Source organism: Perognathus longimembris, chromosome 8 (genome assembly GCF_023159225.1).
Source record: "Perognathus longimembris pacificus isolate PPM17 chromosome 8, ASM2315922v1, whole genome shotgun sequence".
Lineage (NCBI taxonomy): Eukaryota > Metazoa > Chordata > Mammalia > Rodentia > Heteromyidae > Perognathus > Perognathus longimembris.
Window position 1 is genome coordinate 11,174,149 of NC_063168.1, and position 121,896 is coordinate 11,296,044.

At 40.5% G+C, this 121,896-nt stretch overlaps 8 gene segments (V, D, J or C); all 8 read left to right on the forward strand.

The window, feature by feature from the left end:
* Positions 1-42: 42 nt before the first annotated feature.
* Positions 43-13,513, forward strand: LOC125356818. The segment is given in 3 exon segments: positions 43-116; positions 8,390-8,691; positions 13,436-13,513. Coding segments are annotated over 3 exon segments (435 nt in total).
* A 2,173-nt stretch (positions 13,514-15,686) lies between these two features.
* Positions 15,687-41,910, forward strand: LOC125356819. The segment is given in 2 exon segments: positions 15,687-15,777; positions 41,588-41,910. Coding segments are annotated over 2 exon segments (378 nt in total).
* Positions 27,160-27,812, forward strand: LOC125356169. The segment is given in 2 exon segments: positions 27,160-27,291; positions 27,399-27,812. Coding segments are annotated over 2 exon segments (426 nt in total).
* Positions 41,911-54,320: 12,410 nt separating the features above from the next.
* Positions 54,321-54,825, forward strand: LOC125356820. The segment is given in 2 exon segments: positions 54,321-54,397; positions 54,503-54,825. Coding segments are annotated over 2 exon segments (372 nt in total).
* A 5,447-nt stretch (positions 54,826-60,272) lies between these two features.
* On the forward strand, positions 60,273-75,088 carry LOC125356821. The segment is given in 2 exon segments: positions 60,273-60,408; positions 74,535-75,088. Coding segments are annotated over 2 exon segments (603 nt in total).
* On the forward strand, positions 70,428-70,962 carry LOC125356167. The segment is given in 2 exon segments: positions 70,428-70,482; positions 70,565-70,962. Coding segments are annotated over 2 exon segments (441 nt in total).
* A 5,735-nt stretch (positions 75,089-80,823) lies between the features above and the next one.
* LOC125356185 lies at positions 80,824-104,719 on the forward strand. The segment is given in 3 exon segments: positions 80,824-80,910; positions 91,171-91,363; positions 103,981-104,719. Coding segments are annotated over 3 exon segments (360 nt in total).
* A 2,664-nt stretch (positions 104,720-107,383) lies between these two features.
* Positions 107,384-108,359, forward strand: LOC125356160. The segment is given in 2 exon segments: positions 107,384-107,448; positions 107,832-108,359. Coding segments are annotated over 2 exon segments (501 nt in total).
* Positions 108,360-121,896: the final 13,537 nt, after the last annotated feature.

The window sequence follows — 121,896 nt, forward strand, 5'->3', positions numbered from 1 at the left end:
TGAGCTCTTCTTCATAGGCTCCTCACACCCTATGCAGGAGTAGGTCCAGTCAGAACCCAGCATGGACATGAGGACCCCTGCTCAGCTCCTGGGGCTCCTGCTGCTCTGGCTCCCAGGTAAGGAGGGAAAATGCTGGGCATTTCCCATCTCATGTTAACAGAGCTGCTTGACTCTTCATGGAAGTACTTGGATACCATAATTAAGTAATTGCTAATGGCTTTTATGTTTCCAATATCAGGCTCCAGTTGTGATGTCCAATTGACCCAGTCACCATCGCTGTCTGCATCTGTGGGAGACAGAGTCGCCATCACTTGCGGGGCCAGTCAGAACATTGGCAGTGCTTTACATTGGTACCAACAGAGAGACGGGAAAAAGCTCCCACGCTCCTGATCAGTCACGCAACTACCTTGGAACCTGGGGTCCCATCGAGGTTCAGTGGCAGAGGATCTGGGACAGAGTTCACTCTCACCATCAGCAGCCTGCAGCCTGAAGATGTTGCCACTTACTACTGTCAACAAGGGAGTAGTATTCCTCTCACAGTGATATAAGTCATAACAAAAACCTCCCAGGGCAGCAGAATTGAGAGGCTGGGCTGCCCCAGCTGCTCCTCCTGCTTCCACTGATGACAGAGCTGCTCAGATATAGATAGATTTTAAGGCCACTGGAAAGTACTGGGAGACAGACCCTAGAGGCATCTGAAGACCCTAACTCTCTGGGCCTTCAGTTTATCCCAAGCAGGAAACACCTGACAATGCCTCTTCTGTTTCACAAAGAACACAGGTCTGTATTTATGTGTGGTCCTGGTTGTGCTAAAATTCTGCATTCAATAAAGAAGCCATTCTAGGTATGTCAGAGCAGGTTTTTTTTTTTTTTTTTTTTTTCTCAAATTTTTATTTTCAAACTGACGTACAGAGAGGTTACAGTATCATACGTTGGGCGTTGGATACATTTCTTGTACTGTGTGTTGCCTTGTCCCTCATGCCCCCCTCCCTCCCCCCCTTCCCTCCCCCCCGCCCAGTTGTTCAGTTCACTTACACCAAACAGTTTTGCAAGTATTGCTTTTGTAGTTATTTCTCTTTTTTTACCCCGTGTCTCTCGAGTTTGGTATTCCCTTTGAATTTCCTACTTCCAATACCAGTAAACACGGTTTCCAATATACTCAGATAAGATTACAGAGATAGTGTAGGTACAAACATAGGAAGGTGATACAAAACATCATCAATAATGGAAACTACACATTCACATAGGACGTTGAAAGTAGTTATAACTGTGATATATCACTTGTTTCCATATCATGGAGTTCATTTCACTTAGCATCATCTTATGTGTTCCTAAGGGTATAGCTATTGGGCCTTGTGATGCTCTGCTATGGCTTGCCTAAACCTGTACTAATTATTCCCAATAAGGGAGGCCATAGAGTCCATGTTTCTTTGGGTCTGGCTCACTTCACTTAGTATAACTTTTTCCAAGTCCTTCCATTTCCTTACAAATGGAACAATGTCATTCTTTCTGATAGAGGCATAAAATTCCATTGTGTAAATGTACCACATTTTCCTGATCCATTCATCTATGGAGGGGCATCTGGGTTGGTTCCAGCTTCTCGCTATGACAAATTGTGCTGCGATGAACATTGTTGTGCTGGTGGCATTACTGTGATTTTGTTTGTGGTCTTTTGGATAGATACCCAACAGTGGGGCTGCTGGGTCATAGGGGAGTTCTATATTGAGCCTTCTGAGGAATCTCCATACTGCTTGCCAGAGTGGCTGAACCAGTTTACATTCCCACCAACAATGAAGTAGGGTTCCCTTTTGGCCACATCCCCTCCAACAATTGTTATTATTAGTTTTCTTGATATATGACATTCTTGCTGGGGTGAGATGGAATCTCAATGTTGTTTTGATTTGCATTTCCTTTATGGCCAGTGATGTAGAGCATTTTTTCATATGTCTATTGGCCATTCTCATTTCCTCATCAGAGAAGTTTCTTTGTAAGTCTTTAGCCCACTTGATGAGGGGGCTGTTGGTTCTTTGCAGTTTTGTTTTGGAAGAAGGTCATTTTTTTAGTTCTGCATATATTTTAGAGATGAGGCCTTTGTCTGTTGAATGTCCGGTAAAGATTTTCTCCCAGTCTGTGGGCTTTCTGTTTATCTTGAGAGCTATGTCCTTTTCAGAGCAGGTTTTTTAAAGCAAGGAAAAAGAGATTGTGGAAAACATTTTTGAAAAGTACTTTTAAAGGAAAATAGTCATTAATATTCTTTGAAATCTACTTTGGATTGCTATTGCATAACTTTATTTGGAGTACAATATGATGTTTGGGGATGTGTACACATTGTACAATGATCTAAACGATGTTTTAAACAGGTTTGTTCACCACCTTAAACATTTATCAATTTCCTATCATGGAATTATTTTTGTTAAGCAAATGCTATATTTGACTAATACTTATTTCAACTCATATATTAACAATCCATCAATCATTTTTGTCCAGTTACCAGAAAATTAATTTATTTTGATAATGAATATATCAAATTCATGATTATTTTCAGTACTATTGTCTAAACCACTGAAATTAAACAGAAAAATGACATTTGTAGTAACTTTATAAAAATATCTAGGAAAAAATATTAAAAATTTTGTGGCCATGTTTTGGAAGGTTGGACAGAATTTTTTTCTGTTACATGATAGAGTGTTATTCAAAGTGCAGATGTTGAAAGCACCCTTGGCTTCTGGCCTAGTTCAAATAAATCCAAACATAGTCGAATAGAAACAATCATATGTGAATAAATAGAATACATTTGAGACATGCATGCAACAGTGAACCAGATACAGTTACATAGTGACCAATATTATATCAATATTTATCAGAGTAATCAGAAAAATGCCTTCCATGTGCCATACAGACATGCTGAAAGTCATAAATTCATATTTTGTAATGAAAGTGTATTTTTACACATGGGAATGTATATGGAAGGGAGGAGTTGGATTGGAAGGAAGGGGCAGAACAATGAAAGAGTGATAGGTAAAGATCAATTGTATTTATAAAAAGACATGCTTAATGGTCATCCATTTGCACAAGTGCTGATAGTAAAATAATTATTAAAGCAAGAAATGGGTGTGGAGTCCTCGCTTGTCTGCACTCTCATTTCTGTCCACATGTTTCTTCCATGTTGTGGATGGAGAGGATTGAGTCTCGTCTAATCTCATCTAATCTCATCTAATCTCGTCTAATCTCGTCTAATCTCAGATTCTTTAGGAAATGGGAGGACTTGGAAAAATATCATACTAAATATAGTGACCCAGACCCAAAGAAACATAGGCCCTATGGTTTCCCTCATAGGGAATAATGAGTACATATCTAGGATAGACATAGCAGAAAAGCACAATAGCTCAATAGCTATGCCCGTATGAATGCATAAGATAATGCTACGTGAAATCAACTCTAAGTTATGGAAATAAGTGGTATATCATTGCTGTAGTTAATTTCAACATACCATGTGAAACTGTAACTTTTGTCCTCTCATATTCTCTTCCTGTGGTTTTGCTCTGCTATTACTGTAACTGATCTTAGTACCCAAGATAATATATAGACATGTATTGAAACTAGGGAAGGGAAAGGGAATACCAAAAATGAGAGACAAAGGATAAAAAAGACAAACCATCAAAAAAAGTGATACTTACAGAACCAATTGGTATTAACTAACCTTACAACTCATGGGGTGGGGGACCGGCCTGGGGATGGGGGAGACGGAGGAAAAATGAGGGAAGAGGTAACAAGTAGGATCAATAATTGCCTTACATATGAAAGTGTAACTGCTTTGTACTTCACCTTGACAATAAAGAAAAAAATCAACTCCCCCCACATTCTCAAAAGCAAGCAAAAGCAGTACTATTAGACCTGAACATTTTGAAAAAAAATCAAACAGAACTTCTGAACTCACAGAGCTTTGATATTAATGTAAAGAGGAGACAATGAAATAACTCTCATGCTGCTCTGTCCTCTTTCCTAAGACTCTCTCAATATACTCCTTGTCCCCCACCTCAAGCAACACCATTACTCTAGAGAAGTGGACAGTTGGCATCCTGGACCACATTGTGTCACTTCATTTCTTAGCATGATTAAAGTTAGAGGAAGGAGGGAAATGGTACAATTCAACTCTGATGCAAGCTCACTGATTTAAACAAATCATCTTCTGAACAGAACAAGGATGTTAGTTTTTCATTTCATCATGTCCCTGCAATTGGAAATCACCTTAGAGACAGATCGGTGCCATGAACAGAGCCTGGCCCTCTATATAAACACATTTGGATATACATGTATCAGAGCAACTTTGACCATTTTAACATTTCTGTTACTGAATATAAAACAATATTATTTTGTTTTAGGTGAGTTGTTCACAGGCAGAGAGCGAATGTAATTTTTATCTACTATGTCACTCAGATATATAATGACATTTTCTTGGAACTCCAACTTTTCCTTTTCTAATCTTTAACTCACATCTTACATCCTATTATGTAACGTAGTCACTACCTTATATATGTAATTGTAACCCCTCTGTACATGACCTTGACAATAACATTCAATTGAAAATGCAACAAAACCGTATAATTATACTTCAATTTAAATTGATTTTAAATAAAAAATAAGAAGTAAAGGAATACGATGGAAACATGTTAACACTTTCTTAAAAATTAACTTTGATGGCTCTAAAACATAGGTATTAGAAAGGGTTATATTCTGATTAAAACATGATATATGAGTCAGATGCTGGTAGCTAATGCTTATAACCCTAGCTACTCAGGAAGCTGAAATATGAGGACAGTGGTTCAAAACCAGCCTGGGAAGGAAATCTGTGAGATTCTTATCTCCAATTAACCATAAAAGTATCTGGAATTAGAGCTGTGACTCAAGTAGCGGAGAGATAGCCTCAAACATAAAAATTCAATGACATAGGCCACATCCAGAGTTCATGCCCAGGACAAGCTAAAAAAAAAAAAAAAGAAAAGAGAAGATAAGAGAAAAGGAAATAAATGTGATGTAAGCACAGGTGCAATATCAGGGTGAAAACCCTTGATGCAATTACAATATACTAAGTAGGTGATTGACAGAAGGATAAAATAGGCTCTGTTGGTTTCAGGGGGAGAAAGGACAGGGCGTGGAGGAGAGCCAGTGAAGGTGAATACGGCTGAAGTGTTTTGTTGGCACACAGAACAAAGGGCTGTGAATCCTGTTAAAATTGTTTTCAGAAGGGAAAAGTGGGGAGAACAAAGGGATCTATGACTGAGGCTGACAGTGTGCATTATAGGCCTGTGTGGAAATGTCACAATGAAACCCTTTTGCACAACTGATCTGTGCTGAAAAATCAACAAATTCATTCTTGTTTCTAGCAGTATAAAAGCAATAGTCAAAAATTGTAGGTGTTGTTATTTTCTACAGAAAAAGATCAATATGTCATTATGCTGTCAAAAATATGTCAGTTCAAAGTCATTGAAGTTCTCTTACCCAGACAGAATTCAATTTTTAATCTTAATCACAATACATACAATGATTATAAACTTGCTAAGAAATTGTTGTAGAAGGTAAATGATCTCAAGACACACAGAAAAACTTATAAAGGAATACTGCACAATGGCTTGCACCTGTAGTCCAAACCCCTAGAGGAACAGAGAATGCTAGGTCTATGGTGGAGGTAAGGTAAGACAAAAGAGTGAGATCACATCTCATTTATTATGCCACCAGGGAACAGTTTCTTTAGTCTGGTCTTCCAGGTTTTAGCTGTTATCACTGCTGGTGACCACACACCAGCATGTTGCTGAAAGTCTCTCAGATTAGCTTTGTACTTGTTTTCCCATAGGTTTATTTTCAGTAGTGCATGTATGTGAGCACAGTCCAGAAATGCTGCTGTATAATTCTTTTTATGATGTCTGTTAGGAGGTCCAGGTTTTGAATCAGCATTGCTGGAAATCTTCATCCTAATTCTAGGTTAAGGTGATGGCTGTTAGATTTCTCTGCTTCATAGTTCCTCTTTCCCCTTTGTAATTTGTGAGAATGTATGGAGAAGTTCTTTTTAAAAATTTTTGCCAGTCTTCGGGCTTGGGACTCAGGGCCTGAGCACTGTCCCTGTCTTCTTTTTGCTGAAGGCTAGCACTGGACCTTTTGAGCCACAGCACCACTTCCGGTTTTTTCTATGTACATGGTGCTGAGGAATTGAACCCAGGGCTTCCTGCATGCTAGGCAAGCACTCTACAGCTGAGCCACATTTCTAGTCTCTGGAGAAGTTTTTGATGGCTTATAAATATCCTCCTCCTTATAGAACTATCACTATGAATTGAAGGATTTACAAATATATTTAATGGAGTATATTCATATATATTTGATATTCAAAAATCCCTACAAATTCACCAGTGAATATCCCTATGTAGCTTAATTCTTTTCTCTTATTACTTTACCTCACTGACCAGGAATTTTTGTTTTGTGCCAAAAATTATTCAAAATTACCTTACACTTTCTGACTTTTGATAAAAATCAATTATTTTTGCAAGGATCACTGGTCTCATTTAGGAGAGAATAGATCAGAGGATCATTAGTGATGATAGTACTATCTGTTCTTGGAGCTCGAGCATCATTGCTTCAAGGAAAGGAAAACAGATATCCATGTATCCATTCATTTATATATGTATGTACGTGTATATATTAATATATGCATATATACATGCATATTCATATATATGTACCTATACATGTATAGATACATTTGTGAATTTAAGGTGATATTTCAACTTGCATTCAAAACAACAGGTAATTATTTAATTAGTTATTAGAAGCAGTTTTCATGTAGATCCATTACAATTTTTTTTGCCGAGTGTAGGAATATTGGCTCCAGTGATCTCTCATGAGTTTTGCCGTACGATCAACAGCTCTTCAGGATGATCGGAAACTCTCTGTGTCACTGCCACTTACACTGTGATGTCAAAAATCCCCCACTCTACATTTATTAATACACTCTGCAGGGATAACTGTGGATATAACTCTGAGATAACTCTGACAAGATGAGCCTACTTTGCATCCCACACAGTACTGACTTCCTGGGCCCTGACAACTGCACAGGCAAATCCCACTCATATGGATGTCCTCTTGTGTCACTCCATCTCAGCACCTACAGTGGAGTCAACAATGCTATTTCTCCCTGGCACAGACAATGAGCTCTCCTCACTCATGTTTCTAAGCCCTATGTAGCCTCCTCCCAATACGATGACATTTCCATGTGCTGCTGGTTCTAAGAATCTGTTCAGAGATTCCACCATCATAGTCATTTTTGTGGTTCTATTCACTCTTCTTGGGTCCAATGTCTTTAATCTGGGTGCTGAGCACAGTGTTCTCTTAGTACCTGAAAGAGACCACAGCGTGGAGGAGACATATTCAGCCTTAGGCAATTCAATAGGCTCCAGGTTTACCTGAGTTTATCCTCCTTTTCAAGGAGAATCACTGCTTCTGAGGACAATAGACATTTTAAACTCATAAAGCATAATATGAGAACCTTAAGCATTTACATTTGTAATTATACACAAGAGTAGGTTGGTAGAAAAGATTGCTCATGCATGCAGAGAGAAAATCTCTGAAAGACTTGCTTTTATGAATTGAATTGGACCAAAAAATCCTCAGAGATGGAGGAGAAATCAAGGCATAGTTGTTCACTACACAAGTCCAGACATTTTCTCATCAATGAGATCCACTTTTTTATTTCACCTTCACAGATTTCATTACAGGGCAGCAGTGTTGATAAGTCGCCACATAAATATTATCAGTGAAGCAGAGCAATTCCAAAACTTCTTGTTCTGGATAATAAAGACATGTGCCAAATTTCTATTGCACAAAAGGTGTCTATAAATTTCTGGAACTAAGACTCCAGTGGACAAGTCTTCTTTCAGATAAAAAAAAACTAAAAAGTAATCTTTATCCTCATTGGTGTTCCCAACAAACAGAAAAGCAACTTGGTTATTCTCTTCCATGGCTGCAACATATTCTGTTGATGACCTAGGTCCCCTGAGACTCAGAATGTGTGGAGTTACTGAGATGAGGCTGCTGGACAGCTGTGCTAAACCCTGCCCAGATGCTGCTGATTTGCATGAGCCAACAGCTCAGCCCACTGCCCTCAGGACTTCTTAATAGGCCGCTCAGTCCCAGAGCAGCAGTCAGTCCCAGTCAGCACCCAGCATGGACATGAGGACCCCTGCTCAGCTCCTGGGGCTCCTGCTGCTCTGCCTCCCAGGTAAGCAAGGATAATGCTGGAGCTTTACTCTGCTTGGTGTGATCCATGATGTTTACTCATCAGGAAAGTCTTCTCATTCCTTGATTAATAGTGTGGATTTTTTTTTCATGTTTCTGCTGCCAGGAGCCTGGTGTGACATCCAGATGACCCAGTCTCCTTCGTCACTGTCTGTGTCTCTAGGAGACACAGTCACCATCACCTGCAGTTCCAGTGAGGACATTGGGTACAATTTAGCCTGGTACCAGCAGCAACCAGGGAAAGCCCCTAAACTCCTGATCAGTGCTGCAGATGAATTGGAACCTGGGGTCCCATCCAGGTTCAGTGGCAGTGGATCTGAGACAGAGTTCACTTTCACCATTAGCAGCCTGCAGCCTGAAGATGTTGCCACTTACTACTGTCAAGAGGGTAGTAGTATTCCTCCCACAGTGATACAAGCCATAACAAAAACCTCCCAGGGAAGCAGAAGTGAGAGGCTGGGCTGCCCTAGCTGCTCCTCCTGCTGCCTCCACTGCTGACACAGCTGCTCAGAAATAGACAGACTTTTTAGGCCACTGGAAAGTACTGGGAGACAGACCCTAGCGGCATCTGAAGACCCTAACTCTCTGTGCCTTCAGTTCATCCCAAGCAGGAAACACCTGACAATGTCTCTTCTGATTTACAAAGAGCACAGATCTGTATTTATGTGTGGTCCAGGTTGTGCTAAAATTCTGCAGTCAGTCAATAAAGAAGCCATTCTGGGTATGTCAGAGCAGTTTTTTTTTCTTATTTATTGTCAAAGTGATGTACAGATTTGTTACAGTTGCATACATTAGGCCTTGGGTACATTTCTTGTACCAGCTGACAGAGCTTCTAAGAGAAATCCAAGATCTAAAAATCAGTGGTTTGTTTTGGTGGAAGAGAACAGAGAAGATTCTTTTCATCATTTCTCTACCTGGCCCTCAGCACAGACTTGATAATGCATCTCCTGACTTGTAAATATCTTGTCTATATCCTTGGAATGGGGGCTGTGTTATTACTATGGATTCATATAGCCAAGAGAAGTCTATCTAGGTAAAATAAAAAAGAAATATGTATATATGTATGCATGCATGCATGTATGTATGTATGTTTGTATGTCTGCATTTGTTTGTGTATTTCATTTATTTATGTAATTTCCTTTGTAGAGATGATTCATGTCCTTGGTTATGCATACACATTGTTATTTTTGAGGGAATGATTTAGTAATTTCAATTTTCCTTATTTAATATGATCTTGAAAATAGTTTTGTCACATATCTTTTATTTTGTTGAGGTAACTTTTCCTGTACCCCTAGTCACTTCAGAGATTTTACCAGTCTCTTTTCTCCATGCCATGCCAGCATTCAACGTCATTATCTTTTTATATTTCCTGGTGTTTCTCTGGCTCCATCATGCCAAGAACAATGTCCTCTTATAAGCTTCTATGACTGGGACACACATCGGGGGAGAAGAATTCTCCAAAGTGAATTGAAATGGTAGCCACATGGAAGGGCAGAGAGTGTAGACTAACAGCTAATTTCCCAAGTAGGGTACAACTTAAACCCTGTCTTCAGGAGTTATAAATCATATAGCTCAAAAGAAATATTGACATCTAATCCTTCCAGTTTCTGCCTCAGAGATATGCAACCATAAGAAGTCTCATGACTAAACGTTTATGCCATCACTGGTGTGTAGTTAAGGACATTTGGCTAACAGGCCTGATCAGCAACTCCACAATGTTCCAGCCCTGAATATGAACCCCCTTCCATGTCTGGCTGTGGGGAGGGACCGTGCTTCCTGCAGCTATACTTTGCCCTGTTTCGAGTGGTATAGACTCAAATCCTGATGCTGTGCAGGACTTGCGAATCCATAAGAGGCTCATGCCTGTGTAGGTGTACACAGAAGGCTGAGATCTGCTGATCCAAGTTCAAAGCCAGCCTGGGAATTAAAGTTCATGAGACACTTTTCTCTAGTTAACCAATGAAAGGACAGAAATGGAGATGTGGTTCAAGTAGCAGAGAGCTGGCTTTGAGCACAAAGCTCAGGACCATTGCTCAGGCTTTGAGTTCAAGTTCCAGGACACACACACACACACACACACACACACACACACACACACAGACACACACACAGACACACACACACGCACACACACAGACACAAAGTATAAAACCACATAAAAGTTTAATCATGAGACTTCTTATGTTTGCACATCTCTGAGGCAGAAACTGAATGGATGAGATGTCAGTATTTCTTTTGGTGTATATGATTTATATCTCCAGTAGACAGGGTTGAAGTTGTACCCTATTTGGGAAGTTACCTGTTAATCTGCACCCTCTCCCTTTCCATGTGGCTAGAGTTTCAGTTCACTTTGGAGCATTCTTCTCATTATGGTGTGTCAAAGAGTTTACTCATTCTCATTGCATAAGCAAGCAGCAAAGGGATAAAGAACTATTTTACAAATAAAATATTAAAACCATGATTTCAGTTTTCTAAAGTTCCAGAAGCATAGAAAAATTGATAACTATTCATTTGAGAAAGTCCTAGAGGTTGGAGGCAGAACAGGAAGAGAGTGTAGCTTGAACTTGATAGCGCTTCCTTCACCCAAGTCAGTAATAAGAGCTGTTGTGTTACCACCATGAGAATGGCAGCAAAGACTTACACCTGTTGTCAATTAGAAAGATTTGAGTTGGGTATTGAGTCCAGTGAGAGCCTTTAATGTTTTCAAGTGAATGTGAATCCACTAGCAGAATCTCACAGCTTTGCTAGGGCAAGTGTTAGCTATGGTGGGACAAAATCAGAGCAGCCAAGGATCACTGAGGATTTCTATCAGTGAACCATGCACGTGCTGAGATCTTCTCTGAACCCTTACTCCACGTGTGAGTGTCAGAGACCCAGGAAAGGCCTTGAATAAAGGATGGGAAGTGAGCTGGCTGCACTTTGCATGCACTCTCAATCCACACACCACGTAAACTGAGAGAAGCAGGATGGACTTGCAGTGTGTAGGATACCTGACCAATAGCTGGTACTTCTCATGCTAGGTAGATAGAAGGCAGCCATTATAGATTCAAACAGTAAATTGAAATAAAAAGTTTAAAGAAGAACAATGACATCAGTATTCAAATGCCAAATTGGAAATTGACTTCAAAGTAGTTATTTTATGGATTATAGATGTTAGCAATTTTCAAAAAATTTGAAGCCTATGTTCTCAGATTAAAGGACTAAAATGAATATATGAAGAAAATAATGAAACAAATGAGGTCTCAATAGAAATATGAAAGAGACCACGTGGATATCTGAGAATGGAGAACACAACCTCACTGAAAATTTCACGTGAGAGATTAAGATTCCAGATGACAGGGGCTGGGGATATGGCCTAGTGGCAAGAGTGCTTGCCTTGTATACATGAGGCCCTGGGTTCAATTCCCCAGCACCACATATACAGAAAGCGGCCAGAAGTGGCGCTGTGGCTCAAGTGGCAGAGTGCTAGCCTTGAGCAAAAAGAAGCCAGGGACAGTGCTCAGGCCCTGAGTCCAAGCCCCAGGACTGGCAAAAAAAAAAAAAAAGATTCCAGATGACAATGTGAGAGGAATTAGTGAGTGTTAAGAGATCATTAGAAAATATGTAATCAAAAGAAAACTTGACCAAGCCTCAGGGATTCCTAGGTAAATGTGAAGAACAGAAACAAATGTGCATAAATATCACAAAGGAAGAGAGAGAACAAGAGAGACAGTGACACAGACAGAAAGACAGATATTGACAGAGAGGAGATGTAAAATATTCTTAAATATGAAAATTCTTTTCAAGTGTAGTGAAATACAGTAATACAGAGATTAAAGACGACCAATAAAATAATTAGATGAGTAACAGACAGAAAATTAGTCAAGTTATAGGCAATAAATGGGAATTGGATAAACTTAGAGAAAGGAACTTCACTGTATTCAGAGAAGAGACAATAAAGAATTGGCCAAATTTTCATCATGATAACCAAAGGCCAGGAGATGCTGAGATTGCATTTAAATGCTGATTAGAGGCTGCCACTAATTCTATAAGCAGTGGCACAATATTTCCCTAGTAAAACATTAAAAATCCAACTCTCAAAAACCCAGATGAAAATAAATTGTGTCATACAGATGTGACCCCAATAAATTCAAGAGGGAATAACTCAAAAATTGGCTAAATCTGAGTACTTGGCAAATGAACCAATGAAAACGTGAGGCCTCCAAACACTTTCAAACTAACAAGGAAAGTACCCAGAGAAAAAGTCCCTTCTTCGGTGTTTGTATTCAGGTTCAGGTACATGCAAGTGGAACAGTCATGGCGGATGCCTGAAGAGACATAGGAGCAGTTTGTGATTGGGAAGGGGGATGAGGGAGCCATCTGAGGATTTGAAATGTCTCACTGTTTGATCAGACTCATAAATATATGAAGCCTATACTCCGTACATGGGATATCTCTGTCTCTGTCCTTTACCTTATACATGTCTAATACTAACTGGAAAAAAAAACACTAAGTCTTACAACTAGAGAAGAAGTAAGAATTGCCAGTAAAGAGCTTCCTCTCTCTAGATAGAATGAGAAGACAGTACATTTTTTAGAATCTCTTTTCAATTTTAATACATGTTTAAGCTCTTAAGATAGCACACAGGAAACCGATAATTCAAAGCAGAATTCTTAGATTTCCATCTGTGAGAACACCATCTTCAAACGTGAGTTCTCATATACTTAGAAATCCCCCCTGTCACTGGACCTCAGGATGGCTAGTTTGTCCTATGACATCTCAAATCCAACAAAATCCCTCTATCACCAAGAGATTTAAGGAGTCACAGCTCCCTCTGGGGGTAAAAGGTGAAATACCTTCAGTTCCTGAACTCTGGTGGAGAATTTCTTCATTTATTCCTATCACAAATATAAAGAAGCACGTGTGCAAAAGTTTGCAAAAAACAGTACCACAAACTCTCCTAGTTGAATATATTTAACAAATCAAGCAGAACCTCTGATATTACAGAGGTTTCATTTCAATGCAAAGGACAGATGATGAAGAAATATCTCTCATGCTGCTCTGACCCTGTTTCCAGATTCCCCCATGTACTGTTCAACCCTCACTGAAGCCCATTTGACCAAATTGCCTCCTGAACAAGGATGTTAGTTTTTGTTTTATCATGTTCCTGCAGTTGGAGATCACCCACGAGACAGATCAATGCCATGAGCAGAACCTGACCCTCTATATAAACACACTTGGATATAAATGAATACCCTATTGGGCATAATGGCTCACATCTTTAGTTCAAACTCCTAAGTAAGCTGGTAGGAATGTGCCTTTAGGTCAGTCAGGGAAAATTAGGAAGGATACATCTCATTAATTAGGCTACCAAGGAATCATTTCTTTAGTCTGGTCTTCAATGTTATGATTTGTTACTTTTGGTGACCAAATTCAACCATGTGGTTGAATATCTCTCTGATTACGTTTGCACATTTTTTCCTCCAGGCTTAAGTGCAACTATGTGAGCAAAGTCCAGAAGTGTTGCTATGCTCTTTATATGGTGTCTGTTAGCAGGCTGGTTGTTTGAATCAACATTACTGGCAATTTCAGTTCTAGCATAAGGCAATAGATGTTGGATTTCTCTGCCATATAGCTGGCTTTTCCCCTTTGTAATTTGTGAGAATGTGTGGAGAAGTTTTTGATGAATTATGAATATCCCATTCCACATTGAAGTACCACTATAAATCCAAGGATTTACAATTTATTTCATTTATTATATGAGCACGTATTTGATGTTCAAAAGCTCTCAAAATTTGCCTGTGGACACTCCTTAAAGCTTATTTCTCTTCATTTTCCTTTACTTCATCCATCAGGAAGGGCACAAAGTGATGCAAACTCATCTTGCACTTTTCCTATTTTTAATAAAGAATCAAGGCTCACTAGTTTAATTTAGGAGAGAACAGATTGGAGGACCATTAGTGATGGTGGTATCTATTATTGGAATAGAGTATCATTACTTCCACATTAGGAGACATTAGGCATCCATTTATTCATTCATGTATACACGTATCGGCATGTGAATTTAGAGTGATTTCTCCACTTGAATTCACAATAGGTTATTTATTACTAAACAATTTCTTATACATAGTTTTCTTATAGTTAGATAACAATTCTTTTCCACAAGAGTAGGAATATTGGATTTAATTATCCCTTATGTATTTAACCATATGATCAACATATCTCCCAAAACTCCTGGTGTCGCTACCACTTATACTGTCATAAAAACAGCCTCCCACCTCTCCCACATTTGTTTTCACTCCTCAGATTGTACTGACACTGGTAAGATGAGCCACCTTCGCATTCCATGCAGTAGTGAGTTCTTTACCCTGACAACTGCACAGGCAAACCTCACTCATATGGATGTCCTCTGGTGTCACTCCGTCTCAGCATCTACAATGGAGTCAGCAATCCTGTTTCTCCTTTGCAATGACAATCAGCTCTCCTTACTCTTGTTTCCCAACCCCGTGTAGCCTCCTCTTCACAAAGATGACATTTGCATGTGCTGGTGGTACCAAAAAATCTCTTCATAGATTCCACCATAATCTTCTTTTTTAGGGTTCTATTCACTCTGCTTGGGCCCAATGTCTAAGAGACCAGAGTGGAGTACATATATGTCGGTTTAGGACATACAATAAGCCCTAGGATAAACTGAGTCTATCCTACTTTTCAAAAAGAATCACTGCTTCTGAACACTGTAGCTTAGGTGAAGACATTTAAAACCCAGAAAGAACAATATGAGAACTTCAAACATGGACATTTAAAATTATACACAAATGTAGGCTGTTAGTAAAGATTATTCTGGTGTGCATGGAGAAAAATCCCTGAAAATACTTGTGTTTATGGATCTTCTGCCATGAGGAATTCAGAGATGGAGGAGAAAAATGGCTGGACAGTTCAATACACAAGTCTAGAAATTTTATTATCAATGCAAAAGCTCCACTATCTTATTTTACATCTATGGATTACATTGCAGGAGAGCAGTGCTGATAAGTTGCCACATAATGATTATCAGTGAATGAGAGCAATTCCAAAACCTTCTTCTCTGGATTAGAAAGACATTTGTTAAATTTGTGGTGTCCCCAAGTTGTCTATAAATTTCTAGAACTTACATTTTAACAGACAGGTCTTGTCTCAGATAAAGAAGTAAAAAGAAAAGGCTTTGATCCTCAAAAGAGATCATGACATGCTCCACCAAGAGGAAAGCGAGTTGGTGATACTCTTCTGTGGCTACAGCATATTCTGTGGGCCCCTGGGACTCAGAATGTGTGGAGTTACTGAGATGAGGCCGCTGTACACCTGTGCTTAACCCTGACAAGATGCTGCTGATTTGCATGCACCAACAGCACAGCCCAGTGCCCTCAGGACTTCTTCATAGGCTGCTCACCCTGTGCAGCAGTCAGTCCTTGTCAGCATCCAGCATGGACATGAGGACCCCTGCTCAGCTCCTGGGGCTCCTGCTGCTCTGGCTCCCAGGTAAAGGACAATACTGGGGATGAGCACAGATCAGTGTGATCCATGATGCTCTACCCTTCAGGGAAGCCTTGTATCTAGATTAAACGTGTGGATATTTGTGTGTCTATTTTTACTGCCAGGTGCCAGATGTAACGTCCAGATGACCCAGTCTCCATCCTCACTGTCTGTGTCTCTAGGAGACACAGCCACCATCACTTGCAGGGCCAATGAGAACATTGGGTACGCTTTATCCTGGTACCAGCAGCAACCAGGAAAAGCCCCTAAACTCCTGATCTATGGTGCAGATGAATTGGAATCTGGGGTCCCATCCAGGTTCAGTGGCAGTGGATCTGGGACACAGTTCACTCTCACCATCAGGAGCCTGCAGCCTGAAGATGTTGCCACTTACTACTGTCAGCAGGGTGCTTATACTCCTCCCACAGTGCTACAAGTCATAACACAAACCTCCCAGGGCAGCAGAAGTGAGAGGCTGGGCTGCCCCAGCTGCTCCTCCTCTTGTGCCTTTACCTACTAAGAATGTTCTCATCACAACCAGTACATACTTGGAGAGTCTGAATTGTGCCATCAGTTGAAATTCATCCAACAATAAAACAAATAACTAGGTGTTCAAATTAAGAATAATTTTTAATATAAAAAATAAATTAAGAAGTCCATGGGTGCCAGAGGCTCATACCTGTAATCCTAATGACTCAAGAGTCTGAGATCTGTGGTTCACGTTGCTAAGCCAACCCAGAGAGAAAAATCATCTCTAATTAAATAAAAGTATTACTGTGACTCAAGTGCTGGAGCGCTAGCTTTGAGCAAAAAAGCTCAGACAATGCCCAGGTCCTGAGTTCAAGCCTCATAACTGATTTTTAAAAAGAATCATTGCTTCAGATTTTATGCATTCTTTTCAGAGAAGTACCTATTTAACATATTTTTAGCTGTAGCTGTTACTGGGTTTCTGGGATTCTCCGTGCATGTCTGTTATGTACATTGACCATATCCTTCCGTCTTTCTTCTGGGCTCACCCTGCTGCCCCATGGTCTGGTGTGCTTCTCATGCTCAGGGAGTCACTATTCTAATTTAATCTTGTGACGTTTGCGTAAACGAGTAAGAGCATACATAATGGTTTTTGTTTTGCCTTTGTTTAACAGGATGGGCTGCTGTTCCATCCATTTTGAGGCAGATTATAAAACACAAAGTATAAAAACACATAAATGTTCAGTCCTGCATGATTCTTCTTATGATTGCACATCCCATCCCTGAGGGGAGGAAAATCAAAGGATAGGATTTCAGTATTTCTTTTGAGCTATATCACTTTATAATGCGGGTAAACAGGATTGCAGGTGCACCCTATTGGGAAATTGCCTGTTAGTCTGCATCCTTTCCCCTTCCATTTGACTACCATTTCAGCTCAGTTTGGAGAATTCTTCTAGTTATGGCTTGTCAAAGTGTTTGCTCTTCCTCTTTGCACAAGCAGCAAAGGAACAAAGGAAATAATTTACAAATAAAAGAGTGAAACAATGATTTCAGTTTTCTAAAGTTTCAGAAGCAAAGAAAAATTGAGAAGTATTTACTGTTGAGAAAGTCCTAGGCAGTTCAAAGCTAGCCCGGACAGGAAAGTGTGTGGTGCTGTGGCTAAAGATAGAGCACTAACCTTGAACAAAAAAAAGCACTCAGGGTCAGTGCCCAGGGCCTAACTTCAAGCCCCAGTACTGGTTAAAAAAATAGTATAATAATAGTAGTAATAATAAAACTCCCATCTTTTGGTATTTAATAGTAATTAATTCATTAGGAATCTTGACCTTGTCATAGAGTATGCACAGGACACTAGTAATAAAATAACTTAAGAAGGCATTTATTTCCATTGGAAGCAATAAAGGCAGCAGGCTAGTTGCCAAATTCAGAAATACAGTTGCATTTGCCCAGCATCATTCATTCATTGGACATTAATATCTCATCCTCAATTTGACAAAACCAAGGAATATGGTACAACTCTTTGCATGGAAAATGACAGAAACCAACTCAAAGTGGCATGGATAGACTTGGAGCCTTGAAAAGGAAAGGGTAAACCTGTTTTTAGGTTCAGCTTGATCTAGTGTCATCAGGGACCAACTTTCTTCCTCTTTAGTTTTCCTTCTCTTTCTTCCACCCTGCTAATTTCCCCTTGGGGTCTTGAGTAGAGGAGAGGTGATCTTCTATTTTACTACAAGGCATGCTGTTCAAGTTTTCATATTTGCAGACAACACAGAACCCAGAAGTGGCTGGTCTCCTTAATCTCTCAAAAAGGAAACAAACCTTTCTATTTTTCCCCCAGAATCCCCACAAAAGTCCTTGAGAGCTCTCCCTGGTTCTCACTAGGTTTCTGTCCATCATGGGTCAGATCATGGCTGTTGGAGGAATGGGGGAGGACAGGCTTCATGGCTAGAGTCAGCCCTGAGAGTTGGAGCAAGGTCAGTGTTACCATAGGGGCATGGGTGTACCTGGGAGGTGACTGTCCCCAAGCAACCCGCAAATGGCATTTTGTGAAGAGAGAGGATGCATAGATGTTGGGCAGCAAGCAAAGACAAGGGGCATCCATTCAAACAGTGCGAAATGCATTTTGATGTTCACAGTATCTCACATCAGTACTACATTGAAACAGAAACGTTGCCTGTGTCATAGCTATATGGGAAACATCTCCTGAATCAGATGCAACATTTCCTTGACATGATTAAATGAGGTTTTTACTGTTCCCAGAATGCTTCACAAACCTCAGCTTTCAAAATGTCACCAGCATAGTTGTTGTTATTACCCTCCTGTATGTCAGCTTTGTCTCTTGCATAAACTAATGGTGTCAACATACAACATTTCAATTAGAATAAGGTTAATGACTGTCTTTATTTTTTATGGGTGGTGTCTCAAGTGCAGTTTCTCTGTGTTGTTTTTGGACATACGTGTTCAGCATGTATAAATTGCTGGGAATATATTTTCCTTGGGTGATGTAACTGAGTTAAGTTGAACAAAAAAGAAAAGAAAAAAAGGCAAGTCATGGATAATGTGGAAATAAAAAAAGTATTCTTCCCGAACAACAGAATCAGTTTTTCTCTCATCATCACAGAGGAGCACATATAGAGGCAAATTTGACCCATGGGGTCCTTAGGTCTCTGCTTGCTCACTGAGATCTGCCAGTCTGCAGTGGGCTCAGCCCTTGCTGATTTGCATCTACCCAGAGCAAAGCTCAAGAACGTTAAAGGCTGCTCACACCCTGTGTAGCAGTCAGTCCCAGTCAGCACCCAGCATGGACATGAGGACCCCTGCTCAGCTCCTGGGGCTCCTGCTGCTCTGTCTCCCAGGTAAGGATTAGATGCTGGGGATTACTTGCTCTTCATGGAAGCACTTGGCGAGTAACATTAATTAAATGTGTAATTTTTTTATGTTTCATTGTCAGGTGCCAGATGTGACATAGAGTTGACCCAGTCGCCATCTCTGTCTGCTTCTCTTGGAGACAAAGTCGCCATTACCTGCAGAGCCAGTCAGGACATTGGCATTGGTTTACATTGGTACCAGCAGAGAGCAGGGAAAGCTCCCAAGCTCCTGATCCATTTTGCAACTAGTTTGCAAACTGGGGTCCCATCGAGGTTCAGTGGCAGTGGATCTGGGACAGAGTTCACTCTCACCATCAGCAGCCTGCAGCCTGAAGAAGTTGCCACTTATTACTGTCAACAGTATTATGATTACCCTCCCACAGTGACACAAGTCATAACAAAAAACCTCCCAGGGAAGCAGAAGTGAGAGGCTGGGCTGCCCCAGATGCTGACAGAGCTTCTCAGATGCAGCCAGACTTTTGAGGTCACTAGAAAGTGTTGGGGAAAAGGACTTGGAGGCATCTGCACACCCAGACTCTCTGTAACTCCTGCTCATCCCAAGCAGCTCACACCTGACCATGCTTCTTCTGACTTACAAAAACACGTAGTCCAGGTTGTGCTACAAATTCACATTCACTCAATAAAGAAGAAAACTCTCTAGACTTGTAAAGCAGATTTTTAACAGCAAGGCAGTAGAGTTGTGAAAAAGATTTTTGGAAAAAATAGTTTGTGTAGAAAAAGTCACTAAAGGTTTTTGAAAACAATTTTTATTGCCACATTACAATTATATTTGAAGTACAGTGTGATATTTGACTGTGTGAACACATTTTGTGTAAACAATGTAAATAACAGGAACGCAGAGCATGGAGACTTTTGAGGAAACATGTATACATTGCTAAGTAAACTTCTTTCTACATTTAAAATTTTCATTAAATGTTTAAGATAACAGAAGTAGTTTCTTTGACCTTTTGTGATGGTTCTTCTGCACTGTCAAATTGGTTGCAGATTGCAGATTGAGGAAGTATTTTTTTTCTTTTTTTTTTGCCAGTCCTGGGGCTTGGACTCAGGGCCTGAGCACTGTCCCTGGCTTCTTTTTGCTCAAGGCTAGCACTCTACCACTTGAGCCATAGCGCCACTTCTGGCAGTTTTTTTCTGTATATATGGTGCTGGGGAATTGAACCCAGGGCCTCATGTATAGGAGACAAGTACTCTTTGCCACTAGGCCATATCCCCAGCCCGCCACACTTTTTTAATCTGGAATTCTATTCAAGTTCAACAGCAGTGGATTTTGGACAGTATTCACTTTGACCACTAGCAGCCTGCAGCTGGAAGATGTTGTGAATTATTATTATCAACATCATACTGGTTTCCCTCCCACAGTGATACATACCAAGAAAACTCCCTAGAAAACAGGCTGGGCTGCCCCAATTGCTCCTCCTGGTGCCTCCACCGACTGACAGATCTCTAAGCTGAAGCCAAGGTCTGAAAATGACTGCTTTATTTTGATGGATGAGACTAGAGAAGATCCTTTTTAGTCTAACACTCCTTTCTCTATCGGGGCCAGCAGCACAGACTTTTTAATACTACTCCGGACTTGCAAGTGACACAGCTATGTACTCCTGGGAGTCTGGCTTGTGCTATTACTATGGATTCACCTATCAAAGAGAAGTCTTCCTAGGTATAATAAGCAAGCAGAGAGAGCAGTATCTAAGTGTGTATGTGTGAGGCTGTGTGTGTATTTATTTATTAATATAGATTTCATTGTATGGATCCTTCATCTCCTTGGCTATGCTTACACATTGGTATTGGAGGGATCGATTTCATCACTTCAGATTTCCCCATTTAGCACCATGTTGACAGTGCTTTTGTCTCATGCATCTTTTATTGCATTATGGTCATTTTCATCCACCCCTAGTCCTCTCAGATCTTTCAGCAGTTTTCGCCACATCCATGACAGCATTTAATTTCATTATCTTTCTATATTTCCTGGTGCTTCTCTGCATCCGACTTTCCAAGAACAATGCTCATTGCTGAGCCTCCACACTGCTCTACACCTGAGGGGAGCAGACCATTGCAGGTGTGCACTTGAGGGGATTTGGCAAGCAGGACCGGTCAGCAGGTCCACCATGTTCCAATCCAAAGTATGAAAACCCCTCCATGCCAGTCTCTGTGGGGAGTAACTGTAGTTCCCGAAGCTACACTCTGCTCTGTGTTTAGAGGTACAGATTCAAATCCTGGTGTTATGGATCTACCAGAGGCGAGCTCTGGTGGCTCATGCTTGTAATCCTAGCTACTCAGAAGCATGAGATCTGATGATTGTAGTTCAAAGCCAACTCAGGAAAGAGAAGTCCATGAGACATTTTTCTCCAAATAATGACCAAAGGACCAGAAATGGAGCTGTGGGTTGTGTGGTAGAGTTCTGGACCTGAGCACAAAAACTCAGGGACATTGCCCAGACAATGAGTTCAAGTCCCAGGACACAGATGGTATATACAAATGCATAAGCATTTAGCTCTTCATGAGACTTCTTTTTTTTTTTTTTTTGGCCAGTCCTGGGCCTTGGACTCAGGGCCTGAGCACTGTCCCTGGCTTCTTCCCACTCAAGGCTAGCACTCTGCCACCTGAGCCACAGCACCCCCTCTGGCCCTTTTCCATATATGTGGTGCTGGGGAATCGAACTGAGAGCTTCATGTGTTGGAGGCAAGCACTCTTGCCACTAGGCCATATTCCCAGTCCAAGACTTCTTATGGTTGCAAATCACAGAGAGGAAAACAAAACCAAGGATGAGATTTCAATATTTCTTTTGAGCTATATCATTATGTATCTCCTGTAGACAGGATTATAGTTATGCCTTATTATGAAATTATATGTATTAATCTTATCTTCTCCCTTCAAGAATGGCTCTCATTTAAATTTGATTTGGAGAATTCTATTTATGGTGTCTCAATGGGTTTGCTCCATCTCTTTTCAGAAACAAGCAGCAAAGGAGAAAAGTAACTAATTTACAATTAACAATAGTAAAAAAATTGATTTCAGTTCCATATCTCCAGAAGCATAGAAAATTGACAGGTATTTAGTGTTGTGATAGTCCTAGGCTTGGAGGAAGAACAGGAAGAGGGTGAAGCTTTTACTTAAGAGCTCCCTTCATCCCAGGTCATTGATAAGAGCTGCTGTGCTACCACCATGTGGAGGGCAGCGAAGTCCAACACCTGCTGTCAGATAGGAAGGAATTGAATTGCTGCGTGGAGTGGAGTGAGAGCCTTTAATGTTTTCAAGTGAATGTGAAGGCCTCACAGGAATTGATCAGCAAACACTCAAAGTTTTGTGAGTTGCAAGTGTTGGCATGGTGGGTGGGGCAAAAAGCAGAACAGCTGTGGCTCACTGAGCATTCCTGTCATTGATGGAACCACACATGTGCTGAGCTTGTCTCTGAGCCCTCACTCCACATGTGAGTGACGGGGACCAGGAGAGCCCTCAAGCAAAGGGATGGGGGTGACCTGGCGGCAGTTTTTGTGCACTCTCAATCCACACACCAGGTAAACTGGGAGAAGCAGGATGGACTTGCAGTGTGTAAGATACCTGACCAATAGCTGGTACTTGTCATGCTAAGTAGATAGAGGGCAGCCATTAGTGATTCAAGCAATAAATTGAAATAACAAGTTTTTGAAAGATCAATGACATCACTATTCAAATGCCAAACAGGAAATAGAATTCAAAGTAGTCATTTTATGGACTATAGATGTTAAGAATTTTAAAACATTTTGAAGCTTGTGATCTCTAGTCAAAGAACTAAAAATGAATATATGAAAATAATAATGCAACAAATAAAGTTCCAATAGAATTCTGAAACCTACCAAATGGCAATCTGAAGATGGAGAACACAATAACCTCACTGACAATTTCACAGGAAAGGTGAAGATTGCAGTCGAAGAAGAATGAGTGTATATTAAGAGATCAATAGAAAAATTGTAACCTAAATAAAATTACTTCAAAGAATATTCTGCAAAGCCTCAGAGGTTTATAGGCAAATGTGAATAACAGAAACAAATGTGTATACATATCACACAGGAAGAGAAAGATCGAGAGAGATAGAGAGACTGACAGAAAGGAGTGGCAAAAATATTTCAAAAAAGTAGGAATTTTTAAAATGTAGTGACATACAATAATATGATATCAAAGTAAATCAACAAAATACAATTGGATGAATCACAGCACATTCATATTTATTCAAGTTAAAGATAAAATGTTCAATACAACATGAATGGGCTAAATGTAAAGAAAAAAATCTCACTGTGTTCACAAAACACATAATATTGACTTTGACTAATTTTGATCATGATAAACAAAGGCCAGAAAATGGTGGGATGGGCATAATCAGAAAAAGCAATTGCCAAGTACATAGCTTCCTGCCCCTGAACAGAATGAGAAGACAGGACACTTTGCAGGGTCTCTTTTCTGTTTTAATACATGTTTGAGTTCTTAGATAACACACAGGCACCCAGTCATCCAAAGCAGGCTTCTTAGATTTCCATTTGTGCAAACACCATCTCCAAATATGAGTCCTCACATACTTAGGAATCACCATTGTCACTGCACCTCAGGACTTCTTTCTCCTATGACATCTCACATCCACCAGATAGCTCTGTCACCCAGAGATTTAAGGTGCCACAGTTCCCCCTGGGGGTAAAAGGAAATACCTTCATTCCTGAGCAATGGCAGAACACTTTACTCATCTATTCTTTCCCTAAATAAAAAAAAAAATCACATTTACAAAAGTAAGCAAAAGCAGTAGTAATGGCAGTCCTAGACATGAACATTTTGACAAAATCAGTCAGAAATTGTGAATGCATAGGGCTTTGAAATGAAATTGCTCTTATTCTGCTCTGGCCCTGTTTCCTAAGATTTTCCCAGTATCCCCCCTTTCCCCCACCTCAAACAACAGCATGACTCAAGAGAAGTGGACAATTGGCATCCTGGACTACATTGTGTCACTTCATCTCTTAGCATGATTACAGTGAGAGGAAGGGTAGAAATACTCTGATGCAACCCCATTGACCAGGGACGACAAATTAGTGAGACCCCATCTCATTATGTGATCAAGGAACAGTTTCTTTAGTCTGGTCTTCCAGCTTTTAGCTGTTATCACTGCTGGTGACCATGCACCAGCATCTGGCTGACGGTCTCTCAGATTAGATTTGTACTTGTTTTCTCACAGATTTATTTTCAGTAGTGCATATATGTGAGTGAAGTCCAGAGGTGCTGCTGTCTTCTTTTTATGGTGTCTTTTAGGAGGTCCAGGATTTGAATCAGCATTGCTGGAAATCTTCATTCCAATTCTATGGTAAGATGATGGCTGCTAGATTTCTCTGCTTCATAATTACTTTTTCCCTTTGTAATCTGTGAGAATGTGTGGAAAATATTTTTTTTTTGCCCAGTCCTGGGGCTTGGGACTCAGGGCAAGAGCACTGTCCCTGGCTTCCTTTTGCTCAAGGCCACCACTCTGCCACTTGAGCCACAGTGCCACTTCTGACTTTTTCTATGCATGTGGTGCTGAGGAATTGAACCCAGGGTTTCCTGCATGCTAGGCAAGCACTCCATCACTAAGCCACATTCCCAGCCTCTGGGTAAGTTTTTGATGGCTTATAAATATCCTACTCTTCATAGAAATAGAGCCATGAATTCAAGGATTTATTTACAAGTTTACTTAATGGAGTATTTTAATATATAATTGATATTCAAAAATCCCTACAAATTCACCAGTGAATATCCCTATAACTGAATTCTTTTCTCTTATTACTTGACTTCACTGACCAGGAATTTTTATTTTGTGCCACAAAATGATACAAAATCACCTTGAAATTTTCTATTTTGATAAAACATCAATTATTTCTGCAAGGATCATTGGTCTCATTTATTAATTTTTAAATTTATTTTATTGTCAAAGTGAAGTACAGTTTTATCTGTAATACAGTGAGTACATTTCTTATCCAACTTGTTACCTCCTCCCTCATTTTTCCCTTGCCTCCTCCCTCCCCATTTCCCTCTCCCCCATGAGTTGTACAGTTGGATAAGTTTTTGTAAGTATTGCTGTTGCAATGGTTTTATCCTTTGTCTCTTGATTTTGGTGTTCCCATTCCCTTTCCTAATTCCAATACACGTCTATATGATATCCAGGGTATTAGGAAATACTTGGAAAAAAAATCATACTAAGTGAAGTAAGCTAGACCAATAGAAACATGGACTCAATGGTTCCCCTCATAGGGAATAATTAGTATGTGTCTAGGACAGTCCTGGAAGAAGATTATAATAGCTTAAAAGCTATGCCAGTATGAACTAAGTGAAAGGATGATCCTAAGTGAAATGAACTTCAAGTTATAAAAACAAGTGTATATCACTGTTGTAGTTTTTTTCAACATGCCATGTGAAACTGTGCCCTTCTTTATTTTCCTTATTTTTCCATATTACCTTCTCTTGGTTTTACCACTGATAGCACTGCAACTGATTTTAATACCTGGTCTCATGAATGAGAGAATAGATTGGAGGACCCTTAGTGATAGTACTATCTGTTACTGGAGCTAGAACATCATTATGTCAAGGCTAGGAAAAATATCTATCCATGTGTCCATTCATTTATTAATATATATGCATACACACATGCATATTCATATGTATCTACCTACACATATACAGATACATATTTGAGTCTATGGTGATATCTCAACTTGCATTCAAAACAATAGGTTATTATTAAATAAGTTATTAGAAATAGTTTTCATGAAGATCCATTACAATTCTTTTCCCCAACAATAAGAATATTTGCTTCAATGATCCCTCATGAGCTCTTCCCTCATAGCTCTTCAGGATGATGAGAAACTCTTGATATCACTGCCACTTACACTGTCATATCAAACATTCCTCTCACAAGTATTTGTTCACACACTCTTCAGACTCTGAGAATGCTGACGAGATGAGCCAACTTTACATCCCACACAGTACTGACTTCCTGGGCCCTGACAACTGCACAGGCAAATCCCACTCATGGTCTCTGGTGTCACTACATCTAAGCATCTACAGTGGAGTCAACAATGCTATTTCTCCCTCCACAGACATTCAGCTCTCCTCACTCTTGCTTCTAAGCCCCATGTAGCCTCCTCCCAATATGGATGTCATTTCCATCTGCTGCTGGTTCCAAGAGTCTGTTCATAGATTCCAACATAATCTTCCTTTTTAGGGTTCTACTCCTCTGCTTGGGCCCAATGTCTTCAACCCTGGTATGGAGCACAATGTTCTCTTAGTAACTGGAAGAGACCACATGTGGAGGAGACATATACAGGTTTAGGCAGCACAATAGGCTCCAGGTTAACCTGAGTTTATCCTCCTTTTTGAGGAGAATCTCTGCTTCTGAACACAGTAGTGTGGGTGAAGACATTTAGAACCTAAAAGGAATAATATGAGACCTTAAGTAAAGATAGGTGAAATTATAGGTTAAAAAGAAATAAAAACATTGTCCATGCATGAAGGGAGAAAATCTCTGAAAAGACTTGCTTTTATGGAACGTCTGGGACAAAATTTCAGAAATGGAAGAGAAAATAAGGCTGAGCAGTACAATACGGAAGTCTCAGCATTTTCTTTTCCATGCAACAGCTCCACTTTCTTATTTCAACCTCACAGACTTCATTACAGGACATCAGTGCTGATAAGTTGCCACATAAAGATTATCAGTGCCTCAGAGAAATTCTAAAACTTTGTGCTCTGGATTAGAAAGGCATTTGCTAAATTTGTGGTGCCCCCAAGTTGTCTATAAATTTCTAGAATTAACATTTTAACAGATAAAGAATTGTCTCAGATAAAGAAGTAAAAAGAAAAGGCTTTGATCCTCAAAAGAGATCATGCCATGCTACACCAAAAGGAAAGAGAGTTGGTGATTCTCTTCTGTGGCTACAGCATATTCTGTGGCCCCTGGGACTCAGAATGTGTGGAGTTACTGAGATGAGGCCGCTGTACACCTGTGCTTAACCCTGACAAGATGCTGCTGATTTGCATGCACCATCAGCACAGCCCAGTGCCCTCAGGACTTCTTCATAGGCTGCTCACACCCTGTGTAGCAGTCAGTCCCAGTCAGCACCCAGCATGGACATGAGGACCCCTGCTCAGCTCCTGGGGCTCCTGCTGCTCTGGCTCCCAGGTAAAGAACAATACTGGGGATGAACACAGATCAGTGTGATCCATGATGCTCTACCCTTCAGGAAAGCCTTGTATCTAGATTAAACGTGTGTCTATTTTTACTGCCAGGTGCCAGATGTGACATCCAGATGACCCAGTCTCCATCTTCTGTGGCTGCATCGCTGGGAGACACAGCCACCATCATTTGCAGGGCCAGTGAGAACATTTACTATGGTTTAGCGTGGTACCAGCAGCAACCAGGAAAAGCCCCTAAACTCCTGATCTATGCTGCAGATGAATTGGCATCTGGGGTCCCATCCAGGTTCAGTGGCAGTGGATCTGGCACAGAGTTCACTCTCACCATTAGCAACCTGCAGCCTGAAGATATAGCCACTTATTACTGTCAACAGAGTAGGAGTTACCCTCCCACAGTGATACAACTCATAACAAAAACCTCCCAGGAAAGCAGAAGTGAGAGGCTGGGCTGCCCCAGCTGCTGACAGAGCTTCTCAGATTCAGCCAGACTTTTGAGGTCACTAGAAAGTGTTGGGGAAAAAGACATGGAAGCATCTCCACACCCAGACTCTCTGTGCTGCTGCTCATCCCAAGCAGCTCACACCTGACCATGCTTCTTCTGATGTACAAAAACACACGCTTAGTCCAGGTTGTGCTACAAATTCACATTCACTCAATAAAGAAGAAAACTCTCTAGACTTGTAAAGCAGGTTTTTAACAGCAAGGCAGTAGAGTTGTGTAAAAGATTTTTGAAAAAAATAGTTTGTGTAAAAAAAAGTCCCTATAAGTTTTTGAAAACAATTTTTATTGCCACATTACAATTATATTTGAAGTACAGTGTGATATTTGGCTTTGTGAATACATTTTGTGATGATGTAAACAATGTAAACAACAAGAACTCAGAGCATGGAGACTTTTGAGGAAACATGTATATATTGCTAAATAATCTTCTTTCTACACTTAAAATTTTGTTTAAGATAACAGAAGTAGTTTCTATGACCTTTTGTGATGGTTCTTCTGCACTGTCAAATTGGTTGCAGATTGCAGATTCAGGAAGTATATTTCTTGATCTGGTTGCCACACTTTTTTAATCTGGAATTCCATTCAAGTTCAACAGCAGTGGATTTTGGACAGTATTCACTTTGACCACTAGCAGCCTGCAGCTGGAAGATGTTGTGAATTATTATTATCAACATCATACTGGTTTCCCTCCCACAGTGATACATACCAAGAAAACTCCCTAGAAAACAGGCTGGGCTGACCCAGATGCTTCTCTTGGTGCCTCCACCGACTGACAGATCTCTAAGATGAAGCCAAGGTCTGAAAATCACTACTTTATTTTGATGGATGAGACTAGAGAAGATCCTTTTTAGTCTAACACTCCTTTCTCTATCGGGGCCAGCAGCACAGACTTTTTAATACTACTCCGGACTTGCAAGTGACACAGCTATGTACTCCTGGGAGTTTGGCTTGTGCTATTACTATGGATTCACCTAGCAAAGAAAACTCTTTCTAGGTATAATAAGCAAGCAGAGAGAGCAGTATCTATGTGAATAGCAGATACAAATTTGTATACATATCACACGGGAAGAGAAAGATCCAGAGAGACAGAGAGACTGACAGAGAGGAGCTGAAAAAATATTTCAAAAAAGTAGGAAATTTTAAAAACATAGTGACATGCAATAATATGATATCAAAGTAAATCAACAAAACACAATTGGATGAATCACAATCACATTCATAGTTATTCAAGTTAAAGATAAAATGTTCAATACAATGTGAATGGGCTAAATGTAGAGAACAAAAGTCTCACTGTGTTCACAGAACACATAATAAGACTTCGACTAATTTTGATCATGATAAACAAAGGCCAGAAGAGGGTGGGATGGGCATAATCAGAAAAAGCAATTGCCAAGTACATAGCTTCCTGCCTCCCTCTCCCCATTTCTCTCTCCCCCCATGAGTTGTACAGTTGGATAACACCATAAGGTTTTGTAAGTATTGCTGTTGCATTGGTTTGTCTTTTTATCCTTTGTCTCTTGATTGGTGTTCCCTTTCCCTTTCATAAGTCCAATACACAGCTATACAATATCCAGGGTATTAGGAATGACTTGGAAAAAAATCATACTAAGTGAAGTAATTCAGACCAAAAGAAACATGGACTCAATGGTTCCTCTCATAGGGAATAATTAGTACATGTCTAGGACAGTCTTGGAAGAAAATTACAATAGCCTAAGAGCTATGCCAGTATGAACACATAAGATGATCCTAAGTGAAATGAACTTCAAGTTATAAAAACAAGTGTATATCACTGTTGTAGTTATTTTCAACATGCCATGTGAAACTGTGCCCTTCTTTTTTTTTTCTTTTTTCTTCTTTTTTCCATATTCCATTCACGTGGTTTTACCACTGATAGCACTGTAACTGATTTTAATACCTGGTCTCATTTATGAGAGAATAGGTTGGAGGACCCTTAGTGATAGTACTGTCTGTTACTGGAGCTAGAACATCATTATGTCAAGGCACGAAAAATATCTATCCATGTGTCCATTCATTTGTTAATATATATGCATACACACATGCATATTCATATATATGTACCTATACATCTATAGATACAAATTTGAATCTATGGTGATATCTCAACTTGCATTCAAAACAATAGGCTATTATTAAATAAGTTATTAGAAACAGTTTTCATGTAGATCCATTAAAATTCTTTTCCCCAACAATAAGAATATTCTCTTCAGTGATCCCTCATGAGTTTTGCCATATGATCAACAGCTCTTCAGGATGATGGTGTCACTGCCAGTTACACTGTCTTATCAAAAATTCCCCTCACAATTATTTGTTCATACACTCCGCAGACTGAGATAACTCTGAGAAGATGATCCTACTTTGCATCCCACACAGTACTGACTTCCTGGGCCCTGACAACTGCACAGGCAAATCCCACTCATGGTCTCTGGTGTCACTACATCTCAGCATCTACAGTGGAGTCAACAACGCTATTTCTCTTTTGCACAATCAGCTCTCCTCACTCTTGTTTCCAAGCCTCATGTAGCCTCCTCCCAATATGGATGTCATTTCCATCTGCTGCTGGTTCCAAGAATCTGTTCATAGATTCCAACATAATCTTTCTTTTTAGGGTTCTACTCCTCTGCTCGGGTCCAATATCTTTAACCCAGGTATGGAGCACAATGTTCTCTTAGTAACTGGAAGAGATCACGTGTAGAGGAGACATATGCAGGTTTAGGCAGCACAATAGGCTCCAGGTTAACCTGAGTTTATCCTCCTTTTCAAGGTGAATTTCTGCTTCTGAACACAGTAGTTTGGGTGAAGACATTTAGAACCTAAAAGGAATAATATGAGGACCTTAAGTCAGGATAGTTGAAATTATTCACAAGGCTAGGTTGGTAAGAAAAAAAAAAAATTTTCATGCATGAAGGGAGAAAACCTCTCAAAACTTCCTTTTATGGATCATCTGGGACAACATTTTAGAAATGGAAGAGAAAATAAGGCTGAGCAGTACAATACAGAAGTCTCGGCATTTTCTTTTCCATGCAACAGCTCCACTTTCTTATTTCAACTTCATGGATTTCATTACAGGACAGCAGTGCTGATAAGTTGCCACATAAAGATTATCAGTGAATTAGAGCAATTCCAAAACTTCTTGTTTTGGATAATAAAGACATGTGCCAAATTTCTGTTGTGCAAAAATTGTCTGTAAATTTCTGGATCTAACCCTCCAGTGTACACGTCTGGTTCTAGATAAAGAAATAAAAAGAAAGAAGCTTTGATCTTCAAAGGGACCACTGGCATGACCAACCACAGGGAAGCAACTTGATGATTCTCTTCTGTGGCTACAATATATTCTGTTGATGACCTAGGTCCCCTGATAGTCAGAATGTGCAGTTGCCGAGATGCGGCAGCTGAATAGCTGTGCTTAACCCTGCCCAGATGCTGCTGATTTGCATGCGCCAACAGCACAGCCCATGCCCCTCAGGACTTCTTCATAGGCTGCTCACACCCTGTGCAGCAGTCAGTCCCAGTCAGCACCCCGCATGGACATGAGGACCCCTGCCCAGCTCCTGGGGCTCCTGCTGCTCTGGCTCCCAGGTAAGGAAGGAAAATGCTGGCGAATAACACAGCTCAGTGTGATCCATGATGCTTCACTCTTCAAGGAAAGCTTATAAGTTGATAATAATGTGGTATTTGTTTTCATATTTCTATTGTCAGGGGCCAGGTGTGACATCCAGATGACCCAGTCCCCATCCACCTTGTCTGCATCTCTAGGAGACACAGCCACCATCACTTGCAAGGCCAGTGAAAACATTAATGGCATTTTAGCCTGGTACCAGCAGAAACCAGGGAAAGCCCCGAAACTCCTGATCTATGGTATAAGTATTCTGCAATCTGGAGTCCCATCGAGGTTCAGTGGCCGTGGATCTAGGACAGATTATTCGCTTACCATCAGCAACCTGCAGTCTGAAGATATCGCCAGTTATTACTGTCAACAGCATAGTAGTTACCCATCCACAGTGATACAAGTCATAACAAAAACCTCCTAGGGAAGCAGAAGTGAGAAGCTGGGCTCTACCAGCTGCTCCTGGGGCCTTCACCTGCTCAGAAAGTTATCAGACATGGCCATTTTGTACTGGAAGAATCTAAACATCAGTTGAGATGCAACCGTATGAACAATAAAACACATACCTAGATATTCTAAGCAACAATTTTTCTAATACAAAGAACAAATTCATTGCTTTAGATTTTGTTTCTTATTGATATGAATTTTATTAAAACCTTCATTTGTCCCTATCAATAGGATTCTGGGATTCTCCACGTATATTTATTATGTTGTTGGTCATATTTTTCTGCCTTTATTCTGTGTCCACCCTTCTGCCCTCTGACCTGGTGCTCTTTTCAGACCCACATAACCACTATTCTATTTTGATTTTTTTGTCAAGTTTGCTTGAGTGAGAGAAAGCCTGCATAAAGGTCTCTGTTTTGTTCCACAGGGTGTGCTGTAGTGCCTTCCCTTTTGATTACAGGATTTCATGCTCTTTCATGCATGCTGTAGAGATATGCACCACTTTATCTCTACTCTCATTGGTTGTAGGACACTTGACTTAATCCACACCTTCACTAATGTGAACAGTATCACAATCAATATAGGCATGCAGAAATTCTTTTACAGATGTCACTTTTGTATCTCGGCTTTTATTCCCCCTTTGGATATATATTCAGGAATGAGGTAGCCAAATCGTGTGATGTGTCTCATGTTAAGTTTTATTTTTCCAATAACCTCCTTACTGTCATCTAAACTGGATATACTAATGTACATTTCTGCCAACTGAACAAACCTAGTGTTGAAAGTTACTCTAAGGGAGATGAGAGTGTTCTTCTAGTCCCCAAAGCCTGCTCTATTGTCACATCATTCTGCATTTATCTATCCTGTTCTAATTTGTCCACAGGTTAAAATGATAAGTGTGCCAACATCTTTTGATTAAATCTTCACAGATCTGGTCTTAAAAGAAGACATGGAGAAACATAGAACATGAAGATTTAATAAGGAAAATCACTGACAAACAAACAGGGTCACATATATAATGAGCTAATAGTCATCTTAAGCTCATTATTTCTTTAAAAGTCGATAAAGACAATACTGCTTTGGGTTCACCATTATAATTGAGTCTCTAAATTACATTTGATCTTCTAGATGAAATGCCCAAAGGACACAGGGCTACAAAAAATTCCAGAGACTGCAAAGATAGCGAGAAACTACTCTATGATGTTGGCTGGTCGAGGAGGAGATAGTAGGAAAGAGCATTCAGACGGGAGGGCAACAACCACACATCTGGAGACGAGAAGCAGCAATGGCAGTGTTTGAACCCCTCCATAGAGATCATAGCCTGTGTTTCATTTATTTTGCCATCTATTATTTTATCTTGTTTTGCACTTCTTTGTATAGGGATTTGTCTGTGGCTATCTACTTGTGAATTGTCTGTTTATCTATGTGTCTCTCTATCTGTCTATGCATCTATCTGTGGCATGTCTGTTTGTATGTCTGTCTACATATATCTCATTTGTCACTGCTTTTGTTAATGCTTTACCATACACTAAGTATCAGATATTCAGAAAGAAAAGGCAAGCTTTGGTCTCTTTGGTCTCAGTAATAGTCACAGCTAACACATTTTAAAAATAATTGCTGAATTTCTTTATAGTTTCTAGATAGGATTCTGACATAGGACATGTTAGATAAAATTTTAGCAAGAAAATGATGCCAAGGACCATGAAATGAACTGAAGATATTACCCAAAGGATGATTCTACCCTGTGGTTCCCAAGGCAAAACAGGTTTCTTTGCAGGCAAATCCACCCTATTATAGTATGATCCAGAGAGCCTGGGGACTAAGAACCCTTGTTGAGCTTTATAGAGTTTAGCCAGCCCTCAGCTTTGCCCACTCCTGTCCAGCCCCTCTGGTGTGCATGTGCCCACTGCCCAGCCCAAATGGGCGCTTGAACACTTCTGAAAAAGCTGCTCAAATGATCAGCAGTCAGTCCCAGTCAGGACAGAGCTTGGACATAAGCGTCCCTACGCACCTCCCGGCTTCCTCTGCTCTGCTCCCAGGTAAGAAAGGACAGCACTGGGGATGTCCTCCATTTTGTATTTTCAGGGAAGATTTTTCACCACATAAACCTACCAAGGAAGCGGAAGCCGACGTTGGGCTGCCCCAGCTGCTCTCCTGGGTGTTTCTCAGTTATTCTCAAGCACAGTCAGATCCTTAAGTTCAGGCATTTTGCTAGATAAAGGCTACTGAGTCTCCTTAGTGTTCTAACTCTCTTTCCCTCTCTTCATCCCAGCAAGGTATACAGGACAAAGTTTCCTCCTATTCAAAACAGGTAAAAATCATTGCTCCTAGGTACTGTATGTTATTCAACTACTTTGGATTCACAGGACATATTTATACATATATGAGTATGTGTTTATATGGGACATATATTTATAAAATATATACACATATCTATTTACTTGTCTATTGCTGAATATATATGGGTGTGTGTGTGTGTGTCCAGAAAAATGCAAACATGTGTAGACAGACCCACACACAAATATCATTGATCCACTGAAAGAAATTTTAGCCTTTCCAGACACCATCTAAAAGAAAGACTTGTAAGAACAGAGAGAATGCAGACTTTTGAAGAAACATGTATATACTGCTAAATAATATTCTTTCAGTACTCACCATTCTCTTGAAAGCTTTAGGAAATCAGGAGTACTTTGGATGATGGCTTGTGATGGTTCATTTGCATTGTCAAATTGGTTGGATCGCTGGAAGATTAAGGAAGTGTATTTGTGGATGTGTCCGTGAGAGTTCTCTAGACAGAATTGATTAAGAGAGGAAGACAGATCCCATTGTACACAGTCTCTTCCAACAGGCTGGGCCTCTTATGAAGTAAAAGGAGTGGGAAGCCACCAAGTAGATCATTTACTTCTTGGCTGCCATGATATTAGCACTCTGGCCACATGGTAGAGTAAACTTTCGAATCTAAGAGCTGAAATAAAGAATTCTGCTGTTTTAGCTGCGTTTACTGAGGTCTTAGTCACAGTAATAGAAGACTAAGTAATACATCTTTATTTGAAACTAAGGTCCTAGCTTACTTTCTGACCAATGATGGAAAATGGACACTACACTAAAAACTTTTGATGTCCCCATCACTGGATTGAGAAGGAGGACGATTATTTTCAGTGGAAACTGGTAATTCGTTAGGTGATAACATATTGCAGTAGACTTTTTAGAAGTGACAGTTTTAATGTGGAAAACATGTATCCGTGAAGGAAAGCCATACAGCACAGGCAGTAGAATATATCCTTGAACCTGTGGATTTGTGCTCAGGAGGATGAGATGTGGAAGTGAAAATCACAGGAGAGAAACAGACCAGGAAGTGGGTTCTGAATGCTGGTGTCTGGGTGCTGTGTTACTTGGATCAGGATGAGAGGGGCAGCTCTTCTGTACAGGAGGCAAGTGAGTATGGAGCCTCGGACAGCCAGGCTCCCCCTTCAGGATCCATCTACAGCAACACTCCTGGAATAGTTTCCAGAACCTTTGCCTTAAGACTTTTCAAGAGATTGTGGACAAATCCATCTCACATTATAAGTTCTATTGTGCTGAGCACACTTGACATCTGTAACTAAAAACAATGACGAATCCTCACAGACAGCAACAGACACCTCTCCTTCTAATTATCATACTTTCCCAGCAGACTAGCTCCAGGAAGCCAACCCTAGCAACATTGTAGGTCGTCAGGACTCAAGCCAAATAAGCACAAGGGACCCACTGTTTCTACCTACTTGCACCATAGTGATAGATTTTCCTTTGCCACTTCAGCCCTCCACATGCAGATAGTGATTCATATTTGGTAAATTGTTGGGGGTTGCATGGAGAGACTCAGGGATCTTTGTGGAGCTTTTGCCCCTTGTTTCTCTGCCCCTACCTGTGTGGACTTACTACATATTGTTCTTCAACTTAGTACTAGCACACACACACACACACACACACACACACACAACCAACAAAAAGCATGGAATTTTATTGCGCAAATTATTTCTCAGGTTGAACAAAGCAGCATTCATTCGGTTTGAAACTACAACTCTCCTTGTGAGGCAGGGTGCAAAAGCTTGGGTATAGAATCACTAAGGAAGAAGAGGAAGACCTAAGTAAAGAAAAGCTCCAATGGGAATTGAATATTCTTAATAAAGTGGGCATAACATGAAATAGGAATAGTAATGAAAGCAGCTGTCTTGGTACTCTTTTAAACAGTTATTTTTGCCAGATTAACTTATTACTACCAGATTTATTCCAATTAATTTATTACTACCAGAAATAGTAAGATCGTTTGGAGTGAAGTAACCCCTGATGTAGTGCACTGAGAATGAATATTCTTTCTGTAATGCTTTGATGATAAACCTTATACTCTGAGCCGGGTCCTCAGGAGATCTAAGTTCAGAGGATGAAATCTGAAGATTAGAGCTTAAAGCAAACTGGGAAAGAAAGTTTTTGATACTCTTTCTCCAATTAATTAGCCAAAAAAAAAGCTGCAAATTTAATTGTCAAGTGGTAGAGTAGCAGCCTTGAGATAAAAAGCTGATGATGATGTCCACTCCCTGATTTCTGTAAACACACACACACACACCACCCCCACCACCCACCATGCAATCTGAATTTAATCTGTAGAAAAGGTCAAAAGGATATTTTAAAAACCTTCCAAGAAAAAAAATTACTTTTGAAGATGTAAAGTTAAAATATTACCACCAGAGGGCAGAGAAACCCTGCAGTAAACAAGCTGTTCATCTTAGTAATAAGAGGAAAGCCTTAGAGTTAGGGTTTTATCATCAACAAGGAGTCTCTAGGATTGGGTGTTTGACTGTGATCAGGAGGAGCCATTGGCAGGCTGAATTGTGGGGAAAGTCCCCTGTCTTTGGGATTTGGAGACTGGAAGCTGGGCCTTGCCTCTCTTTCCTGCCTGCTTTCTCAGCAAAGGCAATCTTGTAAGGAATGATTCAGGTCTCCCTGAGATATGTGTACTTGGAGAAGAGGCTTGTAAGAAATGAGCGACGTGGTGTGAGGTCACTGGGGCTGCAGCTAACCTTATAGTCCTAGTGTCTTTACGAGTTGTGCCATTGGGAGCTCTGTCTCTGACTCTAATCTTCATTGTCTCCACTTCATCATGGGAACTTGGTATAACACCTAGCCAATCAATACAGATGGATTGTTATAAAAGTTTGCGCCACTTGGACATTTCCACTTTGGGATGTCTTTTTCAAACATTATATTCAGTAATAATCATACATTTATATGTTTTGCTTTTACATTTCTACTTTTTCCACACCTTGATTTAGAAAGCATTCCACCTAGTCTGTCTTTAGGGAAAGTTTTATGTGAGTAATTATTAATATCACTTGTCTGTGACATACTCATGGGCTCGTACATTCATAGCAGTTTCATTATTGTTATACTGACATCTTTTATTTGCCTTATCAACTATTTGCAGATGGAAGAGGATAATTCTCACAAGGCTTTCTCCTCTGAAATTACAAGGGTTGCAGAGGAGGTTACAATGTCACATTCACATTCCAGTATCCAGTGATTTTTCATCAGATACACCCTTCAGTTACACTTTTGGAACATAAACCGCAGAAACTATATATAACATGGGAATGTGAACTTTCTCCACACAACAGGGAAAATGAAGAATCATATACGATGGCTCTAATCAAATCCTCATAATTACATGAGTAACATAAATACTATTGTAGATGGGAAATTTTTGTTATTTTACCCAAATGGAATATTTCAATCAAAAGAATAAATTAGAATCCCATGACATCGTTAAAATCTGAAAAATAGACATATATGTGAAGCATTTAATTTAAATATTCACAAACATTTAAACACTTTCACGTGAAATATTTTCGTGTATTAAAGGTATGTGATGTATTGTCTACACATTAAAATAGTCTTTCCAGTATTAGAAATACATTACTGTGTACACATTCACGTGAGACACAGAGCAGCAGGGAGCTGAGGAGTTGGGGTTGTGACACCACCTTGCTGCCATTCACCACTATGATGCTGATGGACTCTTAGTCCTACGAAAGCCCATTAGAGCTCTGAGCACCCAATGTTGGACCTAAGGAGTCTATGCCAAGAATCAGAGTGTGAATGATTAATGCAGGGGCAGTGCATTCTTAGGAAAAACAGTAGAAAGGGAGACAAAGATGTCATTGCTCCTGGACATTTAAGTGGATACTTGCTAGGTGTCTGGCACTGAACTTATGTGCCTCATTTTCAGTACCATTTAGTAAAAATTTCAAATGTAACGTGCATTTTATATTATGTGCTGTTCTTTTTGTTTTCAAATAGCATAGAGTTGATTTCAAAATTAAGATTTATGTAGCAGAATCAATAAATTCTTGGTATAGAATTACAAAACAAATGGTGAAACATGTTCATGCCAACATACAGAACAGCTTCCTGTCTCTGGATTCAGTGAGAAGGCACCTTGCTGTCTCTTTTCTATTTTAATAAGTGTTTGAGTTCTTAGATAATACACAGGAACCCAGTCATCTGAAGCAGATTTCCTAGATTTCCATCAGTGCAAACACTAACTCCAAACGTGAGTTCTCACTTACTTATGAATCCCCCTTGTCACTGGACCTCAGGACAGCTACTTTCTCCTACCACATCTCACATTCTAACAAAAATCCCTCTGTTACCACTAGATCTGAGGTGCCACAGCTCCCTTTGGGGGTATAGGGTGAAATACATTCAGTTCAGTTCCTGAGCTCTGGAAGAGCATGTTCTTCATTTATTTTACATAAATATGGAGAACTACATTTACTGACCACTTAGTGCCCTGCCTTCCCATTGCTGCCACGTTGAGCCTGTGTCTGCCGTGGAGAGTTGTCTGGTGACAGATTTGAAGCTTTGTGCAGTGGGGTGGGGCCGAGGGAGGGACTCCAAGACTTGTTTTGAGCAGAAATGGATCCAGTGACCATTAAGGGTGTTGCCCTAAACTTCACCTTGGAACAGTAGGCTCTGTTGGATTGTGCTGCAAGGAAACTCCACGGAAATGTGATTTCAGAAATGTAGAAGAACAAGGCCTCAATGGAAATAAAAGAACAAGGAGAAAATACTAAAGGTGACTACAGAAATTGCAAGAGAATTGAAAGAAGGGCCAAGGTAGAGAAACTTTGTGATGAGACAGGAGGTATTCCTTGTGGAGAATCCTTCCAGCAGGTTCCTGGATGTATTGTGAACATAAACCTTCTTCTTGGAATAACATTATCTAATGAGCATGCCTTTGAAGAAAGCATGTGAAAACGTCCCCACCCCCTCTCCAATATCCCTGCAAAGCTCACACTAGATACAAAACCTCTGAGAACCTGAAAGATGTAGATTTGTGTTCTAAATCTAAGCAGTGTGGCAATCCCTCCAGGATAGTTGAGTAGTGGTCAAATCCTTGGAAGAAATCAGGTCAGCCAGGAGTCCTGTTGATGTGAGCCGGGTAGGAAAGCCTGCACCTCTGCTGGTGGCCTTCTGTATCATCAAACATTTCACACCACTGTGAAATCCTATGGATGCAAGCCATGTGGGAAAGCGTTCCCTTGTTCCAGTGCCCTTCAGATCTATGAAAGAACTCACACTGGAGAGAAACCCTCTATGCGTATGCAGTGTGGCAGAGCACTCACTACTTAGGGAAACCTGCAAGGCCATTCAAGAACCCTTCAAGGGTTCAAGAGAACCCTTACGTGTGCAAGCAATGTGAGAGAGCCTTCACCTTTCTCATTTCCTTCAGGACTGAAAGAACTCACAGTGGAGAAAATCTATTTGAGTACAAGCAGTGTGGGAAAGCCTTTGCTTCCCCTCACTGTCTTCAAGAGCATGAGAGAATCCACACAAAAGAGAGACCCTATGCCTGAAAGCAATGTGAGAAAGAGTTTCTTTTTCCAGTCTCCTTTGAAGGCACATAAGAGCCACCCTATGTGTGTAGCCAATTTGGGAAAGCATTCAGTCAGACCTTTGTGTTTTGAACCCATGAGAATCCATACTGCAATGTGAGAAAGCATTTTCTTGGTCCAGTGCCCTTCAGATCCTTGAAAGGAGCATTGCTGGACGGAAACCCATGGATGTAGATAATGTGGGAATGCATTTCCTTGGTCTATTATCCTTCAAAGCCGTGCAAGAGTATACACCAGTTAGAAACATTACATATGTAGTCCGTGTGGGAATGCATTCAGTCATTCTAGTTTTCTTCAGATGCATGGGAAAGCTCATCCTGAAGAGAAATTCCATGGATGCAAGCAATATGGGAAAGCATTCACTCTATCCTGTGCTCTGCAAATCCAGGACAGAATTCACTGGTGAGAGGGTCCACAAATGTGGAAAGGGAATGCCTTTGGTCAATCTGCTATACTTCCATGAAACACTCTCAGTAGAGGGAAACCCTTCTCACGTAAACAATGTGAGAAAGCGTTTACATTGTCCTCTTCAACATGTGAAAGAATTCACAAAAACCATATCGATGTAAGCAATGTAAGAAGGCCTTCCATTACCCCTCTTCCCTCAGAAACCATGAACAAACACACACTGGAGAGAGACACTTAGGATGGCAGCAATGTGGGAAAGCATTTACTTGTTACACTAGAATTCTAATGTGTGAAAGAACTTATGAATGTTTTGAACTAATTAAATAGAACCAATGATATCACTTCAAGGCAAAGGGCATACAGTGAACAAACTCTTCTCATGCTGCTCTGGCTGTGATTCTTGAGATTCCCCCAATGTACCTCTCCTTCCCTCAAGGCCTCCCCACAAAACTCTTTTAGTCTAGATAAGTAGGCTGTCTTATCTCCTGACATGATTAGAGTTAAATGAAGGTGAAGAATTTACATTTCACTATTTGTGTTTTCTCAAAACACACACACACACACACACACACAATCTCACTGGAGGCCATTTAACCAAACTATCTTTTGGACATTTAAACAAGGATATTCGTTTTTCATTCCATCATTTCCAGGAAGTTGTAAATCACCTAACAAACAGTTCAGTGCCCTAAGCTAGACCCTGATGCTGGATAATCGATAAAAACATCTGGATTCACTTGTGGCAGAGCATCTTTGTCCACTTAAGGAATAGTAGTGATTCAGAAAAATTCCCAAACTTTCTTTTCTGGATAGTAAAGACATGTGCTGAATTTGTGTTGTGTGTGAAAGTTGTCTGTAAATTTCGGGAAATAACACTCCAGTGGACAAGTCTTGTCTCAGATAAAGAGACAAAATGAAAGATGCTTTGATCCTCAAAGGGACCATTGGTGTCATCAACCCACAGGAAAGCAACTTGGTGATTTTCTTCTGGGGCTACACCATATTATATTGCTTGGCTTAGGTCCCCTGAGACTCCGACTGTGCAGAGTTGCTGAGATGAGGCAGCTGGACAGCTGTGCTTAACCAAGCCTAGATGCTGCTGATTTGCATGCGCCAACAGCACAGCCCACTGTGCTCAGGACTTCTTCATGGGCTGCTCACACTCTGCAGCTGTCAGTCCCAGTCAGCACCCAGCATGGACATGAGGACCCCTGCTCAGCTCCTGGGGCTCCTGCTGCTCTGGCTCCCAGGTAAGGAAACAAGATGCTAGGGATTAACACAGCTCAGTGTGGTCCACGACAATTTATTCTTCAGGGTAGCCTTCTTTTAACTTGATGAACAGTGTGCATATTTGTTTTCATGTTTCCACACAGGAGCCTGGTGTGACATCCAGATGACCCAGTCTCCTTTGTCACTGTCGGTGTCTCTAGGAGACACAGCCACCATCACCTGCAGGGCCAGTGAGGACATTGGGTACAATTTAGACTGGTACCAGCAGCAACCAGGGAAAGCCCCTAAACTCCTGATCTATGCTGCAGATGAATTGGAATCTGGGGTTCCATCGAGGTTCAGTGGCAGTGGATATGGGACAGAGTTCACTCTCACCATCAGCAGCCTGCAGCCTGAAGATGTTGCCACTTATTACTGTCAACAGTATTATGATTACCCACCCACAGTGATACAAGTCATAACATAAACCCTCCATGGAAAGAGAAGTGAGAGGCTGGGCTGCCCCAGCTGCTCCTACGGATATCTTCACATTCTGACAATGTTCTCATGGTTTAGAACGTCAGTAGAAGCTGTTGGTTAGAAAGAAAGGAGTTATTTTGGTGGGGGGCAGTCCTGGGGCTTGGACTCAGGGCCTGAGCACCATCCCTGGCTTCTTTTTGCTCAAGGCTAGCACTCTGTCACGTGAGCCCAAGAGCCACTTCTGGCCTTTTCTATATATGTGGTGCTGAGGAATTGAACTCAGGGCTTCATGTATACGAGGCAAGCACTCTTGCCACTAGGCCATATTCCCAGACTTGGAGTTATTTTTCCTACATCCTATTTCTCAGTTTTATGCTCAATTTCAATAAGACACAGTTTTTTTCCTCTCCTTACTTAATAAAGGCCATAGCTTAGTGGTCTAAGGATTCTGAATTTTGGCATTCAGGCATCAGCTGAATTCAAACACCAAAAGAAAAGAAATATTGACTTTTAAAGCCAGCAATTTTAAAACCAGTGAGAGAATCATTAATGATTTTATCCTGGGGTCTATGGCTGGATTGGGGGTGATTTCACCTCAGAACTTCAAAGAGGGTGATTGAAAATGTAGCTCATTGTACTGTCAACACCATGACAGTTAGACCATAGGTCTGAGGGACGTGAATTAAGATATCCCATCGCTCTTGTCCAAATGAAGATGTGGTGTGAAGGTGAGCACTCTGCCCCCCTCCCTCTCCCCTCCCTCCCACTGCTCATGTGTCAGGGATGGGAGATGAGGCCTTGTCCTCCAGAAAGAGCATGTGTGGATTCCACCTGTTAGACTGAGGAAAATTCCAAACGCAGCATTAGCTTGTACTTCTGTGAAACCTGTCAGATCAAAAATGTGAGGGTAAGGTTGGCGACTTCTGGAGGTTCCTTTTGTCTTGGAAGATGTCCATTCTTTTTCAAATGAAATGTTCTGTTGCGTGACACAAAAAACAATACCTAACCATTATTATTTGGTTGAAAATAACTAATGGAGGAGAAATCATTAATATACTGTGTTTGTGCAGAACCATGAATTCCCCTCTCCTTATTGGAGGATCCATGGGGATGGTGTGAAAACCCAGACGCCACTCTCCCTGTCGGCTACCCGTGGAGAGCTGGCCTCCAACTCCTGCAGATCTACTCAGAGCTCTGCACAGTAATGGAAATACCTACTTGAATTGATTTTTGTGGATGCCAGACCATTCTCTGTGGTCCAATATTTCTGGATTTCAGCATGTTCTCTGGGGTCCCAGATGTATCAGTGGCAGTAAGCTAGGAGCATATTTTAACTGACCATCTGCTGAACTGTTTCTGAGAATGGAAGAACACAACCCTGTCTGCTCATTGGACTCCACTACTGTCCCCGTGCTACAGTCTTGAATAGGAAACTACCTGCTTGGGTCGCTCAATTGTAAATTTGTTCCTTCACTGTGAAGCAAGCAGGCATATTCTCTAGATCTGTGTCACAGGAAGATATTATGGCAGAACCTCTAGGGAGTGGAGCAGTGACACTTGATGCTTACAGAGCTGACTGGAAAGCTCGGCCACTGTTTCTCTAGTTTGTTTATACAGTTTAAGTGTAACAATTAAAGATGAATTTGTGGAAGCAATACTCATGCAGTTTGATTCAACATGTGATTTGGCCTTAGTGATCTCTGTTCAGTATTCTAACACTTGGTGACATGAAGACACTCACTTCCTTTCCTCTCTACTATTGCCCTCTGCCTTTACTGACCACGTATTCCTCTGAGGGCCAAGGGTACGTCCAGAAGAGCACGAATCCTGTCCACTGAATCCTGTCCAGATTAACTTTGTCTTGCATCCAGCTGTGACAGAGTTGTTCTGTATATCAGACTGCAGCAGAACAAGCCATCCTTCCCACAGGTGAACAGGTTACTGAAACCAGTAGAACCCATAGGAAGGGCACATAGAGAGACTGACAAAAAGATCATTTTTTTCCAGAGTGAGGTTTTTCTTGGGTCATATCCTTTGAGTCTGTAGTTGTGTCTGCTATTCTGACACTAGGTAGAGGTTAGTTCCAGATTTCTATTGTTGGCTTACAGCCACATAAAATAGGATCTCAGAGCTTGAGATGCACAGTCTGGTGATTTAAATGACTTGCAAGGTCCACAGTCCTCTGTAGTCATCCAGTGCCCTGTAAGTCACTTCAACTAGATTTTTATAAGACATATTTTGGACTATTGGCACTATTTTAGTTTGTAGGTGCAGAAGTCTTTATATTTTCCCAGAAAATTAGCACAAGTTGTTTAAATACATATTTCATAACTTAGCCAGAGCATACTTAAGAGAGCCAAGTTGAGTCTCAGACCAGTACTTCAGTAGAGAAACATTACTATGCATTTTTATGTGTGCTTTTCAGAAGACTCAGGCATGAATATCAGGAAGCCATAACAAGTGATGTCCTTCCTGGAATCTCAGTCACACTGTGCCAATGTCTAGATAATCCAAATAGCCTCTTGGAATTTATTATCTCTACTCTCTTCCTATCTTCATTTCTCTGTTCATATTCTTAGTGTGAAACAGCACCCAGTATTTCCTAATCCTTGTCTCCTCCAAGGGCCATTAACACTGAATCAGAATCAAGAAACACAGGAAAATCTGTCAACAGAATTTATGGACCTATAGGGCCCTCTGCTCATCAAATAGAATGTCTGAACTGGAGGGAGAAGATGTTCTCTGAAGGGAAAATCTCTGCTGCTCTGCTTTGACCTAGGACTACTGAGAACCCTGGAAATGTGCTGAGTTACTGAATTAAGACTGACCTGCAGCTCTGCCCAGAAGTGCTCAGCCTCTGCTGATTTGCATGAGCCAGAGCTCAGCCCACAGCCCTGAGCTCTTCAAAGGCTGCTCACACCCTATGTAGGAGTCAGACCCAGTCACTGAGACACAGCAAGGATGTGAGGGCTCCTACTCCTGGGGCTCCTGCTGCTTTCACTCCCAAAGCTGTCTGTAAGGAGAGCAATGAAAATTTGCTCAGGTCAGTGTGGTCAGTGCTGCTGGACATTTGGGGAAATTCTCTTATCACCTCACGAAAGTGTGAAATTTTTTCCTACATTTTCCAGATCAGGGGCTAGATGTGACATCCAGATGACCCAGACTCCATCCTTCCTGTCTGCATCTCCAGGAGACACAACCTCCATCACTTGTAAGGCCAGTCATGACATAAGCAATAATTTAGCCTGGTACCAGCGGAAACCAGGGAAATCACCTAAATGGCTGATCTACTGAGCATCCACTTTGCAATCTGGGGTGCAATACAAGTTCAGTGGCTCTGGGACAGAGTTCACTCTCACCACCAGTGACCTGCAACCTGAAGATGCTGCAACTTATTATTGTCAACAGAATTGTAGTAGACCTCTCATAGTGATACAAGTCACAACAAAAACCTCCCAGGGAAGCAGAAGTGAGAGACTAAGCTGCCCCAGCTGCTCCTCCTGGGGCCTCACCTGCTGGCAGAGCTTCTCCACTACATCAAGAGTTTCCAGGTTACTGGGATTTTGTAGTTGAAGAAACCAGGGAGTCTCCACAGTCTTTCTTCTCCAGTCTCAGCAGCACAGACAGACACTTTTCCCTTCTCATAAAAAAACAAATCAGTTTACACCTGAGGAGTCTGGCTTGCCATGTTATTTGGATTCCTATAGCAAAAGAGAAGCTATTTAATGTATTCCAGGCAAGGATTTCTATATGTAGAGAACTAGTTTAAACCAGACTTTCATGTCCAGATATAGTCAGAAAAGCTGATGTTAGAAGCAGGAGATTCTCTCTCCTGTCTCAGAGTATAGCTGTGCTGAGGTGTGCGCTGCCCAACGTGCAATCCTGGCTCCTGTGGCAAAAGCCTGCCATCGGAAGCCATGCTCTCATCTGCTGAAAGCAACTCTCAAGGAGACTCTAATCCCCGCCTTGGTTCAGGACTGTTTAATTTCTTTTCTTCTCTTATTATCTTACAGTAGTTGTACAAAGTGGTTTCATTTCAACATGTCTGTTTGTGGGTTTTTATATTTGTGGTGCTTTTTATTTCCATATGAACTTGAGGATTTTATTTCTATTTATTTAAAAAAAATGCCTGTGTTCCTGTCTGGGACATTGCACTATACTAGTAGATTTCTTTCAATCGTAAGGTAATTGTGCAATATTACTTCTGCTGATCCATGAACATGTGAGTACAAAAATTAAAGAGCTCTGTACATCGGAGAAAATAAATACCTCAAATAAGAGATAAATACCAAGAAAATCCTCATTATCCATTTAATATCCAATCTTGTGCTCATGGTTCACACCTATAATTCTGACTACTCAAGAGGCTGAGGTCTAGAAGATTGACATTAAAGTCAGACCAGAAGAGACTTTATCTCCACTTTGGCAGCAATATGCCAGGCTAGAGGTATATTTTAAGTAGTAAGTAAAAAAGGTAAACAAGGGTTTGCATCTCTGAATTTAACTCTCATACTGGTACAACAATTTTTTAAAAGGAGAATATATTAGGGGTTTGTGGATTCTGATCTTCTCAGAGATGACTTAGATCAAGTCCTCCGTAGACAAGAATCAATGTGTACTGAAATTGTAGAAATGTGACAATCAGATGGATCACACAGGACACAGCTTTTTTTTTTATAACCACTAGAAATAGACAGTGTGATTCAAAAATCTTGTGTATGAAGGGTAAGAACTATGTGTAGACTGTAGGAATGAGAGCATGGCCAACATTCAGGAATCATCAACCATCGTTCACGTAAGGAGGTTTGGTGCATTTTTGTCAGGATCTGGCCACTGGTGGGGACGGTTGTGAATGATGTGAATGTAGGAAGAGGCCCGTTTTTTTCCTTAAGCATCACTATGAATTGCTGTGCATGAATGCATAGATGATTTTCCCAGGTACAGCCTGCCCCACAGGACTCACAAGATAGGACTGCACTGTGAAGCGCTGTTTGTGGGCAGTGCCCACAGGGTTAGGAAAATTCCTGCAGAAAGAGACTTCAGTTCTTGTTCTGGGTTTCTATTCACTCCAACACAGCCAAGCAGAACTGCTGGAACTATGGAGCCCAGGACATGCTCCAGCAGATTACAAAGATGTTAATACACAAAGTACCATGATGATCAGATGTTCTAACATGGAGCCGCGGTGGTCGAGGTTGACATTCATTATTCAGACTTGGGAAAAGCATTGACTGTGTCTCAACAATGGGGGAGATCTCCCTGAGTATGGAGGAGAGATCTCTTTCTTGACTAGCTCCACCAGCCTGCCTGCAGTCCCAGACATCAGAAAATGTTCCACAGGGGACTGGGGATATGGCCTAGTGGCAACAGTGCTCGCCTCATATATATGAGGTCCTGGGTTCAATTCCCCAGCACCACATATACAGAAAGTGGCCAGAAGTGGCGCTGTGGCACAAGTGGCAGAGTGCTAGCCTTGAGCAAAAAGAAGCCAGGGACAGTGCTCAGGCCCTGAGTCCAAAGCTCAGGACTGGCCAAAAAAAAAAAAAAAGAAAATGTTCCATAGAAAACACTAGCCTTGTGCTAGCGTATGTCTTGTGCCACCGTGCAGGCTCAGCTGAATTCTTCTTCCGTGGTTGTTCCTCTGCCTGCACCAAATACTCTAAGGAGAATAAAAATGCCAGGGGAACATCACATCAGCTAGAAGGGTGCACTGTGGACATTAGCAGTTCTCTTGAGCACTGGTTCATCTACTCTATTTTATTAATACATTTCATAGTTTTTCCTTTAGTTTAAGTTACATGTGCAGTCATTGTTTAGCTTTCCATCCATACATTAGTGTACCTTGACTAGAAATACTGGCAGCATAGTGTCATTAAAAAGAAGATTCATTCAACTAAGCATAAAAGTATTATCTTTGCAATGGGTCTTTAAAACTAGTATGATTTGTAGAATCATGTAGTAATGGTATTGAAATTATATGCTTTTAGTAGAGTCGACTAAATATTTAGTAAAATGACCTCTATATTAACAATGAGCATGTCAGTTATCTATCATGTTATGGTACTATTAGAATACACTGTTTCACTCTATAGGATGAGATAATGGTGGTTTGAACTTTGATTTGATTTTCTATCCCAAGATAATGGGTTCCTTCAAAATTATCAGGAAAGTTGCAGTCTTAATCAGACATAGCACAAGCATCAAATAGGTTATATAAAAAGAAGATAAATTCCTAAAGTATTTGTACATACTGTGTTCACAAATGTGAACAGACCCCCAATTCCCTTATTCTCACTCCCACGATCACACTTTGGGGGGCAGGGTAAGCAGCACACACTAATGTAAGCAGGACACTCACAAGTCCCCTTCACAGCTTAAACTTCTAAAGCAGAAGCTCCCTTGAGGCTCTGCCTGCTAACATGTCAGGAACTGCAAACATTCCAGTGAAACTGGAGGAGGAGCGGAATCCAGGATGGACTCAGGCACAAACATCAGCAGAGCCATTGAGGAAGAGGTCTCACAGGCACAGCACTGGGAAGTGCTTACATGTAAACATGGCCCAGAACAGCCTGCGAGCCTCCTCCTGCAGCCCCACCCGGCATCTGCCAGAGCCTTAGGGAGTGGACTGGCATCCTGGTCTTGCTGAAACTTCCTCCTCCCGCCCCTCCCCAGGTTCTCTGCTGACCTCGTGGCTGCCAGGATGTACAACTTGTCATCAGAGGCCATTCTCAAGTAATTTTGCTTCTTCTGTCCTATTCCCTCCACTGGAGAGTACACCTAATCAAAACTAACATGAATTAATGACGGGATTTCAAAATCTAGTCAAAGGAATTTCCCTGGGATTCACATTTATCTTATATAAATAACATTCAATATAATAAAGATGATCTAAACTTTGGCACTGTAAGTTCTGCATTTTCACTCTTTTTAGTGTCTTCTGATTCTTTTTTTTTCTTTATTGTCAAAGTGATGTACAGAGGGCTTGCAGTTTCATACATAAGTCAGTGAGTATATTTCTTATCCAACTTGTTACCTTCTCCCTCCCACCCCCCTATGAGTTGTACAGTTGTTTACACCAAATGGTTTTGTAAGTATTGCTTTTGGAATGCTTGTCTTTTTATCCATTGTCTCTTGATTTTGGTATTCCCTTTCTCTTCCCTAGTTCTAATACACATATATATATACAATATCCAGGGTTCTAAGGTCAGATACAGTGAGAGCAGGGGTAAAACCACGGGAAGGGAATATGGGAGGAAAAAAGGTACGGTTTCACATGGCATGTTGAAAACAATTACAGCAATGATATACCACTTGTTTCCATAACTTGGAGTTCATTTCACTTAGCATCTTTTTGTGTGTTCACACGGGCATAGCTATTGGGCTATTGTGATCTTCTGCTATGACTATCCTAGATATGTACTAGTTATTTCCTATGAGGGAAACCATAGAGTCCTTGTTTCTTTATGTCTGGCTCAAAACCAACTGCCCTTTTCGGATTATATCAGCAAAACACTAGGGGTCACTCAAGTCCTATCTATAGACATCTTGTTATAAAGTCTGGTCTAAAGAAGAAAAGGTGAACCAATGCAACAGCAATACAAGACAATGTTAGAAATTAACTGAACAACCAAAGTGGGGATTGTGGGGGAGAAAAGTGAGGGAGGAGGTAACAAGTTTGCCACAAATGTACTCAATAACTTATGTATGTGTCTGTAACCCCTCTGTACACCTTGAAAATAAAATTAAAATTTTTAAAAGTTAAACATAAATAAATAAAGCTATTCTAAATGGAATAGCTCACTGTGGTTTTATTTTTCTATGGATGGTTAGTGCAACTGTGCCCACAATCATTTCCTCTCTCTAAAATGTTAACATTGGAACAACTATTATTGCAAGTATCTCTTTGTCTCATCATTTTTCTGTACCAAGATTTGCTGTTGTTGAACTCTAGCACAAATACTGTAAGTTTAGTATGATGACTTTTGTGGTGGTTGAATCTTGAAATCTTATCAAATTGATAAAGTTTAGAATCAAAGGTGTAGTATAGGACCTTCATCAGTGTTTTCAATGTTAACTAGCAAATATCTACGTTAAAAATTTCATGTACCTATCAGCTATTTCCATCTTAGGTGCCTGAAGTGATTGGTGCAATTTGATATCCTTGGTAGAAATAGGAATTATCTTAATGTCAACATTTACATGGAGTACCAGCGTGCCAGGGCTCCTTGGTAGGGCACGGGTTGGCCCACTGCTTCCTGGAATATATTCCAGGAATTTATTTCCTCTCCTGGTCACCTCTATGGGCCACATCTAACTGGTTTTGTTTTGTTCTTGTGCGCATATGTTAGAAAGAGGATCCATTTGAGTCTGTTAAGGGGAAAGACGTCTGTGTGGTTTGATCTCACCTAAAGCAGTGTGGCTCTGGGCTGTGTGATGACAGAGTGCACAGAACACAGAACACGAGCAGCGTGTGGGGTCCAATCACGCTCCCCACCTCACCATCACTCACCTGAGGGTGAGCGAAAACGGTTCCTCCAACAAACCGCAGTCCAGTTCACAGGAATCTAAGCAGCCGCTAGAGTTATGATCCCTAAGCCAACAGCACCTGGAAAACTGCAATACAACTCACATGCATCCATTCTTGTGATGATCTGACTGGACACTACACTCCTTTGAACACATAATTTACAGTTTAATAAAACGAATTCCAGAAAACTAAAACATGTGTGGCAAGGGGGAGTGAGGTAAAGGAGAAGGGTAGACAAATGGAGAGAGGAAGGGGGGTGTGAATATAGTCATAATATTCAATGTATTTATGTAAAAATGGAATGAAAATAATTGAGCAATGGTCGGTATTGGGAGAGATGGAGGTGAATGGTCAATATGGTCACATTGATAAATTGTTCTATTGAACTGAAAAATTGAATAGTAACCCCTTGTACATGTACTTAAAGATAATAAAATTATAATGAAAAATAAAATAAGCCAGGCACCAGTGGCTCATGCCTATAATCCTAGCTACTCAGGAGGCTGAGATCTGAAGATTGTGGTTTAATTCCTGTCCAGGCAATAAAGTTTCAGAGACTCTTATCTTTACTCAATCACCAAAAAGCCAGAAGTGGAGCTAAATCTCAGTAGTACAGCGCTAGCCTTCAGCAAAAATACTCAGGGACAGAGGCCAGGCCCTCAGTCAAACAAATAAATTTCAAACTTGGGTATAATATAATAACAAGGTTGGAGATTACAAAGATGACCAGAAAACCATTCTGCAGTTGAAAGAATGAAAGATAACAGAAAATGGATTTCCCCTACACACATACAGGATAAAAGTACAATCTGAAGGCTTTGGCCAGAGGACAGATAAAGACAAGTGAAGATCTCATGCTAGAAGTCAGCAGTTGATAGGATATTTAGCCTCTGGTTCACATATGTATTGGCTGGGGATGTTGATAGGATTGGTGCTGAACTTGAGTTATCTGGAAACTGAGATATATTTTTTGGGAAGAATCAGAGTCAAGGGACCAAAGTCATGTCTCAATGCCACTACAAGTGATGAGGAAGAGCAGTATGGAGGAATATAGCTCTGTAGTTAATAAATGGTAATAAAAACTCCTGTCTAAATGCACAGATTTCGAATTATCCCCGTGGACCATATTTGACTTTCTAAAAGTTGATTCTACGTGTTATGTATCTGCTCATGGCTTGAGAAAGCACACTCATTCAAGAGAAACTGCATACAAAAGGAAATCTGGTGTTGGATAGACCAGGAGGAGATGCAGTAAGTGCAAAGGACCTATGTTTTAGACATACACAAAGAAAACCAGTACAACACTATGGGCTGGGGGTCAAGAATATTAAAGGTTCCAATTTAGGTTTTCACTGAGCCACTCTATCTTAGGGCCCAGACTATACCTCAGCAAATGTCCTAACCTGCTGTTGTTTAGAGTTCTGACTATGCCAGTCTGATAAGGCAGCTCTCAGAACTGCTGAAGCATGGATGGATGGATTCTTTTACATGGGCAAAGTCTCCCTGCCTGCCATGATGGAGAATCTGCATGATCACTTATATTTCAAAAGCTGTCAAATTAACAGGAGAATACCAAATGTACAGAAAAGACTTGTTCCTGTTTATTTTTTAAAAGTTTATCTCATATGATCTTTAATTAATTCACAATATTCTGATGCCATGATTACCTGGTATTTGAATTTATTATATTTTTAAATTTTCATCCACAATCTTCACAAGGATTTCATGAATCTTCACTTACAACATCCTTTTTTAAAGTGGAAAATTTTGTATTTTTAATAAATAATAACATATAGTTACATGCTTTTGTAAGATACTTCAAAACAGTAACCTCCAGATCACATTTTATAATTACCCAAAAGTTGAAAACAAAGAAAAAAAAGCAATTGAAGAGATGATGATTATTGTTTCATCCCCAAAATTATGTATAGAGGTTAAATAATTACTAGCACTGTTCAGTGATAATGTACTGCACTTAAAATGATCAGTTTTACCCAATTTTCTATTCAATATTCATATCTTTTCATCTACAATTAAGTTTTAGAATAAATTAAAAATTAATTTACAAAGTAAAGTATATTTTTATTTTGATATGCCTACTATTCTAAAATAATATACATTGTGATGGGTTCAGTTATAAATCCAACTAATTATTTTCATTGCGGTTTGAACATTGAGAGGTAGGAGTGCTGTAGAGTGTGTATGGAGTGGTGGATTGGGTCATATGACCATGTCAGGAACAGTGCTGACAGCCCTCGGAGCTCTGTCTCCCCAGGCTGCTGGAGCTTTGTGGTTCTCCACAAGCTAACAGACCTCATCTAGTTGCTCACAGAGGACAGCACATGAAGGAGAACCATTGAGGAAGAGTGGAAGACGATGGAATTTCCTGCATATGACTGCAGCCACTTGGGGTTCTGGTCCTGATGATGCCTTGTTTACAATCAACCAGAACCCAAGTGTGGAGGCTCATAAAGACCATGATGAGTAGATACTCAGGGTCTGGTCTACCCATAACTGAGTTGAAATGCAAATTTCTGTTCATGTCTGTATTGTGATTTCACTCACAGAGATTCTTCAAGGTAAAATGAAGATAGTATCTTATGAAATGATTGATACGATCTACCCTTTGCAGGACCACTAGCTAGAGGCCTTTTGAAAAGATATTTGTAAAAGAGGCTCTGCCAAAGCATGCAGCCTGATTGGAGGAGGAAGGTGGGAAGTTGCCAGTCTTGCGAGCAGAACACAGCTACAGATCTGTGATGCTAACATAAAATTCCTCAATAAGAACACCTCTCCACATCTGAAGAAATGGGTCATTGACCAGTAATGCAGGTGGTTCTGGGAGCTCAAAGGTATAGAAAAATGGAATAGCCACTTCTTTCATATACTGATTAACAGATGGCATGTTCTGGATTACATATCTTCTTTAAACATGAGCATTCTTCCTTACAAAAGGGCAGAACATTTAGTAATTTATTTATTATTTTGTATTATCTTCATAAGAAATAGTACAAAGTAGTTATCATAAAACAAATCAGCTTATAAGTACAATGCATCTTGACTGATGTCACCTTATCACTCCTTTAATTCTTTAATTATCTTCCCATCCCTCCCCTCAATTTTTTTTTTTTTGCCTGTCCTGAGGCTTGAACTCAGGGCCTGAGCACTGTCCCTGGCTTCTTTTTGCTCAAGGCTAGCATTCTGCCACTTGAGCCACAGCGCCACTTCTGGCCATTCTGTATATATGGGGTGCTTGGGATTCGAACCCAGGGCTTCATGTATATGAGGCAAGCACTTTACCACTAGGCCACTGTCCCAGCCCTTCCGTCGATTTTCTTAGTTTCATAGGATGTGCATTGGATTTTCTGACTGCATTCTCCCCACTTTCCTTCCTTCATTCATCTACTCCTCCCTTTTTCCTCCGGCCCTATCTTCCAAGTTCATGTTGTTGAACTGAGCTAGTTTATCTAAGGAGTTACATCATTGGAATTCTCCCTTGTAAATACCATACTTTGGTTAATGTATTTGTTACACTTGCATATGTCTCACTGAACTAGCTTCTCTATGTGTTTACTTTTGCATTAATACATTGAACCAGCTTCTGCACATGTGCTTTATGTCTCTGAGCTTGACTTCATTTAACATAATTCTATCCTTGTCCCTTCATTTTTGTAACTAATGTAATATCATTGTTTCTAATGAGATATTAAAAATCTATCTCCAAATTTGCTTCAGATCCAAGTTATTTATACAGACCCAGTCTCTTTGTGGACCAGCAAGGCTGGTGTTGAGTCCCATTTACTAAACGAGTCCTGCTGATTTGCATGTGCCCACAGCACAGTCAGCGCTCTGCTATCTTCTTAATAGGCTGCTCATCACAGATGCAGGAGTCAGTTCTCATCAGAACACAGCGTGGACATGAGGACCCTCACTCAGCTCCTGGGGTTCCTGCTGCTCTGGATTCCATGTAAGGATGTCCTCAATGTGTTGTAGTCAGTGGTGTGTTGCTATTAATGAAGGTTTCTTATAATATGCTTGACTCTATGTATATTTATGACTTTTCCAATGCCAGGTGCCAGATGTGACATCCAGGTGACGCAGTCTCCAGCCTCCCTGTCTGCATCTACAGGAGGCACAGTCTCCATCACTTGTCGGGCCAGCCAGAGCATTAGCAATGCGTTAAGCTGGTACCAGCAGAAACCAGGGAAAGCTCCTATACTTCTAATCTATGGTGCAAAGTATTTAGCATCTGGGATCCCCTCCAGATTTAGTGGCAGTAGATCTGGGACACAGTACACTCTCACCATCAGCAGCCTGCAGCCTGAAGATGTTGCCACTTATTACTGTCAACAGTATTATAATTACCCTCCCACAGTGATACAAGCCATAACATAAACCTCCAGAGAAGCAGAAGTGAGAGGCTGGGCTGGGCTTTGCTCCTGCCCCCACTAGCAGGAGCTGTCCTACGAAAACAGGACAGGGATGCTTCCCTGGAGCTGTAATCCTCAGGGTCTCAACCTTATGAGTAAATGTGGTTGCAGACTTCAGCTACTGGTGCTGGGCGGAAACTGAAATGCCAAAACAACACTGCAGACTATAAACATGGAAATACCCTGTATTTATTGAGATTTCTTTTAATTTTGAACAGCTACTCAAAATATGGGCACAGACACTACCATGTTATTTCAAATATTTTAGTGTCAGATTTTTAAATACTTTGTGCAAAAGTTTTCAGCAAATATATTTTGCCACTTCATGTATCTGCTTCGTGCCTTTTATGTTTTCTCTTTCTTTGTTTTTGTTTTGGTTATGTCTTTTTCTCATTTCATTTGGAGAATGTCAGTAAAAATACAGAAGGTGATTGTGAACATTCCAGTTTCTAATACAACTTGAGAGGTAAAATGTTAAATACTATGTCAATAAGTACAGTGCTTGTTGTAGAATTTTGCAGGTAATTTTTAACAATAGGTATTTTCCCACTATTTCTGGCCTGATAATATATCATGAATAGCTGTTGAAACCTTTAGAAACAATTTTCAATTAATATGGAAATAATATATGGTTTTAAAAATATATCAGAATAATGAAGTATAGATGTCAGTATCTAATTTTAAGATACACTACTATTGTGGAATATATTTAACTTGACCAAGATCGGTTACTTGAGAAATAGAAGGAAAATGAGAGAGAGCTAGAGAGGTAGGAGGGAGGGAGAGGGGTGGAAAAGGATGGAAGGAGAGGAAGAGGGGGATAAAGAAAGGATACATTTACTTGATTTCTTTCCTCTAAACCCCAGTTCCACTTATCAATCCAGCTGCCATTGTCAGCACAAACACTGAAAGCAATGGACACCATTCCCACCAGGCGTCCTGCAGTGCTGTGCTCTCACCTGCACACTGCCAGGTGAGCGGGAGGTGAGAGGTGCCCTGTGTTTATGTCCTCTGTCCTCCACAGCAGCTCCTGCCAGAACCACAGCAGTGTTCCCAGCTCATTGAATCTCTGTGTTACTCTCCAGAATCTAGGGATCTTTGACACTCATAGGAACAACACTGAAGCCTTTCATTTATGATGGAAAGAGCAGAGAAGCCTCAAGTTAAAGCAGATGGTCCTCAAGGCAGATGCCCTATGATTCTCAGATTGCCCAATGAACACATGTATATAATTATGTATCCTGTTTATATATATATGCACTTTACATATAAGATTAGTATATGGTCATTTAATATACACTATATCAATGTATATGATATAAAATATTATATGATGTGATGATATTATATGATGTGATATTAGGCATTAGGATTTTTCTGTTCTGTTTTTTTCTATTTTGTTTATTACTTTTAAATTTTATTGCAAAGGTGATATGTAGAAGAGTTACAGATACTCAAGTAAGGTAATGAGTACATTTCTTTTTGAATAATGTTATCCTCTCTCATTTTTCTCCCATTTCTCCCCAACTGTCTTCCACCCACCCAAGATGTAAAGTTCATTTCTAACATTCTAACATTCTAGTGTGTATTACTGTCATATTGTTCTCTTATACTATTTTATGTCATTTATGTATATTCTTAGGACTTACTAAATTATTTTTTGCAATGCATAGGTAGATACTTCCATTATATAAAACATTGTCCTATGGTTAAAACATTTACCTGGAAATATACCCAACAAATCATAAGGAATAACGAGAAAAAATCATTCTGAAAGAGTTTCTAGGGTGGGTATTTAAATGTTTTCATTATTCAATATTATGAGGTACGTAGTGGGGAGGAGGTACACAAAAAGTGAATTAAGAGCAAATGAAAATGACAATCACAGGGCATTCTCTCTTTTATAGGCAAAGTTCTCACAGTGGCTGTAGGAGGAAATAGAATGAGGAGGTAGGGAAGTGGTATGATTAAAGACCTCCGTGATTTGTTGTCATTGAAGAAAATCCTTAGGATATTGAGATATTTGTTCCTGTGAGTGAAAATAGCTAATCAAGAAACTGGGCACAGGATGGAAGAAGGTAAAACCCCAAAGAAAGATACTGCAAAGTACTTAACCGTACTGTAACAGCGACACAAACAAGGAAACTCATGCCCACATTTAACCAGCTTACCTGATGCCACACTCCCTTAAACATGGAGGGGAGGAAGGGGGGGAGGGGGGCCCAGAGGCACATCATGTGACCTCAGGCTCACAGGATAACAGCTGGACTGTCTTTGGTTGTACATTTTACCCTGAGTCTACAAAGATATACATGGAATTGAAATGGCACAAATGAAACTAATTTTTTGAGACACATCTTGCAGATGGAAAAGGAGAGTTCATTTCTGTTGGGAAACTAGAAGACACAAGGGAGGACATCCAGAGCTAGAGAAGTTAAGCCAAAGCAAAGTGCCGTTCACGTTTACATTGAGACACGCATGGGTGAAGACCAGATAGCCAATGAGCACAACATGAACGAGGAAGGAAAAACCCATGGTGGATTCCACATAGACCTGATTTCAGACTGCTAAGTCTCAGAGAGCCTGAAATCACTCATAACAGTTACCTCATAATGGGCAATAATGACATAATGACATAATGCTTGGGTGGCTACTTGGTTTCAGTGTCTCTGTTTCTTTGGGTTCTCTACAGTAACTTGATGCTTGGTACTGAGAGTTTTCTTCAGATTTATTCTAATATTAGGTTCAAGAACAATTTCATTCCTATCAGCTTTGGGTGAAACACATGTAAGTGTATGCTTTTCAAATTACACATGTGAAACACACATACCAAGGCAATAAGATAACAAAACAAAGAAGCTAAGAAGTCCAGCTATGGTGATGCATGCCTATAATTTCAGATACACAGGAGGTAGTGGTAGAAAAAAAGCCAGCTCTGGCATTTTTCAGATATGCAAGATGATATCTGAACAAAGAGTTAAAGCAAAAGCAATTGGGAGTATGGCTCAGTGGATAGAGTGCTAGCCTAACAAGCCTAAGGCCCTTAATTCCAACTTTACTACTGTCAGAAAGAACTGTGAGATACAGAGAATAAAAACTTTAATGACTCACATGTGAAAGTTTCTGTGCAAACACAATGAAGATAATTTATAGTTCAACGTTGACACATGAATTTGAAATTTCATCAGTAGATGCAAAGTTATCCAAATTTTGGACTAAGGTTGTGTCTTCCTGTTTCTCAGTCTAACAGAATCAGAAGCACATCTCCAGTGCAGGACACGGACGGTTCTGAAACCAGATTTTGAACCCCCACCTAAATGTACAGAGTCCCACATTAGGTCTGGGTACTCACTCCGGAATGCCAAATACAGACATCGTGAAGGACAGAGATTGGAAACTGATCATGGCAGCCACAGGAAAGTAGCATTTTAGTATTTCCCAGACATCTTTGGATAGATAGATGCTTGTGACTCTTTGTTTTCAGTTAACAGGCACAAAGCTAGAAGTGGAGATATGGTTCAAGTGGTAGAACACCAACCTTGAGTGAAAAATCTACACAAGAGAGAGCAGGAGACCTTGAGTTCAAGACCATGTCCTAGCACCAAAATAAAAAAAAAATAGTGAATTTACAGACAACAGAAGAAGTTGAAAACATGATTTGTATTGAGGATATTATATGCATAGTAGTAAATGATAAATGATGAATTTTAATTAATATACGTGGTTCTATTGGTGTTTGAACTCAGGGTTCCCTGCTCATTAGGCTCTGCCACTTAAGCCATTCAACCATTGCTTTTTAGTTTATTTTTCAGACGAGGACTTGTGATTTTACCTATCTTGGCCTTCTATTGCAATCCTTCTAATTTCACCTCCTCCACAGCTGCAGAAACAAGCACCACCTGCCTCAACTTCCTTATGAGATAGAGTTTCACTGACTTTCAGCCCAGGTGTAAATCACAATCTTAACATCTGTGCCTCCAGTTCAGTTGGGATTACAGGCATGAGTTACCATGCCCAGCCCTCAAATGAAAACTTTTTATGAACTTTGGTACTTTGGTACTACTAAATGTAATGACGTGGTCATGTAAAACTCAAAGATATATTGTTAAAAATTGGAGAATTATTTGTAATATATTTCATATAAAGACAAAGCAAAAACAATTTAACAATTAACAATTAAACAATTTAACATCAGAGAAAAATCCAACTAAACTAAACTAAAAGCACACACAGAGTGAGTTTGATAGCCAGTAGCTTATGTCCAGCATCGTGATGATGGGGTTTGGGATTTGATTTTTCTTTTAGCATAATTTCTATTCTCTCGTTAATTCTTACATGGGTGCAATATCCATCTAATACATATTCCAAGTAAGCAGATGAGGATAAGGGAAGGCTAAATTATGATCCTTTAAGAGGAAATGAAAAATATCTAAGTCAGAGAGAATCTCAGGAGAAAAATGAGGATGGAGGTGACATCTATGACAACAAATGTACTCATACCTTACATATGTAACCTCTCTGTACATCATCTTAACAATAAAATTAAATTAAAAAAGAAGCCTCTCTCGAGTGATTAGCTAGTCAAAGAATCATTCCAGTAGGTAATTTGTTAAAAATGATAATAAAAAACCAAATGAATGTTACTTGATTATTGAAGGTTGGAGTTTTATTATTCAAATAATGAACTAAAATTATAAATCAGAACTATGGGACCAGAAATACCACTGAGGAAGAAGAAAAGATGATGAGGCATTAAATGGTACATCTTAAGAAAGGTCAAGCGCTGGGGATATGGCCTAGTGGCAAGAGTGCTGGCCTTGTATACATGAAGCCCTGAGTTCAGTTCCCCAGCACCACATACACAGAAAATGGCCAGAAGTGGCACTGTGGCTCAAGTGGCAGAGTGCTAGCCTTGAGCATGAAGAAGCCAGGGACAGTGCTCAGGCCCTGAGTCCAAGGCCCAGGACTGGCAAAAACAAAAACAAAAACAAACAAACAAAAAACCCAGAATTCCATGGTTTGTCTGAATTATAGATCTGTACAAAACTGTATTCATTGCACAATTCATATTTCTGCTTTCTACACCATGCAGTTTATATTAAGCAAAATAAAATAACCAGACCTAAACTTTTAAAGAAATATCTAAAAATAAGTAAGATTGACTCAATATTTATGGATATGGATCCTTATTCAAGAAAAGTATTAATTGTACCTGGGAAGGGGTTGAAGAATTAGGAAGCAGGAAGAATCACGAAGGCATGTTCCTCCCTAGGGCACACATAATAGATCTCTCGTTTTCTTGATCACAGTTAATGTCATCTGCTCACAGGAGAGGCCCCACCCTCCTGGTGTCTCTTTCCACCTCACTGACAGTGTCTCCCACCACTGCACCCATCAGGACATTTGCATATTGCTCCCTAGGGAGGAGCTTCCCTGCAAGTCCAGCATAAAAGCTTAGCTCTCAGCTGCCTGCACTGACCAGGACTGCTCCCTCTCACAATGAGGTGCCCTGCTCAGCTCCTGGGGCTGCTCATGCTCTGGATCCCAGGTCAGAACACACTAGAGAGGAGGAAGGGGAGGGGGAGGGGCTGAGCTCTGGTGCCCACTGCTCCCCATGTGTGTTGTATCCACTTATAAGATGTGCAGATCTGCCCTTCTGGGTGGAAATGTGACCTATGTATCTGTGAGGATCAGAACGACTCCAGAAGGAGCAAGGACCCATGCTGTGGTTTCAACTAAATAGTGGGATGGTGCTGGAGGAGTATAGCGGTCCCTTATGGTTTACAAGCATCAAATTTTGTGGGTGTTTGCATGTGCCTGTGCAGGCATTTGTGAGTGTGTGTGTGTGTGTGTGCGTGTGTGTGTGTGTGTGTGTGTGTGTGGTGTATTCATCATATATTTAGTGAACATTTTGGTGCATAAAACAAAAATTCTAGCTAGAAATAAGAATAGATTATCTTGAAAAATGGTTCATGATTCTTGTATTTAACCGGGTCCACTTCTCTTAATATTTTAGGATCCAATGGAGATGTTGTGATGACCCAGACTCCACTCTCCCTGCCTGTCACCCTGGGAGAGCCAGCCTCCATCTCCTGCAGGTCTAGTCAGAGCCTCCTGCATAGCAATGGAAACACATATTTGGAATGGTTCCTGCAGAAGCCAGGCCAGTCTCCACAACTCCTGATCTATTTGGTTTCCAACCGAGCATCTGGGGTCCCAGACAGGTTCCGTGGCAGTGGGTCAGGCACGGATTTCACACTGACCATCAGCAGGGTGGAGGCTGAGGATGTTGGGGTTTATTACTGTTTTCAGCATACACATGCTCCTCCCACAGTGATATATCCCTGAACAAAAACCTCCCTGCTTGAGGTGGCCCAGCTGTCACATGTAGCTTTGTTTGGAACAGCACAACAGCTTTCCTGAGACACTGTGATAGGAAGAAATTGGAGAAGTCAGGATAGTAAGTTGTTGTTGAGCTATGAGTGCCTCTGCTACCCTTTGGGAATATTGCCCTAAAAGCCATGGAATACACAGATAGTTACATGGCTCATTCAGCTGAGGATGATATGATAATTCATGATATAACTGATTAAATCTTCTTTCTTATCCCATCTGCTTCTCTGTCATTGGTTTATTAGATTTCAACACCACAAATTGGATAGTATTTGGCAATATTAAACATAGTGCTTTTCAAAGGATTCTCATCGTTGGCTGAGGGGGTGGGATTTACCAGCTCAGTATTAGCATAAGCTATATTGGGACTTCCAGGACAGTCTTGGTTACATAAGGAGACCCTGTTCAAAAACAAAACCAACAAGGTAAATGAGTAAGCCCTTGATTTATGTTGCTTATATCTAGTATTTTGTCATAACCGCTGACATAAGTAACGACCCAAACCCTACAAACGCAGTCTCCTCATGCATGAAAGAACTTTCAGTTGTGACCAGTCCTCAGAAGAGAGCAGGAGATGATATCATTATCATGTGATCCTGAGCACCAATAGTGGAGAGAGCTTGAAGGACGTGTCTAGTCCTCTCTGTTATGAGATATGAAAAGTGTGTATGGAGCTAAAGCTAGAACAGTTGTTCACATGTACAAATGCAAGTGTGTCAAAAGCCTGTGGTTGTGAAACTACTAGAAAGTTGAAAGTTGTCATAGTTTCTAAGTTATGTGAAATTTCCTCATCTAGTGGAATCCTATGTGTTATAAAAATTTTGATGCAAAAAATTTGTGTAGACTTGCTTAGAAAATATGCATTCTGAGAGAAATATTCCTAAAGTAGTAAATGCTTTTATTTGGGGGTAAAAATAGGAGTATTTTTCCTGTTCCCAGCCTCTTACTTCCTCTAATTAGCACTAACCTTCCCTCTCCATAGACATAGTAGAGTAGCATTCTACATTGCTTTTCCTTATGGGGAGATAACAGGGGTTCCTGAGGAAAGAGATGTGAGATCATGATAGCCATTTCCCCAGTCAACACAACCTCATCACGGAGAGCTTTGAAAGTCATTACCCTAGAAGTGATTGAACAGAGCCTCTGTAGTTGGTGTCATGGAGACTTAACACACAGGACATGATGACCAGAAGACTCAACAGCCCCTGCATCATTGAGGGGACAGCAGAGACAGAGCCAAAAGCCCATGTGACAGGTATCTATTAAGGATGATCTGTGTAGCTTTGAGGAAAAGTATCCCACACATGTATCCTTTCTTCTGAATTAGATCTCAGCAAATGCCCAATGGGAAAAAGGCTGAATGGGAGAACATGGGTGTGAACCTCCAAGGCTCAGGTGACTTCTCTTTTCACTTTCTTTGTCTGTGCCCAGGTAAAAGTTCTGCCTCTGGGCAAATGTGCCAACTTCTGTGATAAGGATACAGAATAAATGACAACTAGTTCAACCAGTGCGAGTCAATTACATGTTCTAGAACTTTAGATCATGCAATCCATATTTCTTCCATTGATTTCTGGTGTCATAAGAATATAATTACATATTATTTGCATATCATTGTGGTGCTCATTTTTGGAGAAATGGTCTAAGCCAGGAAATGGAGATTCTTTTCATTTTTAATGTCGATGATGTTTTGGAGAAGGCAATTTTGGTAGTGTGTCATTTTTAAAAGAATGAGAGTGGAATCATCTCTGAAGAAAACAACTTACATGTTATTGTCATTTGCCAAAACTTTATCTTATTCTAATCAACAATCATTTTTGAAAAATTTATTAGTTTCTAATGAAAATAATGGTCAATAACTTTTGGAAATATTTTAATTGCAATTACATATCATGAAGTTCACAGTAAAAGGATATTTAAATCATCAGGATGTATAATCCAGGGAAGTAATCTATTTTATTCAGTATTTTATACCAAAGAAATGGATTTTATTTTCATTACAACTGTATACCTGTGCAGAAAACACATACATACACACACACACATATATATATACATATGAACAATTTGCAAATAAAATTGAATACATATTTATATACTATGTATGTTTTATAATTATACAAAATGATAAGTGTGACTATATATATCCAAAGTTCTGATTTCACTCAACCACCCGTATGAAGCATGAGGACTCTGCACCTATAGCTGTGGACTGCACACTCCCTGGAACCCTGAGTTGTGCAACAATGCAAAACACAACTCACCAGTTAAGCTGAGATCTGCAATGCAACAGCAGCACATGCAAAGCCCAGAGGACAAGAGGAAAACAGACTTGGCTAGAGTGGAAATGGCTGTAGAGCCTTGAGAAAGGATCCCAGGCCTCACTCACAAGCGATGGGCAGCCCTCATGCAAAAACTGGAACCAGAGCATGGCCAAAAAATCGGGTAGCCTCTTCTTCCCTCCACTAAGAGCCCGTGCCGAATAAACTTTAGTAGGAAGTGGCTGAAAAGGTCTCCCATAAGGCCTTGGCTAACATCACAGAGTCAGGAGAATCTCTCCTGACCTTGGGAGGGGACCTGCGCATCCTGACATCACTGCTGCTGTTTGGTCCACTAGGGGCGCTTTCTCATGCCTGGTCCAGGTGTCTGTCACTCTCCCAACGGGACACCAATTGTGACCACATAGGAAGCAAACATCAGAGCTGCAAAATATGGGAAATGAGCAGTAATGGAGAAGGAAAAATTGCTTTAGAAAATAATAGAATATTCCACTAGACTACTTTCAGTACCATAGAATATAGGTAGAAGATCATTAATGAAAAGGATTAAATCTTTATTTCCTTAAAAGTGCAGACTAACTACACCTTCAAGCATAAGGCACATTACAGCACCAACTGCATAACCTATTTTTCCACACAGAACATCCTTTTAATTTTAGTAATTTTATGTATATTATTTATAAAGTCATAATAAATTTAAAGATAGAAGGTCTCAATTTATTTTCATTGATGAAAAAAGATGCAATTCAAATAAATACCAAAAGGAAACCTGAATTTTAAAAAGTATGAGGGGTAATCATTACACTGTATTTATTGTTTTCTTGTTATTGTAAAGGTGATGTTCAGAGGGGTTATATTTATATAAGTCAGGTAAAAAGTAATTTTCCTTTGGACAATGTCACTACATTATTTTAGTTTTCAATTTAATTTATGAAAATCATTGTAAAGGTGATATACAGAGGGGTTCCAGTTACCCAAATGAGGGAAGAGGTAACACTGTTCAAACAGAAATATACTCATGTACTACATTTTTTAAGTTAGTCTAAGAAGAAACCAAAGCATATTACAAAGTATCATGACAAAAATATAAATGCAACATTAAAAAACTACAACTTATGAGAATCAGAATACACTGTGATCAAAGTAAAAATATATAACTATGAATGTCTCTCAATAATGAGCAGAATTTTTTATTTAAATTTATGTTTTGAAAACTTCCTTCAAGGAAACACCCCACCTTTGTCAGAGCTTTCATTACCACCTGCAATATCAACAAAAATGTTAAAAGTTAGCCTGGAATCGGTGGCTTACACTTGTAGTCCTAGCTACTCTGAAGGTGAGATATGAAGATTGCAGCTCGAAGCCAACTACAACCACAGGCAGAAAAAGTCCATGAGGCGTGTGTGTGTCTGTGTGTGTCTGTGTGTGTGTGTGTGTGTGTGTGTGTGTGTGTGTGTGTGTGTTGTCCTGAGGCCTGAACTCAGGGCCCAGGTGCTGTCCCTGAGTGTTTTTGCTCAAGGCTAGCACTCTAACACTTGAACCACAACTCCAGCTCCACTTGTGAATTTCATGGACTTTCCTTCCTGAGCTGATTTCATCCTGTCTTCTTTAGATCTCATCCTGTGAACAGCTATGACTACAGGTATAAGCCACCAACACCCGACCATGAGTCTTACCTCCAAGTAAACATCAAAATCTAGTAGTGAAGCTGTGGTTCAAGTGGTTGAACACTGACCTTGAGTGAAAAAGCTAAAGGACAGTCCATTGCTGGCACAAAAAATAAAATAGGCAAAGTTAGGAAAACTATCTTAAGTGACTCAAAGAGAAAAATAGACACCTGAGCAGTTTATTTGCCGTGTTTCCATCTTAACGCCCAGGTCCCCTCAGCTGAGTGGCAGTGGGTAGAACAATGATGTCGCTGTTACCAGCAGCCTGGAGCTCCAGAGGCTGCGAGACAGACGATGCTAATAATTATCAGCCTGATTGTCATAATAATATTAATGACTATGATTGCTAAAATGTACTGCCTCATAATAAAAGTAGCTGCCCATGTGCATTTAAATTTTAATTTTTCTTCAATTATAAATTAAAAACCTTTTGGTTGTACTCATTATATTGCGAGTGCTCAATAGCCATATGTGGCTGATGACTGCTGTGTTAGACAGCTCACATATAGGCATTGTCATCGCAGAACATTAGGTTGCAAGATACTGGCGTAACTAGTTTGAAAACAAATACGTAAGTTTAGCTTGAGTTAAGTAACTGAGTTTCTAGTGATTAACTAGTAAAAATAAAATTTCTGTAAGTAGTTAGAATAAATCTTGCCAGGTGCCTGTGGCTCATGCTTGTAAGCCTAGCTACTCAGGAGGCTGAGATCTGAGGATCGTGGTTCAAAGCCAACTTGAGGAGGAAAAATCCATGAAAGTCTTATCTCTTTAACTAGCAAAAACCTGAAAGTTGAGATATAGCTCAAGTAGTAGAGCACCGGTCTTGAGTGTAAAAGCGAAGGGACAGCACCCAGGCCCTGAGTTCAAACCCTAGTCCCAGCACACAGGCACACACACACTTGCTCATACTTCTACCTGCTCCAGTGAACCATATGGTTGTTCAGATGTGTCTTGTTAAGGGTATAGATTCTTTTTTTTTTTTTTTCTCAAATTTTTATTTTCAAATTGACGTACAGAGAGGTTACAGTATCAAACGTTGGGCATTGGATACATTTCTTGTACTGTTTGTTGCCTTGTCCCTCATGCCCCCCTCCCTCCCCCCCTTTCCCTCCCCCCCGCCCAGTTGTTCAGTTCACCTACACCAAACAGTTTTGCAAGTATTGCTTTTGTAGTTATTTCTCTTTTTTTACCCTGTGTCTCTCGAATTTGGTATTCCCTTTGAATTTCCTACTTCCAATACCAGTAAACACGGTTTCCAATATACTCAGATAAGATTACAGAGATAGTGTAGGTACAAACATAGGAAGGTGATACAAAACATCATCAATAATAGAAACTACACATACACATAGGACGTTGAAAGTAGTTATAACTGTGATATATCACTTGTTTCCATATCATGGAGTTCATTTCACTTAGCATCATCTTATGTGTTCCTAAGGGTATAGCTATTGGGCCTTGTGATGCTCTGCTATGGCTTGCCTAAACCTGTACTAATTATTCCCAATAAGGGAGGCCATAGAGTCCATGTTTCTTTGGGTCTGGAAAGCAACTCCTTTTGCAATAGCCCCCAAAAACATAAAATACCTAGGAATAACCTTAACCAAAGAAGTGAAAGACCTCTTTGAAGAGAACTTTAAAAGCTTGAAAAATGAAATTAAGTCAGAACTAAGAAAATGGAAAAACCTCCCATGCTCCTGGATTGGGAGGATTAATATAATCAAAATGGCAATATTGCCAAAGGCTATCTACAAATTCAATGCAATACCCATTAATATCCCAACACCATTCTTTAATGAAATAGAGGAAGCAATCCAGAAATTCATATGAAACAATTAAAGACCTAGAATAGCAAAAACACTCCTAAGCAGAAAGAACAGTGCTGGAGGAATTACAATACCCAACTTCAAGCTGTATTAGAAAGCTATAGTAATAAAAACAGCTTGGTATTGGCACCGGAACAGGCCTGAAGACCAATGGAACAGAATTGAAGACCCAGAATTAAACCCACAGAACTATGCCTACTTAATCTTTGATAAAGGAGCTAAAACAATAGTATGGAAGAAAGATAGCCTCTTTAACAAGTGGTGCTGGCAAAACTGGCTCAACACATGCAACAAACTAAAACTAGATCCTTATATATCACCCTGCACCAAAATCAATTCCAAATGGATTAAAGACCTTGAAATCAAAACAGGCACCCTGAAGACACTAAAGGAAGGAGTAGGAGAAACACTTGGGCTCCTTGGCACAGGACAGAACTTCCTTAACAAAGACCCTGAAAGGCTACAAATCAAAGAAAGGTTGGACAAATGGGATTGCATCAAACTCCAGAGCTTCTGCACGGCAAAGGACATAGCTCTCAAGATAAACAGAAAGCCCACAGACTGGGAGAAAATCTTCACCGGACATTCAACAGACAAAGGCCTCATCTCTAAAATATATGCAGAACTAAAAAAATTACCTTCTTCCAAAACAAAACTGCAAAGAACCAACAGCCCCCTCATCAAGTGGGCTAAAGACTTACAAAGAAACTTCTCTGATGAGGAAATGAGAATGGCCAATAGACATATGAAAAAATGCTCTACATCACTGGCCATAAAGGAAATGCAAATCAAAACAACATTGAGATTCCATCTCACCCCAGCAAGAATGTCATATATCAAGAAAACTAATAATAACAATTGTTGGAGGGGATGTGGCCAAAAGGGAACCCTACTTCATTGTTGGTGGGAATGTAAACTGGTTCAGCCACTCTGGCAAGCAGTATGGAGATTCCTCAGAAGGCTCAATATAGAACTCCCCTATGACCCAGCAGCCCCACTGTTGGGTATCTATCCAAAAGCCCACAAACAAAATCACAGTAATGCCACCAGCACAACAATGTTCATCGCAGCACAATTTGTCATAGCGAGAAGCTGGAACCAACCCAGATGCCCCTCCATAGATGAATGGATCAGGAAAATGTGGTACATTTACACAATGGAATTTTATGCCTCTATCAGAAAGAATGACATTGTCCCATTTGTAAGGAAATGGATGGACTTGGAAAAAGTTATACTAAGTGAAGTGTATAGATTCTTATTTTACGTGATTCATGTTAGTGGAAATAATAAACTTTCTGCTTCTTAGGTGAATAATAAATTCAGATGAACTCAAAAAAAAAAAAAAAGATACTGGCGTAAATGGCAGGGGTAGAGAGCGTCCATCCTGAGGGATGATAGGAGTAGAAAGTCACTTATTACCTGACAAGTTAGATTTGCATGCTTCTGGTGGGCGCTGCTCACTGCCCCCGGGGCATGTGCAGAATGGTAATTTTTTTATGGCCAAGGAATGATGAAAATATTGAAAGATATGAAACTGGTCAAGATACATTGTATTTATAAAGTGCTTATTCAATGGCATCTCCTTTGTACAATGACTTAAAGATAACGAAAAATGAAACAATTATAATTCAGCTACTAATTGCATAAAAATAACCACATGTTTCATGACAGAAACAGATGTTTCCTATATCTGGGAATATTAATTTGATCTTTCAGAGTTCCAGCTAAAGACACACATATTTCCAACACATACCTGGTAACAACACTGGAGAATTACAGTATGTGTTTATTCACGTGTGCACATGTGTCTATGCAGGCAGGTATGAGGGGAGGGGGTGGGAATGAGAGAGGTGAGGATTGACAGAGAGACTGAGATGGATGTCAAGAGGGACTGTGCTTGTGTTTGGGGAAGGAAACCAGCAGGGAAGGGGGGAGAACCAGCAGGAGCTAGTGAGGAGGTGAATGTAACTGAGTACAGCATATGAATGTAATCAGTATAAAAATCATCAGAAGTGGATAATAGGGGAATAAATTATGGGGTGGTAAGCATTATCAAATAAGTTGCATGCATTTAGGAAAGCTTAATGAAGGAACTCATTTGTACAAATAATATATGCTGAAGAAAGTGTAGAAGAAATGAAAGAAGAGGAGGATGGGGGCAGGCTTAGTGAAATCCAGTTTCTGTAATCCTACAAGGTGCACATTCACATGTGACCATTAGATGGTGCACCTCACACTGCTCACAGAGCTGCCTATCTAAGAAATTCCAGGGATGTAAGAGAAACCGTCATTTTCTTTTCTTTTTCCTTTTCTTTTTTTTGGTTATCTGGTTTGAACCCTGGGCCTGGGTGCTGTCCCTGAGATTTTCAGCTCAAGGTTAGTGTACCACCACTTTGACCCACAGTACCACTTGAAGAAAAGAGTCTCAAGGATTTTCCTGCCCTGGCTGGCTTTGAACTGGGATCCTCAGATGAAAGCCTCCTGAGTAGCTGGGATTACAGGCGTGAACCACTGGTGTTCAGTGAAATCGTTTTATATGATCATATTCACATAGCTATTGAGCCCTTGTGATCCTCTCCTAAGAATATCCTCCTTTGTTCTCAATGTGTGAATGTTAGATGCTGATTAATCGCGTACGTGTAATTATTTGCCTTTGCTATCCATTGGGTTTACTTGTAGATTTATAGGCACCTCCTAATCATTACAAATGAGGGAAACCATGCAGCCTATGCTTCTTTGAGTCTGGTCTATTTTGCTTAGTATAAATTTTTCCAAGTCTTTCCATTTCCTTCTGAGTGGGGCAATGCCATTCTCTCTGAGGGAAGCATAGAATTATATTGGGTATACATGCCATATGTTGTTTAGCATATGTTCATATAAAAGGATACTTACTGAAATGAACCCCAAGCAATAGAAGCAAGAAGTTTTCTTTTACTGTACTGTTTGTGGTTCTATTTTTCTGATGTGAAGTCTCCTCCTAAATGGAGGCAATGGGCAAGAGCAGTCAGAAGAGAAGGAAACCAGTCGTTTATACAGAGTGCACAGGGCACAGTGCACACACCTTAGAAGATGATACTTTATTTCACATAATTTTTTCAAAGGATTATCTTTCATTTTAAAAATGAAATCTATCTATCTATCTATCTATCTATCTATCTATCTATCTATCTATCTATCTATCTATCTATATATCTATCTATATATCTTCCAAGGCATCCCTCTGACAAGCAAATGTGAAACTCAGGGTTTTTGGGTCTATGCTTTCTCACTGAGATCTACCAGCCTGCAGCTGTGCCCAACCCTGCCCAGCCCCTGCTGATTTGCATGTGCACAGCCCACTGCTCTGAGCTCTTCTTCATAGGCTGTGCACACCCTGTGCAGGACAAGGTCCACTCAGCACCCAGCATGGACATGAGGGCCCCTGCTCAGCTCCTGGGGCTCCTGCTGCTCTGGCTCCCAGGTAAGGATGGACAAGGCTGGGGATTGCTCATCCCACGTTAATAGAGATGCTTGGCTAATGGCCTTTATGTTTCCAATATCAGGTGCCCGATGTGACATCCAGTTGACCCAGTCTCCATCCCTGTCTGCATCTCTGGGAGACAGAGTCGCCATCAGTTGCAGGGCCAGTCAGGGCATTAGCAATTATTTACATTGGTACCAACAGACACCAGGGAAAGCTCCCAAGCTCCTGATCAGTTATGCAACTATTCTGGCATCTGGGGTTTCATCCAGGTTCAGTGGCAGTGGATCTGGGACAGAGTTCACTCTCACCATCAGCAGCCTCCAGCCTGAAGATGTTGCCACTTATTACTGCCAACATAGTTACGGTATTCCTCCCACAGTGATAGAAGTCATAACAAAAACCTCCCAAGGCAGCAGAAGTGAGAGGCTGGGCTGCCCCAGCTGCTCCTCCTGCTGCCTCCACTGATGACAGAACTGCTCAGATGCAGCCAGGATCTGAAGGTCACTGGCAAGTATTGGGAGAAAGTTCATGGAGTTGACTCCAAACCCTGACTGTCCTCATTCCAAGCAGCACACACCTGACAATGCCTCTTCTGCGTCACAAAGAATACAGTTCTCTGCTCATGTATAGTCCAGGGTGTACTAGAAATTTGTCATCACTCAATAAAAAGAAGCCTTTCCAGTTATGTCAAAGGAGGTTTTTTAAAAGTAAGCCAGTATAATTATGAAAAAGATATTTGAAAAGATAGTAAAAAAAATCATTATACTTTTTGAAAACAATTTTTGACTGGCACAGTATTATTTTATTTGAAGCATGGTATGATGTTTGGATATTATACACATTGTAGAATGACCTGAATAACGTAATTAAGAAGTTAGTTCATCATCTTATACATTTATCAATTTCATGTAGTCAGGGTTTTCTATTCAGCCAATGAAATCTTTAAAAGTTATTTCAACACACATGTTAATTTTAATCTAATTATAAGACAGTTTACTTTTGATGATGAATGAATGCCAAATTCCTTGTAATTTCCCAATGCATTATCTGATCTACTGGAAACTCAAACATACTTACACAAGAAAAAATTAAAATATGTAAATATGTGGATAAGTAGAATATATTTAAGTCATTCAGTGAACCAAGTAACAGGTAGCTACATAATAACCAGTATTACATCAATATTCATCATGTAATCAGAAAAGGGTCTTCCTTATACCATACAGATGTACTGGGAGCATAAATTCACATTTACTAATTAAAATGTGTGTTTATGCATGAAAATATATATGGAAGGAAGGAGTTGGATTGGGAGGGATGGGGCAGGATGATGAAAGAGGTTATGTAGATCCAGAAGCAGTTTATTTATAAATGGACACATTTAGTTGTCATCCTTTTGTACAACTCCTGGTAGATTATAAAAGCAGAACTGAAAACAAGACATATGTGTGCAGTTCTCGCTTGTCCACCATCTCATCTCTATCCACCCATTTCTTTGTGGGTGTGGATGGATAGGATTGAGTCTCTTTTGAGTTCAGAAGTCATCTCATATCATTCAGAATATCAAAAGGAAAAGACAGAGGGAGAGGGGCAGAGACAGAAAGAGAGACCGAGAGGAGACAGAGGGAGAGACACACACGGAGAGGAGTGCTGGGAAACGCCCTTCCTGAAGAGACTGTGAGGAGAGGAGCTCACAGCTGATGACCCAGTGAGGTCCTGGCCCAAGGCTCAGAATATATCCAGGAAGGCACTGCCCAAACCATGGCCACGCGTGCCTCTTTCTATCAGCAACCTGTAACCATAGCCAGAGTTTCAGTAAGGTTCAGTGAAGGGAAAATGTGGTATATGCATACAATATGGAAGAGACACTTCTAAAATAGAACTACTTCTTGACACAATGGAGTCAAACACAAATGAAAATAGATGCAATATTATTTTCTTTCCTACTTAGAACGTGTCCACATTCAGAATCCTCAAAACGGCATCCCTGCGAGCATATATATTACAAATACAAAATAACAAATCCACCTCAGATCTATTGAATGTGATTCTGCACTGATTCTTAAGTGATCTTTTGGTAATTCCTTAAGGTGTAGGAAGCTGTCTCGTAGATGAGTGTCAGGGGTAGATAGATGCTTTTTACTCCCCAATCAGCGCATTAAAGAGCATTTCTATTTAAACAACATCCAACACACACACACACACACACAGAGACACTGACACACACACACACACACACACACACACACACACACACCCCTCACAGTTTTAGGTATAGAAAGTCCTAGATGCAGTATCAGGTGAGGCCTGTCCTGTGTGTGGATAAATATGGTGTGTTAATGTAAAGAGAACCAGCTGTGAGTTGAGGAGGCCAGGCATAGGGTTGTCCTCACTTTGTAACAAGAGACCATGATGAGCACTGACTCTCTGCATGAGAGAAGCTATAGCCCACCTGAGGGCAGGGCCTCCAATTCCCTAATCACCTCCCACAAGGCACCCCTTCAGATGGCCACGTGGAGTCTTCCTGGGCATCAGCAGCAGCCTCCTTGTCTATGGGCCCCTTCTTCCCAGGTGAGGATCTGCTGCAGGACGGAGCCAGAATCCTCGGGGACAAGAAGTGGAGACTGAGATCTCTGTGACAAATAAGCAGAGACTGGTTAGAGAAGATTGCAAACTGAGACATTAAAAGTTTATAGGATAATTTAGGATAACCAGAATTATATACATGTATTTGTCTTTAAGGAGTTACACAAAGGAGTTTAAAAATCATGTCAGTGTATGAGTGGAAGGCATCTTGATTACTTTCTCCCTTCCATTATTCTCAAGAAGGAAGTTTTCAGAAATTCTGTGATTAATTTGTTGTACAAATAAAGTGTAGAAGAATGTCAGGATATTTACTGGAGTTTAAAGCTTCTCAAATTGAATATATATTCACAACTCCAAGTATACATAGTTATCCCATTTTCGCTTTATCTTGTAAAGGCATTTGGATCACTAATAGTAATGGAAAAGTTTGTTCTTTCTGTCAATTCTTTACACCCAGTCTTAATAGGAAGTTCCTTTGGAAACAGAGGTTCTAACACTTGTAGCTAACATTCCAGAACAGATAAATTGGTAACAATTATACCAGACCCCTCTTCCTCTAGCTCAACTCTGCTCCCATTGTTCAACTCCCCTGAGGATCCGAGCTGCTGATGGTGGACACTGTGACTTTCTCTAGACGAGCTGAGGGAGGGGCAGGGTATTCAGACATTGTGTGCATTCCATTCTCCCATGCTGTCCTTGACAGGAACCAGCATATCTTTGGGCCTCTGATGCTGTTGTTGGGTGGCAGGGCCATGTGCACCCTATCTTCCCCTCTCAGATCCAGACTATCACAGTGGGGTCCTTCTCCCCAGTGGTGCTGGCATCATGGATTTTATTGGTTATCACCAAACACAGAGCACAATGATGTCACTTCTCTCAGAAGAGCATGTCTTGCCTTTCCCTTGGCTCTTCTCACACTGTTGCCCCCACCTGGCTATTTGCATATTGCTCCCTAAGGAGGACCTTCCTTTCCAAGTCTGAGATAAAGGCTCAGCTCTGAACCTGCCTTGACCTGACAAGACTCCTCATTTCACTCCTAGAAATGAAGTCCGTCTCTTAGCTCCTGTGGCTGTTAATGCTCTGGATCCCTGGTAAGGGCAAAGGGAGATGAGGCATGAGACTGGGTGGGGGTTGAACTCTCAGAGCCCATTTGTGCCCTATCTGTGTAGGTCTTGTTATCCATGATGAGATGAGTGATATTTAGGCCTTCCAGAGTGAGGAACATTCCAGAAAGAGCTAGAAATTGCTTGGGAAAAGACTCTGCTAGATGACAATACAACTAGTGATTCCTAGAGGCCCATTTATGCTTCAGAAATACATCTATTTTTAATATTTGATATGTTTAGATTATTAATCAGTATGAAACATGAATAACAGGCAATATATTTCAAAATACGAATAACAACAACATGAATTTCTATGTTTGTGAATAAAGTTGCACTTCTGTTTTATTCTAATTTCAGGATCCAGTGGAGATGTTATGCTGACCCAGACTCCACTCTCCCTGCCTGTCACCCTGGGAGAGCCGGCCTCCATCTCCTGCAGGTCTAGTCAGAGCCTCCTGCATAGCAATGGAAACACATATTTGCACTGGTTCCTGCAGAAGCCAGGCCAGTCTCCACAGCTCCTGATCTATTTGGTTTCCAACCGAGCATCTGGGGTCCCAGACAGGTTCCGTGGCAGTGGGTCAGGCACGGATTATACCCTGACCATCAGCAGGGTGGAGGCTGAGGATGTGGGGGTTTATTACTGCTTTCAAGAGACACATGCTCCTCCCACAGTGATACAGCCCCGAACAAAAACCTCCCTGCTTGAGGTGGCCCAGCTGTCACATGTAGTTTGTTTGGGGAGCAGCACAACAGCTTTCAGAGTGACTGTCAGAGCAAGAAGCTTTAGAAGTCATAGTAATTTACAGCTGAGCTCTGTGTTGCATGAGTGCCTCTGCCACCCTTCAGGAACACTGGGGCAAAGGTCATGCCATGACACAGGCAGCCAGGGAATAAATGTGCCTCTTTAAGCTGATGATGATATGACTACTTATGACATGCTTGATTAAATCTTTATTATAATCCTGTCTGATTTTCTATCATGTACCTATTAGATTTGACCATGACAAATTGGATAGTATTTGGCAATATTAAAAATAAATGTTTTTTTCAAATTATTCTCTCTTTAGACTGAGGTAGTAGTATTAACCAGCTCAGTCTTATCCTTAGCTATATTGTGAATTCCATGCCAGTTTTAGTTCCATAATGGAATCCTGTTCAAAAACAAAACAATACAAACATGGCATGTTAATAAGTCCTCCATTTATTTTACTTATTTCTGGTAATTTGCCATGGCCAGTGAGAGAAATAACTACCACACTCCATGTAAGTCAAATGTGAAGGCATGATCTCATGCATGAAGTACTTTCCCTGGAGCCCAGGCCTGAAGAAACAGCATAGGAAGATGTCATTATCATGAGATCCCAAAGTAGACAGAGCCGGTGATGGTGTCTACTCCTATAAGTTATGCAGATGTCAGCAATTTGTATGGAGCTAAAGCTGGAATGGCTGTTAATATGTACAAATTCATGGTGTGTGCAAAGCCTGTGGCCATGAAATTACGAAAAAGGTATTTCTTTTTCGTGTTATTAGGATATCATTACATTATATAATTTCCATATTTTTGGTGGTCACTTTTGGACAAATGTTCTAAGCCTGGAAATGGAGATTCTTTTCATGTTTAATGTGGATCATGTTTTAGGGAAGGCAATTTGTGCAACGTGTGATTTTAAACAGAATGAAAATGCTGTCATCTCTGGAGAAAACAAGTCACATGTCATTGTCATTTGCCAAAACTTAATCTTATTTCTATATTCTAGCGATAATCTCTTTTGGAATATGAGAGAGGTGAGGAAGGACAGAGAGAATGAGATGGATGTAAAGAGGAATTAAATTTATGTTTCAGGAGGGATAGAAGCAGGATGGGGAGAAGGAGAGGGAGATGGAGTGAATGGTACAGAAGTACAGTATGAATGGATATAATTGATGAATGAATGATTGTAATGAGTGCAATCAGTATAAAAATCCTGAAAAGTGTACTAATTATTCCCAACGAGGGAAACCATAGAGTCCATGTTTCCTTTTTTGGCCTGGCTCACTTCACTAAGTATAATTTTTTCCAAGTCCTTCCATTTCCTTATGAACGGGGCAATATCATTCTTTCTGATAGAGGCATAGAATTCCACTGTGTATGTGAACCACATTTTCTTGATCCACACATCTACTGAGGGACATCTGGGTTGGTTCCATATTTTAGCTATGACAAATTGTGCTGCGATGAAGATAGTTGTGCTGGTGGCTTTAGTGTGTTCTTATTTGAAATCTGTTGGGTAGATGCCCAAAAGTGGGGCTGCTGGGTCATAGGGGAGCTCTATGTTTAGCCTTCTGAGGAACCTCCATACTGCCTTCCAGAGTGGTTGTACAAGTTTACACTCCCACCAAAACTTAGTAGGGTTCTGTTTTGGCCACATCCCCTCCAGCATTTGTTATGATTAGTTTTCCTGATAATGGCCATTCTTACTGGGGTGAGGTGGAACCTTAGTGTTATTTTGATTTGCATTTCTTTTATGGCCAGTGATGTAGAGCACTTCTCCATGTGTCTCTTGGCCATTCTCATTTCCTCTTCAGAGAAGTCTCTTTTTAGGTCTTTAGCATACTTGTTGAGGGGGCAGTTGGTTCTTTGAGAATTTGTTTTGGAGGAATTTAATTTTTGGGGTTCTACATATATTTTAGATATGAGGTCTTTGTTGGATGGCCAGTAAAGATCTTCTTCCAATCTGTAGGCTTTCACAACAGCTCAGTAGCTATGTCCATATGAACACATAAAATATGCTAAGTGACATGAGTTCCAAGTTATGGAAACAAGTGGTATGTCATTGTTGTTGTTATTTTCAACATGCCATGTGAAATTATGTCCTTTTTCTTTTGTGTCTTTCTTTCCCATGGTTTTACCCTGATATCACTGTAACTGATTTTAGTACCCTGGTTATTGTATGTGTGTATTGGAACTAGGGAAGGGAAAAGGAATAACAAAATCAAAAGACAAAGGATAAAAAGAGCAACTAAGCAACAGCACTACTAACTGAGCTATATGGTATAAACCAATTATTAAACTCACAGAGTGGGAGTAAATGGGGAGGGGGGAGGCGGGGGAAAATGAGGGAGGAGATAAAAAGATGGATAAGAAATGTATGTAGTGCATTACATATGAAACTGTAACTCCTCTGTACATCACTTTGACAATAAAGAAATGAGAAAAAAGATTCTGAAAAGGGGATTGTAGGGAATAATCTATGCTGTGGTAAGCATGATAAAATAAATTGCATGTATGTATGAAAGCCTGGTCATGAAACCCCTTTGCACAAGTAATATATGCTATGGGAAATGTAGAAGAAATGGAAGAGGAGGGGAGGGTGGCTAGTGAAATCCAGTTTCTGGAATCTTACAAGATGCAATTTCACAATATGACCATTAGATGGTACACACCGCACTGCTCACAGAGCTGCCTATCTGAGAAATAGCAGGGAAACAGAAGAGATGTCTGCTGTCACTGGTACTAGGGACACCCACTGGAACCCTGAACAGAGCAACAGCCCCCAAAACACTCACTGACTCTGAGCCTGGAAGCCTGGCATTGCGTCTACCCGTGCCTTCTTGATGGCACCAAAGCCATCTCTAAAGGAAGGAGTTGTCTCTCCCTGTGTGTGAGTATGGAGAAGTGACCTGCAAGAAGAAAGGGAAGGCTAAAAAGTGGGGGAGAGGGGGAATGATGCAAAAAAATCCAATGCATATCCTACAAAATTAAGAAAATAGAGGAAAGGGGTGTATTGGGAGGGATGGGACGGAATGATGAAAAGGATGATGTTTAATAAGATGCACTGTATTCAAAGACTACTTTATTGAATGGCAATCACTTTGTATAACTACCTAAAAATGAATTTTAAAAAGAAGATAGCATATGGAATAGTGGATTCCATATCACCAGTGCTCACATGTTTATACATCTTGTGTTTGCATAATAATGTTCATTATTAACTATGTAGCGTGGTTCTGGGAATCAACCTGAATGCTCTAGGACCCTTGCTCCAGCCGTGAGATCCCCAAGGATGCAAATGGGGTCCTGAGCTGCATGATGCTCGGGCTTAGACTGAGCAAGGCTATGTGGTGACATGCACATCGAGCGCTAGAGAATTGTCTCTGTATCAAAATTTAAAATGGCGACTTACACAATTGAAATTAGACTTGTCAATGTATTAGTTTAATAGGTAATTTAGTGCATATAAACAATAGACCTATACCTTTTATAGTCACTCCTTTGTGACATGTTGTTCTGTGTCCTGAGGACTCTGCTGACTCCTCATTATCCCCACCTCTCAGAAGCAGTGAGAAGAGCCCTGGAGATTCCTCCCACAGTCAGCCCTGCTCTGAAGTCAGAATCTCTCAGAATTTCACCTCGGTTACAGACCTCATTGAGAATCATGGCCTAGATTGTACACACTTTCCTTTCCTTGGTGCACTTACTTCTTCCAGGAAGTTTCATGGGAATGTCTTCTGATTTTCCCCTCTAGCCTCCTGTTTCAGCCAGGTAGTTCCACCTGTCAACAACCCAGGGTAGGGTTAGCCTGTGCACACCTCTGATTTGAAGCTAGTATCGCCACTCTTCCATGCATTCCAGTACTTGAAGTCTGTGCAGACTTGAAATTCGCAAGCCACATGTCCACACTTGCTGAAGGCAGTCCCGGAGAATGGATCATGAGAGCTCCACGTGGCATCCTCAGAGCCTGCATTCTCTCAACCCCACTCAAGTAGATGCTCTCAGAGTCTCTCTACCTCATCCTCTTAATATGTCCTGTGGGATTTGCTAGGTGGAATTACATCTACAGGAGAGCCTGTAGGTGCCTTCTGTATTATTTAGTACCAGCTTTGTCCTGTAGTGCATGACAGAGAGAGCAAATCTCACTCCATCAAAGGCAGTAGGAGCTATTCAGCTGTCCATATGATAAGATTAGAAGTAAACTGTCAGAGGAGTGAAGAGGATGTGTAAACCTTTTAGATGGGGTTATATAGCATCTTAAAAAGAGGAAAGAAGACCATTTAAAATACTTCTTGGAGCAGTTATGTTAGCATGTGGTGCAGGGAGTACTAACGTTTTGGAAGGTGCAGGTGATCAAATCAAGATTCTCATGCCATTTTTGTAGTGAATGGTTCTGAAGAGGCCTCTGATTGGGCCATGATTTGCAGAGGGCATACAGGCCACAGAGCAGTGCTAATTAAGGATCATGTTGTCTTCATGCATCAGATTCTTGGACTTATAATGTTAAGTTCCGTGTGAGAACACTCCTCATCTATTTCCAGTTGTGACCTTCTGCCGTATGGGATGAAGGATGTCCACATGCTTATCTCCGTGGGGGAACATAATCACTTCACTCTAGCTTCACAGTCTGTGGTCTCTTGTCCTTGATTCCTCGTATTGTAGATTTCCTCTCCATACTGTGTGGCTCTAGTTCCTTGTCCCCAACCTTGGCCATGTTGCAGAGTATCCCTTCTATATCTGTTTGAATTACATATATAAACTCAGTCAGTAAAAACTGCTTTACTGCTAGTCCCGGGTAGCTCATGCCTATAATGCTAGTTACACAGGAGGCTGAGATCTGAGGATGTGGTTGAAAGCCAACATTGGTTGCAAGAGTCTATGAGATGCTTATCTCCAATTAACCACGAAAAAGCTGAAAGTGGAGCTGTGGACCTTGTGCAACATCCTTGAGAACCAAAGCTTAGTGACTGCACACAAAACAATGCTTTACTCAGGATTATGCAGGCTGAAAGAACATACTAATGTTTAGAGTTGATCTTTTGGTTTAGAGAACATGCCCAACTTCTGAAAGGGAACAGTTACCAGTAATTAAGAAAGAATACACAAATATCCTCCAAAGCTAAGTAAATATCTGGCACAGAAATGCAGTATACACAAGGGTAGATAGGGAGCTATGTCTTTGTCTAAGCATAAAGGGGAAATGCCTCATGTGAACTGTTCTAGAGGGAGGCAATGCTTGAGAGCACTGAGAATAGAAGGAGAGTAGTCAATTATAAGCAGTGCACAGGGCACTGATTCAAGTAACAGTAGACAGTCCATAAAACTCAGATAATTTTACTTTCTTGCACATATTATATATTTCAGAATGTTCTCTTCCATTAAAATTTGAAATTCATCCATCTCTGTATTTACCTATGCATCTATCTGTCTTTCTACCTACACATATATTGTCACTTTTATAACACTTATGTTTGCATAATAATGATCATTATTACTAGATAACATGGTGCTCGGAAACAACGTGAATGCTGCTGGACTCCTATGTCACAAAGTCTGTACATACCCAATTAAAGAGAATTCTCTAATTACATTCCTCACAATTTCCATCTCTGAGTTACTGACTTTCATTAAGAAAAGAGAAAAAAGAACCCATCGATAATATGGAAATAAAACTGTGCTTCTCACAAGAGAATAGAATCAACCTTTTTTTCCCCCTCATTTTTGTGGAGAAACTCATTATTTACAAGCAAATGTGAAACTCAGGGTTTTTGGGTCTATGCTTTCTCACTGAGATCTACCAGCCTGCAGCTGTGCCCAGCCTCACCCAGCCCCTGCTGATTTGCATGTGCACAGCCCACTGCTCTGAGCTCTTCTTCATAGGCTGTGCACACCCTGTGTAGGAGAAGGTCCACTCAGCACCCAGCATGGACATGAGGGCCCCTGCTCAGCTCTTGGGGCTCCTGCTGCTCTGGCTCCCAGGTAAGGGTGGACAAGGCTGCAGATTGCTCATCCCATGTTAATAGAGATGCTTGGCTAACGGCTTTTATGTTTCCAATATCAGGTGCCCGATGTGATATCCAGTTGACCCAGTCTCCATCCCTGTCTGCATCTCTGGGAGGCAGAGTCGCCATCACTTGCAGGGCCAGCCAGGGCATTGGCAATAGTTTACATTGGTACCAACAGACACCAGGGAAAGCTCCCAAGCTCCTGATCCGTTATGCAACTACTTTGGAATCTGGGGTCCCATCGAGGTTCAGTGGCAGTGGATCTGGGACAGAGTTCACTCTCACCATCAGCAGCCTGCAGCCTGAAGATGTTGCCACTTATTACTGTCAGCAGAGTTATAGCTGGCCTCCCACAGTGATACAAGCCATAACAAAAACCTCCCAGGGCAGCAGAAGTGAGAGGCTGGGCTGCCCCAGCTGCTCCACCTGCTGCCTCCACTGATGACAGAGCTGCTCAGATGCAGCCAGTCTGTGAAGGTCACTGGAAAGCATTGAGGAAAAGGGCGTGAAGGCATCTGTACACCCTAACTCTGTTTCCTTCTCACCCCCAGCTGTCCATACCTGACCATGCCTCTTCCGACTTACAGACAGCACAGGTCTGCACTCATGTGTAGTCCAGGTTTGCTATAATTTTGCAGTCACTCAAATAAGTAGAAGCCACAGTAGGTATGCCATAATAGGTTTTGAAAAGCAAGGTGATATTGCTTTTGAAAAGGGTTTTTGAAAACTAATTTTGCAAAGAAAAAATAGCCATTAGCATTTAATACAATTTTTATTGCCACAGTCTAATTGTATTTGAAGTACAATATGGTGTTTGGATATGTTCACATACTGTACAATAATTCAAACAATGTAATTAACAAGTTAGTTCATTATATTAAACATCGATTTCTTGTAGTCAGGGACTTTTTCTTTAGCAAATAAAAGCTTTCAGTAAAAATCTTATTTCAAGTCACATGTTAATTTATTCAACATTCTAATATAATTATCAGATGATTAACTTATTTTATGTTGAAAAACAAATTCATTATTATTTCTCATTGCCATGATCTCACCATTGAAAGTAGAATGTGGTATTTATTTGTAGTAAATTGAATAAACATCAAGATAAAAACTAATAAAACTTTGTACCCATGCATAGGAAGGTATGGGTATAATTTTTTCTTATTCAGAGCTCAAATGGACAAAGCATCATTGGCTCCTGGCTCCGTTCAAAGAAATCTGCACACAGAAAAATAAAAATATGAAAATGTGACTAAATAGCACTCATTTAAGAATTTTATTGAAACAAGTAAGAGGTATAGATACATAGTGACCCATTTTACTACTTACATATTACAATATTTAGTAGAGTTATCTCCACAACTTCTGATGTATTTGGTTTCCAACCGAGCAACTGGGGTGCCAGACAGGTTCTTTGGCACAGATTTCACACTGACCATCAGCAGGGTCGAGGCTGAGGATGTTGGTGTTTATTCTGCTTTCAGCATACACACCTTCCTCCCACAGCGATACAGTCCTGAACTGAAACCTCCCTTCTGGCTGGGTGAGCCGCCCTCATGCTATGTTAGTTTGGGGAGCAGCAGAACAGATTGTCTACTTATTAGGAAGATACTGTGGTCAACGAGAGAGTGACTCTTACTGGACATAAAGATTATGTGACAATGTGACAACATACAATCCACATAGGGCAGGAGAACTCATGGGAACGCAAAGACCAGGAGATTTCAGATAAACCATGAGGTATTATCGTCTCTAAAATAGTATTGTTGCCAACCAGTAATGTAGTAAGCAAATGTATTCTGTGGTGATTTTATTCCTTTTACAAGGAAACTTCTAATATTCCCATCATGCACAAGGTTCTTGTCTACAAGTATAGTGTAGATTATACATGAAATTTGTAATCATCTCTTCACAAACAAATATTTTTTTAACAAAAGAAAAAATCAACTCAACATGGATACAATATTCTTTTCTTTGTTATTCAGTGTTTTCAAAATTCACCACTATCCCAAACACACTGGCAACATGTTGTAAATACGAAATCATAGACCATGTTAAATCTGCCAAATGTGAATTGACATTTAGCAGGTGATCCTTATTGGGTTTAAGAAGTTGTGTGTAAGCCAAAAGCTGGTGGCACACCACTGCAATTTTAGCTCCTCAGGAGCCTGAGATCTTCGGATTGTGGTTCAAACCAGCCAAGGCAGGAAAGACAGTAAGACTCCTACCTCCACTAAACCACCAGAAAGCAGGAAGAAGAGCTGTGACTGAAGTGGGAGAGCACTAGACTTGAGCAGCCAGAGCTTATGGACACTGCCCACCTCCTGCGCTCAAGCCTGAAGACTAACAAAAACAGACAGACAAAAAAATAGCCCCTAAAACAAAAAACCTAACTGAGTTTAGAGGATGAGTATCAAGGTTGATACTCAAGGTTGATGTTGTTTACTTCTCTACTGGCCCCATTTAAGAATGTATATAGTTAACCCACATGTGAAATGTATTGCAGGTACACACCCATGTATGTGCATTGTATACACACACATGTGCACACACACACAAGGTCCATGTCCACTTGTTATTACAAAGTAAGTGAACTGAGTTCTGTACAAAAACTGTTTTGTTTTGTCTAACCCACAATTTTAGGTGTAGAAAGTTCTAGGTGCGGTGTCTGCTCAAACAGTGCAATCCAGCCTGATGGACTCAAACAACTCTCTGTAGAGTTTTTCCCATGACATGCAGTTAACATATCTGGTTCCCATCTGTGGACCCAGCCTAAGAGCCTCACTGACAGACATGTCCATCTGTGTCTTGGAAGGTTGTAGATCAATAGGATTGAGTCTTTTAAGGATTGTATTCTCATGTGTGACTAGAAAAGATCTCCTCTCTTTCGGAATATCCATAGGAATACAAAGGGAAAGAATGCTGGGAAACTCACTACCTGAAAGAATTTGATGAGAGTAGTTCACAGCTGGTCATGGCCCAACTCTCAGAATAGATCCAGGAGCGCATTGCCCAAGACCATGTTCACATATGCTTCTTCCTATCAGCAACCTGTCAACATAGCAAGTTTCAGTCAGTCTTAGTCAATGGAAAAAGTAGTATTTACATGAACTATGTCAGGGACACAAACAAAACTACCTCTTGACACATAGGAAGCAACACAGCTAAACATGGATGGAATATTACTTTCTTTCCTACTCAATTTATCCAGAATTCAGAATCAACATCAGCATCACTGAGAATGTGTTGTAAATTCAAAATTACAAAACCACCTCCTACCTACTGAATGTGAATCTCCACTTCAGCATGTTAACAAATGATCCCTGTCAGGCTTTTAGGAAGTTGTGTTCAGAGTATGAGTATAACCGATAGAGATAGGATTTCTACTCTTAAACATACTTAAATGCATTTGTATTTAAACCACATTTCTCAGAATTTCCCTTTCTCTGTGTCTCTATTTCTCTGTTTGACTGTTTGTCTCTCACTCACAGCACACTGTGCCAGTCCTTTATTGTAACAAAGGAACTGACCTAAGCTCTTAACGAAGAAGAGTTTTATTTAACTAACAGTGTTAGGTGCAAACAGTCCTAGACGCAGTATCCTCATCTGTCTGTACACAGGCGAGGCCAGTCTTACTTGTGCCACAATAACGTTACTAAATAGAAAATGAGCTGCGAGTTGAGATGACCAAGCATATGGTTGTCTTCACTTTATAACAAGTGAATATTATGTAACACCCCAGTTTTAATCCTCTCATGGAAGACACTGCCAAAGGCCCAATCACTTCCCACAAGGCACCTGTTTGCATGGCCAGGTGGGGTGCATCGTGGCATCAGCACAAGCCTTCTTGGCCATGTGCTCCTTCTTCTCAGGTGATGTTCTGCCTCACCTCAAACTCAGGATCTTCAGAGACAAGAACTAGAGAATGAAATCTGAGACAAATAAGTAGAAACAGGTTGTTTTGGGTTGGTACAGGAAACATTTAAAGATCTTATGTTAATTTAAAATAAGCAAAATGATATGTATGTGTGTCTATGCATATATAATTATCTAAAAGTAGTTCCACTAGAGAGTTTCAAGTCAACATGTCAGTGTACGAGTGCAATGCATCTTGATCAATTACTTCCCAGAAGAAATTTGTAAGAATTATTAGATTAATTTTCCATACAAATACAGTGTGGAAAAATGACAGGATTTTAGTAGATATAAATATTGTAACATTGAATGTATAGTCACACATTCATGTATCAACATTTCTACCATTTTCCTCTTCTATTATAAAGGCCATTGGGACACTAGCTGTAAGAGAAAATTTTATTCACCCTGACAATTCTTTAAGTAAATCTTAATAAAGAGTTCTTTGGACGCAGAATTTCTAACATTGTAGCTATCATCCCTGAACAGATAACTTTGTAACTATGGTATCAGATACCTCTTCCTCTGGCTCTACTCTGTGCTCTCATTGATCAACTCCCTTGAGGATCTTTGCTGCTGATGGTGGACACTGTCTTCTTCTGGAATAGCTGAAGCAAATTCAGGGCACCTTGGCCCTCAAATCCACTCATTTTCCTACATGCTGTCCTTGAAGTAAACATACAGGTAATTGGGTCTCTGGTGCTGTTTTAGGGTGGCAGCAGCATATGGCCATGCAGAACAAAACATTCACAGTGGGGTCCTTCTTGCCAGTGCTGCAGGCATCATGGATTTTGTTAGTCATCACCAACCAGAGAGCACAATGATGCCACTTCTCTCAGAAGAGCAGGCCTTGCCCTCCTCTTGGCTCTTCTCACACTGTTGACCCCACCTGGCTATATGCATATTGGTCCCTAAGGAGGACCTTCCTTTCCAAATCTGAGATAAAGGCTCAGCTCTGAACCTGCATTGACCCGGCAAGACTCCTCATTTTACTCCTAGAAATGAAGTCCTTCTCTCAGCTCCTGTGGCTGTTAATGCTCTGGATCCCTGGTAAGGACAAAGGGAGATGAGGAATGGGAGTGGCTGGGAGGGTGAACTCACAGCTTCCAGTTGTGGCCTATGTGATAGATGCGCTGGTCTTGTTATCCTCCATGGGGTTTAGCTCTTGGAGAAAGAGAAACATTTCAGAAGAAAGTAAACCCTTTGCTTCTGTGATGACTCAGCTTGATAAGAATAATGCAGGGAACCACTGAAGATCCATTTATATTTAAAAATATTTCCACTTTTAACATAAAATACTTTAGATTCCAAGTCAAACTATGAAATATTAACAATAGGCAATATGTATCAAAATGAAAATTTAAAAAGTATGCTTCTCTATGTGTGCACATAACCTTGTACTTCTGCCTTATTCTAATTTTAGGATGCAGTGGAGATGTTGTGCTCACCCAGACTCCACTCTCCCTGCCTGTCACCCTGGGAGAGCCGGCCTCCATCTCCTGCAGGTCTAGTCAGAGCCTCCTGCATAGCAATGGAAACACATATCTGAATTGGTTCCTGCAGAAGCCAGGCCAGTCTGCACAACTCCTGATCTATTTGGTTTCCAACCGATTTTCTGGGGTCCCAGACAGGTTCTGTGGCAGTGGTTCGGGCACAGATTTCACACTGACCATCAGCAGGGTGGAGGCTGAGGATGTTGGGGTTTATTACTGTTTTCAAGGTACACATGTTCCTCCCACAATGATACAGCCCGGAACAAAAACCTCCCTTCTGGCCCTCATGCATTGCTGGTCTGGTGAGCAGCAGAGCATATTTTCTGGGGGGGAAAAGGGAAAAAAAAGAAGAGAAGCACAAATAGCACAATAAAAAAAACCTATTGTTTCCACGTGAAAAGATGATGAAAATAATCGAACAAATGAGGTCTCAAGAGATATATAAAAGGTATCAAATGGAAATCTGAGAATGGAAAACAATAACTTCACTGAAAATTTCATAGGTTAGGTGAAGATTCCAGTTGATGATAGGAGAAAAATCAGTGAGTATTAAGAGATCAATCGAAAATTTGTAACCTAAGGACAACTTCCAAGAATAATCTCCAAAGCCTCAGCAGATTATGTGTAATTGTGAAGAGAAATAAATACATAAATATTTCCAAAAGGAATGGAAAAATAGAGAAATTGACGGAGACAAACAGAGAGACAGAAAGAATGACAGGTAGAGCTGAAAAAATATTTCAAAACAACCTGGGAAATCTTTTCAAGTGTAGTGAGATACAGTAATTCAAGATAAAAAAAACCCACAATTGGATGAATTAGAAGCCAATTCATGAATTTTCAAGTTATGGATGGAATGTTCAATATGAATGGTCTAAACTTGGAGAAAAGAATCTCACTGTGTTCAGAGAACAGGTAATAGAGACATTGACTACATTTTGGTCATGATAAACAAAGGCCACAAGATGGTGGGATGACATTTAAATGCTGATGAATAAAAAAGAATAGAGAGCCATTAATTTTACCTGAGAAGTGACACAATATGTTTAAGAAAAAAATGAAAAAATCATAAAGATGTGCCCACAAAAAAGTCAAGGGTAAATAATGTTTAACCACAGGAAGTGAGAATAGGCAGCAAACTGAGGCAATGAAAATTTGAGGCCTCAGAAACAGTTTCAAAAGTACCCACAGAGCACTACTTTCCTCCACATTTATGTTCATGTTCAAGTACACAGAAGAAGAACACGCATGGCAGATGACTGAAGGAGAGTTAGGAGCAGTTTGGGATTGGGAAGGGGGGGTGAAGAAGCCACCTGAGGATTTGAAAGGTCCTGTCCTTTATACTGAACCATGAATGTATGCAGTCTACACTCATTACATGGAATATCTGTCATTTACACTGTATGTATCTAGTCCTAATTCAAAAATAAAAACAATAAGTCTTACATCTACACAAGAAGTAAAAAAATCTATCTCTGCATAGAATGCAACCTCTTTTCTTCCTTTGCCTTTATAAATTTGATTTTATTGTCAAGGTGATGTACAGAGGAGTTACAGTAACACGATAGTGAGGACATTTCTTGTCATAATTGTTACCCCCTCCCTCATTTTCTCTCACTTCCTTCCCTCTAGTTCCCTCCACCCTGAGTTGTACAGTGAATTTCCAACATATTGTCTTATGAGTTTTCTATTTTAATACTTGTGTGAGTTCTTAGATAACACATAGCCACCCAGTCATTCAAAGCAGATTTCTTAGATTTCTATCCATGCTAATACCATCTCTAGTCGTGAGTCCTCACATACTTAGGAATCACCATTGTCACTGCACCACAGGACAAAGAGTTTCTCCTATTACATCTCACAACCTAGAAATCCCTCTGTCACCAAGAGATTGAAGGTGCCACAGCTCCCTCTGGGGGTAGAAGGAAATACCTTCAGTTCCTGAGTTCCTGTAGAGCATTTTCTTCATTTGTTCTTACATTAAATGCAAAGAACCACATTCGCAGAAGTATGCAAACACAGTACCATGAACATTCCTAGATAAGAACTTTTTGAAGAAATCAAATAGAACCTTTGAACTCACAGAACTTTCATTTTAATGCAAAGGGAAGACAATGAAATAGCTCCCTTGCTGCTCTGGCTCTATTTCCTGAGACTCCCCCAACACACGCCCTTACCCCCCACCCAAAGCAACAGCATTGCTCAAAAAAAGTGAACAGGTCGCATCTTGGACCACGTTGTGTCTCCTAATCTCTTAACATGATTCCATTGAGAGGAAGGGGGGAGAAGTTACAATTCAACTCTGATGGGATCTCACTGACTTAACCAAGTCATCTTCGGAACAAAAAAGCCTCTGGTTTAAGCTTTATTTGAGCTTCCTCTCTGGAATTTTCTTTAGTTACTCTATTCTTCTATTTACTGCATTGTAATTGAAATCTCTGACAATTGCCATGAAATTTTGTCAATGAGTTCTAATGAATATTTTTCAATAACAAAAAATTATCATATCCTACTATGTATGTATAAAAACATACAACTATACTTCAATTTAAATTGATTTTAAACAAAAACAAGAAGGAAAGGCATGCAATAAAAGTAGGTTAACCCTTTCTTTAAAAATTAACCTTGATGGCACTAAAAGACAGGTTATTAGAAAGGCTTGTTCTGATTAGAATATCATATGAGCCAGGTACTGGAGGCTAATGCCTGTATCCCTAGCTACTTAGAAATCTGAAATTTGAGGATAACGGTTCAAAGCCAGCCAGGAAAGGAAGTCCGTGAGATTCTTATCGCCAATTATCCACAAAAAGTATCTGGACGCAGAGCTATGACTCAACTAGTAGATGGATGGCCTTGAACACTAAAATTGTTGGACATAGGCAACACCAGAGTTCATTCACAGGACCAGCTTAAAGGGCTTCATATGTACGAGGCAAGCTCTCTTGCCACTGGGCCATATTCCCAGCCCCACCAGGTATTCTTAGTTGGCAGTACAAAATGGTCCAAACTTATCTTGTTCTTTTTTTTGATAAAGAATCTTTCTGGAAGGATCACTGTTTTCATTTATGAGAGAATAGGTTGGGGGTTCACTCATGATGGCGCTATTATTGGAACCAGAGCATCATTACTTCTAGGCAAGGAAATATTATCCATCCATGTTTCTATTTGTCAATTAATATGTATGTATGTATCTATATATACATGCAAATTTATGGTGATTTCTCCACTTGTATCAATAACAAAATGTTATTATTAAATAAAATCGTAGACAAAAACGTCTCTTATTTTCTTTTTCTTCACAAGATATTCAGTATACTATCTATGAAATATGTTATTAAAGTTAGACAGAATTTTTATCTAATTATGTTGCATTTTGTTACCCCAAGAGTAGGAATTTTGGCTGTAATTATCTCTCCTGAATTTAGTCGTCGAATAAACAGCTTTTCTGGATGATATGAAACTCCTGCCACTTACACTGTCATGTCAAACACTCTACCTCCCACATTTGTTCATACACTCCTTAGACTCTGATAACGCTGATAAGGTGAGCTAACTTTGCATTCCATGCAGTAGTGAGTTCCAGGGCCCTGATAACTGAACAGGCAAATCCACACATATGGATATACTCTTGTGTCATTCATCTAGTCTCCTTCCAATATGGCTGTCATTTCCATGTGCTGCTGGCTCCAAGAATTCGTTCAGAGATTCCAACATAATATTCATTTTTAGGGTTCCACTCACTCTTCTTGAGCCCAATATTTTAAACCCAGCTGTTGAGCACAGTGTTCTCTTAGTAACTAGAAGTGCCCACCGAGTGGAAGAAATAAATGCATGTTTAGTCAACAAATAGATTCCAGGTTACATGAGCTCATACTACTTTTCAAGGTGAATTTCTGCTTCTGCACACAGTAGCTGGGGAGAAGACATATAAAACCTCCAAAGAATAATATGAGGACCTTAAGTATGGACAATTGAAATTTCATACAAGGCTAAATTGATTTTTTTAATGGTTGTTCAAGCATGAAGGGAGAAAAATCTTTGAAAGGATTTGATTTTATAGAGCATCCGGGGGCAAAAAAATCTCAGAAATGGAGGAGAAAATAAGGCTAAGAAGTAGAATATAGATGTCCAGGAATTTTCTTGTCAGTGCAACAGCTCCATTTCCTTAGTTGACCGCTATGGATTTCATTGTAAGACAGCATTGTTCATATGTTGCTACCTGAAGAATATCAGCGAATCAGAGCAATTCCAAAATTTTCTGTTGTGGATAATAAAGATGTGCCAAATTTGTCTTGTGTAAAATTTGTCTGTAAATATCTGAAACTAACACTACAGTGGGAAGGTCTCAATTAACAAATTAAAAAAAAAGATGCTTTGGTCCTCAAAGGGACCATTGGCCTGATCAGCCCATAGGAAAGCAACTTTGTGATTCTCTTCTGTGGCTACAACATATTCTGTTGATGACCTAGGTCCGCTGAGACTCCGACTGTGCAGAGTTGCTGAGATGAGGCAGCTGGGCAGATGTGCTTAACCAAGAGTAGATGCTGCTGATTTGCATGCGCCAACAGCACAGCCCGCTATGCTCAGTACTTCTTCATGGGCTGCTCACACTCTGCAGCTGTCAGTCCCAGTCAGCACCCAGCATGGACTTGAGGACCCCTGCTCAGCTCCTGGGGCTCCTGCTGCTCTGGCTCCCAGGTAAGGAAGGACAATGATAGGGATTACCACAGCACAGCTTGATTCCTGACACTTCACTCTCTAGGGAAGCCTTCTCATAACTCGATCAATATTGTGGCTATTTGTTTTCATGTTTCTGCTTCCAGGTGCCAGGTGTGACATCCAGATGACCCAGTCTCCTTCGTCACTGTCTGTGTCTGTAGGTGAAAAAGCCACCATCACTTGCAGGGCCAGTGAGAGCATTGGGTACAGTTTAGCCTGGTACCAGCAGCCACCAGGGAAAGCCCCTAAACTCCTGATCTATGCTGCAGAGCTATTGGAATCTGGGGTTCCATCCAGGTTCCGTGGCAGTGGATCTGAGACAGAGTTCATTCTCACCATCAGCAGCCTGCAGCCTGAAGATGCTGCCACGTATTACTGTCAAAAGTCTGGTAATAGTCCTCCCACAGTGATACAAGTCATAACAAAAACCTCCCAGGGCAGAAGTGAGAGGCTGGGCTGCCCCAACTGCTCCTCCTGCTGCCTCCACCTGCTCAGAAGGCTCACAGACACAGACAGTTTTTAAGAATCTGAATTGTGGCATCCATAGATACTTATGCAACAGTAAAACATATAACTAGATATTCTATTTCTGTTATTATTTTATTAGCATCTTTATATATCTGTACCTATTAATAGGATTCTGAGGTTCTCCGTATGCCTATTATGTACATGAATGGTCTTCGTCCACCATTCTTCTGTGCTCACCCTCCTGCCCTCTCACCATGTGCCCTTTTCAGGCCCACAGAATCCCTATTCTATAGGACTTTTTAAAGTTTGCTGGAAGCTGAAACAGCATACGTAATGGTCTTGGGTTTAACAATTTTGTTTCACAGGGTGAGCTCCAGTCTCATCCATTTTGATGCAGATTATAGGACAGCATGTTTCTTTATGCATGTTGTGCATTTATGGACCACTTAATTGCTAGTCTCTCTTCTGTTGTAGGATACTTCACTGAGTCCAAATTTTCACTAGAGTGAGCAGTGTCACAATAAACATAGACCTACAAAGTTAATTTATAAATGCCACCTTTACAAGTTGCCTTTTCCCCTTTGGATATATACCCAGGTGTGAGGCAGCCAAATCATCTGGTATGCCTTTTTCTAAGGTAGTTTAGTGACCTCCATACTGGTATCCATACCAGATATGGTAACTTGTATTCCTACCAATGGGTCAAGTTCATATTAAGGGAGACGTGATTGATGTCTGGTCTCCAAGTTCTCTTCATCTACTCCATTTGATCACATAATTCTGCACTTATCTATCCTCTTCTAATTTTTCCACAGAAATAAACTGTAAGTGTGTCAAAATCTTTTAGTTAAACCTTTACAAGTCTGGTCTTTTAGGAAGACCTGGGGGAATCTAGAAGGAGGAAATTTCTTAAGGAAAAACAGACACAAACAAGCATGGGTCCTATATATGATGTGTCAATAGTCATCTTAAGTTCATTATTTTCTTTAAAAGTCTATAAATGAGATACTGTTTTTGTGTTCATAATTATAATTTAGATTACGGGAGGAAAATCAGCTAGTGGCTTTGGGTTTCCCCATCATTTGTTTTGAGTTCAGTGACCATTGTTTGTAATGAAAATGTTTGCAGCATATCCTGTGGTCATATCTTTTTCCTGCTATTTCACAAAATATGAGTTTGTATGTGGGAAAGTGGGCATTGCATTTATTAACCAGCTGTTCAACTCATGGGGGGAGGGAACTGTGGAGGAGGGAAATGGGGAAAAATGAAAGACAAGAACAAGTCAGATAACAAATGTACTTCTTTTACATATGAAACTGTAACCCCTCTGTACATCACTTTGACAATAAAGAAGAAAAAAAAAGAACTAGGGAAGGGAAAGAGAATACCAATATCTAGAGACAAAGGATAAAAAGACAAACTATTCCAAAAGCAATACTTGCAAAACCATTTCATGTAATGATTGTTATATCACAGTTGTAACTACTTTCAACATCCCATGTGTATCTGTAGCTTCTACTATTGATGATGTTCTTGTATCACCTTCTTGTGATTGTATCTACACTATCTCTGTAATCTTATCTGAGTATACTGGAAACCATGTATACTGGTATTAGAACTAGGAAATTGAAAGGGAATACCAAAATTGAGAGACACAGAGTAAAAAAAGAGAAACAACTACAAAAGCAATACTTGCAAAACTGTTTGGTGTAAGTGAACTGAACACCTCAGGGGGGGAAAAGGGTAAGGGGGAGGGGGGAGGGGGGTATGAGGTACAAGGTAACAAACAGTACAAGAAATGTATCCAATGCCTAATGTATGAAACTGTAACCTCTCTGTACATCAGTTTTATAATAAAAACTTAAAAAAAAACATTTCATGTAAACAACTGTACAACTCATGAAGGGGAAGGAAAGGGGGAGTGGGTAAATGGAGGTGGTAACAAGTTGGATAAAAAATGTGCTCACTGCCTTACATATGAAACTAACCCCTTTGTATTTTACTTTGACAATAAAGAAAAAAAGAATGTACAGAGGGGGTACAGTTACATATGTAAAGTAGTGAGTACACTTTTAGACAAATTTGTTACATCAGCCTTCATTTGTCTCCCAATCCCCCTCACACACAATCCTCCCACCCACCCAGATTGTACAGCTAATTTCCAACATATTATACTGTGAGTACTGCAAGTCATGTACGTACAGATATTTTGCCCATTACAAGGTCTAGACGAAATTTTTCTGACCATCCAGTAAAAGTTAATTTACATTTGAAGGTACCAATGGCTCTTACTTCTACTTCTAGATAACTGACAGGTTAACAGTATGTGGTTGAAGGCCATCCTTGAAAAAAATTCACAAGACCCCTTCTAAGCAGATAGAGGTGGACACCGTGGTGTGTATCTGTCATCATAAGCTATGTAAGAGGGTGAGATTTGGAGGGTTGCATTTCCAAACTGTGTCCCATTTATCTCATATTCTCCTTGTGCTTCTACCTTACTGGCACTCCTAGATGTGGTCTCCAGCTGTTTCTTTCCTTGAAAGAAGTGATGAGTCTTTAATCAATGAATAAGATGCATAGTTCTTGTCTGCTGTTCATGGAGCATAGGAGAGAGCTACAGAGAAAAATTTGACCTTTAAATTATACTGAGACACAGAGGAGAATGGTAAGCAATGTCTAATTAGGAGATAAGGGAGTACAAACTCAGCAGATAATCAGAAAACACATGCAGGTTTAATTCAAGTGCCGTAGAGCCCAAGAAACTACTCCACCCTTGCAGAATTTGGAGTAATGCCTTAGGCTTTGTGATTAGACCTCACTTATATACTAATGCAACTCTCCTGTTTTGGTCAGAATGACCATCCATTTCAGCCTAAGAAGTGAACCCATTTCTTTTTATTAAATCTATATTGAAAAGATTATGAGCAGGGGGTTGCAGTTATGTAAGGAAGGTAATGAGTACATTTGTTTTTAAACAATTTTACTCCATTTTTCTCCCCCCAAGTTGTACAGTTCATTTCTAATGTAGTGTTAAATGACTGTCAATGCTGTATTAGTTCATCCTTTATCTTGTATATCTGTGGTTCCCTTTCCCTTTCACAGATGGAATGAACTTATATACAAGACACAAGGTACAGAAAATGATGAGAAATGAAAATAACAAAAACCTAACTACATACAGGACATAGTAAGGACCTCTTGTTTCCATTTCTTGGAGTTCATGTTGATATGCCTCATTATATATGCTCCCATATGCTTAGCAATTGGGTTATTGAGATGCCCTGGTAAGAATATCATAAACGTATTCTAATTCTTCCAAATGAGGGAAACCATGTAACATACTTTTCTTTGGGTCTTGATTACTTTGCTTAATATAACTTTTTCCAGGTCTTTCCATTTCCTTACTAATTGCACAATGTCATTCTTTCTGACAGAATCATAGAACTCCATTGTGTATATATAACACATCTTCTTGATCTATTCATCTTCCGAGGGGCACCTGGGCTTGTTCCTTATCTTATCAATGGTGAATAATGCTGGAATGCACAAAGTTGTGTTGGTAGGTTTAGCATAGACCTTTTTGTGGTCATTTGGGTAAATGCCCAGGAGGGGGACGGCTGGATCACAGGGGAGCTCAATGTTTAGTCTTTTGAGGAACCTCCATACTGCTTTCCAGAGTAATTAAAGAAGTTTTCACTGCCACCACAGTGTAATGGTGAAGATATATTTCTGTGTGTATCAGTCTCTACGGAAATAGTGTGGGATGGGAATGTGTGTGACAGAGTCTAGAGGACCGTGTGCAGAACCCGTGGTCCTATCATGCTCCTCCACTCACCGTCATCCACCTCTAGGGGATGGCAAGGAATTCCCTCAACAAGAAATATCCAAGTCACAGGAATCACACATGCCAGACTGTGCCATGGCCCTGAACAATAGCACTTGGCAGCACAAGAAAAACCACAAGGCAGCATTCCTGCCTCAGTCCTTTTCAAATCAGAGGCACACAGAGACACTTAGTTTTACAAGAAAACAACAGGGTTATGAAGTTGAAGGATGTCAGAGGCTACGTTTGAAAGTGGTACTTTTTATTTTTTTATGTTTATTCTCATATTTGTTTATCTTCCTTGCTAGGCTGGTCCTGTACAACATGAGCCATACCTCGAGCTTAGCTTCTTGAATGTTAGTTAGGATTTTATCATGATCCTTGAGATCTCTAGACTCCTATGTGGCTAGGAAAATAGTCTTGAGACACTGATACCTGACAAATATATTCACGAGTATGTTTTAAATCTATGAACTCTAGACAGATTTTGTACTGCTTCTTCATTTTTGCCTCAGTCTAATCCATATTGGTTAACTACAGTATTAAATGGTTAGAGTATCCATAAAAAAATCTCACAATTTTAGTGGCCAAAATAGCAGGTATGGAGTATGTTGTCACAGCTTTGCCTGCTGGAAGGTGAAATTACATGTCTGTGCAGCTCTGACAAAGCACCCTGTTTTCAGCAGGTTTTGATGAACGTCCAGTGAAATTTCAGCAGGCTGCACTGAGACACGTAAACTTGTGGATCTACTCTTGCTGTTGTAATTTATGCAATCTATATTTCAACTATGGGCTCCTTGCAGTAGCTGCTACACATGCAGACTGGAATGAAACAATGTAAAGTTCTTACTAAGAACGACACAACAGGACAGGATCAGATTCCATAACAAAAGAAATGATAGTTACTGAGAAAAAATTTCTAACCAGAAAATTGGTCATTCTGTCAGAGAAATAAAAAGAAATTGCAATTCATTTGGTGCATTGTTATCATGAAGAAGAAAGGATAAGTACTATGTTACTAACTAGATTGTAAAAATAATTACATGCAATCTTATATTCACATTTTTATGTGTAACTATCTCTGTAATTTTCCACTTTAAACCTAAACAATGTTATGAGCTCTCTAAGTGCAAGAAATTAGCTTTATCTTCCCTATCATCTTTTTCAGCCATGTGCACCCTAATGAATTTATGAAATCAAATGACAATATTTCTAATATTTTTATAATATCTCTAAACATTTAATGGTTTCAATGAATGTCTAGTACTGGCACACGAACAGGCCTGAGGACCAATGAAGGCTCAGCTCTGAACTTGCCTTCATCTATCAAGATTTCTCCTAGGATTATAGACTTGAGCCACCAGCACCTGGCTTCTCTATATATTATAAGTGAAGCCTTTGAGGGTGAAAAAGTGAAAGAAACTTTGATCTGTCATGTCCCCAGTATTCTCAATAACTTCCATTGTTTCTATCACTAACAACTTTCTTCCCTGATTCTTAACTGACACCTTTGGGGTTGGGGGTGTTGATTCACACCACATTCCATAGATGAGGTGCAAGACCACTATCTGGTCTTTCAGAGAAACCTTATCCTCGGATGCAATGTCCTGTGGGAATCTGTCCACACTGAGAATTACCTGTGCCTCACCTCATGGAGACAAGCTCTGAAGCTGGTACGTTGCTACATATGAACACTGTATGACAAAGAATGTTGCATTTGAGTATTTCTTAACATCCCATCTTCCTCTCTCCCTCTCCCTCTTTCCCCCCATCTCTGTCTCTCTCCCTCTCTCATTTTCTCTCCCTGAGAAAATGAGAACCTCCCTGAGTTTCTTATGTTCACGGACAGAGGAGAGAGACCAAACATATGTATTTTTAATTGAATCACAGATCCATCTAAGATTCTCTGCATGTAAAATTTTCTCCTTCTTAGTCTTCTCTCATTTTATGGATTAGCCATTGAGGTTTCTGCCCCAGGTAAAGTTTTCCAAATGGCCATCTGATTGCTGCTGTGTTTGGCTGTGGTGTGGATTGAACCCCACATGAGGAGCCGGCCTCCCTTCACTCTGGCCTCACTGCCTGTGGTCTTCGTCCTCTCTGCCTGAAGATGCCCTCTCCATACAGAGCGGCTCCAGATCCCAGTCCTCACCCTTCACAATGCTGCACTTTACCCATTCTGTGCCTATTTGAGTCACATTCCCTAAATTATGTCCTTAAAACCTTTTTATTGGGTGCCGAATGGCTCACCTCTATAACCCCACTACTCAGAAGGCTAAGATCTGAGGACCACGGTTCAAAGCCACAATAGGTAGGATAATCCACGAGACTCTTATTTTCAATTAACCACCAAAATAGCCAGAAAGGGAGCATTATTGGCTCAAGTGGTAGAGCACAGATTTCAGGCAGAGTAGCCATGCCTGCAGCTGTATCTACCCCTAAGGATTTCCACATGCCCACAGCACAGCCCACTGCCCTGAGCACTTCTTTGTGGTCTGTTCACACCCTGTGCCGGCTCAGTCCTGGTCAGCACACATCATGGACAGGAGAGGACCTGCTCAGCCTCTGGGGCTCCTGCTGTGCTGGCTCCCAGATAGGGAAGCACAGTGCTGGAAATGCACTAATCTCAGGCTTAATAGTGCTGTCTCACTCCTCAAGGAAGGTCTCAGGGCATACTTAATTCTGTGGGTATTTGTTTTGTGTTTCTAATATGAGGTGCCAGATGTGACTTCCCAATTGCCCAGTTTCCATCTTGCCTGTCTATATCTGTAAGAGACAGAGTCTCCTTCACTTGCAGATCCAGTCAGGGTATTAGTGATGATTTATAATGGTATCTGAAGAAACAAGGGGATTTTGCTAAACCCTTGATTTTTTGGGCATCCAGTTTGGAGATTCGAATCCAGTTTGGATTCAGTGGCACGGGAACAGAGTCCATTTTCACCATCAACAGACTGCAACTTACTACTCTCAGCTGAGTAGTAGCTATACAAGCCATAACATAAACCTCTCAGGGATGCAGAGGTGAGAGCTGGATTTCCCCAGCTGCTCTACTGGGTGCCTCTCTTGCTCACAGTACATCTAAGCCTTAACTGGGCTCTGAAGGTCACTGGGCAATTGGTAGAAGTGGTCAGTGACAATCTTCTCAGTCTTACCCATCTTTCTTGCCTCTCAGCCTCAGCACCACTGACCAGACAGTGCTTCTGTTGTCTTATAAAGAACACAGATCTCGGGCTGGGAATATGGCCTAGTGGCAAGAGTGCTTGCCTTGTGTACATGAATCTCTGTGTTCGATTCCCCTGCACCACAAATATAGAAAACGGCCAGCAGTGGTGCTGTGGCTCAAGTGGCAGAGTGCTAACCTTGAGCAAAAAGAAGCCAGGGACAGTGCTCAGGCCCTGATTCCAAGTCCCAGGACTGGCCAAAAAACAAAAAACAAAAAAACACACAGATCTCAGGGCTGGGAATGTGGCTTAGAGGTAGACTGCTTGCCTAGCACGCATGAAGCCCTGGGTTCGATTCCTCAACACTACATAAATAGAAAAACAGAAAAAGCTGGAAGTGGTACTGTGGCTCAAGTAGTAGAGAGCTAGCCTTGAGCAAAAAGAAGCCCAGAACAGTGCGTAGGTCCTGAATCCAAGCACCAGTCCTGATGCTTGGACTCAGGACCTGCCAATTGAAAAAGGACTGCAGAGCCTTTGGGATAAAGTATCTAGGTGGATATTATTTTCAGTTAATCACAAGAGAGGCCTTTGCCCTCCCTTCCCTCCTCTCCCACTGCTGCACCCACCTGCTGATTTGCATAGTACTCCCTAAGGAGGACCTTCCCTTCTAGGTCTGTGATAAAAGGTCAACCCAACCTTGTCTTGACCTATCAGGACTCTCCAGTTCACTCTTTAAAAAGAAGTCTTTTAGCAAACTCCTGGAGCACTGGTAAGGACAGAGGGAGATGAACAATGAAATCATGAAATTTGCATGGGAATGGAAGGAACTGGATCTTCATATTGAGTGACATAGGTCACGCAGTAGAAACCTAATATTGTGTGGGACTTAAATGATGATGATAATGATGATGGTGGTGATGATGGTGATGTTGGTGATAGTAGAACAATAAATACTAAAAACACATTATAACCATAGTATGTGAATGCAAAACGGAAAAATATCTGAAGGGAGACAGGTGAGGATGAAAGGAAATAAAAAAAGGACACTAAATGTAGAAGATGAATTAGGTATGATATAATATGTATAAATACACACATATGTTAATCATGAAGTCTCATTAAATACAGTATGAAAAACGGCAGGTGACTGAGGGGAAAAAAGAATGGAAATACAAAGACATTGGTGATGATTTTTCCAAATAAGCTGTATTCAGGTATGGAATTCTCATCATAAAATATCCTCATATTGTTAACATATGACAATTGCCATTTATCTAAACATAAAATGAATAACATGCCACGATTCTGAATATAAAGTAACCAGGGCTCTGGCAAAAAAATTGTTTAAGATAATCATTTAACTTCACAAAGAACACACAAATTTCATATGAAAATCCTGCCAGCTGCAATGTCACAAAGCAGGCACTAGAGGGCAAACCAACCTCACAAAGCAAACAACTGGAACCTGACCTTAGAGACCTTGTCAATAGGAGCTTGAAGCAGGGAGCTCTAGTCAAGACTTTCATAGCACGCATGGTGGCTGGGGCCATGTTCATAGCAGGGGCCATGCCTCCCTGCGTGCAAATTCCCATTTCATATCTTACTTTGTAAGTGTAGTCACACCTGACAAGGCTGACCCCTCCACCAGGATTCTTGTAGTGAAGTCATTACATGCAGGTCAGAAAGGTGAGGGAAGCAGGGCGGGCCCTGTAGATGCGCAGCCCTGAAGGGAAATCAGATTCCTCTGCAGTGAGCAGGTCCTACTTTTCCTCAAGGCCACAGCCGCGGTCCTGCGCTTCGTGAAGCTCAGGCTAAGAGCGAGGAAGGGCCACGGGGTGACTGCGCATTATTTCCTGGAGTTTTTTTTCACTGTCAGAATTTGAAATGAGTTAGATAATTAAAATTATATACACTATTGTATTCATTTAATATGTAGTTTAGCAATATAAAAAAACACATATACATTCTGCATTCATTCATGAAGTGCTCCTCTCTGTTTTGAGAGGAACAGACTTTCTCCTTGGATCCAGATCTCATTCGGGTTCATGGCCCAGAAGATAAGCAAGTCTACTTTTGTTCTTCCAGGAAGATCCTCAGAAATGTTTTCTTATGTCCTGCTTGGTCTTCAGCCTCATCTCTCATCCAGGTAGCTACGTCCCTCACAACCCAGGGCAGTGTAAGCCTGCCCACAGCGCTGGTTTGAGACAAATATTCCACCTCTTCCATGGACTCCAGGACCTGAAGTCTGTGCAGACTTGAAGCCCACAATCCACATGCCCACATTTGCTGCAGGCAGCCCTGGAGTGTGCATCGCGAGAATTTCATGCGTTATCCTCAGAGCCTGGATGCTTTCAAACCTACTCCCATAGATGGCCTTGGCATCTCTCTTCCTAATCCTATTAATGTGCCCTCTGTAATTTACCAGGTGTTCTTCATACCTACACAGAAACCAGCTGTCTTCTCCTTGCTTCATTTACTGCCAGCTTTGTCCTGAAGTATATGATAGAGAGCAAATCTCTCCCAGCCAAAGGGATTAGGAAGTATTCAGGGAACCATATGAATGGATTACAAAGAAATTTCAGAGGATTAGAGGAGGTGGGAATAGCTTTTAGGACATAGCTTTTTTTTTTTTTTTTTTTTTTACTAAATCATCATCAAAAGAGGGAACATTAGTATTGTGAAATATTTCCCAGAGCAGTTATGATAGCATGTGTTTCAGAGAGCACTAATATTTTACAACGTGGAGGTCATCAAATCAAGACTCATGTGAAATTCTTGTAGTGAATGGTAATGAAGAAGCTGCTGATTGGGCATCCTCTACTTGTGGTCTACTAGCTTTTTAAAAATTTAATTTTGTTGTCAAGGTGACATACAGAAGGGTTACAGTTACATATGTAAGGTAGTGAGTACTTTTCTTGTCAAATTTGTTACCTCCTCGGCAAGAGCAGTGTTATCTTTGTGCATTGGGTTCTTGGACTTAGAATGGTGAGTTCCATGTGATTACTCTACTCATCTAACTCTGGGTATGACTTTCGGCACTATGGGATGAAGTGTGTGCTAATCTCCATGTAGGGGGACCCTCTTCACTTCAATCTAGCTTCACTCTCTGTGGTCAGTTCTCCTCGATTTCCCATGATGCGTACTGTGTGGCTCCAGTTCCTTATCCCAAACCCCCTTAACCACATTGCAATTTATCCTTCTTATAGCCATATGGATCACATATCTAAACACAATCTGTAAGAACTGCTTCACTAGTGGTCACTGGTTGCTCAAGCCTAAAACACTACCTGCACAGGAGGCTGAAATCTGAGGATTAGGGTTGGAATCCAGCCTGGGCATAAAAGTCTAGGAGACTCTGATCACCAGTTCAGCAACAAAAGGATGGAAGTGAAGTTGTGGCTGATGTGGTACAACACTGTCCTTGAGCATAAAAAATCAGGAATTGAGTCAAGTCCCAGCCCTAATACACAAAAAAAGTGGTGTTACTTAGGACCTAAAAGACATGGAACTTGAAGACCTATGCAGGCTTCAGGAGCATAGTGAAGTTTAAGTGGAGTTGAGCCCTTGTTTGGGGGAACACCTCAGCTTCTGAGAGAGGAGAGTTTCCATTAATAGATAGCACAAATGTCCTCTAAAAGCTTAGTAAACATCTGGTACAGACATGCGTACTACCCACAAAGCTAGAAATGATGCCAGGTATTTTCCTAAGAATAAAGAGAAAATACCTGAAGTGAACTGTTCGAGATTTACAGAGGGATTACAATTACATATGTAAGTTAGTATATTTCTTGTGAAACTTGTTACCCTCTCCCACATTTTTCTCCCACCTTCCCTCCCCCTTGCAACGTCCCAGCTATAAAGTTCATTTCCAACATGGTGTCTCGTGAGTATCACTGTCGCATTGGTTTGTCTTTTGTCTCACCATTTTGTTGTTCCTCTTCTCTTCTCTAATTCAGACAAATGGATATACAATCCCAGGGTACCAAAATCAAATACAATGACAACAGGAGATAAACTACAGAGAAAAATGAAAAAAAGAAATAACTTCACATAGTACATTAAAAAAAACCAACATCAATGAAAAGCCTCTTGTTTCCATATCTTGGAGTTCATTTCATTTAGCATCATCTTATATAATCATATGTATATTGCTACTGAGCTTTTGTGATCCTCTGCTAGGACTATCCTAGACATATACTAATTATTAGAAATGAGGGAAATCATGGAATCTATGTTTCTTTGGGTCTGGCTTATTTCACTTAATATTAATATTCCAAGTTTATTCATTTACTTAGGAATGGGGCAATATCATTCTTTCTCAAGGAAATATAGAGTTCCATTGTGTATATATACTTCATTTTCTTGATCCACTCATCTACTGAGGGGAATCTGGTTGGTTCCATATCTTAGGTATGGTAAATAATACTTCAATGAACATGATTGTGCTGGTAGTTTAGTATGGTTTTATTTGTGGTCATCTGGGTAAATGCCCAAAAGTGGGATTTGGTTCATAGGGGAGCTCTATGTTGAGTTTGTTGTAGAACCTCCATCCTGCTTTCCACAGTAATTGAACAAGTTTACATTCCTACCACCATTGTACCTGCACATGTATTATCACTTTCTAACACTCATGTCTGGGTAATAATGGTAATTATTAAACCCTATAACATGGTTCAGGGAAACAACCTGGACACTCTAGGAATTCTTTGTCACAAACTCCACTGATATCAAATATAGGATAATTCTAAAATTAAATTCCATTGGAAATGTTTGTCTTTGAATGAATGATTTACAGGAAGAAAAATAGCAAATAGCAAATGGATAAGGAGGGAAATTAAGAACAATCTAGTCTCCTCACAGGACAACAGAAACCTTCTGTTCTTCTCTTGTCTCTTGAAACACATGATCTACAAGCATACTGGACATCCCAGTCTTTAGGTCTCTGCTTTGTTACTGAGATTTGCAGCCTGAAGCTATGACTAGCACTGCCCAGTCTTGGCTGATTTGCATGTGTGCAGAGTACAGCCCACTGCACTGGGAACTTCTTACATAGGCTGCTCACACCAGGTGCAGGAGGAGGTTCCACCAGCACACAGCGTGGACATGAAGGCCCCTGCTCCTCTCCTGTGCTCCCTCCTGCTCGGGATTGCAGGTAAGGAAGGATGATATTGGGGATTACTCATCATGTGTTTAACAGAGTTACCTGGCTTTTCATGGGAGTGTTTGGACAGCAAAATTAATTATATTGATAATGGATTTTATGTTTCCATTTCAGGTGTCAAATGTGACGTCCAGTTGACCCAGTCTCCATCCGTGTCTGCATCTCTGGGAGACAGAGTCGCCATCACTTGTAGGGCCAGCCAGGGCATTAGCAATAACTTACACTGGTACCAACAGAGAGCAGGGAAAGCTCCCAAGCTCCTGATCCGTTATGCAACTACTTTGCAAACTGGGACCCCATCAAGGTTCAGTGGGAGTCAATCTGGGACAGAGTTCACTCTCACCATCAGCAGCCTGCAGCCTGAAGATGTTGCCACTTATTACTGTCAGCAGAGTAATAACTGGCCTCCACAGTGATACAAGTCATAACAAAAACCTCCCAGGGAAGCAGAAGTGAGAGGCTGGGCTGCCCAGCTGCTGACAGAGCTTCTCAGATGCAGCCAGACTTGTAAGGTCACTGGAAAGTGTTGGGAGGAAGGTCATGGAGTCATCTCCACACCCAAACTCTCTTTCCTCCTGCTCATCCCCAGCAGCTCACACCTGACCATGCCAATGCTCACTTACAAAGAACACAGATCAGTACTCATTTGTAGTCCAGGTTGTGTTAAAAGTTTGCAGTCACTCAATAAAGAGCAGCCATTTTAGTTACATCAGGCAGGTTTTAAATAGTAAGACAACATAACTTGTGAAAACGATTTCTGAAAAATAGTTTTATAAAGAAAAACATCATTGAAAATGTTTGAAAATAATTTTTGATTGCCAGGTATAATTGTACTTGAAGTACAATTTGAGGTTTGGGTACGTGTCTACGTCGTGCAATGGTCTGATGCATGTAATTGACAAGGTAGTTCATGACCTTAAACATTTATGTTTCTCATAGTTAGAGGTGTTTTTTTTTCCTTTCTGGATGTGAGATATTAAACAAAACTTACTTCAACTTACCTGTTAACAGTGCACCACATATTTCAATTCATTTACCATAAAATGAATTTCTTTTTCATGCTCAATATCAAATTCTTAATAATTTCTCAATTTGACTGTCTCATCTATTGAAAGTAAAATGAATCAGGATATTTTTAGGAAATAATTTTAAGAAATATAAAGATTTTAGTGATGCTATTTTGGAAGCTTTGAACATCAATATTTTGTGTATGCTGCTTGATAGAATACATTTGAGACAATTATGCAACTACGTGACTGGTCCAGTTACATTACATCAATATTTCTAAGACGAAACAGAAAAGTGCCTTCCATTTACCATACAGACATACAGAGTCATAAATTCACATTTAGTAATTAAAATGTATTTTTCTGTATGAGAATGTGTGTGGAAGTGAGAAGTTGGATTGGGATGGACAGGGTGAAATTAATAAAGGGGTGATGTAGATCAAGACACATTGTATTCATAAACTGACATATATAATAGTTAGCCTTTTGTACAACTACCTATAGATATTCAAAACAGAATTAAAAACATGTACTATGTATGGAGCTCTCCCTTATCCACACTCTCACCTCTGTCCACATGTTCCGAGTTTGTGTTGGATGGGTAGGATTAAGTCTTTCATGGCTTTCTAATTTCATATGAAATTTGAACAGATCACAGGGAAGCTGGGTGAAGGAGAGATGTGCTGGGGAGGAGGGAAGGTGAGAGAAAAAAACGAGGAAGGAGGTAGCAAATTTCACAAGAAATAAACCTTACCTTACATATATAATCTTAACTCCCCTGTACATCACCTTGACAATAAAAATTAAAAAAGGTATATAAAAAAAGAAATGCACTTCCTGAAGAGACTGTGGTTAGTTCACAGCTACCCAGTGAGGTCCTGGCCCCACTCTCAGAATATGTGCAGGAAGGCATTGCCCAACACCATGTTCACACGGGCCTCTTCTTACAAGCAACTGGTGACCACAGCAAGAATTTAGTCAAACTCAGCCAATGAAAAGTGAAGTATTTGCATGAAATATGTAAGGGACACTTCTCAACTAGAACTACTTCCTGACACATAGGAAGCAAACACAACTAAATATGGGTGAAATGTTATTTTGTTCATACTCAGAATGTGTCCGGATTTCATAATAATCAACAACATCTCTGAGAATATGTTACAGACACAAAATTACAAAACTACCTCAGATTAGTGAATCTGCACTTCAGCATGTTAACAATGATCCCTGGAAGGTTTAGGAAACTGTGTTTAGTAGATGAGTATTTCATGTAGAGAGATGCTTTTTACTGCATAGTTAGATCACTTAAGAGCATTTCTATTTCAACCACATCTCTCTCTCCATCTTTCTCTCTTTCTCTCTCTCTCTCTCTCTCTCTCTCACACACACACACACACACACACACACACACACACACACACACTTACCATTCCTTTTCTAGAACAAAGTAGTTGACCTAAGCACCAAATAAAGAACAGTTTTGTTTAACTCACAGTTTTAGATGCAGAAAGTTCTAGATGCAGTTACTTCATCTGTTTTTTATTCTGGTGTTGGCTGCCTTGTCTGTGTCACAACATGGTGTGTTAATAAAAAGAGAACCAGTTGTAAGGTGAGGTGGACCAGCATACAGTTGTCTTCATTTCATAACAACTGCCTATGATGAGAACTGACTCACTCCATAAGAGCAGCTTTAACCCTCCAGAGGGCAGGACCTCCTAGCACCTAGTCACTTCCCACAAACCACCTCTTCCATTGGCCAGTTTGGTCCATTGGGCATCAATACAGGCCTCCTTCTCCAGGTGCTCTTTTCTCATAGGTGAAATAAAGCTGAAAAATCTCAAGATAAATAAGCTGGCTAAATTAGAATGGGACTGGACACATCAATATTTTATGATAAGATAATAGGAATTATATATATTTGTATATATCATCATCATCATCATCATCATCAGTAGTAGCAGTAGTATTATGTCAGGCTTGGGGTTTGACTTTAGGCCTGAGTGCTGTCCCTTACATTGAATATGTGTTCATACTTTCAAATATAATCATTTCTACCACTAGATTAAAAGACTATTCATTAGATTACTATCTGTAAGAGGAAATTATATTTTCCCTGTAAATTCTTCATCCTAAGTCTTAATAAGAAGTACTTTTAGAAACAGAGGTTTGAACCCTTGTATTTAAGTCCCTGAACAGATAACTTGGCAATCATGGGTATCAGGCTACTCTTCATCTAGATCAACTCCGTGCAATTATCGGTCAACTTCCTTGAGGATCATTGCTGCTGATCCTCCAAGTGTCTTTCTCTGGACTAGATGAGTGAGCTGCAGGGGATCAGGCACAACATCCATGTCTTTCCTAGAGATGCTGCTGGGCATAAGGCTGCATATCATTGGGCTTCTGATGCTGTTATAGGGTGGCAGGACCATGTGCACCCAGTAATTCCCACCGTCTCAGACGTTCTCAGTAGGGTCCTTTCTTCCCATGCTCCAGGCATCATGGATTTTATTGGTTATCACCAAACACAGAGCACAGCTGATGTCACTTCTCTCAGAAGAGCAGGCCTTGCCCCCTCCTTGGCTCTTGTCACACTGCTGCCCCCACCTGGCTATTTGCATATTGATCCCTAAGGAGGACCTTCCATTCCAAGTCTGAGATAAAGGCTCAGTTCTGAAACTCCCTTCAACTGACAAGACTCCTCATTTGACTCCTAGAAATGAAGTCCTTCTCTCAGCTCCTGTGGCTGTTAATGCTCTGGATCCCTGGTAAGGGCAAAGGGAGAGGAGGAATGACAGTGGGTGTGCAGGGAGGGAGGGGTGGTGGTGATGGTAGTCCTGGTATTGAGCTCTCAGAGCCCATTTGTGCTCTATCTGTGTAGGTCTTGTTATCCATGATGTGGAAAAGTGAGATTTAAGCCTGAGAGGGTGAGGAACATTTCAGGAGGAGCTAAAACCTGTGCTTCAGTTAGACTCTGCTTGGTGTGAATAAAATATGACTTAAAATATCTCTATATTTAATATAAAATATTTTAGATCATAAGTCAATCCTTGAAATATTACTAATAGGTACTACATATCAAAACAAATAAAAATGTGTGCTTCTGTATGTTTGTGTATAACCTTGCACTTATGTCTTATTCTAATTTCAGGATCTAATGGAGATGTTGTGCTGACCCAGACTCCACTCTCCCTGCCTGTCACCCTGGGAGAGCCGGCCTCCATCTCCTGCAGGTCTAGTCAGAGCCTCCTGCATAGTAATGGAAACACATATTTGGAATGGTACCTGCAGAAGCCAGGACAATCTCCACAACCTCTGATCTATTTGGTTTCCAACCGAGCATCTGGGGTCCCAGACAGGTTCCGTGGCAGTGGGTCAGGCACAGATTTCACACTGACCATCAGCAGGGTGGAGGCTGAGGATGTTGGGGTTTATTACTGTTATCAAGGTACACATGCTCCTCCCACAGTGATACAGCCCCGAACAAAAACCTCCTTTCTGGCAAATGGCTCATGCATTGCTGATCTGGGAGCAGCAGAGCATTGTCTGAGTCTACCAGGAAAAAATGATTTTGTTGTTAATGTGAGAGCAAATCTGTGTTGAGATAAAGAGAATTTGACAACCTGACTACATACAATCAACAAAGACCCGGAGAACAAACATGGGTGTACAAAGACCAGGAGACTTCAGGTAAACCATGAGATATTTATTGAAAAATATCTTTAACACTTAAGTAGTACTATAGCTACCTAGATGAGTAGCTACCTTTATGAATCAAATATTTTCTGTGATTTCATTCCCTGTATAGTGAAACGTGTAATCCCTCCATCATGCACATGGTTTGGCCCACACCTACAGTATATGCTATGCTTTCTGTTCAGAAGCTGGAAGCCCGGTTGTACCTTTTCTAGCTTCTGTTCTGTTTCTTCCCCAAACCCAGCTTCACCATCCAGCCCTTAAGAGAGTTCTATCACTGTTTTTTGGCTGAATTAAGCTGATCCAGTACTGGACATTGTACCCTGGCCTATGGCCTCCTGTGTTCTGAGGCCTGAGATCAACTTAAGAGGGAGGAGTGTGGTGAAGTAATAGTGAGATTCATAGGTCTTTGAATTCTGAGACTAAGCCCTTAGCCAATGGTCACAGGAGTTAGAACCCTACCTGGTCAGCCTATGTGACTTTCTTTCCCACCCCCAAATTTTGGCATTGGGGCATCATTAGTATTTAGTTATGTTTTGTATCCGCCACAAGATTCTGACAGTGTAGTGTTATGTGGTCTCAGGCTCTGTTGTTTCTTTCAGTGTCTCTACCACAGAATGTCTCCATCCCTTGAGGAGGAGAAAGTGAATCCTGGGATGATACTCTAGATTTCTCACATGCTGTGTCCACCTGGAAGCAATACATCCTTCAGCTGGCTGCAGACCTTCAATTCCCCCGGAGCCACATGGTTGTTCAGTAATTATGCTCATGATCATTATCCAAAACTGCACTGTCACAGTCAGTGAAGCCCACCAGTGTAACTACACAGAAGTCAATTAAAGCTAAATTATTAGTCCTTCGGGGGATTATGGTATATTCCTAGTGCTGATGAGGGAAGCACTGAATGAATTTGGGTTCCTTGTCAATTAACTTGAGACGAGTTCCTTTCCTGTGTAAAGAAACGGTCTGCAGTATCTTGTGTGAGAAACATTGCTCTTAATGTTCCACAAAGTGACATTGCAATAGGGTGACAGCATGCAAATGTGGACTGGGGAGGAATGGCTCCTGTGCCCACACAGCAGACGAATCCTCAGGGACAGCATGGGGGTGTGGTCAACGAAGGCTGAGCTGCAGGCCATGAGGCCAGGCCTCTGCTTCTGATGGGCAGGGCAGGGACCCTCCCAAGGCCATAGCGCAGGAGTAGTTGTCATCTTTGTAAGACGCAGGTTGTCAGTTGAGCCACAGGCCTCCAGGGTCCTCCACAGTCTGCATCCGCAGTGGTGTTGTTGAGACTGCTTCTAGAAGTTTTGTAGGAATTTTGTTGCTTGAGGCTTCCATTATCCCTGTGCTCAGTGGTACAGACTCAAATACTGGTGTTCTGCAAGACTTAAGAAGTTACAAGAGGCTGTTGCAGGTGGCTCATGTCTGTAGTTCTAGCTCCTCAGAAGGCTGAGATATACGGATCCTAGTTGAAGTCCTGAGCAGGAAAGACTCTGAGATTTTTATCTCCAAGAAACCACCAACAGGCCGGAGATGGAGCTGTGGCTCAAGTGATAGAAGGTTGGCCTTGAGTACAAACACTCATGGACAGTATGTAGACAATGAGTTCAAGCCCCAGGACTGTCTGTCCCACATACAGAAAAAGTATAAACATCTAGTCATATATGAGACTCTGTGTGGTTACACACCACTGAGAAAAACAAATCAAAGATGAGATTTCAATATTTTTGTTGAGCTACATCACTTTAAAACTCCTGTAGTCAGGATTGAAGTCACACCCTATTGGGAAATTACCTTTGTAAATCTGAATCCTCTCCCCTCCTGAGTGGCTACCATTTACAGTCAGACTAGAGAATTCTTCTGGTTTGGGGAATTCTTCCAGGTATCTTAGGAATTTGTTCATTCTCTTTGATCAAGCAAGCTACAAAGTAACAAAACAATTAGCCAATAAAAAATAGTAAACCAATGATTTCCGTATCCTCAAAATCTAGCAGCATAGAAAAAATGAGAAGTATTTACTGTTGAAAAAGCCTTAGAATTCGGAGGCAAAACAGAAAGTGTGTATAGTTTTTACTTAAGAGCACTCCCTTCACCCCAGGCATTGGTAAGAACTGTTTTGCTACTACCATGTGGATGGCAGTGAAGTCTAACACCTGCCGTCAAATGAATGCAATGCCTTTACAGGAATTGATTAACAAATGTTCACAGCTTTGCTAGTACAACTGTTGGCTATCGTGGGGCAAAAAGGCAGAAAAGACAGGGATCACTGATGAAAACATGCAATCAATATGCTTTCTCTGAACCCTTACCCCATGTGTGAGGCCTTGAGCAAAAGAATAGGAAGTGACCTGGCTGTACATTCCATGCACTCTCAATCCGCACACCAGGTGAATGTGGAACAGCAGGACGGACTTGCAGTGTGTAAGGAACCTGACCCATTGCTTCTACTTGTCATATGAAGTAGATGTACAGTAGCTACTGGAGATTCAAAAAATAAGTTGGGAATAAAAATGCTAAAAAGATAATTTACATCAAAAGTCAAATGGAAAATAGACTTTAAAGTAATTATTTTAGGGATTATACATGTTCTAAATGTTTAAACGTTTTTGAAGCCTGTGATCTCTGATCAAAATACTATAAAGGAATATATGCAGAAAAATTTGTAACAAATAAGACTCAAGAGAGATATGAAAGAGACCAAGTGGGAATCTGAGAATGGAAAGCACAATCCCATCACTGGAATTTTACAGGATAATTGAAGATAGGAATAACTAATTTGCAGGCTTGTTATATCTAGGCAAAGAAGAACAACCTCATAGAATGGTTTAATCCTTTAGCTACAATGAAAGAAATTCCTCACTCTGCTTCTATCTCCTTGGCCACTAGGAGGGGCACGTTTATCACAGAGATGGATCATGTGTCTAGAATGATTGCTTATATCAGACTGATTTCATAGTGACTACACTATCACTACATCTGTGTGTGTGTATGTGTGTGTGTGTGTGTGTGTGTGTGTGCCAGTGTTGTGGCTTGAGCTCATGACCATGGGGTTGTCCCTGAGCAATTTGCTTAAGGCTGGCACACTCTACCCCTTGAACCACAGCTTCATTTCTGGCTTTTTAGATAATAATGGACATAAGAATCTCACAGATGGGCTATGACTGTGGCTTAGTGGCAGAGTGCTTCCCTAGCATGAAATGAAGCCCTGAGTTTGCTTCCTCAGCACACATAAACAGAAAGGGCCAGATGTGGTGCTGTGGCTCAAGTGGTAGAGTGCTAGCCTTGAGCAAAAAGAAACTCAGGGACAATGCCCATGTCCTGAGTTCAAGTCCCAGGACTGGCAGAAAAAAACAATTTCACAGACTTTCCTGCCTGAGATACTTTTGCGCAGCAGTCCTCAGATCTCAGCCACCTGCATAGGTAGAATTACAGGTATGAGCCATCAGTGCCTGGCTTTACTTCTTCTTTTTCTTCTTTTTTTTTTTTAACTGTATTTTTTTTGTGTTTTCTTTTTTGGTACTGGGGATCGAACCCAGGACGTTGCACTTGCTAGGCAAGCGCTTTGCCACTGAGCTACATCCCAGCCCTTTTTCTTCTTTTCTTTCACTCAGACAGGTTTCCTAAGTTGTGAGTGTTTTCCAAAGTTTGGTCTCCTAGACTCACCATGTTAATCACAAAGAATGAAAGCAGGGTTTTGAAGGAAAAGGAAATAAGGTTTATTATTTTTAACAGATTAAATAGGGTGAAGATTCATATTCAAAGCTCTATCATCTTCATCCAACTGATGAGAGAAAAGTCCCCAGCTTAAAGAGGCAGCTAAAGGGCTCTGCTGCAGTTCTGCTCCAGGATATATGAAGGATGTATATCCAAAGACTATTTGAAAATTTGCTTCTTCTTATCTCCTCTTTGACAGGGGCCACAGCTCTGGAGTCGTGTGTGTGTGTGTGTGTGTGTGTGTGTGTGTGTGTGTGTGTGTGTGTTTGACAGAGGTGCAATGACTTCCTGCGATTAGAGAGATGAAGAAAGATTGTCTATTTGGGTTAAACATGTATTAAACTTGGATTTCCCAGCAAGGAGTTGAGAAAGAGAAAGGGGAATCAAATGTATGTTTGAGTTTTAATGAGCAAAACTTACCAGTAACACCAGCTGGTTAGTAGGAGGAAGGAAAAAGAATCTGAAGAGAAAGGAGGATGAGGAGAAAATATTTAACATTGACATAAAGGCCAGTTGAGAATTTTAGAACCCAGTGGAACTATTCACCCCATAGATATATTGTCACTTGATTAAGGCAGGAGAATCAAAGAACTGGAAGACATATTGATACCAGTTTTATAATAAAAAATGACAAAATTGGCAGGTTCTCCCTCAGAGATTTATAGGTCAATGTGATGATTACCATGAAAAGATAATGTGTTAAAACTAAAAAGGAATAAAAAGATAAATTAGCCAGAATAATTAAAAAAAATTCTTGTATGAGATAATTATTTATGCATTAAATTTCTGTGAAACACAGTCATATACAAAACAAATAAAAAGAACTGCGACAAAGTTTACAAGAATCTTCAGGAAATTTATGTCTCTTTACACTGGAAAAGTTTAATAAAGTCCTAGATAAAGGTTTTATCATTAGCATTTGCGATTAGACGATAGTAAAATGGCACAAGTGAATTGTGAGTGGAAAATAAAAGCCAACCAAGAATTCTGTATTCATAATCATATACTTGTAAATTGAAGGCACAGATATAAAGTTGCTTTTATAAATGCAAATGAAGAAAAACTGGTATGTGTAGACCTAGTATAGAATATCCGGAAGTGTTTCAGGATCACAGGAAGTGATAGAGAAAAATGTCCTGAGCCTATGGGGAAAAAGCCTGAAAAATAATTCAGAAACAAGAAAGAAGCTGAAGCCAAAGAAGAGTTATTTCTTCAACCTATGTGAAGTTCTTCAAACTACAAAACCCAAACGATTGTGGCACAAGTCAAGACTGTCACCTCACAATATTAATGGAGCTGTTATGGATTGAGAGGGCAAAAACATGGCTCTCAGGAACTTGATGCAGAATCTCTTCATTTTTCAGAATTTTACATTGAGATAAAACTGTATTCACTGTGCATACCATATCTCTGCTTTCTATATTATATGTAGTTTACATCAAGCAAAATAATATCATCTGACCTAAACGTTCAAACAAATATATAGAAAATAGGTAAGAATGACTCAGTGTTTATGGAAATTCATCCTTTTCTCAAGAAAACTGTAAAATGTACCTGGGAAGGGGTTGAAGAATTAGGAAGCAGGCTGAGAACAGGAGGAATCATGAAGGCCACACGCATTAGATCTCTCTTGCTTCTCTTGACCATAGTTAATATCTGCTCACAGGAGAGGCCCCACCCTCCTGGTGTCTCTTTCCACCTCACTGACAGTTTGTCTCCCACCACTGCACCCAGCAGGACATTTGCATATTGCTCCCTAGGGAGGAGCTTCCCTGCAAGTCCAGTATAAAAGCTCAGCTCTCAGCTGCCTGCACTGACCAGGACTGCTCCCTCTCACCATGAGGTGCCCTGCTCAGCTCCTGGGGCTGCTCATGCTCTGGATCCCAGGTCAGAACACACTAGAGAGGAGGAAGGGGAGGGGGAGGGGCTGAGCTCTGGTGCCCACTGCTCCCCATGTGTGTTTTGTCTACTTGTGAGATGTGCAGATCTGCCTCCCTGGATGGACATGTAATGCATGTATCTGTGAGTGAGGAAGATTTCAGTAGGAAAAATGTCCAGTGCTCTGCTTAGGACTGGATAGTTGGGAGGGGCTGATAAATTCTAGAACCTCCTTGTGGCTCCCTGCAACAAGTGTGTGTGTGTGTGTGTGTGTGTGTGTGTGTGTGTGTGTGTGTTTAATGAACTTTCTGGTGCATAAAACAAAATCATATTCATTTACAGCCTAAAAAATATGAAAAGATGATCATGACACTTGATGCTTCTTAACCCTGTCCTCTTCTCTCCATGTTTCAGGATCCCAAGGGGATGTTATTTTGACCCAGACTCCACTCTCCCTGCCTGTCACCCTGGGAGAGCCGGCCTCCATCTCCTGCAGGTCTAGTCAGAGCCTTCTATATAGCAATGGAAAGACATATTTGTATTGGCTCCTGCAGAAGCCAGGCAAGGCTCCAAAGCGCCTGATCTATTGGGTTTCCCAGCGAGACCCTGGGGTCCCAGACAGGTTCCGTGGCAGCGGGTCAGGCACAGATTTCACACTGACCATCAGCAGGGTGGAGGCTGAGGATGTTGGGGTTTATTACTGCTTTCAAGCTACACATGATCCTCCCACAGTGATACAGCCCCGAACAAAAACCTCCCTGCTTGAGGTGGCCCAGCTGTCACATGTTGTTCTTTGGGGAGCAGCACGGAGCTTTTCTAGTGATTGTCAGAGCAGGAAGCTTTAGAAGTCATAATGAGTCACAGTGGAGCTCTGTGTTCCGTGAGTGCCTCTGTTCTCTTCAGGAACACTGGGGCAGAGGTCATGGCGTGGCACAGGCATCAGGGGAATAAATGTGGCTCATTCAGCTGCTGAAGTTATCATAATTCATGCTATAATTACTTCAATCCTTATTCTAATCCCAAGTGCTTTCCTATCGTGTATTAATTAGAGTAGAACAATAGAAACTGATTATATTTGGTAATATTAAGAGTTATGTTTCAAATAATTCTGTCTTTAGTCTGAGGTGGTGAGGTTTATCAGCTCAGTATTAGCCTAAGATTTACTGTGAATTAGAGACCAGGGTGGATTACATGATGAAACCCATTTCTGGATGCAGTGGGATTACTGTGATGACCCAGACTCCACTCTCTCTGCTCATCCTCCATGGAGAGCCACCTTCCATTTCTTGCAGATCTAGTCAGAGCCTCCTGCATGGTAATGGAGACCCTATTTGGAATGGGACCTGCAGGTGCTAGGCCAGTCTCCACAGCAACTGATTGTGACTGTTCCCACTGAGATTCTGCAGTCACAGGCAGGTTCATTGGCAGTGGTCAGGGACAGATTTTACTGTGACATGGCCAGGGTGAAGGCTGAGGATATTGTGGGGTTATTACTGCTTGCAAGCTGGAGAGATTTCTCCCACAGTGACACCTCCCTGCTTGGGGTGGTGTTGGGTCCATAATCATGGTTTTTCTGGGGGATTAGCACAGCTGAACTCTAAGTCTGGGTGACATTCAGGTGCTGCATTATTCAGGGGAAATGGCTGCTACTTCCCATCTCCAAGGAGCATCAGTTACAGTTCTAGCATCCTTGTGAAGCCTTCTTCTTTTGCAGGAGTTATTCAGCAGAAGGAAGAATGATGTGGTCCTGGTTCCTGCGACCAGACTGAGTGTTAGCTCATCCTGATTCTCCTTGTCTGCCACTTTGTCATGGATACTTAGTATAAAGCTCAGGCCAATGATACAGGTGGATTATTATAAAACTTACCACCATTTGGACATTTCCAGTTTGAGATATCTATTCCAAAGTTTCTTTTCAGTAACAATCATAAATTTATATTTTTCACTTTGTCATTCTACTATTTAGCACCTTAATTTAGAAAGCCTTCTGCCTATTCTGTCTTCAGGAGAAGATCTTTGTGAGTAATTATAAATACCACCCATCTATGATATCTTCAATGGACTCATAATTCATAGCGGTTACAATATTTTGATACCAACATGTTTTATTTGCCTTCTCAACTATTTGCAGATGGAAAAGGATAATTCTCACAAGTCTTTTCCTCTCTGAAACTGCAAGGATACCACAGGAAGTTACAGTGTCACATGTCAGTTCCAGTGTCCCATGCTTCCTGATCAGAGTCACCATATTGTAATGGTGTTTGAAAATAAACAGTAGAACCCATAACATGGGGGACAAAAAGTTATTCCACACAAGAGAGATAATGAAGAAGCAAAGATTTCTCTCACTCAAATCCTCATAATTATATGATTAAACTAAATAATCTTTTAGATGATAAATTTTTGTTACTTTATCAAAAGAAAATATATCATTTGTAAGAATAAATTATGACTTTGAAATCTAAGAAATCTATCTATCTATCTCCAGCTTTTATTTAATATTCACAAATATTTAACCAAGTACAGATGAAATATTTTCTGTATATTTAAAGATGCATGAGAAATTGTCAATATATTAAAATAATGTTTCCAGTATTAGAAATACATTGCTTGTGTACACATTCATGTGAGACATACAAGAGCAGGAAGCTGAGGAGTTGGTGTTGTGTTGTCATCTTGTGGCCGTTCACCTGTAAAAAGGCGCTTAGACTCTTGGTCCCAGGGAAGTCTGTTAGAGCTGTATGTACCCATTGTTGGACCTGAGGAGCCCTTGCTAAGCATCAGAGTATGAAAGATTAGATCCGGGGCAGTGATTTCTTAGAACAAATAATGGACAAGGAGTCAAAGATGCCATTACTTCTGGAAATATGAATGTATGCTTGACAGGTGTCTCACAATGAGTTTAAAAGCCTGATTTTCAGTGTTGTTTAACAAAACTTTTAAGGTACTGTATATTTTATGGCATGCAATATACTTTTTTCAAATAATATAGAGTCAATTTGAAAGCACAGATTTATGTAGCATAATCAATTAAATTCTTGGTATAGAAGTAGAAGAAATGTTGAAACATGTCCATGCCAACACATGAACGGCTTCCTTTCTCCAGATAGAATGAGAAGACAATGTACTCTGTACTCTCTTTTCTATTTTAGTAATAACACAGGCACCCCAGTCATCCAAAGCAGACTTCATAGATTTCCATTAGTGCAAACACCATCTCCAAAAGTGAGTTCTCACATACTTAGGAATCCTCCCTCTTGCTGCACCTCAAGACAACTGGTTTCTGCTATGACATTTTAAATGATTGCATATCCCTCTGTCACCAAGAGACTTAAGGTGTCACAGCTCCCTCTGGGGGAAAAAGGTGAAATATTATCAGTTCCTGAACTATGGTAGAACATTGTACTCATTTGTTTTTACCCTAAATATAAAGAATCACATTTACAAAAGTGCAGAAATAGGTTCATGAACAATTCTACACAGGAGTATTTTGAACAAATCGAATAGAACTGCTGATCTCACAGAACTCTCATTTTAATGTTAAGGGAAGACAGTGAACAAATATATTTTGTGCTGTTCTGGCCCTGATTCCCAAGATTTCCCCCGTGTACCCCTTCCCTTGTACCCCCACACGCAAGCAACGCCATTGCTAATAGAAGTGGGCAGTAGGCATCCAGGACTGTATTATGTCTCCTCATCTCTTGACATGATTAGAGTTAGAAGAAGGGGGAAAAGTTACATTTCAACATTTGTGTTTCAAAAAGAATACTCTGATGCAATCTCACTGAATGCCACTTAACCAAACCATCTTTTGAACAAGGATATTAATTGTTCATTACATCATTTCCCTGACACTGGAAATCACCAAACACATAGATCAGTCCCATGAATCAGACAAGGATGCTTTATGAAAAAAATCTGGATCTATTTGTAGCAGAGCATCTGTGAGCATTTTTAACATTTCTGTTAGTGAAGAGAACCAATCCCCATTTGTTTTAGGTGAATTGTTCTTAGGCAAAGGAAAGAAAGTAATTTTTATCTATTATGTCCCTCAGATTCAAAAATGACAGTTTCTTGGAACTGTGATTTAGTTTCCTTGCATAATCTTTTACACACCCTTGTTCATAGATGGAAGAATAGGCATTTGCGTTTGCTTTCATAATTCATCTATTACACATATTTATGAAAATACATCAATTGCACATTGGAGCTCTTACTCTTTGTAGATAGTTTGCTTTACAAGATGCTGACTCTAAACCCATTGCAGAGAACACATGCAGTGCAGCTGACGGCTATTTGGGAATCAATTTCTTGGCTGGGATTGTCTGCAGTATTTGTCCAAGACTTGGTCTTACCTATCCTGACCTCACAGAGAAAAACTGAGATCCTAGTGGTACATGAGAAAGGAGCCTATACATGGCAAGGTGTAGTATTCACAATCTTAGGAATGGTCAACAACAAGGCAAAACTTTCTCCTAATGCAGAAGTAGCACACAAGACAGTAGAGAACAGAGGTAGGAAAAAGTCTTAGTATGCAAACGAGCTTCTGGATTAAGTTTCCTCTGGGATTCCTCTCTTGAATTTTCCTGTTTCTGTATTTTTCTATTTACGTCCTGCACACTGAAATCTATTCAAATTACCAATGAAATATTGCCAAATGATCAATGAGTTCTAATTACTACTATTCAGTAATGGAAAACTATTTTATCTTACATCCTACTCTATCAGTAAACAAAAATCCCACAATGGAATTATGGTTCAATGAAATTCATTTTAAATAAAAAATAAGAAGAGAAGGAATGCAATGGAAATATGTTAATTCTTTAAAAGTTAACTTTATTGGCTGTCAAAGCAAGATCAATAGAGAAGTTGGTTCTAATTAAAATATATGATTTATGAGCATAGTATAAGTGGCTCATGATTCCAACTCCACCTACTGAGGAAGCTAAGATCTGAGGATCATGGTTCAAAGCCAGCCAGAGGAAGAAAGTCTCTGAGAAATTTATCTAGAATTAACCATAAAAAACCTGAAAGTGGATCTGTGGCACAAGTATAGAAGGAAAGCTTTGTGCAAAAAAGCTCGATGACAGTGGGCATTCTCAGAGTTCAAGACACAAGACCAGCAAAATGATAGGAAAAGAAAATATGATATATGCACACGTGAGATACCAAGGTGAAATCCCTTCATGCAATTAACATATACTAAAGAAATGGATGACAGGATAATCAAATAGGCTCTCTTGGTATCAGAGGGAGGAAGATGTATGAATGAAGGAGAGTATATGAAGCTGACAGTGATGGAAATGCTTCATTAGCATGTATTAACATGGGCAGTGGCAGCTGTTAAAACTGTTTTAAGAAGGAAAATATGGGGATAAAGATGAAAGATAAAGGATATGAGAATAATGAAGTATATCATATGTGTGTAAATGTTACAATGAAACCCTTCTTGTATACCTACTATATGCTGACAAAGAAATTAAATGTATTCTTACTTGCTAGCAGTATAAAAGCTGTGGTCAGTAATTGTGTATGTTACTGTTTTCTACAGGAAAAGCTCACCCTGACATGTTTTCAAAATATCTGTTTGAATTCATATTCTCTTAACCAACTGTGTACATTAAATCTTTAATTTTATTCAGTATGTATACAATGATTATAAACTTGCAAAGAGATAGCTGTAGATGAATGATCGCAAGACAGAAAAGCCATACAAAAGAATACATTATTGGTCATGATGGCTCACATCTGCAGCCCAAACTCCCCGGGAAGCAGTGAACAGTAGGAATGTGGTTCCAGGTTTGTCAGGGCAAATTAGTCAGACCACATCCCAATAATCAAGCCACCAGGCACAATTTTCTCATCTGGTTTCAATTTTATGTTCTTATCACTCTTAGTGACCACACACCAGCAATATTGAATGTTTCTCTGGTTAAATTAGTGCATTTCCCCCCTCAGGGCATATTCAGCAATAGATCTTGGTGAGCAAAATCCAGAAGTGCTGCTGTGTTCTTTTTAGGGTGTGTATATGGAGGCCCATGCTTTGAATCACCATTACTGAGGATCCTCATTTCAGTTCTAGATTAAGGTGATGGCTGTTGTATTTCTCTGCTACACAGTTGCTCATTTCCTTTGAAGCTATTAGGATGTGTGTGAAAATGTTTGGTGGTTTGTGAATATCACATCGCTCACTGAAATATCACTATGAATCCAAGGATTTACAGTATATTTAATGGAGTATATTAGTATTCATTTGATCTTCAAGGTCTCTCAAAATTGGCCAGTAGGCATTTCTTGTTCTTTCCTCCTAATCCACGAGGAATTATTAGTTTGTGGAACAAAATGATCCAAACTCATCGTTCTCTTTTCGTGTTTTTGACAAAGAATCGATTGTTTGTGCATGAATCACTGGTTTCGTTTATGAGAGAGTAGTGTTCACTATTGAACACTGTTGCATGGGGAATCAGCTTTCCTCACTCTTCTGTCTGAACTCATGTTGCCTCCCTCCCATATGAATGATATTTCCATGTGCTGCTGGTTCCAAAATTAAAACATAATCTTCCCTTTCAGGGTTGTACTCATTCTGCTTGTTCCCAATGTCTTTAACACAGGTGTTGAGCACAGTGCTCTATTAGTGATTAGAAGAGAATATCAAGTGGAGAAGACATATGCAGGTTTAGGCAATGCAGTAGGCTCCTGAGCTTATCCTCCTTTTCAAGGAGAATCACTGCTTCTGAACGTAGTAGCTAGGATGAAGTCGTTTAAATCCCAGAAGGAATAATATGAATTCATTTGAAATTATACACAAGGATAGGTTGGTATAGAAAGATTTTTCCTGCAGGAAGGGAGAAAATCTCTGAAAGGACTTGCTTTTATGGATCATCTGGGACAAAACCTCAGAGATGGAGGAGAAAATATGTCTGAGTAGTACAATGCAGACGTCCAGGCTTTTTTTTTTTTATGGCCAGTCCTGGGGCTTGGCCTCAGGGCCTGAGCACTGTCCCTGGCTTCTTTTTGTTCAAGGCTAGCACTCTGCCACTTGAGACACAGCGCCACTTCTGGCCATTTTCTGTATATGTGGTGCTGGGGAACTGAACCCAGGGCCTCATGTATACAAGGCAAGCACTCTTGCCACTAGGCCATATCCCCAGCCCCCAGGCTTATTCTTATCAATGCAGCAGCTCCACTTTCTGATTTCACCTCCATGGATTTAATGACGGCACAGGAATGCTGATAAGTTGTCAAATACAGATTATCAGAGAAATTCTACAACTTTCTGTTCTGGATAACAAAGACATGCTAAATTGTTGTTACACAAAAGTTGTCCCTAAAACTAGGACTCCAGCGGACATGTTTTGTCTCAGATAAAGAAATAAAAAGAAAGAAGCTTTGACCTTCAAAGGGACGATTAGCAATTTCAACCCACAGGAAAGCAATTTGGTGGTGATCTTTGGTGGCTGTAACATACTCTCTTGCTTAACCTAGATCTCCTGAGACTCAGAATGTGCAGTTGCTGAGATGAGGCCGATGAACAGCTGTGCTTAACTGTTCTCAGATGCTGCTGATTTGCATGTGTCAACAGCACAGCCCACTATGCTCAGGACTTCTTCATAGCTGCTCACCCTGTGCAGCAGTCAGTCCCAGTCAGCACCCAGCATGGACTTGAGGACCCCTGCTCAGCTCCTGGGGCTCCTGCTGCTCTGGCTCCCAGGTAAGGAAGGACGATGCAGGGATTAACACAGCTCAGTGTGATCTAGGATGCTTTTGTCTTCAGGGAACCCTTATAACTTGGTTTATAACCTGGATATTTGTCTCATGTTTCCACACAGAAGCCATGTGTGACATCCAGTTGACCCAGTCTCCAGCACACTATCTGTGTCTCCAGGAGGCACAGCAACCATCACGTGCAGGGCCAGTGAGAACACTGG